At 36.9% G+C, this 144,179-nt stretch overlaps 6 protein-coding genes, 2 long non-coding RNA genes and 1 pseudogene across 22 annotated transcripts; 3 read left to right on the top strand and 6 right to left on the bottom strand.

The window, feature by feature from the left end:
* Positions 1 to 48,441: 48,441 nt before the first annotated feature.
* On the top strand, positions 48,442 to 55,301 carry LOC110864276 (axial regulator YABBY 5). Its single transcript, XM_022113311.2, has 7 exons — positions 48,442 to 48,757; positions 48,860 to 49,024; positions 49,263 to 49,383; positions 54,492 to 54,540; positions 54,646 to 54,721; positions 54,949 to 55,029; positions 55,119 to 55,301. The coding sequence occupies exons 1-7, from the start codon at positions 48,632 to 48,634 to the stop codon at positions 55,188 to 55,190; spliced, it is 690 nt and encodes a 229-aa protein (XP_021969003.1). The 5' UTR covers positions 48,442 to 48,631; the 3' UTR covers positions 55,191 to 55,301.
* Positions 55,302 to 56,505: 1,204 nt separating this feature from the next.
* LOC110866037 lies at positions 56,506 to 57,615 on the top strand. Its single transcript, XM_022115392.1, has 2 exons — positions 56,506 to 56,914; positions 57,083 to 57,615. The coding sequence occupies exons 1-2, from the start codon at positions 56,506 to 56,508 to the stop codon at positions 57,613 to 57,615; spliced, it is 942 nt and encodes a 313-aa protein (XP_021971084.1).
* An 11,680-nt stretch (positions 57,616 to 69,295) lies between these two features.
* On the bottom strand, positions 69,296 to 72,964 carry LOC118479660. Its single transcript, XR_004859829.1, has 3 exons — positions 72,580 to 72,964; positions 69,631 to 69,730; positions 69,296 to 69,510 (listed from the first exon to the last, which is right to left on the bottom strand). It is a non-coding gene; the product is annotated as an uncharacterized LOC118479660 (long non-coding RNA).
* A 15,122-nt stretch (positions 72,965 to 88,086) lies between these two features.
* On the bottom strand, positions 88,087 to 89,427 carry LOC110866038 (annotated as a pseudogene).
* Positions 89,428 to 90,321: 894 nt separating this feature from the next.
* On the bottom strand, positions 90,322 to 92,906 carry LOC118479659. The gene is made up of 3 exons (XR_004859828.1): positions 92,564 to 92,906; positions 91,467 to 91,576; positions 90,322 to 90,412 (listed from the first exon to the last, which is right to left on the bottom strand). It is a non-coding gene; the product is annotated as an uncharacterized LOC118479659 (long non-coding RNA).
* A 1,940-nt stretch (positions 92,907 to 94,846) lies between these two features.
* On the bottom strand, positions 94,847 to 97,855 carry LOC110864277 (L-threonate dehydrogenase). 4 transcript variants are annotated; one of them, XR_004859827.1, is made up of 7 exons: positions 97,798 to 97,814; positions 97,445 to 97,488; positions 97,280 to 97,331; positions 96,921 to 96,997; positions 96,745 to 96,799; positions 96,491 to 96,643; positions 94,847 to 95,044 (listed from the first exon to the last, which is right to left on the bottom strand). XR_004859827.1 is itself a non-coding variant. In XM_035974303.1 (7 exons), exons 1-7 carry the CDS (start codon positions 97,449 to 97,451, stop codon positions 95,029 to 95,031), a joined length of 438 nt encoding a protein of 145 aa, XP_035830196.1. In that variant the 5' UTR covers positions 97,452 to 97,855; the 3' UTR covers positions 94,847 to 95,028. The 4 variants fall into 4 exon arrangements, 2 of the variants coding, with proteins under 2 accessions (XP_035830196.1, XP_021969008.1); XM_035974303.1 differs by adding an exon at positions 97,156 to 97,196 and having other exon boundaries at positions 96,454 to 96,643; positions 97,445 to 97,855; XM_022113316.2 differs by adding an exon at positions 97,156 to 97,196 and having other exon boundaries at positions 97,445 to 97,855.
* Positions 97,856 to 103,915: 6,060 nt separating this feature from the next.
* Positions 103,916 to 104,867, top strand: LOC118479658. Its single transcript, XM_035974302.1, has 2 exons — positions 103,916 to 104,052; positions 104,400 to 104,867. Exons 1-2 carry the CDS (start codon positions 104,041 to 104,043, stop codon positions 104,694 to 104,696), a joined length of 309 nt encoding a protein of 102 aa, XP_035830195.1. The 5' UTR covers positions 103,916 to 104,040; the 3' UTR covers positions 104,697 to 104,867.
* Positions 104,868 to 109,389: 4,522 nt separating this feature from the next.
* LOC110864278 (probable acyl-activating enzyme 17, peroxisomal) lies at positions 109,390 to 113,913 on the bottom strand. Of its 12 annotated transcripts, none has more exons than XR_004859824.1 (11): positions 113,680 to 113,913; positions 113,433 to 113,535; positions 113,244 to 113,300; positions 112,997 to 113,149; positions 112,457 to 112,803; positions 112,184 to 112,388; positions 112,051 to 112,091; positions 111,661 to 111,762; positions 111,380 to 111,451; positions 110,328 to 110,420; positions 109,390 to 109,917 (listed from the first exon to the last, which is right to left on the bottom strand). XR_004859824.1 is itself a non-coding variant. In XM_022113318.2 (7 exons), exons 2-6 carry the CDS (start codon positions 112,325 to 112,327, stop codon positions 110,417 to 110,419), a joined length of 363 nt encoding a protein of 120 aa, XP_021969010.1. In that variant the 5' UTR covers positions 112,328 to 112,388; positions 112,457 to 112,546; the 3' UTR covers positions 109,390 to 109,917; positions 110,328 to 110,416. The 12 variants fall into 12 exon arrangements, 1 of the variants encoding a protein (XP_021969010.1); XR_004859823.1 differs by lacking the exon at positions 111,380 to 111,451 and having other exon boundaries at positions 112,457 to 112,546; positions 112,620 to 112,803; XR_002549774.2 differs by lacking the exon at positions 111,380 to 111,451 and having other exon boundaries at positions 112,457 to 112,568; positions 112,712 to 112,803.
* Positions 113,914 to 122,756: 8,843 nt separating this feature from the next.
* LOC110864280 lies at positions 122,757 to 123,927 on the bottom strand. Its single transcript, XM_022113320.2, has one exon. The coding sequence runs from the start codon at positions 123,629 to 123,631 to the stop codon at positions 122,798 to 122,800; it is 834 nt and encodes a 277-aa protein (XP_021969012.1). The 5' UTR covers positions 123,632 to 123,927; the 3' UTR covers positions 122,757 to 122,797.
* Between the last annotated feature and the right edge of the window lie 20,252 nt (positions 123,928 to 144,179).

The following is a 144,179-nucleotide window of genomic DNA, read 5'->3' as shown; positions in this document are numbered from 1 at the left end:
CCCACTACAATCTATTTTATTATGTCTTCAAAAGAAGTAACACTAAAAAATAAAAAAAATAATGATCATAGAATTGTAAGTATTTTTAAAAATAATTATAAGTTATGAGGTTATGGTAAATGAATTGTAATTAAATTCTACTATGTATATATATATGATATAATAAATACTTTGATATAAATACTACTTTTAGATATATGGATCATGAGACAAGATACGAATATCATCATTATATAGAAAATATTACATATTAAAAAATCATACTAAAAATAAAGTATACGTTTAAAAAAGTAGGACTAAAGTTTTTTTAAACTATAAATTTGAGCGTCTATAACAACTCTTTTAATTAGTAGTTGACATTTAAATATTCAAATTAAAATTTTTATAATATTATATAATGTCTTTATTTAGCATGATGATAATGTCTTTAGTTACGTAATATTATTGAAATTAAGTTTAATATTTAAAACTTAATGTTATTAGGAAGTTGGGCCATTTTTTAAGATGAAAACATATTGATAGTAACATAAATTTAAAATTGGAAGAAAATATTGAACACGTGTATTACACGGCTTAAGTAAATATAATGTTATATACTTAATAGCAAAAAAAAAATGTCTTTTAAAAACCATTTAGTGTTCGCTTTAAAGATAATTTGATACTTTATTTAGATAATCCGCTTGTAATTTTAGTTTTATAAGTTATATACTATAAGTACTTGTACATGTGATTTGTACTTTATTAGTAATTATTGTTTATATCCAAATAATATATTTTATCTTAACAAATATACATGGTTAGGGTAAAATGAAAATTTCGACAAGTTGTGAGAACTTAGAGAACTTGGCCTTACAAAAAGTTTTTTGAATTTTTTTACAAGGGGTGTGAATGAGCGGTTAGGGACTTAGGACGTTAAACTTTTTGATTTTGGATTTAAATGATTAAAACCACTAAAACATAGGGACTCGAAAAGTAATTTACTATTAATTAAATTTGAAATCATACGTTTGATCTCTAAATATATTAAATAATATTATACTTATTATATTAGTTGATACATTTATATTTGTTATAGATAATTATTAATTAAATTTGAATTTATACGATTATCTCTAACTATATTAATTAATATTATATTATATTTTGTGTATAAAATTTAATATGTAATACTATTATTAAAAGGGAGGAGACACCAGAGAGTGACATGTGTACAAAAAGATTTTTATTTATTAGTATGGGAAGATTTATGTAACAGTTTGTTCATAAATCCTTTTGACTTGAACTAAATGGCCGAATATTATGGTAAGGGATAACATAGTTTCTTTTAAAACCTTTGATATCATTTACTTCTACAACACACCATCATCATCTCTAGATTTTTTTTTTCCGATCACTTGCGCTACTCCGCCATTGCGCCACCTCGGGGTACCGACTACGTGTTCTAAGTGTCCGATTGGGTTCAGAACCAACACACTCCGCCGTGACGGCCATCTCGTGTGATTCGCATTCCGTTCGAGTCATTCCGACTCACGACTAGGTACCGATAATTTACTTATTATCTTCTTTCGAGCCATGCTTTGATGCAAAATCTGATATGGAAGTTGTTCTTTTGATCCGGTAACGAAGTAGCCGAACGCAAACTGTGAATCACTGTTGCGGCGTTTCCTTTCTTTCCGGCCTCTGTGTAATCAGTGATCTACATCTACGCAGTCGTGTCACGTATCAGATCACTTCCGTGATTGTCTCATCCTCTGATTCGTCCCGCTTCAACTAGTAAGGTAGATCGAACCCTCTTCTGGTTCTGATTCATATTTAGATATATATTCGTTTTGATTTGTCCGGCGACTGAAACATTAAAATATGTATTACATATATACACACGTACATAACTGAACTATAAGGCTTGGGAAGTTCATTAAAGATTGAAACGTAGTTCCGAGATTAAAATAGGAGAAGATGACCGTGTTTCCTTCGATACCGATTGGATCCCCTGAGATGTCCGTTTAATAGAGTTTATATAGTATAGCATTTTTTTTTTTTTTTGTTAATAACTTGCAAACTGTTGTTATATATGTAAATATATATACACTTATACACGCATAAGAATGGACCACACCATCAAGTAGTTATATTAGCCTTAAGGCATTGCATGGCTTAGTATGCTTTATTATTTGATGCCATTCCCATCACTACGGGTGTTAAAATATGCCATTATGGGTTCTTGGTTTTAGTTTTAGTTTTTAAAAGATCTTTTAGCTTCTAAATTAATTTGAAAAGAGTTAAGGGTAATGTTGATGCAACAAACACAGGACCAAGGATGGTAGCTTAACTGGTCAGGCAAAAGGGCTGAAGGGTTCAGTTTTGCCTAACGCAGGTCGCGGGGTCCCTCCACGTTTGCAAAACGTGGAAGGAGGTTCACTAGTATGATTGAGATATTTGCTTTGAAGTTCCTTCTTCGAGACTAGCTCGAATCCAGAAAAGAGAGCAAATGAGATGAATCTGATGAAGAGTACTTTGGAGGTGACAAAGAACTCTTGAATGACAAGAGATTAAGGAATCTCTGCTTTTCGGAATGTCCAGGAAGTGTCTTCGAGCTGTCTTCTTATAGTGGAAGACATCTCTCGAAATGGTATGGATTATACTAGTGGAACCTGTTTGCCTATGGAGGGTTTCCCCTTTTGGGGTTCAAGGCTTTGGACCCCTGGTTAATAGGATGTGCCTGTACAGACCTGCTCTGACTGTGTGAGTTGGTGAGCGTGAGTTGGTGAGATGAGTTGGTGGACATGACTAGTTACTGTTCCTCGATTCACTCATTATTCAGCTTTTCATCCAATGAACCTTTCAACCTTTTAAGCTCTTTGCATATTAGTGTTTTTATTTGCCTTTGGGCTACCCCCGTCGTCAGCCCCCCAAGTCAGAGGTTTTTGGGGTATTATGCTCAAAGACTTCTGACTTTTATGCATGTCTTGTAAAGGCTTCAAGGGTTCGTTGTTTGGAGGCTTGAAGGGTTTGAGGCGGTTACTTTTTTGAATTTTGAAATTTAATCGATTTGACAGTTGATTGGACATGTGTCAGGCGGCGGATTGGCAGAGATTTTTATTTTTATCTTTAATACCCTTACTTTACTCTTATATTCATTTTTACGGTTACAAAACTTCATCATTTTCCCTTCAATCATTCACAGTTTTCCTCTTCTCAGGTTAGTTTCTTCTCCATTTTCACTTTTACTTTTTTCCGATCATGGGTGCCCTTAAGGATTTAGCGAGGTCATTTTCTCGATTGACACAAGAGGAGGTTGACCTGTTTTGTCTTGAACATGGTATTGATAAACAGTTTAATCCAACCGCCCCTGCTTGCGATGCTTCCATTGACAAACCGATTCCTGGTTTTATTGCTCTGTACTGTCGGCATTTTGAGTGGTCTAATCTTCGTTACCCTTTTTCGTTTTTTGTTCTAAATGTGCTTGAGTATTATCGAGTGTCTTTTGGGCAAGTGCACCCGAAAGGAATGGCTAGGGTTTTGCACTTTGAAGTGCTGTGTCGTGCTTTAGGTTATGATCCTTCGTTGTTGCTCTTTCGGAGGTTCTTCCGGTTAGCCAAAAACGGTGATTGGTTTACTTTTGAGAACACAAAGGTTGAAACTTGTCTCGTTTCCTCCATGGTTACGACCCTTGGATCATGGAAGAATACGTTTTTCTGGGTTTCTGAATCCATCATTCCTTTCAAAATGGTGTGGAGGCATCCGGATGCTGTTCTCAACGATCCGGAGCCTTCCGAGTCTGAATTAAATGATGCCTTTCTTTCAGCCATTCGGGGGTGCCCTTCCAGGGTTCGTCCTTTTCCCGAACATTTGTTAGTGCTTTTAGGGGTTAGTAATATTTGGGCAAAGGTTGATCGGGATCCGGTGTTGATGAGAAATGGCCTTGGTATGCATTTTCTCCCCTATGCCTTTTCGTCTTACTTTGTTTGTGACTTATTTTCTTTATTTGTTTTTTGGCAGTTATGTCTGCTTTGGACTTCATCAAGAGTGACGATACGTCCGATGTGGTTTTTGAGGATGCTTCGACTGTTCCGGGTGAAAATGTTGTTGTGAGGACTTCTGAGCAAAGGTATGAGGGTTCAGGTTATGTCAGTGTTGAAAACGTGAAGGGATTTACCAAGTCCAATGTTTCCAAGCCTTCAACTCGCCGGTTATCTCGTCGTTTACTGAAAGCTACTCCTCAATCCACTTCCACTGAGCCAGTGGATTTGAGTGATGACATCGAGGTTTCTGAGGATCAGGTTGAGGCAGAGGTTGAGAAGGAGAAGGAATTAGTTGTTCGTGGTAAGAAGGTTCGAGGGAAGAAGGGTGTTGCTACCCCTGTTCAAGAATCGTCGAGTAGAGACGTTGAAGGGTTGAACCCTGAGGGCACTTATGTGCCTTCTTGGTTGGTTAAGAATGATGACACTTTTAAGGATGCTGCTGTTTGTGAAGATGCTCTTAGTCATCTTGCTCCTCCTTCCGTTCGTGAAGCTATTGCTGAGATGGATGATGACACTATGTTAGCTCGCATGGTTTTAACTACTTGCAACCTTGCAGCCATGCTTCCCCAAGGGATTACACGCTTTCGCCAAAGGATGCGGGAGTATGAGGATTTCTCTAAAAAGAAAGACAAAATGAAATCCTCCCTTGCATCGATGAAGAAGGAAGTGGCTGGGTTTGCAGAGAAGGAGGCAGCTTGGAAGAAGGAGATTGAGGATTTGAAGAAGATGCATGCTATTGAGATGGGTGACTTGAAGAAGAGCTTTGAAGCTAATTTGCTGAAGTTGAAGGCTGATCGAGAGGCCTTGTCTGTCCAGCAGAAGGCTTTTCGTGAAGAAAAGGAGGGATTGAAGGCTTCCGTTGGTCAGGTGACTGCGGATAATCAATGGTTGGTTGAGCATGGGTTCCAGCAGGTTGTGACTTACCTTTTGCATTCCAAGGAGTTTAACTCTGCCCTTGGTGATGTTTACACAAAGCTGCTGAACCTGGGGAAGCATCAAGGCCTTGCTGCTGGTTATAAACTTCATGAATCTGGGCAACCTTTGGAGAAGTCACCCATGTATCGCCCCGAGGCTTCTGATGTTTTCAAGGCTTCTGTTGAGCAGATGGAGAGGCTAACTTACCCTTATATTCATGAGGTATCCTCCTGCTTTGGTAAGCCTTTGTCTGTTTTACAGGGATTGAAGCCTGAAGGGTTGAATGAGAAGGTTTGTGCTGAGGTTTTGGGCTCTTTGTCGAGGAAGAGGTCTTACTCCGGGGACAGTGATGATACCCTTTCCAGTCTGCCTGAAACCTCGAAAGATGCTGGTTTGGAAACCTCGGCGGTTGGTGGTGAAGAAGGTGTGAAGGGGAAGAAGACAAAGAAAGCTAAAAAGTCTAAGGGTGAAGGTTCTAAGCCCTCTGGCAACTGACATTTATTCGTAGCTTTCTTAGCAAACACTTTAATGTTTTGTAATATTTTAAACAATGTTTAGGTTTTGGGGACCCTTAAGGTTCCCATGGTTGGTTGGGCCTATATGGCTGTTGAACATTAGTTTTATCTGCAAGTCACTAGGGCTTGCTTTGACTATCTGATGAAGGTCTTTTATGGCCTTTCTGACTATGACATGATGGTTTGGTGTTTTTGTTTATTTTACTTGCTTGGTTTGTTTTATGGGGTTTCAACCCTTCAAGCTTTTTTGTATGGTTGCTGCTGGGTTGAAGCCTTTAACCTTTCAAGCTAAGTATCTGTTGGTTGAACACTGGGTAGCTTCTGATTTGGTTTGTATGTTTGGTTGATGGGCTTGTTTATTTTTATTTTCTTGCCTTGTCTTTGTTTACTTTGTCTTTATGTTTTTTACACTTTAAAGGGTTCAGTGCTGCAGTCACTTTGCCTTAGTGTTTATCATCAAGACGTAGTATCTATCCTTTTCTTTTATTTCGTTGTGATTTGTTTGATTTCGTAAGTCTGTTTATTGGGTACATTTTTTAGACTTAAGGAACGATTGGTGTAGGCTGTTCAAACCTGTCTATGAGACACTATTATTTTTCTTTGATAAGTCTCATGGAGTTGTATTGATTTAGGAACTCACCCCTTATATAGGTCCATTCAACCCTTGAACCTATTGAGCGATATGGCCTGGGAGCTCATCCCCTTACATGGCCCTTGCCATGGAGTTTTTTGCTAGGTTCTCAACCTGATATTAGGATAGAAAGACAAGTTTGATAAAGTAACTTCATTCATTCAAGCAACATTTGCTTTTACAAAAGGTTTTTGTTTTGCTACAAACCAAACTTTCTAAACATAAAACCTTCTAAGGGTTTTTCCGTTCCAGTGCCTTGGAAGCCTTTTGCCTTCTGAATCTGTCAGCTTATAGGATCCGCCCTTGTGTGCTTCGAGGATGGTGTAAGGACCTTCCCATTTTGGGCCTAGTTTCCCTTGGTTTTCCTTTTTGCTGGCTTCATTGTTTCTGAGGACTAGGTCCCCTGGCTTGAATCTTTCGTTCTTGACCTTTTTGTTGTAATAGGCCTCCATCCTTTGTTTGTACTTGGCTTCTTGTATTGCTGCTTGATCCCGGGCTTCTTCTAGGAGTTGCAAGTTCAACATGGTCTCTTGTGTGTTTACATTGGGATCCATGTTGACAACTCGTTGGGTTACAACTCCTATTTCAGCTGGGATTACGGCTTCGGATCCGAATACCAAGCTATACGGTGTCTTTTTGTGACTTGTTTTTTCCGTCGTTCTGATTGCCCATAAAACGCTAGGCAATTCCTCCAGCCAATTACTTTCATATCTCCCCAATCTTGTCTTGATACCTTCTACAATACTTCTGTTGGTTCTTTCAACCTGGCCGTTTGATTGCGGGTAGGCCACTGAGCTGAAGATTTGGTTGATTCTGTACTCCTTGCACCAAAGGCTGAAGGGTTTCTCGGCGAATTGTTTCCCATTATCGGTGACGATTACCCCCGGTAACCCATAGCGACATATGATATTCTCCCAAACAAAGTCTATGACTTGTTTTCCTGTGATTTTGGCAAGGGGTTTAACCTCTGGCCATTTGCTGAAGTAGTCAATTGCTACCAATAGGAATTTTACTCCCCCTTTGCTTGGAGGGAATGGACCGACAATGTCCATTCCCCATTTATAGAATGGCCATGCTGAGGTTATGGGGACCAAGTCGTGTTTGGGACTTTTTGGTATCGGTGAGTGGATTTGGCAGGCATCGCATTTCCTTAGTTGCTCAGCGGTGTCACGATGCATTGAAGGCCAGAAATATCCCAAATTCATGAGCTTTGCAACCACCGATCTAGCTCCAAAATGAGCTCCACATATTCCTTCATGCACTTCTTTGACCAAATATTTGCTTTGTTCAGGGCCCACACACCTTAGTAATGGTGCAAGGTATCCTTTTTTATAGAGGATTTCTCCTTGCAACACATATTGTCTTGCTTTGATCTTTACCCTTTCGGCTTCCATTTGGTCGTTGGGTAGTTCATTGTTTTGAAGGAACTTCTTTATGGGAGTCATCCAATTTGGACCTTCCTCGGTGACCACATCTTGCACTTCCAATTCATCAATTGAGCGAGCCTTCAACACTTCAACCAACACCTTTTTTGTGAGGTGGGCGAATGTGAGGGATGCTAATTTGCTTAAGGCATCTGCCTTTTTGTTTTGGGATCTTGGAATTTGTTTGATGTTGCATGCTTGAAAGGTGTTCATTAATTCCTTGGATTTTTCTTTGTACCTTCTCATGTTGGGCTCTTTGGCAACATAGCTGTCATTGACTTGGCTTGATACCAATAGTGAATCAGTGAACACTTCAAGCTTGTTGACTTTCATTTCTTTGGCTAGCCGGAGACCAGCAATCAGTGCTTCGTATTCAGCCTCGTTATTGGTGGTCTGAAAGTTGAAACGAAGAGCATATGTGAATTCTAACCCTTCAGGGTTGATTAAGATTATACCAGCTCCTGACCCTTCAACGCTTGAAGCCCCGTCTGTGAACAGTTTCCAGGCTTCAGGGTTGGAGGGTTCAGTGGTTGTGGTGTTTACTTCCTCAGTCTTTTGGCTTGGGATTTCTATTAGAAAGTCAGCCAAAACCTGAGCTTTGATTGCTTTTCGTGGGACATAGGTGATGTTATGTTCACCTAGTTCCACTGCCCATTTTGCCAATCTTCCCGAGTTTTCAGGTTTTTCAAGCACGTTCTTAACGGGTTGGTCAGTGACCACTTGTATAGGATGTGCTTGGAAGTACCTTCTAAGCCTTCTGGCTGTTTGGACCAAGGCTAGGGCTAATTTTTCAAGGGGAGGATATTTGGTTTCAGCCAGTTTTAAAGTTTTGCTGAAAAAATAGACGGGTACCTGAGCCTTATCCCTTTCAATGGTTAGGACGGCACTGATGGCTTCATCAGCGACTGAGAGGTACACCGATATGAGCTCCCCGGTTTCCGGTGCTGCGATATCTGGCAGTGAAGCAAGGTGCTGCTTCATTTGATTAAAAGCTTCCTCAGCCTCATCGGTCCATCTGAAATCTTTCTTATCTGAACAATTCTTGAGTGTTTTGTAGAATGGTAGAGATCTTTCGGCCAGTTTTGATGTAAAACGTTTCAAGGCTGCAAGCTTCCCATTCAAGCTTTCAACCTCCTTCTTGGTTCTTGGCGGTTTAGCTTCGAGAACAGCCTTTACTTTGTTGGGGTTGGCCTTGATGCTTTGCTTTCCCACAATATGACCCAAGAATTTTCCTTCATCAAACCCAAACGAACATTTTTCAGGGTTAAGCTTCATGTTGATTTTTCTAAGATTCTTGAAGGTTTCTTGGATGTCATCAAGCATCTGGTATTCGGTTTTGCTTTTGATCACCAGGTCATCGACATATGCTTCCATGTTTCTTCCAATCTGGCTTTCGAAGGCTTTATCGACGAGCCGTTGGTAAGTGGCTCCCGCGTTCTTGAGGCCAAAAGGCATTTTTTGGTAGCAGAAAATGCCCTTGTCGGTGTGGAAAGCCGTTTTTTCTTCGTCTTCTTTTTTCATGAGGATCTGATGATAACCTTTGTATGCATCGAGGAAGCATTTGAACGGGTATCCCGTGAGTGAATCAACCTTGAGATCAATTTCTGGGAGTGGGTAACAATCTTTAGGACAAGCCTTGTTAAGATCTTTGAAATCTATACACATTCTCCAAGAGTTATCAGGTTTTCGAACCATAACAGGATTAGCAATCCATGACTGGTACTTAACTTCTCGAAGAATGCCAGCTGATACGAGTTTTTCAACCTCTTGGCAAGCTGCTAGGCTTCTTTCGGGTGCCAGGCTTCTTTTCTTCTGCACCACTGGCTTGACGTTTGGTGGTATCCTTAGCTCATGTTCAGCAATGCTTCGAGGAATCCCGGTCATGTCTTCGGGGGACCAGGCGAATACATCGCTGTGGTGTTTTAGCAACTTTTCAAGGTATGAAAGAGTTTCTTGAGAAAGGTTGGGGTTGACCCTTATCCGCTGTTCGGGGTACTTAGGGTTGATGACTAACCCCTGCTTGTCTTTCTCGTCATCGGGACTTTCTCCTTCGATCAGGTAGGCTTCCTGAGAGGGTTGGAGGGTTGCAATCCCTCTCTCGGTGGGGAACTTGACAGTGCCATGGCCAATAGATACAGCCATGTAAAATGCACATTGTCCGGGCCTCCCTATGATCACATCATAGTTGGAAGGGATGTTGATAACCACGAAGGTTAGTGATCGAGTCCTTTCCTTTAAACCTTCCCTGAAACATACGTTAAGAGTTATTTGGCCCAAAGGCTTCAAGGTTATATCAGCGATACCTTTTATAGAAGTCCCGGAGGGTTGAAGCCTTGAACGCTCCTCATTGCTTAATCGGTTAAAGAACTTTTCGAACATGATTTCAGTGGCTGCTCCTGTGTCTATGTATGCTTTGCATGTTTGTAAGGTCCCCACGAGGGCTTCGACCACAAGAGGGCCAGGCAGTGGGTCCTTCTCCGTTGGGGGGAAGCAGACACACTGAAGCTCCCAAGCTTCCAAGCGCTGTTTCTTGTAAGGGGCCTTGTCATCAGAGTACACCATGTTTACTTCCTTACCTTTGCTTTCAGCCATCTTGTCTCGAACTCCTTTTACCAAGTGGGCAAGTTCTCCCGATTTGACGGCCTCTTCAATTCTCTTTTTCAGCTGGAAGCAATCATTGGTGTGATGTCCCTTTTCTTCATGGAATTCACAGAACTGAGTGGAGTTCTCGTTTTTTCGACTTTTGGGAAGAGGCCTGGGAGGTCTGAAGTTTTGCTTGACCTCTTCCGTTGCCAGGATCTCCTGAGGGGTTTTGGTGAGAGGAGTGAAACTCATGTTTTTATCTCTGCTTGAAGGGTTACGCCCTTCAACCCTTCGAGGGTCTGAACCCTTTGGGCGTCTGTCGTAAGAGTTGAAGTTACCTCTTTTTCTGGCTGGACTGCTACTTCGCCAGCCAGAACCCCTTTTCCTTTGTTCCTTGATGTCAACAGCTTCTTCTCCTCGGATGTGAGCCTCGGCTCTTTCAAGGGCTTCTTCCAAGGTTTTGGGTAGAGATTTGTTGAAGTCTCGTGTGAGATACTTAGAGGTTATGGCGTTCATAAAACCGGCAACCCTCATTTTCTCATCAGCCCCCACGTAGGTTAACCCTTCTTTCTTGTACCGTTCAATGAATGCTCGTAGGCTCTCATCATCTCGTTGTTTTATTTGGAAGATTACAGTCGCGTCTTTGACGTATCTCCTTTGTTGGGAGAAGTTTGCCAGGAAACCTCTGCTGAGATCATCAAAGCTTCGAATGCTTTGAGCAGGAAGATCGTTGAACCAAATTCTTGCTGACCCAATGAGGGTTTGCATGAACATTAGGCAACATTCAGCATTCGACCATTTTTCTATTCGAGCAGCACCAGTGAAGATTTGAAGATGATCTTCTGGATCTTCGGTCCCATCATACGTTTTGATGTGGGCAGGCATTTTGATTTTTGACTGGAAGTCATAATCAGCTATCTGTCTTGAAAAGCATGAAAGGTTGCTTGGCTTGTAAGGTTTAGCCAAGTCCTCTTCAGGTCTCGTGCCTCCGTTGTTATTATTGCCTTGGTTTCCCTGAGCGGCCAGCACTTGATTGATGAAGTGCTGCCAAGGGAAGTGGGCCATCATCTGAGACATCACATTGGGCACGAAATTGAAACCTTGAAGGCTTCCAGGACCAACCGAGCAACTTACCCCAAGAGGGGTGTTGGCAACAGCACTTCGTGCTAAAGGGAGCACGGACAGGGCTTGCTCCCATGTGGTATTCAGAGAAGTGGGACAACTAGTCACTGGGGATTGTAGGAGTTGGTCGAGGGTTAACTCGTGTCCCAGAGGAGTACCACTAGCGGTTGGTTGGGAAGAAAGAACAGGATGGACAGTTGGGTTTGTCATAGTAGACAAATAAGGATGAAAGTTTGAAGGGTTGCTGGGACCGGCCTCACCTCTTGTAACAAAGGGTGGTAGAGGTGGCCCAGGAGACAACGTTGGTTCAGGTTCGTCGTAATCGAGACGGATCCTTACACCTTTTTCCCTTTCTCTGTTCACATGTTGGTTAAGGAGTGATCTTAACTCAAGGAAGTTATTAGCGACCCCCTCGGGGGTAAGTTCAACGCGTGTAGGAGTGTCAGACACACCAACGTTGGGAGACGGAGCTCCAGATCTGGATGGGGTTGGTGTGTTAAAGGTGAGGAACTCGGGTGTACTCCCCGGAGTTGAAAAAGGCGTTGTTACTGTTGTGCGAGCTTGGCCACTTCCCGGGGTAGAGGTGTTAGGAACCTGGTTCACCTCCCCCGGAGATCCACTTTCTGACATGGTGATTTTGAACGAAAGGAGCTACACGTACCAGGTCTCTTCTGAGGAGAGATAGCGGCGTAGCCCCACGGTGGGCGCCAACTTGTTGATGCAACAAACACAGGACCAAGGATGGTAGCTTAACTGGTCAGGCAAAAGGGCTGAAGGGTTCAGTTTTGCCTAACGCAGGTCGCGGGGTCCCTCCACGTTTGCAAAACGTGGAAGGAGGTTCACTAGTATGATTGAGATATTTGCTTTGAAGTTCCTTCTTCGAGACTAGCTCGAATCCAGAAAAGAGAGCAAATGAGATGAATCTGATGAAGAGTACTTTGGAGGTGACAAAGAACTCTTGAATGACAAGAGATTAAGGAATCTCTGCTTTTCGGAATGTCCAGGAAGTGTCTTCGAGCTGTCTTCTTATAGTGGAAGACATCTCTCGAAATGGTATGGATTATACTAGTGGAACCTGTTTGCCTATGGAGGGTTTCCCCTTTTGGGGTTCAAGGCTTTGGACCCCTGGTTAATAGGATGTGCCTGTACAGACCTGCTCTGACTGTGTGAGTTGGTGAGCGTGAGTTGGTGAGATGAGTTGGTGGACATGACTAGTTACTGTTCCTCGATTCACTCATTATTCAGCTTTTCATCCAATGAACCTTTCAACCTTTTAAGCTCTTTGCATATTAGTGTTTTTATTTGCCTTTGGGCTACCCCCGTCGTCAGGTAATATGGTGGTAAGTTATGGAGTTTTATTTTCTACATCTCATACAAGCTACTAATCCCTTTAATATAGTTTTTGAAATTATACATTTATATGATAAAGCTTTTCATGCACTAAAGATATATATCTAGGGGTTGAAAGCTATAAAAAAAAAGTGTGTAATATTTTCGGGACTGTTTGATAAGTTAAGATTATAGATTTTTTTTTATTTCCAAACGTCAAGATAAATATATGATAGAGAAAGGGTTAATTAATTATTTTGGGTTTCAAGTTCTAGTCGTCGACAAATTTAAAGAAACGAGTCTATAAAGGGGATAAATTTATTATGAAACTAATTCGGGCTGTAACGGGATTATAGGTTTTTGGTTTTTGGTGTCGACTTGATTATTTGGTTTTACTTCGCTTGCTAACAAGGTACGGATTCTGTTTTCTTTTCATCATAGTATTTTTATTCAAATCCGTTACTTTGTAGTACGGATGTTTTCGTCAGTAGTTTCTATTTCGCATTGTTATATGACTAGTGTATATTGTAGCATGCAATAGACCTTATACCTTGTGCTCATTATTGCATGTTCTCTTTAGACTAATGTCAAGATACATTTATTTTTATACGGCTTTGTACTCTGTCACCCGAGCAATTATAAGTTACTTGTCGTTGGGGCGTCAACGACATGGCACTCATCGTGACGGTGCATAATTAAAGTTCACGGCGTCTCTAGTTTGTGCTTGTGTAGCACTTGGCCCCTAGAGGCGAATAGATCGATCTTAGCTCTGACTCCTGACTCCTGTTGAGATGGAATAATGTGTGTACGCCTACACGCACCATCTCGGCGCATGGACTATAGCCATGTATGCCTCTGTTTAGTCTCGTGGGTGCTTCTATATTACGTGACTTGTTTTATTGTTATATATTGTCACGTATATCTTGTCTCTGTTATGATATGTTTATATGTTTATATGTATCTGGTTATGTTCAGTATCTGTTATCTGTTCAGTATAAGTTTTGGAATTCAAGTTATATAAGTATCTGTTTCAGTGCCAAAATCTAGACTTGTTTGACGTCAGTACCGTTCATGTTTCTGTCCGCATGTCTATCTTACTTTTACTGTTGATTTCTCCGTTACTGGGCAACTTTTTGGCTCAGCCGTAGTTTCTTTCTTGTGTTGTTTTGTGTGTGTTTTGCAGGTAATCAAGGGAAACGGGGATGAGTGAGAGGAAAATGAAGTTTCAGAAGTTTTTGAAGTTTCCGTGTTTATTTATTTTCAGTAACTGAATAATATAAGACTTAGGTTTTCTGGTGGATTCGAGACTTTTGTTTCTTGGTTTCTATCGTTTATTGAAACTCTTTGGTTTTTGATATCTGTAATAGTGACATGGCAACCTGTCCAGGTTGAGGTGTTACATATTCTTTAGTGACAAGGCAACTGTATTGCCCAATACGCTTCCTACACTTTACTGACAGGGGAACCGTATTGCCCTATACGCTTCATATACGACTCCTAGACCTTTTTAGACCTATGGGAATCATATTACCCCCATACGCTTCCTATTGGGTCACTTTTCAGACCTTTTCAGTTCTGAACTACGTGCATGTCAGAGAGTGGGTACATCGTACCAATAGGAAGCGTATTGCCCTATACGATTCCTATTGGTGTCGCATTTAATGCGTTTAAACCCTATGGGAAGCAGATTAGGCTATACGTTTCGTATTGAGAGATGTACAAAAATTATGGGGGATGTCTAGATACCATCACCCTTATGTAAAAACGATTTCTTTTCCTAAGAAGTGTAAGAAGGTGTAAGAATTGACATTTAGTTATCATGTTTTGAACTTAAGCATAATGTTTTCGGTTGTTTTGGCAAGAAAAACACCAAACATGACAATTTAAAACACAATATAATGTATTATAGACATAAAATTTAAAACACAACTATAACACACACCTTAATATTTAAAATACATCACTTAACGTTCTTGGCATGATGTTTTAAGTTTTATGCCTAGAATTCATTGCATTATGTCTTAAATTGTTATGTTTGTTGTTTTTTATTGTCAAAACAACCCAAAACATGATACCTATATGTCAATTCCTATGTTTTTCACAATTATAATGAAAAATATCCTTTTTACAGAAACCTAAACCTCACTAATATAATCTCAACTCATAAACCTCTAACCTTGTTCTATGTCCTAAAATAATAACATAACGTTATTATATTTTCCTAACATAATAACTACTAATTTTAACCAAATTTTCATTTCTCATGCATGTGTAAACCATATGAATTAACATACCTCCCTCCTTTCCTCTCTCTCACACACACTCACTCACACACACATATACAGACACAAAGCCTTGTAAATAATAAACTCATGATCTTTTTTCGGGATAACCAAAATTATTGACAGAAAAAAAACAATTAAAGAAATGTTGGGGGTTGCAGGCTTTATACAATGAGTCTTCACAACAGCAAAGTACATACATTACATCCAAGTATGGCTGCATGCATGCCATTGCTGACGCATGATGCCATCTCTATAAAATATATATATACTTTCATTTATGTGATTTTGTAGGATACTAAATTTTAGGTATCTTTTAAAAATACAACTCCTGATACTACATTTTATCGTTTCAAATTTTTTTACTATCACATCAAAAAGTGGTCCTCATATCATTGTCAGACGGATCTAAAAAATTATTATAGATGCAACGTTTCAAAGAAAAGGGGTAACAAAATCGAAAAAACGTTAAATTTTTCCAAATTTTACACTAAATTTGCACTACCATCAGAGCGTCAAGGGGTCACGGAGATTACCCCTTCTTGAAAGGTAGATCCTCCCCTGATCATTGTCATGGAGGCAAGAGCTATTACTCAATTTTTTTAACTATACAAGTATTTACTATCCATCACTATTAAAATAATATTTTAATTAAATAAATTGAAGAAAAGGAAAGATGAAATCTTATTGGTTGAAAAGCTTAGGGTTCATCAACCCTTCCTCTTCACGAGTGTAGTGTTTAACACCGACTAACGTCACAGTCTCTAAAATTAAGACAAATTGGCTTGAAAATTAATCTTGTAAAGGTAACAAGTTAAAAGTATATAAATCTCTGAAATAAAAGTCTAATATAGATAGTCCTACTCGATGGAGTATATAAGTTATATGCATATGACACCCTTTCAATATATTCATCTATTATGAATTATGAATGTGCTATGTGCACTTTCATTAATTGTTTATGGATCAAATCATTTGTAGATCAATCTTTAGCATATTCTCACTTATATTTTGTAACATCATCATCATGATCACATCATCATCGTACTCAGTAAATCTCACCAATATCAAAGCTAAGGTACGGTCTGAGAAGTGTAAGATGAAGACAGTCTTACCTCTACCTCGTAGGAATAGAGAGGTTACTTCCAGTAATACCCCCGGCTCAATAGTAGTTTTGAATCAAACCTTGGACATAAGACACATAACACTCAACAATTGGGATAAAAGCCGATTAGTGCATGTACCCCTTTGTCTTTCGGCTATCAACGCCACCACATGATGCATTATTAACAGTCGTTCGCTTTTTAACGTTATTTTCACGAAATTAGTAAAATAACTATAAAATTAGTGCATTTTCACTTTTGCACCCTGAGAACCCACACATGCGCATACCGCAAACGAGGCAGATGATGATGATGTTAAAAAAACCATTCTAAAAAATGACTTAACAATGGCCTATGGTGTAGCCATGTGGGATTATCAGTGTCCGAGCTCAATGTAGTGAGCGAATATTTCTTTCGGATTTATGCGTCTTCTACCCAAATTAGGTGACCCATAAAGCGAACTACTCTTGCTTCGATCCTGTATGGGCATTGCCAAGCTTTTCTTTGGCTTGAGGACATGCCAACCTGTACATATGGAAGATGCAGCGTTGTTCTTTGACAAAGGTTTGCGTGAGGCGATTGAGGAATTGGTGGTTTGTGGAGGTCCTTTCTTTGGAGACCTCCAGTAGCGACTTGCCTCTTTACCTATTAGGTTTGGGGGTTTGAGGTTGTATTCGGCTGTAGAGGCTTCATCCTATGCTTTTGTAGCCTCGAGGGCCCAATCGTGGGTGCTACAGGACCACATCTTAAGAGACAGTGGCATATGTGGTATGGATTCTGATTATGTTTGTGCTTTGGCTTGTCTTCGTGATACGATTCCAAGCTTTGACTTCAGCGGTTTCACTAATAAGGACACCGGCCCCCTAAAGCCCAACATGCATTGGCTTGTGCTCTTTTTAGTAAAATTGTCCACGAAATCGAAGTACGGTTTGACTTGACCGTTAGACAAAAAGCCGTTTTTGAGTGTCTTCGAGCACCACATGCACAAGATTTCCTTCTTGCTATACCTATAGATGGGTTAGGCCAGCATATGTCGCCGGTGGAGTATCGTACTATCCTTAAGCATCGCCTCATGATTCCTTTATTCCCAGTTGATGAGGCATGCCCTGTTTGTCATTTGGCGTGTTTGGATTCCTTTGGGGAGCATGCAGTTCATTGTAGAGAGCTCCCGGGGTTCAAATACCGACATGATTTGGTTAGGGATGTCCTTTTTGACATATTCAGGTGCGCTGGTATTTCTGCTAAGAAAGAGACACCCGTTAATTTCTTAACAGACCCGTTGTGACAACTCGTACCTTACCGTCTTTTATATTACGTGTAACTGTTGAACTAGTTGTGATTGCGTGAACTTTAATAATTGAATGTTATGATTATGTGATATGTGTGTATTAAATGTTAGTGAACGAGCCCAAACCGCACACCATAACCCGATCGCACAAGGCTAACCGGTCGCACAAGCCCATTTGGGCCACACCTTGAAATCGGACATCATAGGGCAGCCGAGTTGGGCTCGGCCCACTCCCCTTTTGCGCAAACAAACACCCTCTAGGGACTTGTTTTCTCATTTTGTTGCAAATCATAACACACACAAGTTACACCAAAACCCTAGAAGCTCTCTCCCTCTCTCTCGTGACTTTTGGAACCCGACGGCAAGCATCCTTCGAAGCTCGTGAACCCAAATCGATCCCCTACTTTCATCTCGGTTAGTATGATGCCACTAATTGTATGCTTATATGTTTTGTTAGTTATCGGATTACATGATCGGTTAGGGTTATGCTAGTAACTCGGTTGATATGTTGTATGTATGTGTATGCATGATAAACGGATTGAAGTTTGCTATCCTTGTTATTGTTCTTGTTGTAAATCGGATTGCATGATTTGAACCGAATGGATATGTTTAATCGGCTGTGTCATATTTGAACTTGGTTAATATGTTTAGATGGTAGGGTTTAATCTGGTTGGATGATGATAAGTTGTTCATGCTATGTTTAGTCTAGGGTTCATACGAATTAAGGTTTGGAAACCCCCGTTTGATCGATATTGTGTTAACTGCTTGGGTGGAATCGTGTTAATTGATTGATGTAAACTTGGAAACCTGAATAAGTGTAACCGATCTGCATGAAATCAGGAAAATTGTTACAAATTGATAGACTCAACATGGTTGCGAGTCGAGACCGTGTGATCTCGACCTGAGCATGATAACCCGAGACCGACATTGCGAGTCCCGTTGCGACTCGAGACCTCACACCGACACACAACAACACAACTCGAGACCGAGTTTGCGAGTTCCGGATTGCGACTCGAGACCGTGTAGTCTCGAGTGGACCATGACGAGCCGAGACCAGCCCTCCTGTGACTCGAGACACTCCTGTTGCGACTCGAGATCTCGACTCGAGACCTTATGCACGTGCACACACAATTGGACTTGCACAACTGATACGAGCCCAACTAACCGGGCCGAATAGTTGGACTTATGTACTTGACCGCTATTGGACTGTTTGTTATTGGGCCGAGAAGATATTCGGATTGCTTATGTGTTATATATTTGGGCCGAGTACTATTGGGCTGATAATTATTTGCACAAGCTGAATGGATTGCTTTGATTATTAAACTGTTGCCATGATCTATGTGTGCTTGTAACGTGTTAACATACGTGATTGATACGTGCATTACTTGAGTCAAAACCTGACTTGTGTGGTAACCCTGTTAGGACGAGATTGACCACTTTAGTTCAAGGAACCTTTTTGTGTATCTGCCGAGCAAACCAAGGTGAGTTCACACAGCCAAGGTATGGGATTCCCGGGTTGGGAATTGGGTTGGAATGTTTGACATGGAATGATTACTCGTACTTACGCAATCACTAGACTATAGACCATCGTCCTCAGGATAGTCAGGACACTTACGTAAAACCTGCGTAAACTAGTATCTACCATTGTCTCCCGGGTCGGGAGGACACTTACGTAAATCCTGCGTAACCTAACACCCACTACTGTCTTCCGGGTCGGAAGGACACTTACGTAAATCCTACGTAAACCCCACGCGTACCACTGTCCTCGGGGAAGGGCACTCACGTAAATCCTGCGTGACTTGTACGTATTCCTGTTCTCGGATTAAGAAGAACACATGGTTGCAAATAGTCTAGTAAGTACCATAATGGGAAGCCCCCATTAGTAAGGATTAACGTGGGAATCCCCCACTATTTATATATATACAAGGCATGGGAAACCCCCACCATTAGTACATACATGCATGGGAAGCCCCCACTAGATGAACCTATGCATTTCTGTTATGAACTTACTTTCTGTGAACTCGCTCAACTAGTTGTTGATTATCTGTTGCATGCCTTGCAGGACCTTAGGTACATTATGGAGCTTGCACAAGGAGGAGCAGGTCGTTGTGGGCAAATGGATCGTGATTACTTATGCCATTTCATACATTAATACTTATGATTGGGTTTTTACATTAATGCTTCCGCTATACTTAACTATGTTGGTTTTGATAAACACCTTTCGTATTGATGGATAACTTTTACTATATATTTACATGTTCAATATGATTGGTGGCTTGATCCTGGTCAGCCACGCTCCCAAGCGGTGGCACTCCGCGTGTGGGATTTTGGGGGTGTGACAGATTGGTATCAGAGCCATTGGTTATAGAGAACTTGGTTTTAATATGGGAAAACGTTTTTATTAAAACCAGAACAGTGCTCTCAACGATCCACAACGACGCTTCGCTCCACGTGCAAGACTCGACATCCTAGGTAATAAGGTTTATGTTTATTACCCGCATGCTAGAACTATATATAGAACTTTGCTCGCATTACGCTTAGATACACATGACTTTACTACATGAGAATACCTACGTGCTTACGCTTTTCTGTCATCGCCCTACTCGCGAACCATTCTCACTTACGCTACTTTTACTATGAAGATCATGTCTGGACGAACTAACATGACTCAAGCCCAGCTAGAGGCTCTCGTTCAAGCTCAAGTTGCTGCGGCACTTGCAGCCGCTCAAGCAGGTAGTATACCCTGCAGTGTAGCACACACTAGGATCTTTAGATCCTACATTCCTAAACTAGCCCTTGTATTTAAACTTTGCCCTATTCGTACACAATAGGTCAACCAGCGCAGCGGCAAGTTTGCACCTTTAAGAACTTCATGGACTGTCGTCCAAGTACTTTCAGCGGCACAGAGGGGGCAGTGGGACTCCTCCACTGGTTTGAGAAGCTAGAGTCAGTGTTCGAAATGTGTGAATGCCCTGAGGCTCGCAGGGTGAAATACGCCACTGGCACGTTAGAAGGAATAGCACTAACTTGGTGGAACGCCCAAGTTCAGATTCTCGGGTTGGCAGCTGCTAACGCCACCCCATGGAATGATTTCAAGGAACTCATTAAGAGAGAGTACTGCACACGTGATGACATTCACAAGTTGGAGAATGAGTTATATCACTTGAAGATGACGGGGTCAGAGATAGAAGCTTACACGAAGCGATCGAACGAACTGGCTATTTTGTGCCCAACCATGGTAGACCCTCCGATCAAGCGCATCGAACTGTACCTCAAGGGTCTAGCCTCAGAAATTCAGAGCCATGTTACGTCGGCTAACCTCGACAATATCCAAGACATCCAGCGTCTTGCTCATCGCCTCACGGATCAGGCGGTGGAACAGAACAAGTTGCCCAAACGCATCAGTGCTACCGCATCAACCACTACTCCCACTACGCCCAGTGACAACAAAAGAAAGTGGGATGGGGATTCTAGCAAAGGTTCAGCAACAGTTCAGTCTCAAGCTCAGCAACAGAAGACTGACCACTACCAGAGTCCTAGTCAGCAAACCTCTGGTGGTCATAGACAGAGAATGTATCAAGGGTTTCACCCCAAGTGTCACAACTGCAACAGACATCACAGCGGCCAGTGCAACAAGGGTCGTTGTCAAAGATGTCTCAAGATGGGTCACGAGGCCAAAGACTGTAGGAGCCCACGGCCTGCAAATCAGAACCAGCAACCGCAACAACCAGCTCCACAGAACCCACAGTAGCAGCAGCCACAGCGTGGAAACCGGGGATGTTTCCAGTGTGGGGCTGAAGGTCATTTCAAACGCGATTGTCCTCAACTGAACCAGAACCAGAATCGCAACAACAATAACCAGGGCAACGGGAACAACAACAACGGGGGAAACAACAACAACAATGGCAACGAGGCAAGGGGTCGAGCCTTCGTGCTAGGACGAGGAGACGCAATGAACGATCCCAATGTGGTTATGGGTAAGTTTCCCCTTGACGATATTTATGTTACTGTTTTATTTGATTCGGGTGCGGATACAAGTTATATTTCTGTGAAAGCCAGTAAATTGTTAAAACGTACATCAACACCTCTAAGCACCAAACACGTCGTAGAACTAGCTAATGGTAAGAGTTTAGAAGCCACGCAGATAGTCAAGGGTTGTAGTATTGTCCTAGCTGGTCAAGTTTTCTCCATCGACCTTATTCCCATAGTCTTGGGAAGTTTCGATATCGTCATAGGGATGGATTGGTTATCCCAACATCAGGCAGAGATCTTATGCAGTGAGAAGATCATTCGTATTCCACGTTCTGGTCAAGAACCTCTCGAAGTTCAAGGTGACAAGAGTGGTGCAGTGGTCGGCATCATCTCTTTCTTGAAGGCTCAGAAGTGTCTGCGGAAGGGTCACACCGCGATCTTGGCACTCGTTTCAGATGCATCAGTGAAGGAAAAGAAACTGGAGGATATTCCAGTTGTACGCGACTACCCTCAGGTGTTTCCTGAAGATTTACCCGGTTTACCGCCTCATCGCCAAGTCGAGTTCCAGATTGAGTTAGCTCCAGGAGCAGCACCCATAGCTCGCGCACCATATCGTCTAGCCCCATCAGAATTGGAAGAATTGTCAAAGCAGCTAAAGAGCTCTTGGAAAAGGGCTTCATCCGTCCAAGCTCTTCGCCTTGGGGAGCTCCAGTATTATTCGTGAAAAAAAAAGACGGTACGTTTAGGATGTGCATAGATTACCGGGAACTGAACAAGGTAACGGTGAAGAACCGTTATCCTCTTCCACGCATAGACGACTTATTCGACCAGTTGCAAGGGTCGTGTTATTACTCCAAGATAGACTTGAGGTCTGGCTATCATCAGCTGAGAGTCCGGGATGAGGACGTCTCCAAAACCGCATTCAGAACTCGTTATGGCCACTACGAGTTTCTTGTCATGCCGTTCGGGTTAACGAACGCGCCTGCCGTATTTATGGACCTTATGAACAGGGTGTGCAAACCCTATCTTGACAAGTTCGTCATTGTCTTCATCGACGACATTCTGATCTACTCCAAGAGTCAGGAGGAACACGAGCAGCACCTACGCCTTATTTTGGAACTCCTACGGAAGGAACAGCTGTACGCTAAGTTCTCGAAATGCGACTTCTGGCTTCGTGAAGTCCACTTTCTAGGCCACGTAGTGAACAAGGATGGGATCCATGTTGATCCATCCAAGGTAGACTCGATCAGAAACTGGCCTGCACCACGTACACCAACGGAAATACGCCAATTTTTGGGTTTGGCGGGGTACTACAGACGGTTTATCAAGGATTTCTCGAAGATTGCTCAGCCGCTTACGCTACTGACACAGAAAGGTGTCACCTATCGCTGGGGAGAACCCCAAGAGACTGCCTTTCAACACTTAAAGGATAGACTTTGCAGTGCACCTATCCTCTCATTGCCAGAGGGCACGGACGATTTTGTAGTATACTGTGACGCATCCATCCAGGGTCTGGGATGTGTATTAATGCAACGGGATAAAGTTATCGCTTACGCTTCACGCCAACTTAAGATTCATGAACGGAACTACACGACGCACGACTTAGAGCTGGGAGCTGTTGTTTTCGCGCTTAAGATATGGCGACACTACCTGTACGGTACCAGGTGCACGATTTACACCGATCACAGGAGTCTCGAGCATATCCTTAAGCAAAAGGATTTGAACATGCGTCAACGAAGATGGGTTGAACTACTGAACAATTACGAATGCGCCATCAAATACCATCCAGGCAAAGCCAATGTTGTGGCTGACGCACTCAGTCGGAAAGACACTTTACCTCGGCGCGTGCGAGCGCTACAGCTTACGATTCAGTCTAGCCTTCCTGCACAGATACGAAATGCTCAGGTAGAAGCATTGAAACCCGAAAATGTCAAAGCTGAAGCCTTACGCGGCTCACGACAACGAATGGAACAGAAGGCAGACGGCGCCTACTATGTAACGGGGCGTATTTGGGTCCCACTTTATGGCGGTCTACGCGAACTTGTGATGGACGAAGCTCACAAGTCTTGCTATTCGGTACATCCAGGATCGGATAAAATGTACCACGACATCAGAACTACTTATTGGTGGCCTAGCATGAAGGCCCACATCGCTGCCTATGTCAGCAAGTGCTTGACCTGTGCAAGGGTCAAGGTGGAATATCAGAAACCAGCGGGCCTACTTCAACAACCTAAGATACCGCAATGGAAATGGGAAGAAATTTCCATGGATTTCGTTACAGGCCTACCCAGATCCCAGCGGGGAAATGATACCATATGGGTGATCGTGGATCGACTCACAAAGTCTGCACACTTCCTGGCTATAAAGGAAACGGATAAGTTCTCCACTCTCGCAGACATCTATCTTAAAGAAGTTGTTTCGAGGCACGGGGTGCCCACTTCCATCATTTCAGATCGGGATGCATGATTCACGTCAGAGCTATGGCAAGCAATGCACAAATCCTTCGGCTCACGGTTAGACATGAGCACAGCATATCACCCTCAGACGGATGGGCAGTCTGAGCGAACGATTCAAACTCTTGAAGACATGCTTCGGGCATGCGTTATTGATTTCGGCAACGGCTGGGAAAAGCACCTCCCTTTGGTGGAGTTCTCGTACAATAACAGTTATCACACCAGCATACAAGCCGCTCCATTCGAGGCATTGTACGGGCGTAAATGCCGGTCACCTCTCTGTTGGGCAGAGGTGGGGGATAGTCAGATTACGGGTCCAGAGATTGTAGTGGACGCCACAGAAAGATCGCACAAATACGACAACGCATGGCGGCAGCACGCGACCGTCAGAAAGCCTACGCGGATAAGCGTAGAAAGCCATTGGAATTTCAGGTCGGGGACCGGGTTTTACTAAAAGTCTCACCCTGGAAGGGTGTGGTTCGTTTTGGCAAACGGGGCAAACTAAATCCGCGGTACGTCGGACCGTTCGAAATCATTGAGAAAATCGGCAAAGTAGCCTACAAGCTAAACCTACCAGCTGAACTCGGGGCAGTTCACAATGTATTTCACGTGTCGAATCTGAAGAAGTGCCTATCAGATGAGACCCTTATCATTCCTTTCAAAGAACTCACTATCGACGAGCGGTTGCAGTTCGTCAAGGAACCAGTAGAAATCACGGACCGGGATGTGAAGGTCCTCAAACACAAGAGAATCCCTCTTGTTCGAGTTCGTTGGAACTCCAGGCGTGGCCCAGAGTACACCTGGGAACGCGAAGACAGGATGACAGAAAAGTACCCCCAGTTATTCGAAACCAATGCAACCACTACTGAGGCTGAAGCTCCTACTACGGAATTTCGGGACGAAATTCCAGATCAACGGGGGGAGGATGTGACACCCCAGGAAAATCAGTGAACGAACGATACAACTTACCTAGCTCCCTCAGTGAGTGCGTACCAAATTTCGGGACGAAATTTCTTTTAAGTTGGGGATAATGTGACAACTCGTACCTTACCGTCTTTTATATTACGTGTAACTGTTGAACTAGTTGTGATTGCGTGAACTTTAATAATTGAATGTTATGATTATGTGATATGTGTGTATTAAATGTTAGTGAACGAGCCCAAACCGCACACCATAACCCGATCGCACAAGGCTAACCGGTCGCACAAGCACATTTGGGCCACACCTTGAAATCGGACATCAGAGGGCAGCCGAGTTGGGCTCGGCCCACTCCCCTTTTGCGCAAACAAACACCCTCTAGGGACTTGTTTTCTCATTTTGTTGCAAATCATAACACACACAAGTTACACCAAAACCCTAGAAGCTCTCTCCCTCTCTCTCATGACTTTTGGAACCCGACGGCAAGCATCCTTCGAAGCTCGTGAACCCAAATCGATCCCCTACTTTCATCTCGGTTAGTATGATGCCACTAATTGTATGCTTATATGTTTTGTTAGTTATCGGATTACATGATCGGTTAGGGTTATGCTAGTAACTCGGTTGATATGTTGTATGTATGTGTATGCATGATAAACGGATTGAAGTTTGCTATCCTTGTTATTGTTCTTGTTGTAAATCGGATTGCATGATTTGAACCGAATGGATATGTTTAATCGGCTGTGTCATATTTGAACTTGGTTAATATGTTTAGATGGTAGGGTTTAATCCGGTTGGATGATGATAAGTTGTTCATGCTATGTTTAGTCTAGGGTTCATACGAATTAAGGTTTGGAAACCCCCGTTTGATCGATATTGTGTTAACTGCTTGGGTGGAATCGTGTTAATTGATTGATGTAAACTTGGAAACCTGAATATGTGTAACCGATCTGCATGAAATCAGGAAAATTGTTACAAATTGATAGACTCAACATGGTTGCGAGTCGAGACCGTGTGATCTCGACCTGAGCATGATAACCCAAGACCGACATTGCGAGTCCCGTTGCGACTCGAGACCTCACACCGACACACAACAACACAACTCGAGACCGAGTTTGCGAGTTCCGGATTGCGACTCGAGACCGTGTAGTCTCGAGTGGACCATGACGAGCCGAGACCAGCCCTCCTGTGACTCGAGACACTCCTGTTGCGACTCGAGATCTCGACTCGAGACCTTATGCACGTGCACACACAATTGGACTTGCACAACTGATACGAGCCCAACTAACCGGGCCGAATAGTTGGACTTATGTACTTGACCGCTATTGGACTGTTTGTTATTGGGCCGAGAAGATATTCGGATTGCTTATGTGTTATATATTTGGGCCGAGTACTATTGGGCTGATAATTATTTGCACAAGCTGAATGGATTGCTTTGATTATTAAACTGTTGCCATGATCTATGTGTGCTTGTAACGTGTTAACATACGTGATTGATACGTGCATTACTTGAGTCAAAACCTGACTTGTGTGGTAACCCTGTTAGGACGAGATTGACCACTTTAGTTCAAGGAACCTTTTTGTGTATCTGCCGAGCAAACCAAGGTGAGTTCACACAGCCAAGGTATGGGATTCCCGGGTTGGGAATTGGGTTGGAATGTTTGACATGGAATGATTACTCGTACTTACGCAATCACTAGACTATAGACCATCGTCCTCAGGATAGTCAGGACACTTACGTAAAACCTGCGTAAACTAGTATCTACCATTGTCTCCCGGGTCGGGAGGACACTTACGTAAATCCTGCGTAACCTAACACCCACTACTGTCTTCCGGGTCGGAAGGACACTTACGTAAATCCTACGTAAACCCCACGCGTACCACTGTCCTCGGGGAAGGGCACTCACGTAAATCCTGCGTGACTTGTACGTATTCCTGTTCTCGGATTAAGAAGAACACATGGTTGCAAATAGTCTAGTAAGTACCATAATGGGAAGCCCCCATTAGTAAGGATTAACGTGGGAATCCCCCACTATTTATATATATACAAGGCATGGGAAACCCCCACCATTAGTACATACATGCATGGGAAGCCCCCACTAGATGAACCTACGCATTTCTGTTATGAACTTACTTTCTGTGAACTCGCTCAACTAGTTGTTGATTATCTGCTGCATGCCTTGCAGGACCTTAGGTACATTATGGAGCTTGCACAAGGAGGAGCAGGTCGTTGTGGGCAAATGGATCGTGATTACTTATGTCATTTCATACATTAATACTTATGATTGGGTTTTTACATTAATGCTTCCGCTATACTTAACTATGTTGGTTTTGATAAACACCTTTCGTATTGATGGATAACTTTTACTATATATTTACATGTTCAATATGATTGGTGGCTTGATCCTGGTCAGTCACGCTCCCAAGCGGTGGCACTCCGCGTGTGGGATTTTGGGGGTGTGACACCCGTTGGAAGGGAGATCTACCCTTCGACCAGCCGACATTCTAGTCTTTGGATGGGTAGGAGGAAAACATGCCTGTGTGGATCTAACAGGGGTTTCCCCGCTTGTGAGCTTAGGGGGTAGTGTTTTCACGGTGGGTCAGGCTGCTTTAAAGGCTGCTTCGGGTAAAGTGACCAAACATGAGAAAGCGTGCCTTGACAACCAACACGTGTTTATCCCATTTGCTTTTGATACTTTTGGTTTTCTGGCTCCAGAGGCTGTGGACCTACTTAGTCGAGTTCAAAGGGTCATGCATAGTAATGTTATGACCCCGAGATCTATGGACGTAGTTTTTAAAAGGCTTAGTTTTGCGATTCAAAAAGGGGTAGCGGCGCAGCTTGTTGCCCGTTTACCAAATATCTCGATGTAAATTCAAAAGTAGTGTCATATAGTTATTTGTTTTTATGGTTTCTTTAAAAAAAAAAAAACTATCTATCAAACAATAATCACAAAATATTAATAAAATAATTATCGTTAATTACATCTTTGAATTTATTTATCTCTGTACATCCTAAGTTTACAATAAAAAGGGTCGATCATTGAACGCCCTAAATTAGTTCCACAGAATTTAAATTAATCTTTTTTGTAGTAGTTTCTCGAATTCAAAAAACCAAAAGGCAAGTACGTAACTGATTCCAGATTTCCAGTCATACTCAAAAGCCCAGATTTCCAATTCTTCTTTTTGTTATTATATGTATTTTTATTTGTCCTAGGGGTTGGAAAAAGGTACATAAATTTGTTTGTTTACGACTAAATATTGATCAAAGAATTCAATATTATGTTGAAAAGAAAATACACGTTACTTCACATCAAACAAAAGGAAATTTTATGAATGTACTTTCGGAACATCCATTAATAATGTCTCTTATGGAAGTTTGACTTTATGTCAACTAACCATGCTTGTCTCTCTTAGATCACACCTAACCAGTGTCTTCTTTAGTTCTTAAATCTGTCATTTTCATTTTCATGATCTATAAGGCCGGTAGGTGTGGATTAATTCCTGTGGCACCAACGCCATCCACATCGGCTCCACGTCGCCTACCTATCTGCATGTTTATCCTTTACCATGGTGGCACCAAACACCTTCACGTAGGGCTGTAAATGAACCGAACGTTCAGCGAACAGTTCGTGAACCGTTCGGCGGGAAGTTCGTTTATGTTCATTCGTTTAATAAACGAACGAACATGAACAAAAAATTTCGTTCGATTAGTTAAATGAACGAACATGAACAGCGGTTTCGTTCGTTCGATTGTGTTCGTGAACGTTCGGTAAGGTGTTCGTGAACGTGTTCATGAACATTCGTTAATTTGCGTTCGTTTATGTTTGTATGTTTATATTTAATTGAAGATCTTTGTACTTACATATATTTTATGTCTGCTTTTTATATTATTAAACTTTTATTTATTTTATTACCCTAACAATTAAACTAGGAAACCCTTTTTCGCGTTGTTTATGCACTATTTCCCTTTCATTTCTCATTATTTATATCGGCGAATACGATCGACCCCCGTTCCACAATAAGGGATTCAAGTTCGAGTGCTACTCTCTGGGCCATCTATCCTTATCCTTTGTCGCGTTCGCCAAATTTATTTGTGTTCGTGAACCGTTCGCGAACACGCCCATTTCCTTAATGAACGAACACGAACATAAAATCTCGTTCAGTAAGTGTTCATGAACTGTTCGTGAACACATTTATTTCCTTAACGAACGAACACGAACAATGGCTTGTTCGTGTTCGTTTACAACCCTACCTTCACGCCCTTTGACGCCCCTTTTAATGCCACCAGCATGGGCTCACACACACCCCTCTTAGATCTTAGGGGCTGTTTGGCTGAGTTTTTCAAAAGAGCTTATTTGCTTTCTGAAAAGCAAATAAGTAAATAAGCTGTTTTGAAAAGCTCCATTTTAAAGCTTTTCAAAAGAGCTTATTGACTTATTTGCTTTTCAGAAAAGCAAATAAGCTATTTTGAAAAGCTCAGCCAAACAGCCCATTAACTAACACCAAAAGAGGAGCCACGTAAGCGATGACTTGGCTTGTCGGTGGCCTTTAATCCACACGCTAGCCTAATTTCCGAACATACAAATTAAACTTTTTTCATCCAACACCAAACAAAACAAATATTTATAGGATTTATACAGTGGATTTGTACCCCACAGGCATGTGAAATATCATCAATGACTGCACTATACCTTTAAGCATCACTCAATTTTTTTGACTAGAAACTTTAATTATATTTGGTAGTAATATATATTTCTGAAGTTGATATAATAAAAAAAATCTTGGAGCCATTATATTTTCATGATAAAAAATCTTTAATTTAGAATGCAAGAAAAAACAACACATAGACTCTAGGAATTAATATTCGACCCGGGGTTCAAAATTCCTGGAAAAAAAACTTATTAAGAGTAATGAAAGAACAAATCTGTTGATGTTAACTTTTACATTTGTGCTAAACTTTATATTTGCGAATGCATAAACCATAATAACTTATGTAACTAGGTTTAAGATTCGTATTTGGATATAATATAGGGTGCTAGGTAATAGGTATGTTGATTAATCGGAAGATGTAATACACAAGCAAACGAACACCACCAATGGGATGGTGGTCTATTGGCAAATGTAAAACCTTTAAACACCTGAGTTTGAAGGAGGAAGTTTTGGATTTAAATTTCACAGACGACAAAAATTAAAAGAAATTTACCGTTAAAAAAACAAGCAAACAAACACCAGATAGCTTGAATCAATTGAAGTCTTGAATTAGTGTAGTTAAACTTAGTGAGAGGCATGGTGAAAATTGATGATTATATGAGGAAGAGGTTGTTAACGGTAAAGAAGAGTTGAATAAATTAGGTATTTATGGGCTTACATTGAACCAAAGCTTTTGATATTTTAGACCAACCACACTTGTTATCTGATATAAAAATATGTTAAAGTCATATTTATATGTAATACACAATCTAAAATCTAATTATTTTAATAAAAATAAGATCATTTTTCACATGTCACAATCTAAAATCTAATTATTTTAATAAAAATAAGATCATTTTTCACATGTTAATACATAAATAAGGGAAAGTTTTGATCTTCTAATCATGACAAAACTTGACAAAACTTTCTTTTTGGAGATGTTTGGGATTGCTTATCAAAAAACTCATTTTCTCTTTTTCCTTCTCTTTTTCTTGTTTTTGGAAAAGTCACTCCTTCCTAACTTCTTCTTTTCTCATTTTCAAAGGATCAAAATCTTCTTTTCAACCTAGTGACATAACTTGACCAAAAGTTATGAGACCTTATTTATATATTGTATAAATATTTAGGTAAAATAATTGGAGGACAATCCTATATAATTTTAAAATTTTCGAACGAAAAATAGGAAATTTTACACTTATAACCAAAACATTAGGGGGGGCGGGTGCCCCCCCCCCCACACTTCACACTAAGCTACGCCCCTGTTTCAACCCATTACCCAAACATCATTTTATAACAAAAAAAAAAAAAAAAAAAAAAAAACTCTTTTTTTTAAGTTATAAATCAATAAGTTGGTTGATAAGCAATCCCAAACACTCCTTTTTTGATTAAAGATGGGTTCCAAGTTCATCATTTTCTATGGTAATCCTTACCCAAGGATGCATGTCAAAAGGTTCACCAAAATATACGTAGACAATGCAAGTATTTTACAAGATGTAGCTTTTGTATTCCGTAGCTTTCCCATTTTTGATGCTCTTGTGCATAAAAGAAGAAAATGAAACACTAGCGAGAAATGTGTGAATTAACTAACAAACCTAACTAAAATTAACACAAAAGAAAAATACAAAAATGACTTCTATTTATTTAATCTGTCCGAACATATATTCAATTTTTACTTTGAACGACATTGGTTACTCCTTTACACTAATAATCTCAAACTGCTTTCCTTTGTTCAGGTTTGAACTCGAAACCTTCCCACTAAAAGATATCACTAGTGACATACATTGACACAACATACATTCAATTGAATGAAACATAACTTATCTACTGATATCACTAGTGACATGAATCTGATAACACGTTAATACCCAATAGATACTTCCCCACATTTTGCACATGTAAGGTTAGGTCATTGAGAAAATGTTGGGAGATATGGGACCCGATCGAACTTGTTAATGAGATGATACATTAAAGACTCAACCCGTGATGGTTAAAAGATGACAAAATTTAAGGTGGTAAAAAGTGGAATTTAGTAGACTGTTCAACTGGGTTGAATTCATTGATTCATATACTAGACTGTCAACTGCAAAATGTTTTGCAGAGCTTAATTGGATCTTCTCTCTGTGAGAGTAAGAGGGTGAGGCTTTGAGTGGTCATGTCATTTAAAGGTACACTTTTTTTGTTCATGTCTTCTAGGGACACAATTATTCAGGAAAATTTTACATTCCATCCCTTCATTTTTAGAAATGTTTTATGTTAAATTCTGATACTTTTGTTTATAAGAATATCATGTTTCTGTATTTTTTTAACCATCATTTTTTTTATAACTAAATACCACATAACCTTTATATTTACAAGGATTTAAATTCAAACTACTTTTGTAGAGAAAAACATGTATACCAGTACTAGATTGACCACTAGATCAATGGGTTCTTAAATTTGTTATTGATGTTAAAGTTTGACAAAATCGTCGAAACACATTTGCACTGTATAAATGGAATTTTAATCAGTAAACTGTTAATTATACAAATACACAATTGTTTTACTAAGGTTATCAAATACCTAAAATAGATCTAAGAATTATTTGAATATATGATAAACATATTAGAAACTTGTGAATGAATAAGATTATACCTGTTATTTATTAAAATATTCTCATGCAAAAAGAAAAGAAATTTGTGAATGATTAAAATTATACCTAAATTAGATAAACATAGATATAAGAATTATTTGGAAAGTGAAGGGGTATGGTCCCAAATTTTACACCAGGCTTGGGCGCGAGTGACCATCACCCGGCTCATTACCCCTACTGACCAGGATTCACCTGCTTTCGTGCGGGCACACGCAAACCCGGTTTGCTTTCCCACTTGGGAAAAGATGAAAAGACTCACCTTGTGTATGAAAACGGGTGTTTTCGTGACCACAAGGGATGCGATAATCACTGCGGTTACCGCACATAGCGATGTGGTCCAAAACCGCATCCTATTGTCGATACAAGAGGAACTGACACTTTGACTTCAGGGACCAAACCAGCAAGTGGTCTGTCCGGGCACTGACAGCGGTCAGCTGCCCAACTCACATGCATAAAAAGCTGGTAGACGGACTGACAGCCGCAGCAGGACGTGGCCTAACCTCCTGATGCGTCCAACGCTTCCATGACCTGCGCTTCTGACACACCTACAAAAAGGCTACACGTTGTCAGTCTAGCCTCTTGGCTCTCCTCCTTCACTCTTCAGCTATAAATACACATCCCGAACCAGGTTTGAGGTAAAGCTAATCTGCTCTCTCACACATACTACTTAAACACACGCTTTGTTCTCAAGCAAATACTGATTCTCACGCCGTAGAGTGGTAACAAGGAGCAACCCCCACCCCATCCTCCTTGTTATGAGTCACGGTGTGTTTCCTTGTGCACGAGACAGGTTAGAGGACGACTCGACCATTAATCGAGGAAAAAAGTGATTAACCCTACTCGACGAGACTAGTGAATTAACCCTCCGGTTAACCACTCTTTCATCAAACAGATATAAGAATGGATTTTAGTAAGTAAACTGTTAAGACCATGTGTAGTGGTAAGTTGTTATAATGCCCCCACCATGGGGCATTATCCGACACGTGGCATCCTAGTCACACTTGGGCATTATAGCAAAAAGTGGTGTAGTGGGGCATTATGCCAATAACCCTCATTCAATCATGTCACAATTATTTTTTTTTTAATTTAAAACATAAAAGACTTCATTAATTTAAAAAAAAATACACTACTTCAAATTAAAAAAAAACTGAAAAAAAAAACCGAAAAAACAGAAAAAAAAATCGAAAAAATAAAAATCTAGAGTCCATATTTTCTCTAATTTTTTGGCGACGCATTTGAGCAAGGATCAACGTATCGCCTTGTAGGTGGTCGATAGGTTTGGACATAAACTCAATGTCCTTTTCCATTTGCCTCGCCTTTTGCATCTCGTTAAACTTTTTGGTTTCGGCCACTCGTTCCTTCATAATCTCATAACGTTGGTGGCCGAGGTCGCGAATGTCTTGTAGACGACGGTTCATCTCTTCGAAATCTTCCTTTAACTCGAGATTGAAAGACGACTCGACCGTTTTTTTCCCGGTTCCCTTTCTTCTACCGGTGGGTCGGACCAACTCTTCTTGAATTCCCTCGTCAACGTCCACCGCCTAAATTAAATCAACATTGCGGGCATCCGATGTCGGAGTTGACGGGTCAACGGAGGATGATGTTTTTGACCTTTTAGCTCGACGTCTACTACTAGACGTCATTGGATTAACTACCGCCCACTTTGGACTTTTTCGTAGTAGCTCCCAACACTTATAGTACGTGAAAGGGCATTTCGTCCTCTCGAACTCCTCCAAAGTCCTCGTTAAAACCCCGACGTCACTTTCACCGCTCGGACGAGTATCGTAGTTACGTTGGTAAACTTCTTGGAACGCGTGAGACTTGTTGTTGATGTCGGTCCATTTGCTAGAAATGAAATCTTTGTTCCGATGCTCGCCTTGACCCCACGTGCTAAAAAATAGTGCACGAACTCTATCCCAAAAAACGAGACCCGTTTGAAAGTTTGCTACAAATTAAAAAAAATATATAAGTTGTATGTTAAAAAATAAAGTAAAAAATAATATATATATAAAATAGTTACCGGTTTCTTCGTCCTCCGAAATGTCGAGCCACGCCCGAGTCAACGTGAATTCCTCTTCCTTCGTCCATTTAATGATATTTTTTGTACGCCAAGGTTCGTCTTTTTCCTTCTTCTTATGCGACCTTTTGCCGCGTTTCGATTTTGTAGGTCCCTAAATCGGAGGATCGATTTTCACTACCGAATCCTTGTTTATAGCAAACAAAGTTAAGTGTGCGGAATCCACTTAACTTAGCCAATCAAACATAGAACAAGACAAACACAAGGTTAACCAAAGAAACACAATCGTTTGATTAACTGGATGAGATCTGGTAACTGATACAAACATAGTTCTTACAAGCTTCAAGGGTAAACTCTCATCTCTGAACTAAACTGTGAACATAATGTGCCTATTGTTGGTGCACTTGTGTCTGTACTTTGTCTGTATTCGGTCTGTATGTAAACGATGTCCTAAGTCTGTAAGTTGACTAAGTCAACCATCCTCCGGATTGACTTGGTCAAACAGTTAGAAAGATAAGTGTCTGTCTCGAAGGATAGCCTCGAAGGATACTGTTGATCCTTCGAGGTGCTCGAAAGATATGGTTCGACCATTAGTCCTCGAAGGATGATCCTTCGAGGTACATGTTGATCATTCGAGCTTGTTGTCATCGATAGATGATCCTTCGGACCATCTATCGGATCCTTCGGAAAGGACCTGCTGTGTATGGGTATATATACTCATGCAGTGTGTTAGTGTTAGATAGATGCACACATAGAGAGTTAGAGAAACTCTGCTGAAAAACACACACACACACACACTTTAGAGAGTTTGCAAACAGATTGTAAACATTGTGCTTGTAACCGTAAACCTTCATACGTATTAATACAGTGGTGTTAATCGGTGAACTTTGTGTGTTCATGTGTTTGTTCTTGCTTCATCCCGGTTTGCCTACTAGCTTGGATTCCGCACTCGCTAGTGGGTTAGTATAACAAGGTTTAGGTTGTTCTCGATCCTCCGAGAAAAGGGACCTACAAGTGGTATCAGAGCTTGGCTCTTTACCTTGTTTAAAACCGGTTTGTTCAAGTTCTTTGGTGTGTTTGGACACTAGGTTTAGCACCCGTTTTGGTGGTTTTTCTTGTTTTCCTAAACTGAAAAACGGCTTCTAAACCTTCGGGAGTGTTCAAGGTTGGGTTGGGTAACTTGAAAACTTGTTTTTAAGTGCCTTGGAAAATTCCGGCCATAATTCCGGTCATTATTCCGGTGAACTGGTTAAGGATAAGGTTGCTTATTTTGGTAAAACTTTTGAAAGTCAAAAAGTTTGGTGAAAAGTTGGTGGCAGAACATCCTTTCTGCCGAAAGTTGGTACACCAACCTGTCACTTTTCTTACCAACCCATCAGTACTTTTGACAGTGTGTCAGACGTCGAAAGATAACTTTCGAGCTCGAAGGATCATCCTTCGATCAAGGAGATTCGAAAGATAACCATCCTTCAAACATCTTTCGAAGTCAGTGTGTTATCCTTCGAGTCAAGGAATCTTTTCGATAGATACATCCTTCGAGTTGCTGTTCACTACGAAAGATAAGGATCCTTCGTGTTGGGTGAATCTTTCAAGGTTATCTTTCGAGGTTATTGTTCGAGCCATCAACATTGATCCTTCGAACACTGTTGATTCTTCGAACAAGTGTCATCTTTCGAACAAGTGTCATCTTTCGAGACCTGTGTTCGAAACATAAGGAGAATCTTTCGAAATCATCTTTCGAAAGATAAGGATCCTTCGTATAGTCAATCTTTCGAAGTCGATCCTTCGAAGTCTTTGTTCGAAACTCAACAAGGATCTTTCGAACCTTGTTGATCCTTCGAACAAGTCTTGATCTTTCGATCAGATTGTATCTTTCAGATTGTTGTCTGTTTGTTGTTAACAGTTTGTGGTGTGTAGGTTATTTGTTAATTTTTGATCAAAATGAGTTGCACAAGTCCTTGGGATTGGAGTACGGATCCACAACCAGATCTGAAACAGATGTCGATGGCTGAATATATGACGAGTGCCATACCTAAACAACAACAGTCAATAAGTTCATGTCAATGGGCTTTGGTATCCAATCAAAGTCAAAGTCTTCAGAATCTTCTGATTAGTGAGAGTGAAACAGGCAGTAACAATCGTCCACCAAAGCTGAACCACATGAACGACTTTCCGTCATGGAAAGGCCGCTTTCACACATATGTTCAAGGACAAAGCACCGACCTTTGGATGTGTTTTGTCAATGCATTCAATGAAAGCCTTGAAAGTAGAGCATCCACTTCAGAAGGTTACGCCAACATGCTTGAAAATGACAAGAAGGCTTATGAATTGGAGAAAAAGGCCTATGCCACACTTACTCAAGCACTCAACAAAGACATCTACCATCAGTTTTCATATTGCGAGACCACGAAAGCATTGTGGGATGCCTTAGTTGCTAGAGGAGAAGGCAATGCAGCTGCTCGAAAATCTCGGCATGATTTGTTGAAGAAAGAGTTTGAATCCTTTCAGTTTTTGGAAAACGAGACTCTGAATGATATGACCACACGTTTCTATCATTTGATTAGTGAAATGTGTGCTTATGGGGTGGCAGCTACTCAACAAGACATGGTGAATAGGTTTGCTGACGCCCTACCCCCAAAATGGAGTTCGTTTATTGAGTTGTTGAAGCATACTAAAGCTCTAGATGAAATCAACATCTACGAGTTCATTCAGAAGCTGGAACATAAAAATGATGAAGAAATTAGGAAAGCAAGGCGTGCTCCAGCTCCTCAGAATACAGAAATGTATCTTCCAGGATTCGATGCTTTGGCAAGATCCGCTGCAGCTCAGCAACAGCAACCTAAGCTGCAGACTGCATTTGTGTCCAATACAAGTTCAAGTTCATTTCCATTTCCTCAATCAACAGCTGCTCCACCACAACCTCAATTCGATCCGAGGTCTTACATTCCTGTTCCAACACAGCCACAACCACAACCTCAACAACAACAACAGCAAGCTCACTATACAAGCAATCCTCAACCTCAATCCCAAAGTCATCACACAATCCGAGTCGACAACTCAAATCTCTCACACCTTAGCATTGAAGTTGCTAAAGAACATATGGAGATTATCAACACCATGGTCAGTGCATACTGTGGTTTGGTAGCTGGTCAGCTTGGAAACATCAACATGACCAATGAAGATTATGATCAGATCGACAAGGAAGAAATGGAGTTGATGGATATTAAATGGGCTTTTGCTAGTGCGGTTAGAAGGGCAAAAGATTTCATGGCTCGAACTGGAAGAACTTCGTTGGAAGGAAAGAAAAACACGAAGTATGGGTTTGATATTAATGCCGTCACGTGCTTTAACTGTGGCGAGAAAGGGCACTTTAAACGTGAGTGCACTCGACCAACAAAACACGGCAATCACAACCCTTTCAGAAACCAGACGAATGTGAATGCCCAACAAGAAAACCGTGAACGGAGGATGGTGGCAGTGAATAACAATCAGGGACAGCCTGGAAATACCAATCACAATCGGGCTTTGGCTGTTCAAGCTGATGAAGGATGTGACTGGTCAGTGCAGTTTGGTGAAGGTGACCAGGGAAGTGGAACTGCTTTGTATGCTAAGGTCATCGAGCAGGTTAATAAAGAAGAATCTTCTGGGAGTGATGACAGTTCTGGTTATTCTGGAAGTTCAGACGAAGAAGGCTCTGTTTCTGGGGATAATCACTCAGAGCCTGATGAGGAGGAAGAAGGTGAAGATATTCAGGATCTTCTGAATGAAGCTGATGAGCTTAAATGTCAGAAATCAATTCTGATTAGGAAGGCTGCTGCTACATCAACGGAAATGGAAAAACTGTTTTCTGAAGATGGAGCTTTTTCTTTTCAAACTGCCTTTATGGCAAATGGTTCAGCCTCTACTAGTCAGGTAACTTCTGAACCTCCTGCTCCTAGTATTTGTAAATCATGTGCAGATATGAAGCTTGAATCAGAAAAGCTTCATAGTCATAATCAGAATTTGGTTATTGAACTGTCAAAATGCCAAGAGGCAAACATGGCTTTAACCCGGAATGAAAAAGAATTTAAATCTGTAATAGAAACATTAAAGAAAAATGTGTCCGAGGTTAACAAAGTAGTTTACCACAAACAAGTAAGTATAAACGAATACATTAACCTTGTGGAAGAAACTAAGAAGCAATTAGCCATTGCCCAATGCAAGCATGATGCGATCAAACAGAAATTGGATAGTTATTCTAACTCCCAATTTGTGCTTGATCACATAATTGACGTTCAACAACTGAAAGGGAACGTGAAAGGAGTTGGGTATAAGGCATGTCCACCTCCTTTGATGAGCAACTATACCAAGATGCCTGATGAAGAAGAAATGCCTCGGTATGAACCCAGTGTGCCTTTGAACTTTGAGGAATTTTCTACTGGCCTAGGGTTCAAACCGGAGAATTCTGAAAATACATCCACAAAGCAACAGGAAGCTTCAACATCCGTGAAACAAAGTCCTCCAATCATCGAGGACTGTGAGTCATCGGATGATGAACCGGAATTGGATGTAGGTGATCAGGATAAATCACTTAGCAAGATGAAAGGAGTAGTCATTCCACCAGAGAATCACATCCTTTGTGATCCTGATACTCCTGATGTTCCATCTGTTAAGGAGCAAGTGATTGATCCTGTCAAAGTTGATAAAACAGGTATGTCTACTGTTAAAAGCAGTAATGTGTTGTACACTTTGGTTGGAGATAATAAAATCTACTCAGATCATGTTTTTCCAATTAAAAATGTAACTAAATCTTTGATTGACAAAGTCTTTGAAGACAATACAAACAAATTTTTGGGAAAAACACTTCCGGGAATTGTGGTAACACAATGTGATCCAATTCCTAAGGCTGAGATTAGGAAACAGTTTGGTAATCAAAAATCTCCAACCACTCGACAACCTACTGCTTCTAAGGGTAAACAACCTCAACGAGCTCCAAAGTCAAAGGCTAAAGTTGAATCAAAAGGAGCTCGTTACATGAAGAAAGGAAAAGATGTTAAGTTTGTAGCATCAAAAGGTACAGATAAAATTGAGACTTTTGAAAACAAATCAAACACTGATTTTGTACAACAAGTCAAGATTTTGAAACGTAACAGTGATAACAATTACACCCAACACACAAACGGGTGTGATGAAAGAGCAAGTACCTCAGGTTCTACAGGCTCAACATCTGGTAGTCGATCAAGTTCTCCTAAGTCTGTTGAAAGGAGAACTTGTTTCAAATGTGGAGAAATTGGGCACATTATCAGAAACTGCCCAAATGCTCCAAAGAAGAAATTTGTTGAGAAAACTCCACCTGAAACAGTTCACCCTCAACGTCGGTCAGTTTCACCTAAACAAGATAAACGAACTGTAAAAGAACAAGAAACTAAACAACGACGTAAGAACATAAAAACTGTTGAAAAAGCTTTAAAATCTGAAGTTAAAACAGTTCAGAAGGAACCAAGAGTGTCACAACCTGTAAAACCAGAATCTTCAAAAACTGGTAGGCACAGACAAACTTGGTTACCTAGGTCGGGTGACAATTCAGGGGGAGCAGTTGTTCTTGAAAACCATCAAGAAATCGAGCTTACGTATCGTGATGCCAAGGGACGACCCAAGACCACTAAGGCTTGGGTCCCCATTCTCAACTGATGTGTTTAATTGACATGTGCAGGATGTTCTAGGAGGAACTATTAATAGTCATTGGATTGTTGATAGTGGAGCATCCAGGCACATGACTGGCGACTTACGGCTCCTGTATGACGTGAGAAATATTAGAGGAGGGTATGTTGCTTTTGCGGGTGATAAAGGTGGGTACATCACTGGAGAAGGAAGTATCTCCAATGGTATCGTGTGCTTTGATAAGATCAATTATGTGAAGCAAATTGATCACAATCTTCTCAGTGTGTCGCAAATCTGCGATAAAAAGTTCTCAGTGATTTTCGATGACGCTGGCTGCTATGTGCTGAAACCTGGATTCAAAATTCCACAAGAATGGATTCTCTTATCGGCTCCGAGAGTTAATGATCTTTATATTCTCGACATGAGCCAGGCGATTACAACATCTGCACAAGTTACTTGTTTTGTCTCTAAAGCCACAGAAAAGGAGTCTATATCTTGGCACAGAAGAATGGGACACATTCACTTGAGAAAGATGAACCATTTGGTGAAAAATAATCTTGTGAATGGTGTGCCTGTAAGAAGTTTTCATCTACAAGATATCTGTGTCTCGTGCCAAAAGGGAAAGCAAACAAAGAAGTCTCACCCTTTGAAGAAAATCAACACTGTCAGCATGCCTCTCGAACGTCTTCATATGGACCTTTTTGGACCTATGAAGCACAAGACAACGTTTGGTGATGCTTATTGTTTAGTAGTTACTGATGACTACTCTAGATTTTCTTGGGTATCTTTTATGGCACACAAGAGTGAAACTCCTGGCATCCTCAAGGATCTTCTTACAATGTTAGAAAATCTCTATACGTTGAAAGTAAAAAGGATCCGAAGCGACAATGGAACCGAATTCAAGAATCAAGTTATGGATGAGTTTTGTACTTCTAAAGGCATTCTTCATGAGTACAGTTCTCGTTATACTCCACAACAAAATGGTGTCGCTGAGAGGAAAAATCGGACGATTATTGAAACTGCAAGAACAATGTTAGTAGAGTCGGAACTCCCTATTCAATTCTGGGGAGAGGCTGTATCGGCTGCTTGCTACACGTTGAACAGAGTTCTTACAGTTAAGAGACATGGCAAGACTTGTTTCGAACTCCTTCAGAGAAGGAAACCGGATCTTTCTTACCTTGAACCGTTTGGTGCTCCGTGTACTATGATTGAACCAGATGGAAAGTTTGGTGCAAGAGCTATCGAGGGTTTCTTCCTTGGATATGCTACTCCGAATTTTCGTGTTTGGAATCTAGCTACTAAAAAGATTGAGCTATGGAGCGAAGTTAGGGTTCAAAGGTACACGAGTCCTGTTAGGGCTCCGGGTGATCCGTGGATGTTCGATTATGATGGGCTTTTTGACTCCTTTAATTTGCCAACCTTTGACGAAGAATCAGCAGCGGCTCGGATGCTGTTGGAAAGTGACAACGCTGCAGTCTCGCCATTGGTTAGACCTATTGTTGTTGACCCTCAAGCTTCTACGTCTGTCAACAATATGGTTCAAAATGAGGTTTATGAAGATGCTGCTGATTATAATGACTCTTCTGAAGATGATGAATATCATGATGCAGCCGAAGGATCTTCAGCTCCAGCTGCTCCTGTTCAAGGTGCTTCTGTAGATACACCTCATACGCAGAATATAGATACTGCTGAAGGGAATGCATCCACCTCTACCCACATTCCTGGTGTGGAGTTGGTTGTTGATCTTAATCTGAATAATTTGGGTATCAATGCTCGTGTACCGGATAATCCTGAAATGAGGATTCACGATACCCATCCCCAGCAGAATATCATAGGAGATGTCCATCGCGGTGTGCAGACGCGTAATCAGCTGAGAAACAACCGGAATGCTGGTTTGTATTCAGCTATAAGAGAATCTGGTCAACAAAATGACTGGTCCTTCGCGTGTTACGTGTCACAAGAAGAACCAAAGTCGTGGAAAGAAGCATTGAAAGACGGTGCTTGGGTTGAAGCCATGCAGGAAGAATTACAGCAATTTCACAAGCTGGGTGTTTGGAAGCTTGTTGAAAAACCTGAGAATTACAAGAAGATTGGCACTCGATGGGTCTTCAAATGCAAGAAAGACGACCGTGGAGTGGTTATTCGAAACAAAGCTCGTTTAGTCGTTCAAGGTTTTCGTCAGATTGAGGGAATCGACTACAACGAAGTCTATGCACCAGTTGCACGTCTGGAAGCTATTCGGATCTTTCTGGCTTATGCCTCATTCAAAGGATTCAAAGTTTACCAGATGGACGTCAAAAGTGCATTTCTACATGGTGTGGTTGAAGAAGAGGTATATGTCGAACAGCCTCCAGGTTTTGAAGATCCTGTTCATCCCGATCGGGTTTGGTTGCTCAACAAAGCTCTCTATGGTCTTCATCAAGCGCCACGAGCTTGGTATGCAACCTTATCTACATATCTGCTGGAGAATGATTTTCGAAGAGGTCTTATCGATTGTACTCTCTTCATCAAAGAACAAGATGGAGATCTTCTTCTGGTACAGGTATATGTTGATGATATTATTTTTGGTTCTACTAATGATGTTTTGTGTAGGAATTTCGAGCGCATCATGCAGGATAAGTTCGAGATGAGTGCTATGGGGGAAATGAATTTCTTTTTGGGCCTACAAGTGCAACAAACAGAGTCTGGGATATTCATCCATCAGACTAAATATGTTGGAGACATCTTGAGCCGGTTCCAGATGTCCGATGCAACGCCCATTGGTACCCCACTGCCAACTAATCACGGAATAACTCCTGACTTGAAGGGTGAACCTGTTAGCCCTTCATACTATCGCGCGATGATCGGATCCCTTATGTACCTTACAGCATCAAGGCCAGATATAATGTACCCAACGTGCCTGCTTGCCAGATATCAAGTCAACCCGAAGGCCTCACATCTTGCAGCTGTCAAAAGGATTTTTCGTTATTTGAAGGCTTACCCCGACACCGGTCTGTGGTATCCTAGGGATAATAACTTTGACTTGGTCGCATTCAGTGATTCTGATTTTGGCGGATGTAAAATCGACGGCAAATCCACAACTGCTGGATGTCAGTTTTTAGGAAATCGCCTAGTCACATGGCAGTGCAAGAAGCAGACGTGTGTCGCTACATCAACATGCGAAGCTGAATACATTGCTGCCTCAAGTTGTTGCTCACAAGTTCTTTGGATTCAACAACAATTGCGGGACTACGGTTTTGAATTCCTAACTACTCCTATATACGTTGATAATTCTGCTACTTTAGATATCACTAAAAATCCTGTGCAGCATTCAAAGACCAAACACATCGAAATCAAATATCACTTCATACGTGATTGCTTTGAGAAAAGGCTAATCGATGTTGTTAAGGTCCACACCGATGACCAACGTGCCGACTTATTTACCAAAGCTTTTGACAAATCTAGATTTGACTTCTTATTATTGCTAAACGGCATTAAGGTCAAGCAAGAGTAAACCAACATCGGAAAATCATTTTTGTAAATATCCTTGTGTGTTTTTAAATTTATCTTAGTTTATTGATTTTAGGGGGAGTAAATCCGAAAATCTGAAAATCCAAAAACATCGAAAAATTTCAAAAACACAAAAACAATAGAAAAACAAAAATGAGTTTCCTGGAGAGCAAAAGAGAAAATGATAGTACATCAGTGGTCTATCCAAACCTCTTTAAACCTTAAATGCAAAACGATAAGCAGCTCTATATAAGATGTATCGGTAGGCTCACAATCATTTTAAAGTGTGCAGGGTGATATAAATCTTAATCGACTGAAGACCAGGTGGGAACCATTCATTGGCATATGGTCTCAGTACCGAAATTTCGTTTGATAGATTGCCGAGGTTCTGAGATATTCGGTCTTTATGCTGCTTATCATCTGGGTATCATGGTTGTATCTTTTACCGAAAAATAACGGGGACGCAAGTCTAGATCTTCCATGATACTATACATACGTGTACATATTACATACTGCATTCGACCTCAATAAGTGATAAACAATCACATGTCCAAATCAAATAAGTGATAAAAATATCACATTTATCCGGGTGTCAAGTTCGTCTCTCTGCTGTACGGAAGTACTGACCTGTTCACGGACTTGCACCTGTGCCCTCATGCATCGAAAATCAAGTTCCTCATCAATAAGTGATTATATCACATAGGGCTTGTTTTCAAATCAAAATAAGTGAGTATCTCACAATTTATACGATCAAACAGATGATAATCGGTATACTCACCGGTAAGATGAACCCTCGTGCATACCTTGATACGGGAATGTGTCATGATGTGGATGAACACCGGTCGGTAAGTATAAATCATACCTTAACGTATCCCCTCGCCATGATTACATCTGATAAGTTGAGCTTAAGTGGACAACAATACCGATAATTGTTATAGGATGCTTATCTTAATATTAACTAACTGAACAACAAGAGTGTTTTGGCATGACCGTACACTGATATGATTCTCTTACCCTCGAAACTCGCAAAAAGAATGTCTGTATATATTTATTTACTGCTTAATTTTTAGTATGTTTCTTTTAAACAGTTTCGTCGTTTGGTGCATATCAGCACGACATTAGCGGTGATGTCGTTTGATAACACTCAAAGGATATTAAAATTGTTTCCTTTTAATTTCAAAAATACCAAAAAGATTTTAGGCTTGTTTTAATATAAACTTTATAAAAGCCAAAAAGATTTTATTTCTGTTTTATTTTCGATCGTACGATGTTGGAGCTCAAGTCTTCGTTGCCTGAAACCTGAACGAAAACCGAATTGACTAAATCTTCATAAACGGTCGAAATTTGCAAGTTTTGAAAGTTAAAGGCTAAAATTGACAAATTTATTAAACTTTCAAACTGTCGGACGGTGTTTGATTATGACATGGTCATTCGTGTGTCATTTGTTTATACTATATTCCAAGCAGTTGTTCTCATTACGCGTTTAGATTTCTTGTATGTGCAGATTCTAAAGGCTAGGAGAACATGGTCGATGACAAGCTCTGGAATGAAGACACGACGAGAAGGCGCTCAAAAGATGAAGATGATCGAGTTGCCGCTGGCCATCATCAACACCACAAGGATCTCACTTCATAAAGATAAAGTCCTTTTACGAGCATAACTCAAGGGGGAGCTTATGTTAAGGGGGAGTTTGTCAACACACTTCCTACACGATACGGGTAGTTTGTTGATACACTCTCTGCTTTCAAGACGTGAAGACTTTGAAGATCCTCCGACCATGAAGACTTGAAAGGACATCAGAGTTTTGGGAACTCGAAGACCAAAGACCGTCAATGTTCAAGACGGGTCTACATCTATAGAAGATCAAGACAAGATAAAGACAAAGCTACAGCCAAGGGGGAGTTTGTTGGTGCACTTGTGTCTGTACTTTGTCTGTATTCGGTCTGTATGTAAACGATGTCCTAAGTCTGTAAGTTGACTAAGTCAACCATCCTCCGGATTGACTTGGTCAAACAGTTAGAAAGATAAGTGTCTGTCTCGAAGGATAGCCTCGAAGGATACTGTTGATCCTTCGAGGTGCTCGAAAGATATGGTTCGACCATTAGTCCTCGAAGGATGATCCTTCGAGGTACATGTTGATCATTCGAGCTTGTTGTCATCGATAGATGATCCTTCGGACCATCTATCGGATCCTTCGGAAAGGACCTGCTGTGTATGGGTATATATACTCATGCAGTGTGTTAGTGTTAGATAGATGCACACATAGAGAGTTAGAGAAACTCTGCTGAAAAACACACACACACACACACTTTAGAGAGTTTGCAAACAGATTGTAAACATTGTGCTTGTAACCGTAAACCTTCATACGTATTAATACAGTGGTGTTAATCGGTGAACTTTGTGTGTTCATGTGTTTGTTCTTGCTTCATCCCGGTTTGCCTACTAGCTTGGATTCCGCACTCGCTAGTGGGTTAGTATAACAAGGTTTAGGTTGTTCTCGATCCTCCGAGAAAAGGGACCTACACCTATTTATAGCAGCTGGGCTGTTAAGCTTGCCGAAACAGAACATGGGCCGACGAAACAGAAGATAGCCCAAGAACAAGCCCAACAGTCAACGAATCACATTTGATTCGTTGACTACCTTGACGAAACACAAACAAAGTCAACAAGTCTGTTTCGTCGACATCTCTTTGACGAAACAGACCTGTTTCGCCAAGGCCTGCAAATTGTTATCTGTTTGCTGTAAACAGACAGCAAACAGACAAGGCACAAACATCACAAATATAAATGATAGAAATACCCTTAGATGCGACATGCATTGTTTTACGACAAATACATATAAAGAGAGACAAAACACGTCGGACACAAGTGGATAGGAGGATATCCGACTTGGTCGACTACGAATACAGACTCGATAACAGATAAAGACTGTACAAAATACACATAATTACAAGACTAGTAACAGACACACAAAAAATGCATCAACAGATTTATCTTGCACCGGTTCGGGTTGCATCTCCGGCACGACTTCGACATCGGGTTCGGATTCGGGTTGTGACGGTTGAGACCCGCCGGCTTGACCATAGCCGAAAGTGGGAGGCACAAACGGAGGGGCGCCACTCAAGTAAGCCGCGTACGTTAAAAAGCTCGGGTCTATGTCTTGAAGGTTAAACGGGTTTTGCGGTTTGGTTGTGTTCGGGTTCGTGGATCTTGCGGGGACACCAAAAGGGGGTCGGAATGGATGCATGATTGTATAAAAATGTAGGAGAAAGTGGGTGTTTTTTTTATAAAAAATAGAAGAAAGTAGGAGAGAAAGTAGGAGATAAAGTGGGTTTTTTATAAAAAAAATGTGAGAATGTGGGGTGATATATATATATAGTGGGCATATGATCGTTTTGTCAACGGTATAATTCTTGTCCCCCCCCCCCCACATACAATTTAAGCGTTTTAATTAAAACGCCGGCTTGATTTTTTTTCGAATATAACGCCCTATAACGCCGGGTGTAGTGGCTTACGGGGCATTATAGGGCGTTTTTTTTTTTTTTGAAAATTTTTAAAAAACACGCCACACTACGGGCGGTCTAATTATACAAATACACAATTGTTTTACTAAGGTTATCATATACCTAAAATAGATGTAAGATTTATTTGAATATATAATAAACATATTGAAAACTTGTGAATGATTAAAATTATACCTGTTATTCATTAAAATATTAACATGCAAAAAGAAAAGAAAAAGAAAAGTTAATTATGAGAGAGAGAAAAGATAATTATGACTGTGAAAACCCTAAGGAGCCGGAGACGGAGGGTGGGGATCAACAGTGGGCTTAATGTCCGGGGGCACTGGGCACAATATGCAAAATCTATAAAAGGTTTACTTCGGAAAATAAAATATTTACGTATTTTCAAAGCAATTTCTTTACCGATTATATTATAAAATCTATAATATTGTGATAATATTTATGGGGTAATCAGGCTAAACTATTAAAATAATAATTTGGAATACAGATTCAAGTTTTTTTATATAATATTTAATTTAATAATTTATCAGAATCTATGTGAATAGAGTAAAATTGATTAGCTTTTAGAAATATTTAAATGGGAAAGTACTTATTAGTTGATTAATGAAAATACATTCAGAAGAAAGCAACAGATGACTAATGAGAGTAAAGATATATGATCCCATGCAAACGTCCCTATCTTGCTCCTCTCTCCCACGAATTTCTCTTTACATACATACATACATGTATCCATACACATAGATGTAGTATCTTGGCCGTATCATAAAACTTGCATGCAATCTAAACCGCTACCAAAAGTTTACATCATATCTATACATTACAGTTTTCTTGTAAAATCACACGGATGTAACATTATTTATCTATTGTATTTTAACTTGGGGTTCTTACAAATTTGTACGCTACAAGGATTAGGACCAATAGCGACGACATTTAACAACGCTGCCAATCCGTCACAAACGCTCAAATATCGCTATTAATGCCAACAATTCATCAATAAAAGCAGCGACATGTTGCCAGTAAAAATGTTGCCGCCACTAACAGTCAGTGGCGAAGCTTGAAATTTTGTACGGGGGGGTCGAAAACGTATATACGCAAAAGTTTCTATAGAACCGGGGGGTCGAAAACATATATACCCAAAAATTTCTATTCGAAAACTGCATATATAACACTACTGGCGGAAAAGTTCGGGGGGTCGGGCACCCCTCCCGGCCCCTTCAAAGCATCGCCCCTGCTAACAGTTAGGGTTTTATTTGTGACAAGTCGCCACTAGCATATATAAAGCCACAGGTAGAGAAAAAACCCTCTTTTCATCATCTATTTAACTTTTTTGTTTATGTTATTTACGAAAATGGTACCGCATTTTCCTATCTGCAAATAAAATAAGGTCAACGGTTGGGATCAACTTCGTAGACAGGTTTTCGTCTTCTATATATGTTTAAGAGTTAAATGCCATTTTAGTCCCTGTGGTTTGAGCCATTTTGCCAGTTTAGTCCAAAGGTTTCATTTTTAACCTGTGGGTCCAAAAAGGTTTCACAGTTGCCATTTTAGTCCACTTGGTTAACTTCATCAATTTTTTCTGTTAACGAGAAGGCCACTTTGGTCATTTTGTATGTAATTCTGTTAACTAAAAGGGCAATTCAGCCATATAAAATGACCGAATTGGTCTTCTCGTTAACAGAAAAAATGGATGAAGTTAACCCAGTGGACTAAAATGGCAACTGTGAAACCTTTTTGGATCCTTAGGTTAAAAATGAAACGTTTAGACTAAACTGGCAAAATGAACCAAACCACAGGGACTAAAATGGCATTTAACTCTATATTTAAGCTATGAAATGTGTGATTATGCATAACATGCAAAGCATGCATGGGTACATACCCTACCCACCATTTGCATTATGCACCCAAAAGAAAAGGCAAACTGGCACTTGTAGCCTCTTATTTCTCTCTCTCTCTTCTTTACCTCTTATCTTCCCTCTTTAACTCATAAGCCCCCAAAAGCAGATCCAAGGTGATTGTTAATCTGTCAACTCAAAACCATCAATCAATCAATCAGTCATATCACAGCCCACATAATCTCCCAAACAAGAACATGTCCATCTCCTCCTCCACCACCTCTCCCACCATCCCTCACCTCCTTCACCACCTCCCTCCACCTCCTTCATGCTCCGATCAGCTCTGCTGTGTTCACTGCACCAACTGTGACACCGTCCTAGCTGTATTCTCTTTTTCTACCCACTCTTTCAGGGTCCTTCTCAGTTAGGGTTTTGGTGTTGTTTACGTTTATTAACTGTTTTTCTTTTTTATGAACTTTATTTAGGTGAGTGTTCCTTGCACCAGCTTGTTCAAGACAGTGACAGTCCGGTGTGGTCACTGCACCAACCTCCTGCCGGTTAACATGCCTGGCTTGATGATACCACCGTCAGTGAACCAGTTTCATTTTGGTCACAATAATATCTTCGCTCCTTCTAGTCATACACTTCTGGTAATTAGTATCACATATTTCAATATTTTATTTTCTAAGTCTTTTTATTATTTAACAACAAAATCAAATATATTATTAAAAGACACATATGCTACCAAGATCCGTTAAGTTATATCCAAATTACAACACATATAACGAAGTTAAAATTAGTTTCAGTACGTTTATAAAATGCAATTTTGGACTTATATTATTTTGTAAGTGAGTATCATCCATTAATATTTAATGTTTTTTTTTACAGGATGATCAGATTTCAAATGGGGCTTCAAACTTTCTGATCAGCCAGAATTATACAGGTGATTTTTCGCTGGCTGACCTGCGAGGATTTAGGGAGCTTCCAAAGCCCCCTGTGACGAATAGACGTAAGTGAAAATTTGATCTTGAATTTCAATTTACCTTTTGTTTTTATATTTCCAACACTAGAACTGTGATAAAATAGATGATTAAGACAACATTTGGAAACTATTTTTCTTAAACTAAGTACAAAAAATTCTTCTCACTTGATATCAGAGTTTGATTTATCCACTTGAGGTCATGTTTTTTTATGTTTTTTTTATATATTTTATTAGTTGTGCTGATTATACCTCGTGTGTAATTAGTGTTGCACGCAATCTCTTGCAAAAGAAAAAGAAAACAATCTATGCAAGAGGAATCCGATTGCATTTTTGTTAACTTAGTAAACTATCTTAATTTTTTTCTTGTTACAAACTATGAATCTATCAAAATTAAGGGTAGGCGATACTACACTTTCAAAGAACTAGCAGTAATTTTTGTAAGACTGCTCTCTTTGAAAGTTTTAAATAAGTGAATTCAATTGTTAAAAACTTTTCTTTTCTCATATTTCTATGCTCCTAGCTAGCTCATGTCTAAATTTTAAAGCCACTTCTCTCTCTATCTCTCTCTCTCTCTCCCACACACACACACACAATTTATTGCCCTAATAAGGGTGTAAGGAGTGGTTAAACACTTTGGAGTGGTAAACCAAAAAACCGACTAATTAGAGCGTGCCATGTCAATCAGTCAAAAATGTTTAAACTTTGCTGAAAAGTGTTGGCAATGGTTTAAACATTTGGTGAAGTGGTAAACTTTTTAAATAAAAAAAAGGAAAAAAATGTGATTGGTTGAGATTGGAATGGACCCCACCCCACACCCCCCCCCCTCTCTCTTTCCTTTCTCCTTTCCCGCATCGGTAAAGCATCACCGATTTTAAACCCATTTCGTCAACATTGTATGCGGCAATGGGGTTGGCAGTGGTTTGCCGCCCATTGCCGAATCGGTGAAACTAGTTTGCCGCCTCCACTCCTTACCCCCTAAGTTTTTTTTTATATCGGCAAAAGGCTTAATAAATGATTAATTAAAGTGCATTCACATACTAAACGACACTAACCTAAAATTTTACTTTAACTTGTTTTTTGAAAGAGAGATTTTGAACTAATATGACTCTAAGGCCACACGGGGTGGTTCACTAGTGATGGGTTCTAGTGATGGGAGCACCCAATCAAATCATGCCATGTCAGCACCCAATATTTTAGTGATAGTGATAGAAATGTAGTGGGGGTGGTATCACTAGTGATGGGGATTCCAATGTACAAGTATTAATGCACAATGTACAAGTCATACCTATCAAAACTCAAAAGTTTAACGCGTGATCTGTGTAACGCGTTAAAGTTACAATGCGTGGAAAAAACACCGGCGGCGGTGTTACGAACATGTATAACGCGTGATATATTCTCATCACGCATGTGCCCCGTGTGGCCTAATGTCCTAGAATCGATCATTCATTGTTTTAAGTATCCCTAATTGTAACTTTCTTTCATTATAATACTTTAACATATATGATGAAAATGATTTGGATGTCCTGGATTCGATCATTCATTGTCTAAGTATCCCTAATTGTAACCTTCTTCCACAAAAATACTTTAGTATATATGATGCAAATAATTTGATATGTTTTCCTCCAGTTTTGTAGGGATAAATAATTTATTTTTAAACTGTAAGTAATCAAACTAATAGGTTAACATCTTCAAATTTACTATCGTTTGTAACCTTGAGGTTTCAGATCTACTGCTGGGTGAAATAAACGTGCATTTAAGAAATAAACTAACTAACTGCAAAACATTTTCTGGCATATGAAACATGGATGAGGATCATTACAGAACACTAATTATTGCGAGAACAAAAAGAACAACTCTAAATCACTAGATTTTATGATTTAAATTTCATATTTTTTAAATTTTATATTTCCTACATTCGCATATATATTATATATATGCATGGAAAACCTTATATTTTTACCTATACTTAGTCTACATACATGTAGGTAATTTAACCTACACAGAATACACATATGTGTAGGTTATATAAAAAAATGAAAATTTTTCATATTTTGTTTTAAGTTCTAGTGTGAGAAACAATAAATATTCCATTTGTAACATTTCCCTTTACTTTTTAGGTTTTTAGGATTGAAAAAATGAGTGATTCATTTTGTTCTGCGTGTTCTCGCAATATTTAGTGTTCTGCATAGAAACTTCTCCTATGAAACATCATCATATATAAGATTCATTTATTATTCAATTTATTTATAAATGTTATAAATAGTTATATATTACTCTTATAAAACATGCATGCGTAAATACAATTTTTTTAATGTCAATTGTTACTTATATATAGTCTACTTTACACCATTTCTAATTTTAAACTATCCTTTTGCCAAAGTTTGAACCTTGAACCTCGATCCTCTCTAAGAGGCATATATCTCTACTAATTAGTGGGCTAATTAACCCGACATTGGTTGCTTAATTACATGGTTTTACTTTTACACCATGTTAGGTATCTATCATAAGTATTACCAAAAATATAACATAGTGAATGTAGGAACTGTTCGCGTAAATAAATAAAATAAACAAATTTTTATTAACTGATTACAATACAGAAAATAGAAAAGCTAACACTATTACAATTACAACTGAATTAAAAGACAATACAAGAAGGGATAGAAACAAAAGGGCTGAGTCACGTGTACACACGCTTCCCTTAAAACAAATTCCGAGTCTCTCAAGAGTACTCGTTTTGTTTCCCAGGGTACAACAGCCGGAGCAGTAGTACTGCCGGAGTTCGCCTACAACCCGAAGGTTACCTTGAAACTTGTATGAAGAAGATAATCAGAAGTGTGTAGAGAATAGTTTGCATATAGCTGTTGTTGCCTGTATCCCTCTGATGTGGGTATGGAGCTGTTTTTATACAGCTCCTAGGTTGAAACAGTCAAAACGAATTAAATGAGAGGTTTAAATTGCATTAAACGTCTTCAATGCAATTTAATACGTCATTTAATTCTCAGTCAAAGCCTATTAACTCGTCAGTTACGAAGCCATGTGTACTCGCGCGCGCATGCGCATGACTGCCATGTCATGCGCCGCATCACCTACCACTTGGTCCTTGCAACCCTTGTGCTCCACCATGCGCGCGCGGTCAAAAATACAAAGGCGGCTCTCAAGCGGCTCGCGGCGATGCGAGCGTGCGAAGTGCGCCATCAAAGCGCCACATTGCGCCTCATCGCCCACGCCACGCGCGCGCTCGCTTTGCGAGGACACTAGTGTGTGCTTCCATGAAACAATAAGGATGGAGAGTTCCACCTTAAATACCCATTTAAGTTTCATCTCTCCTCATATGTGGGAAAAGGTGCTACTTTCCCTTTTGTTTCAGCATTCAATGTTTCAAACACCCAACTTTGAGCATCGATATCTTATTCATCTTAGCTCGGTTTTGGACGTGGTTTAGTTCGTTGCGAAGCTCTTCCAACATAGAACACAAACCCACAAATAAATATATAAAACCCGCTCATTTTATTATATTTATTTCTAGTCCAAAATAGGAAAAAATCATTTTCCTATATTTGTGAAAAATGTTATTTTCACCTATTTTCCAACAGTGAATGCCTTTAAATATTTGAAATTATTATAACAGACAGATATTGATATAAACAGCAAGTTTTTTTTAACTAGAAGGTAGAAAATGTCATTCATCAACCACTTCAAATTATTAGTTGTACAATTTTTGTCACAGTGTATATACCATGTTAGATAATTAAATGACTAGTTTAGTCAATACATATGTTTAGCTTGTATACTATAAACACTACAATTTCAGTTATAAAACATACTTAAACCCCATAAATAACAGAGTGAAGATGACTAGAACACAATATCTAAACCGTAACGGTCTATAAAAACTTCAAACACACAATCGTAGAACTATGAATATAAAACACAACATGATAATCAACATAAAACACACTAATGTTAGTCATTCGATAATCAAAGGCTTATCATCCAAAACACAACACAAAACCCACATATATGGCGTTTTAATAATCTTCACTATGGTATTTGTGGGTTTTGAAATGTGTTTTATGGTTGAAATTATGGTGTTTTATGACTTTTTACACTTTTTAGGAAAATGGACTTTGTAGTCAACTCTCACCCCTATAAACTAAATTGTTTATCGATTATATATTCAAGAGCATTTACCCCAAACAGAATATCATGCGAATTTGGTGGAGTGGTAAGGGGGAGACTTGGGTTTCTAAGAGACCCAAGTTCAATTCCTGCTTCTCCCCATTATTTTTCAGTGACACCGGGTGACGATGGGAGACTAGGCGAGTAGGCGGCGATCGCTAGTTCGATCCTTGAACTAAATGAGTTTTACCTCACCGCACTGTCGTGCCTTTGGGTGAGTGTTCACAGGCTTCTGCCCTAGGTGAGCATTTTCCACAGTTCGAAGACGAGTGTATCCCGATGTGGTGAATTTCACCAGTAGCCCATTTGGAGGATTCGTTGGTCGTTCAAACAATAAAGAATATCATGCGAATATATGATTTATGATCAACTGGCTTAGTTTATAAAAATACATTTTGCTCATTAGATTATTATTGTAATTTGTTGATTAAATTAACCTCTTGAATAATTGATTAGTAATGACAAATTAAGAAATAATGAAGCTACACTTTATTAAAAAAAATATTTAAAACAACTTAAAACTATCATTAATTACTATGTATTTTGGATTGGTTGATTGGTCTTTTAACCCAAAAAAAGGTTTTTGAGACTTTGTAATTGTTTTACCTAGCTTCTTGTTAGATTTCAATGTGTAAAATATCCACCCTTTAAAAAAATTATTAGATAGATTATACATGTTGGATAGGAATTATTTTATTTTTCTTTTGTCCACAACTGTACAATTATTATTGGAAAATGAGTGATGAGTGCACAAAATTTGAACAGATTTGACACTGATATTTGTAGAAAAAATAAGAGAGGATGGGTGAGGTAACTGTATAGATACCCTTTCATTCCTCATATTTTAAATTGTTGCAAAATTGACAAACGACAAATTAAAGAAAGAATGACATAGGGAGAAAACAAGAGACACACTAGAAAGTAAAATTTGATGGGCTTGTTTCTGTTCATGTCAGCTCCAGAGAAGAGACAAAGAGTTCCCTCGGCCTACAATCGATTCATCAAGTCAGCTTTCATCATCTCCTTTTTTTTCCATGATCATATACATATATTTTTAAAATCTAAAAATGCTAAACAAAGAAGAAAATAATATGAATATATATAATGCAGGGAAGAGATTCAAAGGATCAAAGCTGGGAATCCAGACATCAGTCACCGAGAAGCCTTTAGTGCTGCTGCTAAGAATGTAACATGTCTTCTTCTTTATTACTTTAGGGTTTTTACTTTTATACAAGTTTCAATTTTCAGAGTTTATTTATTTTCCTTTGATTTTTCATCATGAAATAATCTTATAAGTTTATAATGAATGCTCATAGATATATCATATATCATGTAATAATTTTCACAAAGCTGTTTTTCATACATTTATTAAATTAAAATGTGAACGAATATTAATGTTTTTTGATCACTCAGTGGGCCCACTTTCCACACATTCACTTTGGTCTGATGCCTGATCAGACGAGTGCGGTGAACAAGAGCAGCATGCGCCCACAGGTACGCTTGCTGTTTATATAATTTCTCTGTTGCATGCATTTGCAATTGTTAAAATAATATTTGACTTATTATTATATTAATGTGTGTAGGATCACACAGATGTTGGTTTCATGAAGGATGGTTTCTTAGCTTCTGCAAATGTGGGCGTTGCTCCGTACTAGTTACTCTAAACCCTACATAATTAACTTTATCGGCGCATGAAGTTATCTACTTGTCTCTTCAAATTTTAATGTAACAACTGTTTCAAATATCACACTCCTTTATGCTTCAAATCTGTCTCCACCAGCCCTACCTTCATACACAGTAATTATTGCCGACAAGTATGCCAAATTATATCACAACTTTGAGAATATAATTTATAACATTGCAAGAATATATGTATATACATATGATAAAAGAGAATCTTGACGTTGGTCATAATTAAGAACATGGACTATTATTCAGGGTTACACTTTAATTTGTGTGTAGACAACTTTTATCAAGACTGTTGCTGTCAAGAAATTTTGTAAAAGCTCTTCTCTTCCCACCACAAAGTAAATTAATTCCTGAAAAGATGACCTAAAAAAAGCAAGAAAAAGTACATAAGAGATTTTTCACCAACATCTATACCAACATGTTTAGCAGCATGGTGCCATTATCTCTTTTAGAGATGCAAAAGAACTTTTACAAGTGAAGAAGAGACAAAGATTTGAATAAATTTTTATGTTTTGTATGAATTTTGCAATTTTCTTATGTTAATATAGCTTATATAAGTAATAAATAAAATATGTGATTCATTGCTAGGATTAGTTTCTCTAAATGGACAAAACTATGGCATAGACATGAAAACAATAATTAAACATATAGAAACACAATTATCATGTATTTACCTAGCAAACCAAACAATGTATATACTGAAAGTTGGATCAATGTGGGTTGAGGTTCTACAATCTCCTATCTTTCTTGTGCTCAAAAACACTTCCTGAAGCTGCCTCGACCCTTAGGCTACTGGCTATGGTTACAAGACGATACTATATATGAAGAATGATTTGTTGTTCATGGTTTTGATCTGTCTCGACTCTTTGGCTTAAATCCTAATAAAAGGGATTTTGGCTCATATTGACAATGATGTCATGGACCGACTATGATTCACACATAATTCTTGACATATGAGTCACACTCAATGATGGTGGTCAAACTTGGTCTAACGAAGACTGGACTTTTTGACTGTTTAAGATTTTGAAGAGCGTTTGTAATTGGATTCAGAGAATATAAGTCCGAGATTCGCGATGTCATTAATGATGAAGGTGTTGCCAATGGTTTCCGATGAATTTTATGTCTACTAATTTGAGAGGCGTCCGGGATGGCCGGAAACTAGAATGCATCCGTGGTTTAAAGACAAGTCATGGAGTGCATTTTCTGTGTATTCAGGAGACGAAACTGAAGGAATCATCTACCTTTTCTTTCAACCATATGTGGGGGAGATCCGTGTATCAAATGGCGGCAGTAGACTCGATCGGCAGGTCTGGAGGTTTAGCCTCTCTTTGGAACCCGTCAGTTTTTTCTTGCAGTGAAGTGGTCAGGCAAAGGTATTTCTTATGTATTTGTGGCAATCTTATTCCTTCGGGTATTAGATTAAATATTGTCAACGTATATGCACCCAATGATGCTAGTGCTCGTAGAGGTCTGTGGTCTGATTTAACCCAATTAAGGAATTCGCGGCAAAGTCTGTGGGTGTTTGCTGGGGATTTTAACGATGTTCGACACCTGGAGGAGCGTAGGAACTTGGAATATGTGGCAGCGAATGCCGATGCATTCAATGATTTTATTTTGTCAGCAGCCTTACAGGAGTTTGATATGGGAGGCGAAAAGTTTACTTATATATTGGATCGTGGGGATAAGCTGAGTAAGCTCGACCGTTTTATGGTGTGCATTGCTTTCGTGGACACCTGGAGGAGCGTAGGAACTCAAAAGAAGTTGTATTCGGATCATCGACCTCTGTTGTAATCTACCACTCCCACTGATTTTGGGCCTGTACCTTTTCGGTTCTATAATTCATGGCTGGAAAAACAAGGTTTTGTGGAGTTTGTCTTAAATAAGTGCAATCAGTTCTCATTTAATGGTCCCGGGGATTTGGCGTTAGCCACGAAACTCAGATGGTTGAAAAATAGAATCAAGGAATGGATTGTGGTGGAAAAACAATCACTTGATGGGTTATACTCTATGCGTAAAGCCAAGGTGGATGAACTAGAGTCTATGGCGGAAGTGAGGGATCTTTGTCAGGATGAGCTGGATTTGCGGATGGAGTATAAGCAATTTTTGCGGGAGTTTGATGAGCATAGACAATCGGATATGCGTCAAAAGGCTAGAGTCAGAGGGGCTATAGATGGAGATGAAAACTCCGGATTCTTTCATGCAACAGTGAATGCTAATTTAAGTTCAAATCGTGTCAACGGTATTTTCATTAATGATGATTGGATTACTAACCCGACTTCTATTAAACAACACTTTTTTGAGTATTATTCCCAGCTATTTACGGAACCCATGCAAAATTGCCAAACAACAGTTCTTTTGGCTGGTAATTCCCTGACTCCGGAAATGGAATGACTTTGACGCGGCCGTTTACATTGCTCGAGATTAAGGATGCGGTTTGGAATGCGATGGTGACCGAGCACCTGGGCCAAACGGTTTTAATTTTAAGTTTTTGAAACGGTGCTGGGGTGGGTTACAAGCGAATTTTGTAAGACTTTTTGAGGACTTCTTTAGTAACCCAAACCTGAATATTAGAGGTTCTTCATCTTTTATTGCGTTAATTCCAAAGGTCAAGGACCCGATGAAGCCGTCTGAATTCCGGCCAATAAGCCTCATTGGATGTATCAATAAAGTTACTTCTAAAGTTTTGGTAAACTGGTTGAAAAGTGTGATTGGTAAACTCATCTCTGTTGAGCAAACGGCGTTCCTTGCGGGCCGAAATATTATCGACGGGCCACTTATGTTGAATGAATTGGTAGCATGGCTAAGTTTAGGAAAAAGGTGGGCATGATTTTTAAAGTGGACATCCATAAGGCTTACGACTCGCTTAACTGGGGCTTTCTAATTTCGGTCATGCAACAAATGGGTTTTCCATGGTTATGGTGTGAATGGATAATGGCAATTTTACGGTCCACCTGAGCATCAGTCTTAGTAAATGGTTCACCCACAATGGAGTTCGTTTGTCCTTGGGGTCTGCGGCAGGGAGACCCTCTATCTCCTTTCCTATTTCTAATTGCCATGGAGGCTTTGTCCGGGATGATGAAGAAGGCGCCGGAGAGTGGGCTGGTTCATGGTATTCGGTGCAATAGTAATAATGGTATGACTTTATCCCATCTTTTATATGCGGATGATGTTGTGTTTTTAGGGGATTGGTCGGTATCAAACGCATTAAATTTACGGAGAATACTTAGGTGCTTTACTTGGCATCCGGGTTGAAAGTAAACCTTTCCAAGTGTAGTTTGTATGGGGTGGGAGTGGAGGACGCGGAAGTGGCGAATATGGCTAATACTTTAAACTGTAGAGCTGGGACCTTTCCCTTCAAATACCTCGGATTGTATGTGGGAGCGAATATGAACCTAGCTCGAAATTGGAAGCCGATCGTTGATCTTTTCAAGAGTAGGCTATCGATTTGGAAGGCAAAAAAACTGTCATATGGTGGGAGAATTATGCTTCTGAAGTCGGTATTGTCTTCACTACCAACATATTTCTTTTCGTTATACAAAGCTGCGGTTCAAGTCTTGAACCAATTGGAAAGTCTTCGGCGGGTATTCTTTTGGGGAGGGTCGGATGAGGTGTCTAAAATGGCATGGACGACATGGGATAATGCGGTAGTTCTAATCAAGTACGGGGGCCTAGGTTTTGGTTCGTTACGGGACGCTAATCTAGCGTTGCTTGCGAAATGGTGGTGGAGGTTTAAAACGGAAAAGGATGGCTTGTGGCTTAAATTGGTGTGGGATATTCACTCAAGTTCAAGGTCATGGAATCTGATCCCGTGTAAAGTAGCAGTTGCGGGACCGTGGAAGCATATTTGCGGTAGTTCGAGGAGTTTGGCAAGTCTGGGTATAGAGCTCCCTAAAAACATAGTAGGGATATTAAGGTGTGGGACCGATTTAGCGTTTTGGATCGATGTATGGGTGGCGCCAGACCCCTTATATGTTCTTTTCCCTTTATTGTTTCAACTCGAGAGGGTTCGAGGCTGTACGGTAGCTCAACGAAACCACTTGACAGCAAACGGACCGATGTGGGTTTGGGATTGGAGACGTCAACCGGAATGCACCGATGAGATGGTAGAGCTACAGCATCTAACCACCCTATTGCAGCATGTGTCGGCCTCTACGGGTGATGATAGTTGGGTATGGAAACTGGATGAGACGGGTAGTTTCAATGTAGCAAGCATCGAACAGGTGATTATTAGTAAAAATTGTGTCCTTCCTGAGTATGTGGTAGAGTGGAACAACTGGATCCCTAAAAAAGTTGGTATAGTTGCATGGCGAGCTCAAAAGGAAAGGCTTCCAACCAGGCTAGAGTTGTCGAGAAAGGGCATTCCGGTTCAATTTCTGGAATGTGCTATATGTGGTGCATATACTGAAACCAGTGAACATCTATTCGTCTCCTGTGAACTGGCTCAGATTGTTTGGCAGCTTGTTTACCAATGGTGTAAGGCCCATTCCTTCTTAGCATTTAGTATAATAGATATTTTAGAAGATCATAAATACTACCAAGGTTCTGTTAAGAGGAAAAAGGCATTTCATGCGGTGTATTTAATAGCTATATGGAGCCTGTGGAAGTCGCGAAATGAAAGAATTTTCTCGGGGACGGCAAAGTAAATAACAAATATATTGGAAGAGATAAAGGCGACTAGTTTTATGTGGGTGAAGAATCGAGAAAGTCACCGACGTTTACTTGGGAACAATGGAAATGTTTCGATGTGTTTTAGAACATTAAATATTTAGTTTCCTTGGTTGTAATTTGAACGTTTGGTGTATTGTGTAAGTATGGTGGTAGCCGCTGGCTAGTGTGATAATAAAATCTCTTTTGTTGGCCGTTCAAAAAAAAAAAGAATATAAGTGTTTCTAGATAAACCGTTAATCAAACAAGTAGACTTTAACAAAATATGACACATGATTGGAGTCGTGGTATGGGACTATGTAGGTGACAAATGACTTGTTAGTCTGCCTGCAACATAAGCGGTCCCATGCAAAGTCTCCAACCAAGTGTACGTCAGAACTAGCTAAAGTTTGTTTACCCCATTGGCAGAACGTGTATAAACACTTAACTACATAAACCACCTATAAACATTCTTCAAAATCCCACACACCCTAAACGACCAAGAAATTTAATTGGGACTATGACAGAGTTAGGAAATTACCACCCTACTGTTTTCCTTATGTCAAGGAATGGGTTATCACACTATATTTTTAGTATTGATCGGTGCATTTTATTTATGTTTATTTTCATACTAAGAAACTATGAAATGCATTGGCATTGTCATAAAAGATACTAGTTTTAATTATTTTGTATTTTATAGGCGGAAGAATCTAGTGACCTATAATAAAGGAATCTATTAGTTATTACACAAGCCTTGACCAAAGGAGGGGGAATCGCGGCGTAAGCAAAGACCTTCAAACAAAATATTGACTAAGATGATCTAATTTGCCTTAGAGGTCTTCGAGACAATCGAGGTGTCAAACATCCTCACTTTGTTTGTTCGCAACTTTCTTTTTAGCTTTCAATCTCATATTGCAAGAAATCCAAGAATCTTAGGGACACTAACACAAGCAAAAATGATGGAAATTAAAGTATTTTGTTCGAAAGAGAGTAGATAGGAGCATTCGGCGAAACTAATGAACTATCCTTGTTTCTGAATACATGTGTGGGACAGCGGGCTCGTGGTATTTGTTGCCCATCCTTCCTCATCTGCTTTGAGAACCATGTGAACGGTGAGTGGGCAGAAGGGAAAGAGGATAAGAGGAGGATTTAGAAGTAGATTAACTTGTAGGTAGGAGCGTGTCTACCCTACAAAGCGGATTCTCGTTTATGCCCATTTGGGAATGAGGAGATCTAACGTCAAGTGCAAGAATTGATGTGGAAAGGATAAAAAAAGGGAAGTTTCTGTTGAGATTCAAGTTCCCCTAGAGAAAGAAGGGGCGAACACTCTTGTCTTTCAACACTATATTATACATAGTTGCGAGAACTACTAGAAATGGTGAGATCAATAGATTACTAGTGAAGAAGGACCAACGACCATCATATCCTAAAGGAAGAGGAATACAAACGTCCCGAAACTCTCTCTCTCTCTCTCTCTCTCTCTCTCTCTCTCTCTAAGGGCTCTCTTTCAATAAGTCGGTTTGGAGTGAGGGATCTACTATAAGACTAAGCCATCTTCGCTAGCCGGTCTAACAATTCTATGTCTATCATGTTGATAGCTAGAGGAAGAGGGAAATATTACGACATCTAAAGAGGGTCATAGCCTTTTAACTTGCAGTCAACTAGCCTAGAGAATAAGAAATAGGGACCATGAAAGCATGTCAATCAATCGAACCTTTTCAGACAATTTCCAACGCAGAATAGGAATGTTAATAAGCTAACAGCTCAGCATGGCTTCAATAGCGAAGAAGTTCTTTCTGATTTGAATTAAGAAAGAAAATGAATTTACCATGTCTTGATCTGTTCAGTACCTTCACTTGTGATCAACAAAAGGGGACCCATTCTGTTAATTGCTTCTATCCCCCGACTTTAGCAAATCGTTTTTTTTTTTCACACTCCTTCCTTGCTTTTTAACCCGTAGTGGTAGATTTTTATATAATTGGTCGTAGATTCCTTGGTTGGGTTGAATTTGTTCTCTTTCTTCGTTTATTTGAAAGGCAAAGTGATCTAATATGAAAATAACAAGATGGGGGTTTAAGCCAAACCTCCATAGAAAAGGCACACGAGGCATGAGCTACATATTTATTAAAAACAAGAGCTATCGGACCTATGATGGTCGGAAGCTATATAAGCCCAAAGCATCATGAAGCAAGCTAATGACAAACAAAAAGGATTTTGATTAAAAAAGAATAAAAATGTACTCAGGTTTACGAAAACTTTTAAGGTCTGAAATATTTGGCTCACAACGTATGTGGCCGCAAATTAATTTTGGTCTCATGCTTATGCTTGGAAGTGGAACAACAAGAGAAATATTAATTTCGCTGTTGAGTTAAAGGTGAAAACGGACTCACTTAGATGGATTGCAACAACCAAAAGATATTAATGGGCTGAGTAAATTAGGGTGATCAACTCATGAAAATATACTTAATTGGGCTCAAACTATATAGTGGGCTATTAGTTCTAATGGGCCACAGGAACCAGAAAAGCAGAAAAGAATAAAGGGTTCATAGCCAGCAGTTATTCTTTTATGACCACAACCAGCCCACCAGGTATAGGATTTATTTATTTATTTGAACCTCATATATATTATGTAACTTATAAATCTGTGCAAAATATAAATGTGGTGTTGTTATTGTACTAGGAAATGACTTGATCATGTTAACTTGTTTAACATATATGTATGTTGCATGACAAACTATATATGACCACGTCATTGAATCTCTCCTTTTAACGATTAAGGTTATTAAATAAGAAGGTACCTGGTTGTACTGTCTTATAGTGTGTTAACGGTTGCTTATGATCACTTCATTGCAGCACTAATGTTAACCATGAAATTTGCTTGATGGTGAATTAAACTAATGTTAACCTAAATCACAATTTAATTAAAAAAGAAAAACAAACAACACACATAACCATGAAATAAAGGATTAGTGATCGCCTCTAAGTTAGATTACGAATACGTATACAAAGAAGTGTGTGGCACGAAACAGAAGGTGTGATAATAACAAATTGGTGTACCAGTAGTAACAATTATAAAACTCGAAGAAATTATCAGATAACTAACTAGAAAGAGAATAGTTTCATGAAACATTACATTACAAGAGGTGAATATACTTAGTGTGTGAAGATCACACCATATGTATTCTTAATAGATGTGGGCATGTAATGGCAGACCTAGGTGGGGCGGATGGGGTGCAGTCACACCCCTTAAATTTATATATTTTAGTATTTTTGCAATATAATTTCGAGTGACCTACAAGACTTTTTGATACTGAATCCCATAAAATTTTGAAACCAACCCCATTAAATTTTGACATCGACTCTCAAGAAAAAAAAAATATTTGAGATTTTAAAAGTATATAAATATAATTTTATAAACCTATAATAAACTATTTAACAAACCTAAAAATCACCAATCTCATTTTATAAAATTAAACAAATAAGCTTGTTTTTTACCATAAACATGTTAAAGATTAAACCCATATACTCAATAGTGGAGGGCTCAAATAAGAAGAATTTTTTTGTAAGAAGAAAAAAGAAGAAGTTTCAACCAATAAGAATGCTTCATTTTAGTTCATTTAATATTTGCATTTAATTTTAATATAAGGGTATATTGGTAAACTTAAAAAAATCATTAATTTGTATTCTTCCCCTTTAATAACTAACTAAATTAAATTTGTAACTCCTTTTCAAAATATATATATATATATATATATATATATATATATATAGGGTAGGGATATGGTAAAAAGTGTTTAAAATGTAAGAAGGGTAAGAAGTGTTTTAAACCATTGGATATTTGATCTAATGGTTGAGATCAATAGGGTATAAAAATGTAAATTGTGTTTTAATTAGAGAGACCTTATGTAAAATTGAAGGGCAATAGTGTCTTTTTCAATGTTTGAAATATGGTAACCGTAACCTACACAACCAAAAACACCTACATTCACTCCTTTTTCCTTAAATATCGGAATTAATGATTCACCTTAATTGTAAGAAGTCTTTGATTGCATATTCTTCATACGTTATCATAAAGAGATCTATAATCAGATTCATGGCGTGGTGTTTTAAAACAACTGGATAAATTGACTATGATTCAAGTCATGGTGTTTTATCTGGAGACATTGTTCATGGCGTGGTGTTTTAAACATCTATGATTCAAGTCATGGTGTTTTATCTGGAGACATTGTTCATGGCGTGGTGTTTTATCAATACAAAACATTCCCAGATTTTAAAACACCATGACTATGATTCAAGTCATGGTGTTTTATCTGGAGACATTGTTCATGGTGTGGTGTTTTAAACATCTATGATTCACGTCATGGTGTTTTATATGGAGACATTGTATAATCAGATTCATGGTGTGGTGTTTTAAAACAACTGGATAAATTGACTATGATTCAAGTCATGGTGTTTTATCTGGAATCCAGAAAACATTGTATTGTGATTACATCCATGGTGTTTTAACATCTGGACAATCAATACAAAACATTCCCAGATTTTAAAACACCATGACTATGATTCAAGTCATGGTGTTTTATCTGGAATCCAAAAAACATTAAAACACCAATTCAAGATCGAAGCTTTATGTATATAACCCTTTAATATTATAAAACCTCACGAGTATACTTGCATCACCACGATCCGTTGTGTGTATTCCGAGAATTAAATAAAACTTGAGAATTGCAGTGATCAAAATCCTTATGTTCATCAATTAAATAATGGCGTCGATTTTATGATGAGAATTACGATCAGTATATATGAGATCATGTATCAACCAAAAAGATATGTATCTCCTAAATTAACTCCAAAACCGTTACACACAATTAATTGATAAGAAAAGGTAAATTACTAATGTACCCTTTTGAATTAATTAAGAAAAAGGACACTTGTCATCCCCAAATTATTTCTTACACTTCTCACAAAAGTAAGACTTTTTACAGGATCCTCTACCTATATATATATACTTTTTCCAAACTAAAAAAAAACAACCTAATTTAAAGTGTAGAATAAATTACTAGTTGTGTAGGATAAATTACGAGTTGTGTATGATATATTTCGAGGTGTGTAGGATAAATTTCGACTGTGTAGGATAAAATTCTATAATGTGTAGGGTATATGTAGGAAAATTTTGATTTATATAGGTTTTGTAGATTATATGTAGGATAATTAATTATTAGTTGACTAATTAATTAAAAAGTTAAAAATTAATGATATGAGTTATAAATGAAATAGTATTTTACTAATATGTCATTTCTTCTTTTTCTTCTCACATTAAATTTCTTCTCAAATGAACCTTCCCCATACTCAATAACCAAATATAATAAACATTTAATTTCAAACACCATTTAACCAACCTATTTTTAACAATTAAAAAATTAACCTAATAAAAATATGAGAGAGCACCACTTTTTATTAGTCTCCCACACACAAATTGACTTTTTAAACAAAAAAAACTTAATTAACGGTTATGTCTAGATGCCTATTGTTGTCGATTGTCTACATAAAATTCCATTAGAGCATCCACATTAAGGGAATATTTTGGTGTGTTTAGGAAGAGAGAGAAAGTGATGTAGAGGAGAGAGGGTGTGAGGTGGAGGAGAGAGGGTGTAAAGATGTTTGTGAGTAAAAATAAGAAAAAATGGATGAGTGTGAGTTATGTGAGTGTAGAGAGGAGAGAGAGAACAAATGTGTTTGTGAGAGGGGCAACTGGGCAAGTGAGAGAAAGGAGATGATTGGTTAGACATGTGCCAACTAAACACTCTCAAAAATGAGAAAAAATACCCCTTATTGGGGATGCTCTTAGGTATTTTGAGTTTAACTTCACATGTGGTAAACTATCGCCACCAAAAACGTTAAAGTTACGTAATTTCTAACTACATTAGAACATTTGAGGTTAAAACCGTATAGGCTTATGGTTTTCAATCAGTATGATTAGTTCAGTTCAACAAAATACTGATACAATAACGACTCTTACTATAGCAACCAATTGAAATAAAAAAGATTACTGACACCAGTACCGATTTTTAAACGATATCAATTTGTCTCAGCACAGTATCGATATTAAACTGACACTCGCTATAGCTTATAATACCAAAAACAAACCCTATTGCAAATACAACTTTGTTTTTAACAAAATTTATACAAGAACGTTAAGAAAAACCGCCACATCAAGATACCGACTAGCTATAGCTTATGTTGCCAAAAGAGTGTTCTAATGCGAATAATACTCCTTTTCAACGAATTTTATGCCCGCACGTCAATAAAGTCATTAAAATGAATATGGTGACGATACAAATATTATTCGAACGGTACCAGTTCGTCATGTTAAAGAAAAAATCTTTATATTAGGACATAGATTATAAGGCTATCCGTAGTTGCAGCTCATATCACACCACCACCCCTCATAGAGCCCTATGGCGCCTCGGAACATCGCCCCGCCCGGCGTTATGAGGGGGTTGTGTGGTCAGCCGCGAAATCTATAACGGGAAGAAGGGGGTTATTGTTTTTGTTTCTCTCACACACATGTATATACATACATGTTATATAACCTCTATACCACTACACACTTAAGTTATATAACCCCGTTCTCTTACATATTTTATCACTTATCAGTTATCAAATAACCCCCTTATGGGCTTGACCAATACACATAAATTAAGCACGTTGCAAGGCCATATTTTTACTTTTATAAAACATTTACCTACAATAAATTAGCAAAATTTTGATGCATAGATGTGTTATACTATATGCTTAGGGAGGTTTTCAAAAAAAATATAATATTACACTTTTGGTCCCAAAGTTACTTGATTTTTTTACAGTTAACCCAAAAGTTTTCATCTTTTCCAATTTAACCTAAAACGTTTTACTTTCAACTTTAGTCCCCTTTACTTTTCATATTTCGCAAAATTTTCGTTTTACATTTTTTTTCTAAATTTTGCAAGTTAACACAACGCAACGCAACGCAACGTTTGTGTGTGGTTCAACGTTTTTACGTTTTGTTTTATGATTTGTTCTAAATTTTGCGAGTTAACATGACTCAGCGTGTGTGTGTGGTTTAAGGTTATTATTTCATTTATTTTTTTCACGTTTGTCAGGTCCGTCGCAACACGCGGTTCCTAAATCGAGTTAGTTATTATTTTCTATGTTTTACACTTCTGTCTATTTTTTCCGCATTCACACGCCACAACTTCAGTGTTGGCGGTCGCTGATAGTGGTGTGACATTGGTGCTATTTTTCACGATTTTACGGCCTCACCGCAACGCGAGGCCTTAATGCTAGTTATATCTTAAATCTTAAATGGTTATTAGTGAAAAACAAGTTATTCTAAAAAATAATTATAACTAGGGTTAAGACCCGCCCGCGTTGCGAAGCGGGTACATCGTAAACATTGAAGGGGTTATTCCAAACGTTATTTGATGCATTAACCATATGAAAACACACATTTTGATGTATCCAGTCGAAATCAATGTAACCTGTATAAGCATTGTGATTGGATCAAACGTAAAGTGAATCAAATTCATATCGAACAATCATAATGTATTATATGTGACCCAACTCATACATAGAAAACGTAACGGGTATGAAGGAAAATATGCACATGTAATCGAAAGGGATTAATTAGAGCTTTCGAAAAAATGGGAGAAAAAGAAACCATAATTTGACTTCACTCGATTCGAAACAAACTTTACGAAACATACATAAAATAAACACGAAAACATATTATATTTGACATGAATCATTTCCCAAAAAAGTTTACGTCTAAACGTAGAACAACTTAAATTTACACGAAAACGTACATAAAAATATATATGTAAAATGGTTTCTTTAAACGAAAACGTATTGTATTTTACCTTACTCGTCTATAAAAAAAGTTTACGTCGGGATGTAGAATAAATCATATTTATACATACCCGTACATAAAATATGCACGTAAAAATTAGTTTTTAAGTAAAGGAAGTATAGGAGTAAACCGAAACAAAATATTAGTAAAAAATTTAATAGGTTAAAAACGTTCGTAAAACCGTGCCAAGTAGCTCCAATGCCACAACCACATCGACTCTCAACATCGTAAAATAAAATAGATAAAATGGTAAAAATTACACTAAACGAAAAGCAGACTAAAATCGTTGAACCACGCACACCCGTTACAGTGTGTTAATGCGAAGAAATTAATCAGAAACGTAAAACGTAGGAAAATAATAACTTAGTCGATCTAGGGTCCGCTCGTTGTGGCGAACTTTTCAAAAGGGAAAAAATGAACGCGTTGCGATGGGTCTGTCAAATATGAAAAAATAGACTAAAAAACGTTGAAACTCACATGTACGCTACGACATGTTAACTCGCAAAATTTAGAACAAAATATAAAACAAAAAACTTGCGAAAGATAAAAAGTATGAGGGACCAAAGTTGTAAATATTAAAGTATTGTGTTAAATTAAAAAGATTAAAAACTTTGAGTTAAAAGTAAACAATTCAAATGAGTTAAAAGGTAAAAGATAAAACTTCTAGGTTCAAAGTGAAATATCAAAGTTTTTTTTTTAAAAAAAAAAACTCTCTAATGCAAAAGAAATTGCTAATTTATATATGAAATAATAATAATTTTTTATAATAACAAATTAAAAAAATCAAATTGTTCATTGGTATAAGTAAAAAAACGTAACAAAGTGCTTTCATTACTTAGACTAGAGGGTATGGTGACATCCCATCCTTGGAGGACCATCCGCCACGTAGGCGTTACGTCATAGTCCTCCCAAGGATGGTCACTAGAGGGTATGGGAGGATGATCCTTCCCCACCACATTTTTTATATATTTTTTTAATTTCTATGCCCTATATACAAGTATTGAAGCCTAATGTACAAGTCAAATAACACAAACAATGAAACAAAGGGGGCCCTCCTGGAGGACCGTCCTGAACGTCAAAGAATGAACGTTGAAGACGAGACGGGATGGAGGACGGGAGGGGCGGGATGGAGTTGACGTCGGCGCCGGTGAAGAACGGTATTCCATACCGTGCAGCCTTATACCACAACCTCCCCTTGTACGTTACTGGACTGTGAGTAAGCTTCTACGTACGTTTTTAGCAAGGATAATTAGTTTTATGTCAAGTTACCTCTTTGCCATCTTTTGTCCTAAAATATAATATATATTGTTAATGTTTTTACTTTTTTTTATTGTTGCCTATATTCAACGTTTGGGTTATGTTATTTTCATTTTCAACTTTTATATGTTTATATGGAAAATATTATAAACTAGTGAAATTTTTTGCACAATGCAGCGGAAATTAAATTTCGATCAGTATTGATCTGTTTCATTACAACACGAGTATACAGTTCATGATACCAAATATTAAAAGTACTTTGTTTTCAATAAAATTTACACCGGAATAGAGTTGAGCATGCAACTTAAAAAAAAGTTGACAAACCATGTTATTAGAGAAATCAAATTAAATAAAAGTTAAATAAGTTAAAGACGTGTATTATTTATAGTATAAGAGTGAAATTGAAAGTTAAAAAGTTATTGTTTACATCAACCTATGGTGCGAGAATTCGGTTGGTATTGGTTCAATTCGGTTCATTGAATTACTTGCACTCGGTATGTCAACTGAAAGACAAATCCAAGAAACAAAGTCATGTTATGCTCAAAAGAATATCGACACGTGATTTATGTCGATCGATAATCATAAGAAACGAATATATGTATTGGTACCAATAATACTAATACCTGGACTAATGTCGGTATTGGTGTTATAACAATACTGATGTCGGTATTGGTATTGGTTCATCAGTGCAGCGTATAGTAATGCGACCCGCTATAGCTTAGTCTACAAAAAGAAAACTTTATTTTGAATATTACTTCATTTCAATAAAATTTATAAGCAGAATGTCAAGGGAAAAAATAAACATCTACGTATTCAGCTTTAAAAAAATAGTAAACAAAAACAAATTTACCTATATATTAAAAACACAACCAAATGAATAGTAACACCATACAGGGATAAGCAAATTGTACCGCTCCCGGTATTAAATTTACCTAACCAGGTACATTTTCGGTATCAATTCGGTACCGACTTTTGACATTTTCGGTACCGATTCGGTACCAACTTTTAACATTTTCGGTACCGGTTTTAGGTGGTGTTTGTTTTTTTCAAGAAGAGCTTCCTGGCCTCTTCTATCTGCACCGTGCAGACGCGGGAAGAGGTTTAGCCTCAGAAGAGTGTTTGTTTTTTTTCTGAGAAGTGCTTTTTACCTCTCCCAGCCTCTTCCTGATGAAGATATAAACCAAAGCTTTTTACCTCTTCTTGGCACCACCTCCACCCCTGCTCCGCCACCACCTCCCCTGCTCCGCCACCATCATCATCATCACCACCCCTGCTCCGCCACCATCATCATCATCATCATCATCATCACCTCCACCCCTGCTCCGACACCACCACCCTTGCTCCGACACCACTGCTCCGCCACCACCACCCCTGCTCCGCCACCATCATCATCATCAAAACCCCCAAATCATCATCATCAAAACCCCCAAATCGAACCCCTGCTCCGACCCCAAATCGAACCAAAACCCTAAATCGAACAAACCCCCAAATCGAGAGAGAGAGAGAGAGAGAGAGAGAGAGAGAGAGAGGGAGCAGCAGGAGACCGAGAACGGTGGCCGGAGCCGTCGACATGTCGTTCAGACCATCATCATCATCTCGAAATCTTCCGACTCGATGGAACCCTAGGTTAGGGAGGTGACGGTGTGAAGGCGGAGGTGGTGACGGTGGTGGTGATGATGGCGGTGGTGAAGTGGTGGCGGTGGTGAAGTGGTGGCGGTGGTGATGATGGCGGTGGTTCAGATTTTAGAGAGAGAGTAGAGAGAGTTTTGTGTGTGTTTTAAACTAGAAGAGGTTTTATATAAAAAAAAAAAAAAAAACCCTCTTCTCCTTGCAGACTGCAGACATTTGGTCCACCTCTTCTCCTGCAGATGTCTGCAGATGTGGCCTTAGTCTAAAGTACCGTACCGGTGCCGTACCAGGTATGCGTTTAGATTGTTTTTCATACACGTGGTAAGTAAATTGTATTTTGTTTGAATGAATTTCATATACACAACTTCTTTTGTTTTCTTTTTTGTCTTTTTCTGTAATGAATGAATTGTAACATGTAAAATTAACTTGGATATTTAAATTATTGATGAGTAAATGGTATCAAATCCTGTAATCAAACCGGTATCGTATTGGTACCAAATTTACTATATCATATCATTTTCGACACCAATTTGGTACCCACCTTTTGGTGTTTTCAGAATCGTTACTTTCGGTTCGACACTGGTCTAGCACCATACATGTATTTACTTATTTTTACCTTCAAATACCATACCGTATAGTACCGAGCATTTTCGGTGCCGGTACCTAATTTCGATGATTTTCAGGATCGGTACTTTCGATGCCATTACCGTTACCGAGCTCATCCATATTTTATTACCTATTACCTATATATTAAAAACAGAACCAAATGAATAGTAACACCACATAGGGATAAGCAAATGGTACCGGTACCGGTACCAAATTTACCAAACCGGGTACATTTTCGGTACCAATTCGGTACCGAATTTTGACATTTTTTATACCGGTTTTTACTAGACCTGGCAAACGGGTTGGGTCGGGTCGGGTCATGGGTCAAAACGGGTTCAGGTCAAAACGGGTCAATTATAAAAAGGGTTGTTTTGGTTCGGGTCAAAACGGGTCTGGGTCGGAACGGGCCCAGGTCAGAACGGGTTTCGGGTCGGGTCAGTTTTTTTTAACCATTTGCAGTATTTCAGTAAAACCAATACAGGATCTCCAACATATATAATAACAACACATAATGTAACAGTTAAATCAGTTGTATGCAACTTTATACAGTAAAAAGTAGACAACAATCTGAATATACAGTAAAATTACCCAACTCGTATCAAAATAATCAGAGCGGATACCGAAATTTCTGGTATCTCATGAGCGAAATCAAACAAGAATATCGATTGCATTCTTTAAGACCATTTGCAGTATTTCAGTGAACCAATACATTAAGATGTTAAATCAGCTGTAGACAACTTCATATATATAGAAATTAAGATTACTAAAGCAAGAATATGGGGATAGAAATTTGACTAAAAAAAAAGTAGACAATAATATCAATAAACAATTTAATTACTAGTATATACAGCAAGAAGCTTAGGAAACTAGAAATTATGTTATGATCTCAACTCGGATCAAACAAAGAATACCAGTCAACTGCATTCTTCAAGAACATGAACAAACAGCAAACAAACTTTAACTGAACTCAAGAACAGCTAGCAAGCCATTAACAAAACAAAACAGGCAAAAGAAGCAACAACAGAAAACAAACAGCTACAAATACACATTAAAGACCTTCCACTTTTGCTAATTTAGAGCTGCATTTTTAAAACCTGTTTAAAATCCATAGAAAGCTTAGATACCTGCTAACTGTTTGTGTTCAAATTCAAATATTATATTATAGGAAAACATTTCACTAACCTCTGAACAAAACTACAAACCCTAAAACACAAGATCCAAAACTTCTACTTCGATTGATCATGAACACAACATAAGTAACCTAAAAAAACCGATAAATTCTTCACCAATCGGCACCTAAAACTCCAAAAAAGTGATCAACAATTGAACAAACTTACCGGAAAACTGAAATTAGGTTGTAATTTGGATATTCAGCAACTGGAGAAACAAAATTATACGAAATTAAGAGGTATTGGGGCCTCGAATTTAACCCATGACAGCTTGATCTGGCAGTGGTAGTTCTTCTTTTTATGATTTCTTCTGGCAGCTGTCGGTTTGATTCAATCAGATTGAAGAATGAAGAAGATAACCCATTATTCAACCCGTGCTTTCTTTCTTTTCAACCCTAACTGACCCGTCCTAATTTTTCAACCCGGTCTGACCCGTAGATAAATCTTTTTATTTTTTAAATAACCCAATTTGACCCCCTTAACTAAATTTCCTCACCCAAATTCACCCAATCTAATTTAAAAAAGACCCATACTGACCCATTGTATGCTATTTGGGTCAGAATTGCCCCCCCTAGTTTTACCCTCAAATACTGGTACCGTATAGATGCCGTACCAGGTATATTCTGTACCGGTACCCACTTTTGGGGTTTTCAGTACCAAGCTCATCCCTAACATCACCTTTAAGCTCATGCCACGTAGCAACGCAAGTAATTGCACCGTTTAGATTGCTTTTGATACACGTGGTAAGTAAATTGTATTTCGTTTGAATCAGGTTTTATATACACAACTTCTTTTGTTTTCTTTTTTGTCTTTTTCTATAATGAATGGATTGTAACATGTAAAATTAACTTGGATATTTAAATTATTGATGAGCAAATGATATCAAATCCTGTAATCAAACCGGTATCATATCGGTACCAAATTTACTATACCAAGTCATTTCCGGCAACCTTTTGGCATTTTCAGAATCTTTACTTTCAGTTCGACACCGGTCTAGCACCATACCTGTGTTTACTTATTTTTACCTTCAAATACCATACCGTATAGTACCGAGCATTTTCGGTGCCAGTACCTAGTTTCGATTATTTTTGGGATCGGTACTTTTGATGCCGTTACTAATAACGAGCTCATCCTTATTTTAACGTGTTAGTACGTCATAACTGAATTGAAAACAACCGAATTTCCAACGTGTAGGACCTGTGGGTCCTGCTATTATATATTAAATTATTTAAAATCATTTTGAGAACAGAGTAACTATTGTTACTACGTCATTTTTATCTATGTTTTGATATTCGGTATCCGCTTGCCGTTGTTGGCACGCATTTTGCAGACATTGGTTCTCCGCCGCAACTTGAGGTCGGAAAATCAACTAGTTAAATAAAAAAGTTAATAGATAAATACATATATTATTAATACCATACGAAATAAATGAAACTTTAACAAAAAAAACAAAACAAAGCTATTGTATAATACACATACCCAACTTGGTACTATATAATACACATCTAAGTAAAACAAAACAAAGCCATTGTATATATAGTGCCTTTCCAGGCATGTTTGTTCTCTTTGCTTTCTCAAAATAGCAACCCAACTAGGCACTCTTACCATTCGTACTTGTATTACACTTTACATATACTGGGTTATTGTGATATATGAGCTTGTTTAAATACATAATCTTATAAAATTAGAAAATTGATATCAAATATATTCCGATTGAACTAATCCATATTTTATTACTTATTACCTATATATTAAAAACAGAACCAAATGAATAGCAACACCACATAGGGATAAGCAAATGGTATTGGTATCGGTACCGGTACCAAATTTACCAAACCGGGTACATTTTCGGTACCGATTCGGTACCGATTCGGTACCGAATTTTGACATTTTTATAGCGGTTTTTACCCTCAAATACTAGTACCGTATCGATGCCGTACCAGGTATATTCGGTACCGGTACCCACTTTTGGGGGTTTTCAGTACCAACTTCATCCCTAACTTCACCTTTGAGCTCATGCTACGTAGCAACGCAAGTAATTGCACCGTTTAGATTGCTTTTGATACACGTGGTAAGTAAATTATATTTCGTTTGAATAGGGTTTTATATACACAGCTTCTTTTGTTTTCTTTTTTGTCTTTTTCTATAATGAATGGATTGTAACATGTAAAATTTACTTGGATATTTAAATTATTGATGAGCAAATGATATCAAATCCTGTAATCAAACCGGTATCGTATCGGTACCAAATTTACTATACCAAATCATTTTCGGAACCAATTTGGTACCAACCTTTTGGCGTTTTCAGAATCTTTACTTTTGGTTTGACACCGGTCTAGCACCATACCTGTATTTACTTATTTTTACCTTCAAATACCATACCGTATAGTACCGAGCATTTTCGGTGCCGGTACCTAGTTTTGATTATTTTCGGGATCGTTACTTTCGATGTCGTTATTGGTAACGAGCTCATCCATATTTTAACGTGTTAGCAACGTCATAACTGAACTGAAAACAACCGAATTTCCAACGTGTAAGACCTGTGGGTCCTGCTATTATATATTAAATTATTTAAAATCATTTTTAGAACGGAGTAACTATCGTTACTACGTCATTTTTATCTATGTTTTGATATTCGGTATCGATTTGCCATTGTTGACACGCGTTTTGCAGACATTGGTTCCCCGCCGCAACGTGAGGTCGGAAAATCAACTAATTAAATAAAAAAGTTAATAGGTAAATACATATATTATTAATAGCATAAGAAATAAATGAAACTTTAAAAAACAAAACAAAACAAAGCCATTGCATAATACACATACCCAACTTAGTACTATATAATACACATCTAAGTAAAACAAAACAAAACCATTGTGTATATAGTGCCTTTTCAGGCATGTTTGTTCTCTTTGCTTTCTCAAAATAGCAACCCAACTAGGCACTCTTACCATTTGTACTTGTATTACACTTTACATATACTAGGTTATTGTGATATATGAGCTTGTTTAAATACATAATCTTATAAAATTAGAAAATTGATATCAAATATACTCTGATTGAACTAATCCATATTTACTACCTATTACCTATATATTAAAAACAGAACCAAATGAATACTAACACTACATAGGGATAAGTAAATGGTAGCAGTACCAAATTTACCAAACTGGGTACGTTTTCGGTACCAATTCGGTACCGAATTTTGACATTTTTGATACCGGTTTTTACCCTCAAATATTGGTACCGTATCGATGCCGTACCAAGTATATTCGGTAACGGTACCAGCTTTTGGGGGTTTTCAGTACCAAGCTCATCCCTAACATCACCTTTGAGCTCATGCCACGTAGCAACGCAAGTAATTGCACCGTTTAGATTGCTTTTGATACACGTGGTAAGTAATTGTATTTCGTTTGAAGGAGGTTTTATATACACAACTTATTCTGTTTTCTTTTTTGTCTTTTTCTATAATGAATGGATTGTAACATGTAAAATTAACTTGGGTATTTAAATTATTGATGAACAAATGTTATCAAATCCTGTAATCAAACCGGTATCGTATCGGTACCAAATTTACTATACCAAATCATTTTTTGTACCAATTTGGTACAAAACTTTTGGCGTTTTCAGAATCTTTACTTTCGGTTCGACATCGGTCTAGCACCATACCTGTATTTACTTATTTTTACCTTCAAATACCATACTGTATAGTACCGGGAATTTTCGGTGCCGGTACGTAGTTTCGATTATTTTCAGGATCGGTGCTTTCGATGCCATTACTGATAACGAGCTCATCCATATTTTAACGTGTTAGTAACGTCATAACTGAACTGAAAACAACCGAATTTCCAACGTGTAGGACCTGTGGGTCCAGCTATTATATATTAAATTATTTAAAATCATTTTTAGAACGGAGTAACTATAGTTACTACGTCATTTTTATCTATGTTTTGATATTTGGTATCCGCTTGCCGTTGTTGGCACGTGTTTTGCAAATATTGGTTCCCCACCGCAGCGTGAGATCGGAAAATCAACTAGTTAAATAAAAAAGTTAATAGGTAAATACATATATTATTAATAGCATAAGAAATAAATGAAACTTAAAAAAATAAAACAAAACAAAGCCATTGTATAACACACATACCCAACTTGGTACTATATAATACACATCTATGTAAAACAAAATAAAGCCATTGTATATATAATTGTATATATAGTGCATTTCCAGGCATGTTTGTTCTCTTTGCTTTCTCAAAGTAGCAACCCAACTAGGCACTCTTACCATTCGTACTTGTAATACACTTTACATATACTAGGTTATTGTGATATATGAGCTTGTTTAAATACATAATCTTATAAAATTAGAAAATTGATATCAAATATACTCCGATTGAAGTAATTCTATCCGGGTTAGAATCTTCTCGCCGAACTCTATGATCTTAGCCTTTTCTTTTTTAGCATGTGGATTTTATAAATTTAGATTCAGATCACTGCGGGTTTTTTTGAGCATTGTGTTTTTTACGTCATTATGTCTTTTTGCAATTCATTGTGTGTTTTTCTTCGGCATAGTGTTATATTTTGCTCGACATTGTGTTATGTTTTGCGGTCCATTGTGTTCCGATGAGCTCTTAGTTCATGTTCTTGCAGACGTCCACCGCTCGTGAGGCATAGATTCGTATTCAGATTTTTTTTAAACAATAATGGCTCCCTCGATGCCACTTTGAAGCATGAGTTTACCAACTGACTCTCAAGTCTATGCCTTCCCTTGAAGCCTACTTCATGTGTCTCTATGACTAAATGGACTAAAGTATTGTTTTGTATTACTGACTTCGATGATCTACAAGTCAATGTACAGTGACTATATATACACAAGAAGAGGAGCATTTACAGGAGGGAAATATGTTCTATACAATTGTTATTATTGACCAATATTAAATGTTATAAAGTATTGATTTGGTAGGAGAGAATTATGGAATTCTCATTACTGTGAGGAGATATTATTGGTCTCCTTGATACGCCCCTGCAAGATTGAGGCTCCGTTGGAGACTCTAATCTTGGACCAAAATTTGACAAATAGTCGTCTATAAAGAGGTTTTGTGAGAATATCAGCCGGTTGGTCTTCCGAGTTAATGTGATATACTTTTAGGTGGCCAGCCGCAACCTTTTCTCGGACGAAGTGATAATCAAGGGCGACGTGTTTCATTCTTGAGTGATACACCGGATTGGAACATAGGTATGTGGCCCCCATATTATCACAATAGAGATTTGGTGATGTTGAGGGTAAAGCGTGAAGTTCTTTGAGGAGATTTTGAACCCATGATACCTCAGCTGCGGCATTAGCCAAAGCTTTGTACTCGGCTTCTGTTGAGGATCTCGAGACAGATTTTTGCCGAGTAGACTTCCAGGACACTATGTTTGAGCCAAGGTAGATAAGATATGCAGTTGTGGACCGGCCGCCATCACGAATGCCACCCCAATCCGAGTCAGCAAAGGCAGTAATGGTTATGGGTTCGCATTTCTTTAGGAACAACCCATGATGAATGGTGCCTTTTAGATAGCGCATGACACGTAGCATGCATATGTTTTGTTGTGGGTGCATGCATGTACTAAGATAACTTGTTGACTGCAAAGCTGACATCGGGCCGAGTAAAGGCAAGATATTGGAGCGAACCAATGATTTTTCGATAGGTTGTTGGATCAATGCGGGATGAGCCATCATCTGGAGAAAGAGCTTCCGAGGAGCTTAATGGTGTTGCAACATCTTTTGCACCATCCATATTAAAATTGGCTAGGAGGTCACTGATATGCCGGTGTTGCGAGAGGAACATGCCATGAGTCGTTGGTATGACTTCAATGATCAGAAAATGTTGTAGGTCCCCTAGGTCTTTGAGAGAAAATCGCTTGGAAAGAAGGGTGACAAAGTTGTTCATGAAGCTTGTATTGTTACCTGTTAAGATAATATCATCCACATAGACTAAAAAATACATAAGTACTCCGTTAGTGTTATAGACAAAAAGCGAGGCATCCGAGTGAGATTTGTGAAAACCATAATTTAGAAGAAATTGTTTGAGTTCCATGTACCACGCTCGCGGTGCTTGTTTTACTCCATATAGAGATTTCCAAAGTTTACAAATGTGATTTGGAAATTGTGGATTAGTAAACCCGGGTGGTTGAACCATGTAAACATTTTCATGCAAGGTGCCTTGTAAAAAGGCATTGTTGACATCTAGTTGCCGTAAGCTCCATTTGTTAGAAAGGGCAAGAGAGAGAACAACACGAATGGTTACGGGTTTAGTGACTGGGCTGAAAGTTTCAAAGAAGTCTTTTCCTGGTTGTTGATAAAAGCCTTTTGCGACTAAACGTGCTTTATACTTGTCAATAGACCCATCCGGTTTGCGTTTCACACGAAATACCCATTTGCAACCGATGGGTGTATGGGTAGACGATGGAACAAGTTCCCAAGTTTGGTTGTGTAGGAGAGCGTTGTGTTCGTCATCCATGGCTTTCCTCCATAATGGGTCTTTGGTAGCTTGGGAGACACACGATGGTTTTATGGTAGGAGGAATCGGATGAATGGTGGTGTGATTGACAAAGCTAGATCCATAGTATTTGGGGTTTGGTTTCCTGCTTCGTGGAGGGAGAGGGGTGGATTTGATCCGGAAATGGGTAGCGGCGGTGATGTGAGATTTTCAAATACGTATGTCGGGTAAATTGTTACCCGATTCTTGCTTTTCTAAAATATGTTAAGAGCCCAAGGGTCATTTTGAAAATCTCACAAGCCATCTTATGGAGAGCCCGAAACGTAAGGGTGTTAGATAAAAATTGAAATTTATTTTTAAGATGAAGGAAAGGCGGGTAAATGAATTTCTATTGGTCAGTTATCGAGCCAAACTCACAACATTGAAATGGCCATCATGGTGTAAATTTCGTTTTGGTTCTATCTCTATAAAAGGCTACCTGGTGTGGAACCACTTATATGGACGTGGAGTTTATGTGGTTGGGAATTCACGCTTCCACGCACTGTTGCGTGAAGTTGTGTTAGTGGAAGTACTGAAGTAGGGTGTGGTGATCTCCATAGAAATAGTCAAATAGTACAGACAATTTTTTGGTTTCTTTTTTATATTTTTAATTAGAAATTAATTTAGCACATCAAATGATTTTTGGTAATAACTTGTATATGTTGACTTTTAAAAATTCTAATTATACACGAGAAAGCTTGTTTAGGGGAACACGTATTTATCTCATTTGCTTTTGATTAATTTGGTTCTCTAGCCCCGAAGGCTGTGGAATTCCTCAACAGTGTTCAGCGGGTTGTGTAGTAATTTCTCGACCCTTAAGAGTCGTCTCGTTTTTAGTATGATTGGTTTTACAATTCAAAAGGCGTTGCGACGCAGCTTGTTGCCCGTTACCTATCATTTGTTTGTAATTTGCGGATGTTGGTATTTTAGTGACAAGTTTGAATTGCATCACCCAAAAATAAATAAGTAAATAAATATACAGTGTTGCGTATTGTTTTTTTTTTCTGAAACAAATTAAGATATAGACTTTGTTGACGATTGAGTTGGTGTTAAATTATGGTAGTATTAAGGAGAATGAAGACATGTTATTTTGTATGGTGTTTAATTTTCCTTTTAACGGCGTATGGTGTGTATAATAATATGCTAATATGATATACATTTACTTTCTGGAGGCATTTCCCAAACTTTGTATATAATCCATCATCGCTGTTTGAGAAAAGAAATAATCAAATTAACATTTCCTCCTAGAGATCTTAAAACTTTACTGAAATAGGTGCTATAGAGATAGAAACTGTAGAGGCTGCAAAGGCACATAGCCGTGTGACATCATTTAGAATCCTCTAAAATCGTTTAGCATTAACTTCCAAATCTTCTTACTGCCCCTATATATCATCTATCATATCCTACCAATAGCAAATTCAAAGTAGGGTCTCAGAAGTAAGATTTAGACAGTTTTACCTTTACCCTATAGAAATAGATAGACTAATTCCAATGAGACCCCGACTCGGTAGTAACTTTGCATCAAGTCTTGGACATAAGACACATAACAGTCAACAATTGGGACAAAAGTCGATTAGCGTATGTACCCCCTCATCTTTCGGCTATCAACGCCACCACATGATGCATGATTAACCGTCCCTCGCTTTTTAACGTTATTTTCACGAAATTAGTAAAATAACGTTAAAATTAGTGCACCTTCACTTTTGCCCCCCAAGGACCCACACATATATACATTACTAGTACGGTGCCCGCGCGATTCGGCGGAGCGACACTTTGCATTACGGCACTCGTTTCAGGTAGTTTTCTTATTCATATAATATTTATGATAACACTATTGTGGTGGATATATGTCATAAGTGTTACACATATGTAAAGTTTTGTTTTTTATAAAAATTAATAATCAAAAGACAAAAAATAAAAGATAAGTTGTTATAATTGTAAAGTATGTTTATTTATTGGTTAAATTATAAAGTATAATTTATTTTGTGAAGTTCATAATTTTTTTAAATATCCACATAGTACTTATCCAATAAACTTTAAGTTTAAAATTTTTGTTTTTATAAAAATAAAAAATAGTATTTGACTCGTAAATACGTTTTAGACCTTTAACTTAAATTTTTAAATTTGGTTTTCTTACAGATATAAAAAATTGTATTTTTATAAAATTTCAAGAACCGTTTTTATAAAAAAAAAATAGGATGTTCAGAGTTTATATCTTTATAAACTTTATATCATACTAAGTTCAAATTTTCAGTTCCTAACTAATCTTATCTATATAAGTCTACTTTTAACTTATAATCCATAAAAATATGCAACACAATCTACTATGTATCTAGTCAAGTTGGTAAAAAATTATTTTGAAACTAACTAATATTATCTATAACAATATAGTTGAACTTATTATTCCTAAAAATTTGCAACACAATTTAGTATTTATCTAGTAATGATTGTAAATTTCTGGTGTATTTTATTTATATTACTTTTTACAAAAATTGTTTATAAAATAATTATTTTTTTATAAAAAACAAAATGTTTTGTTTACAAATAAAGTAAAAAAACTGTTTTACACATGTAAAGTTTCGTTTTTAATAAAAAAAATAATAATCAAATGACAAAAAATAAAAGATAAGTTGTTTTAGTTGTAAAGTAAGTTTATTTTGTTGGTTAAATGATAAAGTTTATAATTTTATTCTTTAAAGTTCATAACTTTTTTAAATATTCACATGGTACTCATCCAATAAACCTAAAGTTTAAAATTTTTGTTTTTATAAAAATAAAAAATAGTAGTTGACTCGTAAGTACGTTTTACATCTCTAACTTTAATTGTTAAATTTTGTTTTTGTATATATAAAAAAATTATATTCTTATAAAATTTTAAAAATAGTTTTTATAAAAAAAATAGGATGTTGAGAGTTTATATCTTGATTAACTTTATATCATAGTAAGTTCTGTTTTTTAGTTTAGCTTTAAAGTTTATTACTTTATTATTTTTTAATTAATAAATACAAATTATTAGATTAATATACAAGAATAACTGCAATATTTTATAATTTCAGAATATTAACTTTAGGATATTAACTTATATAAGTTCTGTTGACTTATAAACTTAGAATACTAACTTTATTTTGAACTTTATTAATATAGTCCTGCATTATATTGACACCAAAAATAAAGTTAAAAAATAAAATAAACTTTATTCATACGTCTGGATCAAACATAACAACTGAAAATGAAAAAAAACCTAAAACACTTGATGGATTTCATATAGACTGCATGAAATCCGTTCCGTTTCTGAATTGACACTCGAGGTATTTTTAATCGGGTTTTCTGGTTTGTGATTGAATCGGTAGTATCTTCTAATTCCTCTTCTTTGCCATTGTCCTCAGAATCGTCTAAATTAATAACCTCACTCCATTTCCATTTAGAGAGTCTCTTGAATCTCTTCCTTTGAGTCTCGAAACTTCTGATCCTTAAAAAGGACAAAAATTGAATACAAAAGTTAAAAAAAATATTAAATAAACATTAAAACTACCTCTTCACTAAATTCATGTTGAAGATTAAACTTGTATAGACTAAACATTGCACCATAAGAAATAATATTAACACTTTTATCACGATCATCCTGCAATAAAACACACATATAATAACATAACGAACATGTTAATATGAAAGATATACGCAAAATTAATACTTAAAAACCAGCAAAATCAATACCTTAGAAGCTTGTTCAACAACTTGGTTGTTTAAATTGGCATGTTCATTATGCAACTGAATCTGAAAAATCAAATAAGTTTATATTCACATAAAAGTAAATAAAAGAAAACAATTATTCACTGATGTGATATAGTAGAACTGACCTTAGAATTTTCAATCTCGCATGCTTGATTTTTCGCAACAATTAAATTCAGAACTGGATCCATTTTTTAACTTTGTTTAGCAATAGATACAAGGATATCCTGCTATGTATTTAGACCATATGTAATGGGGCTTTATAAGGGCATGAAAGATTTTGATAATGCCCTTAGACCATTACTCATGGGCATTATAGGGACATGAAGAGTGAGGGGCATTTCTATAATAATGCCCAAAGAGAAGAAAAATAATGGAAAGTAATAAATGAAATGGGCATTAACCATTACACCTTTTTTTAAAAGGGCATTATGATGATGATGTGGTGAAAAATGCCCCTTAGTGGGCATTAACCATTACCTATGGTCTTATAGTAGTAACTATAGAAATGCATTAGGGTTAATTTTAGATTTGTCATCCCTTTATTTAGGAAGTTTGTTGTGGTTAGTTGTAACTTGTAAGTTTTTATATGATATATCTAAATATAGATATTAGGCAGTTTTAATAAAATAAAATGTGACACATAATATTTTCATTTTTATGTTACGAGACTTTTAATTCTTTTTGTTTTTGTTTGAATTTGTAGATTAGGCGCATTAGATCACAAGTATTAATTACTTGTACATTAAAGCATTATCGACTTGTACCTTTTAATCTGTGCATCAATATTGAACAAGGCAAGTGTCGAAACGTCGACAAAAATGTGTAGGTCGTCATGCTATCTTTGGATTTTTTTAAACAATATAGTTTATAAGATATGTCAAGAATTCGTAAAAAAATATAAGTTTGTTGTGGATGGTGAATTGTAACTAATTATCTATAATTTTGTTAAAACCTCAGTGATTTAAGTGTAATAAGTTTAGGGGTTAAAAAATAAATAATGTTTAAAAGACCAAACTACCCTCATTTTAGGGGTCTTTCTACAAATAAAGAGGGAAAGAAGTTCTTATTTTTGGGGTATCTTAAAATACCCCTCCCTCATGCATTATAATATAGTATAGACATGCAGTTTACTGGCCCTGTATATATATAAATATATAGAGTTGTTGCGGTTCTAAAAAAAATACATGGATAGCATTGGAGCCTCAATAGTTTATATTTATACTTCCATATAATAAAGAGGAAAAATGCAAAGAATACAATGAGGATTTTTTTTTAAATAAGAGAGAATAGAGAAATAATTATAGAAACTAAATTAAACTTCATATTTTATTTTTATTTTTTTTAACAGCTAATTTTCCCTTTAATTTCTCTTAACAATTAGGCTATAGCCTAAGTGGCATTTATCTTTACATTTAGAGGCTCCAATTCAACACTCTATATTTTATTGTAAGTGTATGAAAAGAAAAAAATTAATAAAATAAATGTTTGTGAATAAGATAGAAATAGGGTTTTTATTCAACCCTCTAAGGGCATGTGTAGTCATAAAGCCCTTTTATGGGCGTTATGCGACATGTGGCATGCCACGTCACCCCGGGGCTTTATGGAGCGTTATGCAATTTGAGGCCGTAGTCATAAAGCCCCTGTGTAATCATTAAAGGAAAGGTTGAAAAATAAATTGAATTTTTTTTTATTAAAACTGACCGTTTGTAACGGTCATATATTCAAAATCGTCCAACATCACGCCGCGAAGATTATCGCGCTTCAAAAAAATTTTCGAGCATAGCACCCTTGGGGGCGGTGTTTCCGACGCTATAATGGCGCGATCTCCATTTTGGGCGGTATATCAAGCCCCACTACGTTCAACCTAAGTTGGTTTAAAATTTATTTTCAAACACTAACCTTTATTTAAACGAAAAAGTATTATTGTTTTACGATAACTCACACCATCTAACGGTACATTTCAATTAAACCTTATTATTATGACAACTACAAAACTTGAACCCTACTATATATCAAAAAGGATAAGTTGTTTTTTTTTTTTTAATAAAAAGGTATTTTCTGCAAAACGTAAAGTTGAGATATGACATAATAACATATTACAAATTGTTAGAAAAAGCATATCAATATTGCTTGCAAATATACAACTTTGATTTTATCCGTCAGGTTTATATAAAATAACTAGTATTAAGCCCCTGCGTTGCAGTGTTTATCATAAAACGGTGTTAAGTAGTAGCAATGTTATAGCATTGTCAGCGACCACTAATACCGGAAAAGCTCGTAAAAACAAAATAAGTAAAAACGGGAAAAAAATAACGCCGAGCGAAAAGCAGATGTAAAATCTTTGAATCACGCACGCTCATTGCTGAGAAATTAAACCGAAACGTAAAATATAGAAAAAAATAATTAAGTCCATTCAGGACCCGCGTGAAGGACGAACTTGCCAAACGCAAAAAAATAGATGTGACGCAACGGGCCAGTCAAACGGGAAAAAAAACATACGAAAAAATGCTGAACCTCACACGCACGTTGCGGTGCGTTAACTCACAAAATTTAGAACGAAACGAAAAACTTGGGAAAGATGAAAAGTATGGTGGACCAAAATTGAAAATAAAAAAAGAGTTAGGATTAAATTGCAAAAGATGAAAAACTTTTGGTTAAAAATAAAAAACAAAGGGTCTAAATTGTAAAATTAAAGTTATTTATTAATTTTAGATAAACATAAAGATAAAAATAAGTGATATCTATATATTGGTTATTAATTAATATTAATATTAAAAGAAATTTATTAAACAAATATAAATAAAATTTATGAGGTTGAAGAAGAGAATGCCATGTGGTATTATTTGGAGTTTTTTTATTATAAGTTAGATAATAATAACTATGTAATTGACATAACCTAACCATAAAACTATTTATTAAAAGTAACTGTGCATGTGTTTTTTTAGTCACCCCTAGTGGGACAATACATCACGGAGATCTTGGCCATGGTGTTCCATAGCTCCTGGCCACACTAATACGGTCGGTGATATGGGTGAGAAAAATTCAATCCCCGTGAAAAATATCACGCCATGCGTCTTCCTTCTCTACTCACACATATATATACATACATATCTATGTATAATCGAATGAGTTATATAACTCACTTAACACTACACCCTCGTGATATAAAAACTCATAAAACCCCCCTCTTGCATTTTTTTGTCACTTGTCATATAACGCCCCCTAAAAGACTTTATTACTGCACATTAAGACCATCCTTAGTGGGGCGTGATTTAAAAAAAATAAAAAAAAACGCCGGATAACGCCCCCCCCCCCATTACACCCGGCGTTTCCGGGCGTTATTTTCGAAAAAAAATTGAGTTTGGCTTTTTATTTAAAACGCTGAAATTGTATTGGGGTGCGAGAATGGACCGTTGCCAACGGTCAAATGTATTTATTTATTTTTTTTTAATTCAAAAATTTACCCACTTTCTCCTATTTTTTATAAAAAAACTCTTACTTTCTCTCTTACTTTCTCCTATTTTTTATAAAAAACTCACTTTCTCCTATTTTTTATACAATCATGCATCCATTCCGACCCTATTTTGGTGTCCTCGCAAGACCCACGAACCCGAACACAACCCAACCGCAACACCCGTATAACCTTCAAGACATGGACCCGAGCTTTTTAACGTACGCGGCTTACTTGAGTGGCGCCACTCCGTTTGTGCCTCCCACCTTCGGCTATGGTCAAGCCGGCGGGTCGCAACCGTCACAACAACAAGCCGAATCCGAACCCGATGTCGATGTCGTGCCGGAGACGCAACCCGAACCGGTGCAAGAGAAATCGAAACGCGGCAGAAGGTCGCATAAGAAGAAGGATAAGGACGAACCTCGACGTACAAAAACTACCACTAAATGGACGAAGGAGGAGGAATTCACGTTGACTCGGGCGTGGCTCAACATTTCGGAGGACGAAGAAACCGGTAACTCTTATATTTTTTTTACTTATTTTTTACTTTTATTTTTAACATACAACTTATATTTTTACTTTTTTTTTTAATTTGTAGCAAACTTTCAAACGAGCCCCGTTTTTTAGGATAGGGTTCGTGCACTCCTTTTTAGCACGTGGGGTCAAGCACTACGTCAAAAAAGGCTTATGGTCACACAAAAAAAGTGTGACCATACACCTTTCGCCACACTTTTTTTTCCAGCTCAAGTGTGACCAAAGGTCGAGTCATTGTAGGTATCATACAGTCACATTCACGTTTAGTGGCTGTAGCAACTTAAAAGTGTGGCTAAAGGGTACCATTGTTTCTTGCTAGAATCAAGCATTATCTGCAATAAGTGTGGCTAAAGGGTTGCAACAGTCACATGAATTTATTGTAAGCGTGGTCATTTCTACTATATAGTCACATAAAAGTTTGTTTTAGCCACATCACTTTAAAAAAAATGTGGCAAAAAGAGTTTTTATAATCAAGCATTTCATCCATTAAGTGTGATTAAATGGTAGCAACAACCACATGAACTCACTGTAAGTGTGGCTGTTTTATTATTTAGTCACATAAGTTTACTATAAATGTGGCTAAAAACTATTTCTAGACACACAAAACAACTTTGTACTTTTAAATGTGGCTATTGTTTAACCTTTGGTCACACATTCTTTTTTTCACGTGACGTTTGCTATCATTTCGTCCCAAAAAAAAGTGATCATAGTGTAGCTAATGTTTATGTAAAGCCACATGAAGTTTTGTGTTTTTAAGTGTGGCTAATGCCTAACCTTTGGTCACATATATTTTACTTTTCTCATGACGTTTGCTATCATCACGTCACATAAACAAAAACAAAGTAATGATAATGTGGCTAATGATTATATAAAGCCACAAGAAACTTTATAATTTTAAGTGTGGCTATTATCTAACATTTGGTCACACATATTCATTTTGCCAATTACGTATGTTATTATTCCGTCACATAGAAAAGACAAAATAAGGATGGTGTGGCTAAAAGATATGTAAAGCCACATGAATTAATTTTTTTATTTTTAAGTGTGGCTATTGTATAATATTTAGTCACACATAACTTTTTTCCCATGACGTTTGGTATCATTCAGTCACACGAACAAGAAACATAGTGATTATGGTGTGGCTAAAGGTTAAATAGAACCACACAAAATTTTGTAATATTAAGTGTGGCTATTGTCTCACCTTCGGTCACTCATAACTTTTTTCCCATGACATTTACTACGGTTTTGTCACACAAACAAAAAACAAAGTGACAATAGCATGGCTAATAGTTATGTAAAGCCACATGATTTTGTAATTTTATGTGTGACTATTATTTAACCTTTGGTCACACATATTTATTATGGTTCTATGTGGTCATTTTTATGTAATTATTTATTTTATTTTCAGTTTTTTGTAAAATAAAAACTGAAGTAAACATGAGATAATCTAGAAACCAAATGATATTAACAATAATATCCTAAAATCCATACATAAGTTTTCAACTTAAACACTAACTAAAGATAAACTTCTAATCAAAACCTATCTATAAAAGTTTCAAAGGGAAACAAATGTACACAAAAACTAAGAGCTATTTCTAGATTGTTTTCTTCGAGCCCATATACTCACTGCTTGAATACGAGAAGCAGTCCATATACTCACTGCTTGAATACGAGCAGCACTTCTGCACTTCTGCCTTTGCTTCTTCACACTTCTTTTTCTCTTCTTCCTTTTGTGCAGCAGCCATTTCCCTTTGCCTCTTCAGCTCACTAGTTATTATGTATGATCCATTTGAGTATGCAAATATAAGTTCAGCTCAGTAGTAATTAAACATGATCCATTTGAGGATGCTAACATAAGAACAAGTGTATGAAGTTGGATAAATAACTTACTCTAGTCTAGCCCTTTCATCTAAGGGGCTAGCCACCAGCTCCACCTCAAAGATAAAGTTGCACTGCACATTATGAAGTCCATCAATAACAATATAGTCAACTGTGCTAATAATCAAAACAAGCTACCTATGGTTAACATGGAATAACAATTGCAAAATATTAGACACGATAAGCTATGAGGTAATTACTCTGATGGAATCTCTGGCGGAGAACCAGCTCTACCATAGGTACAATCTGACTTGCAAGTTATTTTGGCAACCTCCCCAACATAAAAATTAAGATTGGGAACTCGTAAATATTAAATGTAAAAGTGAAGTAGTTGTAATTCCGAGTGAAAAAACACAAAATGAATATAAACAATGTATGTATATAATGACCATTTTTACTTAAATACACATTTGATCAACTTCTAAAAAATATAAGCATTTAACCATTACAAATGATTACACGTAAAAACAACCCAATCAAAAGGCGCCATGTGGACAGGATTGTTCCTGAGCAGAACCGGGCCAAATCAGAGTCAGCTCGAGCTCGGCTCAATTTCACATAACCGATCTGAAAATTGAGCTTGAACTCAGCTTGGCTCAGTTTTTAAGTTAGAAGTTAACATAACAAAAGCAATTCTTATTGGCAGCAACTCAACAAACAAAAAATAAGGAGCATTTGTTGAACTGAAGCTTTTGTATACACATCTAACGATCATAATGAAAAGTAACCACAAGTCAACCAAAGTGTATGGTCGTTGATAATAAAAATCCTCAAATATGCTATAAAACTAAGTCACAAAATTTTAACTGGTAACTTTAAAAGTTTTGAAACCCAAGAGTAAGAAAAATACCAGAAATATTAACCAGCTTTATCGGTTGATGTTGAGGTGGCCAAAGTGAAGTTCATTGGTCAGTTTGGGATACAGAGATGTGAGGAGGATTTGAAACTTGTGCTGCTAGGTAAAAAAAAACCTTCATTGTTCTAAAAGCAACATCCCATGCCTTAATCACAGGGCCCTTGCCAAGTTGAAAGGTGAAAATTGTATTGTCCACATGTGTAGTGTCAAAAACTTCACCTGTTTCAGCCAAACTCCCTTCATAATGCACTGTCCAACAGTCCACACACCACATGAAATCCCATGTTCACAATCAGTGTCTATTAATATTGTAATATATATATATATATATAAAGTATAATGTACTTCAAGGCTTAACCTACATTAACATACATGACAAAAAATATAACGTGCGTTATTATCATAGAACGTGCGTGATTATAGTCCCATGCGTGATTATGTGGTCCCATGTGTGATTATGTGGTCCCATACGTGATTATACCCCTGATCCAACGGTTACTATTGTCTCCTACGTGATGTATGATAAGGCTTTTTGTATGTTAACCTTACTCTATATATATATATACACACACACACACACACACATGTGTGTGTGTGTGATACAAATAAACACATGACAATGTTGTGTCTATCACCTAAACAATAAGAATTCAACTCTATTGTAGCGTAACATGTTTGACATATATAACCCAAGAGCATGGTAGATGATGAGCAGCAACACTATTTCAGTAGTGTTGGATATTATCACCGATTCAAGACAATGAAACTAGAATCAGAGCCACATTAGCAAACAGTTTTAGTCTAAAAGTGTTAAATAACATTACCATCAACAAGAGGAAGAGAGAAGGCTCTTTGAAGGAGCAACAACATAAGGTTTAGCACTCTTCACAGCCTTCTCCAGTCAAATTAATTGCTTCAGCCATATCACCTAGCATGGCTGAAGATAAAACATCAACATAGCATGTGGAAAACACAGCAACTGCATAAGGTTTAGCACTCTGACACGACCCGAAAACACGACACGATCACACGAACCTATCACAAAATTCATGGGTTTGAGTTTAGTCTAAACCGGTTCGGGTCAGTTTCAGGTTGAACCCGCGAACCCGTTTAGCTAAATGGGCCAGGTTCGGGTCAACCCAATCGGGTTGGCGGGTTGACCCATTTAACCCATTTCTATTATATTATATTTTTTAAAATATGTTTGATGTCATAAATTAAATTGGATGTGTATTTTATGCTATAAATATAACTTAAAAATGGAAGTTGACATAAATTTTTATGATTTAATGTAATTTTATTATATAAATTTGTGTTTTTTGTAGTTGTGTTAATTTTAATATATTAATTTGCTGAAAAAAATAAAAAATAAAAATTTCGGGTTGAACATGTCGGGTTCGGGTTCATATGTATGACACGATTTTCGGGGTTCGGGTCGGGTTCAGTTTCGTCTAAAAATTTCGGGTTCGGTCGGGTTGAACCCGCCAACCCGCGAACACGACCCGTTTAGCACCCCTAACTCAGAACCAAATTCTTAATGATGCATTACCCAACCCACTTGCCCACGCCCACCAGTACCAAATTATATCACGACTTTTGGGACTTCCTTCACAACTGGAAGAAGGATAATATCTATGACTAGAAATTCATAATCATAAACAACTGATATAATTTTAATCTCAAAGATTAACAATTAACTAATCAACCTTCCTCATTCACATATCAGTTACGAGAAAACTATTCGACTCCGTTAAATTAGGTCATCATAATAGATATCAGCAAGATTATTAAACAACTTCTAAAATTATCAAACAATTTTTTAACAGCTTACTGTTAAAAAAATATTAAACATGTTTGAACAGGTTACAGTGAAGAATCATAACACAATGAATATTTAGACCAGAAATAAATATTTTAATTGTCAGACTCTACGTAGCATTTCATCAAATAAGCTGCGCGCAAAACACCAAATAAACTACGAATTTGAGAGTGCAAAGAACAGTAACTATCAAAATCCCTAATGAAGCTCAAGCGATAAATACATTAAATCAGATTCAAAATGCAATGTGAAGACTGAATTGGAACTTACCTGCGGTGGTGTGATGGTAGTCACTCGAAGTAGGGGTGACTGGCGGCTTTAGCGATTAGCGAGTGTGATCGAAACACCTTGGAGAAACGTCCACAACTCACCTACCGAAACTGAATTCATTAAAAGTTTATTACAACTAGTGGGTTTTTCCGCTTTTCACATCGGACTTTCAGTTACTATTGGCTATATAGACATTTGGTATAGTAATCAAGAGGTGTTTTACATTGATGGAAAACTATGAAACTGAATACCGGTATCACTATTGATGTTGTTCAGATGGTACAAGTTTGATTCATCACAGTATGGGTTTATGTATTAATTACATGTACCAATACTGATGTTCGATTCGACACAGTACGATAGCAATACAATGTCAATTTATCTGAAATGGAAGTCATAAAAGTGAATATCGGTACTGATTCTGATGTTTTCCAGTTCGATACGTTATCCGTTTTTTCAATTTATAGCGGAATGTTGGATGTGGGTAGGAAGCTATAAATAGATTGGTGCAGCACTAAGTTTATTAATCCAAAGTTATAAATAAACTACCTTAATCAAATGAATTTATCATTTCAATTTCACAAAAGAAATTAAAATTCTTCATTGCTAACGAAATGTTTCAGCTTTGGATTTTTCTATACTACAGCAAACACATGACCACAAAAATAATGTCATAAATTAACCTAATCATAATATTAATATAGTAATTTGGTGATGTCCAAGATGGATATCCTACCATTAAAATGGATATCCAAGATCTATTCAGTTTAATAACTACAAACTTTTCTTTAATTAAAACATCATATTCTAAAGTATACAAACTTAAGACTAGTATCAGGAAGAAACTTCAACATCCTTCCATCTTATTATTATGACTCGAAAAAACAACAGTTTTAATAATTAAAAAAACCCATTTGCACATAACAGGACCTCAAAAATCATATCCACTGCCCAATTATTATTATCTAATAGTAAAAGCTACCAAATCAATATATTTATACCATAAAAAACAAACACTCCATCTGATTCAAAAACAGATCTTCTAAAACATGAAACCCTAAACAGAATGAAACAGTTGCGGATAAACCAGAACTAACCTGGATCTTCATAGCTTTTTTGTTGGCTTCAAGTTCACTACCTGTACACATATCAATCAATCAGAAGGGTGAAATCAGAACGAATTAGAAAGAGAAAGAAGAATTAGGGTTCTACGCATTTCCTTTGGAAGAAGCTTAAGCTTGTCCAGATTCCTCTCACGGGCAATCTTCAACTTCTGCGCATTTGGTTGGGAGTGGATCTAGTTGAAAGGAAATCAATGTAGGGAAGAAAAAGGAAGGCGAGGAATACAAGCAAAAAAAATGAGGGGGAGTTTGAAATTGGAAGAGGAATTGGGTTGGGAGGGAATTTTTTTTGGGTGTGAAAATGTTTAAAGAGGGAATCCATTTTTTTAAATTTTTAATAAACAAGTGGGTTTTTTAAAGCTTCGTGATGGTTTTTCGCCCCAAATCAATTGGTTCATAATGGTACTTGTAGGATACAAGCATTTAATATAACGGCCAAAGGATATAAAAACGAATACATGTGCGTATACAACTCCTTTATCCTTTATATGGCTAATTTAAGCCAGTTTTAATTAGTAGAAACTGAAAACGCTTTTACCAATACAAGTACTGATGTTATTCATTTAGAATAGGTTCGCTTCGTGACGACACTGGTAGGACCGTTGAGAAAAAAATCAGAAAAACGAACACAGGTACCGATGTTGTCCGTATGGTAGTTTGGTTCGTCATAATAAATAACAAAAAGTTATAATTAGAGACTGAAACTTCCCAATAAAAAGTTACGGTAAATAACAAAGAGAAAATATAAGGCAAAATAAAGTTAAACGGATTAAATACGTATATCCTGAAAACTATTGACGGATTGTTAAGACCTAATTGGGTCCATTAAAGCATACATGGTCTACTATTGGCTATTGGGATCCATTAAAGCCCAATATGGTCAATCAAGACACGTATGATCTACTATTGTCCATTCTGATCCATTAAGACCCAATATAGTTCGTGAAGACAACAATGATCTACTATTGTCTATTATGAATTATTAAAGCCCAATATAGTTCATTAAAACAACAGTGATCAACTATTATCCATTGTGAACCATGCCTAATATGATCAATTAAGACATGTATGATCTACTATTGTTCATTGTAATCCATTAAGGCCCAATATAGTCTATTAAGACAGCAAGAACTACTATTGTCCACTGTGATCCATTAAGGCCAGATAAGGTACATTAAAACATGTATGATCTACTATAATCCATTGAGGCCCAATATAGTTCGTTAAGATAACAATGGTCTACAATTGTTCATTATGATCCATTAAGGCCCAATATAGTCTATTAAGACAACATTGATCCACTATTGTCCATTATGATCTATTAAGACCCAATATAGTCAACTAAAACATGTATGATCTACTATTGTCCATTATGATTCATTAAGGCACGATATAGTCCGTTAAGACAACAATGATCTACTATTATCCATTGCGATCCATTGAGGTCGAGCTAAGCTTATATAAGTTTATTTACAAGCCAAGTTCGAACCTAAAAACAAGCTTGTTTGGTAAAAGAGCCCGAGCCCGAGCTTCACTTATCGAGCTCGCAAGCGTAAAAAAATTATTATTAATTAATAGATAATAAATAGGGGTGTAAACAAGCCCATAGGCTCGAGAGCTACTCATGATCGACTCAGTTAAAAGCTCGAACGAGCCGAGCTCGAGCTTTTCGTTTTACTCGTGAGCCGAGCTCGAGCTCAAAGAAGTAGGCTCGAACCGAGCCGAGCTCGAGCTCCATAAAAACATAACGAGCCGAGCTCGAGCCTTGTCGAGCTCAGGCTCGGCCTCGGTCTGGCTTGTTTACAACCCTAATAATAAACGAGCCGAGCTCGACCTCGGCTCGTTTGCACCCCTAATATTATCTATGGCCTAATATGGTTTATTGAGACTTATAAGATCTATTATTGTCCATTGTGATCCATTAAGGCCCAATATGGTGCATTAAGACCTATATGACCTACTACTATTGTTCCTTGTGATCTGTTAACACCCAATATGGTTCATTAAGATATTAAGATATATATGATCTACTATCGTCCGATGTGATCCGTTAAGGCCCAACTTGGTCTATTAACCGAACCGTTAGTAACGGTTTTGATTGTTGAAAACTGAAAATGAACCATTAAAAGATGAAACCGAACCGTTACCTGCGGTTTGGCTCCAGTTTGATTTCAGGATTTATTTCTCATGGTGTAGTTAATTTGTTGTCACTTGTTCATACTAAATAAACAAATCTTAGTGTACAAACAAATATGCATATACCAAAAAACCCATTGCATAATCATTTTCCAATATTGTATACTACAAAATATTTTAACGTTAACAAAAAATATTGTTTGTCGATACATTCGTTGACACTTAAAATACGGTTTGTCACATAGAAATAAAAGTTGGTGCATAACTCGACCATTCTCCGTGAAAGCCATTCATGGAGTATTCCTCTACTCTTCCCCTAATCTGAAAGAATTACACAGGAACAAAAATTATACATATTTTAGAAACACCAAAAGATACTTGGGGAACTTATATACAGTTCATTTACGAGTGGAAGATTTGTACGAATTATTAGAAAATGTTATAATATGAGAATGAAAAGGTATTTTTTTCTTATGTTTAAGTGCAGTGGTGAATACAGTTATTTGAGTAACTCAATGGCTAGGGGTCTATTAAACTTGAATATGGTATTATAACTAATAAATTGAATGTAGTCACATGATAACTCCAATGCAATCTTATAACATACTATCCATATCTATAAACAAAATCACATGTGTATGGTAAAGAATTCATATAGTTGGAATAACATTGCTATATCAATTTATAAGATCAGATATTAGATGTTAACCCTAGAATGATGTGTACTTACTGCTTAGAATGTAAAAAGGAGACAAAGAGCAAGAGAAAAGAACACTTACTCCTAAGTGCAAACGAGCCGAGCCAAGCCGAGCCCGAGCTCGACCACGCTCGAGCTCGAGTTCGTTTAACTTATGAAAGCTCGAGCTCGGCTCGAAGGTAATTTTTCAAGCACGAGCTCGTCTCGGGCTTGACTCATTTAGTATTTATTAATTAATTTATAATAATTATAAATATTATTAAACATATAATTTAGTTACTTTTTTATATTTATATAAATGGTAATTATTATTATATAAATATATGTTTAATATATTAATACAAATATATAAACAAAAAGCTCGTTTAGGCTCGTGAGCCGGCTCGAGCTTGATAAGCAAAGCTCAGGCTCGGGCTCGTTTACTAAATGAGCTTGTTTTTAGGCTTGGGCTCAAGCTCGAGCTCGTTTAAGCTCGGCTCGTTCGAGCTTTTTGCTCGTTTGCACCCGTACTCCTAAACATTATAGCGAGGTAAATGGTGTTTCTTTTAACAGTTAGTAGCAATATTCTTGCCTGTTCAATAAAACATATATTATAATTAGAAAATAAAACCTGAAAACTGGAGAGCCAGAGATGTTAGAAAAAACGACATACAAGATGAAAAAGAAATACTTATACTGATACAAATGATGTCTAAGAACTGAACGCCCATGATGCATTCAAGAATTTCAAGTAATCAGATTTTAACCAAGAAAAAATGTCAACAGAAAACTATCAGTCACAGAATGTAAATGTGGTGATATGAGGGGGGGCAACGGGTCAATATGGGCTCGGATCAAAATGTCAACAGAAAACTATCAGTCATAGAATGTAAATGTTGGGTTGGGCTGGCAAAACTTTTTTGCTATTTTACCCATTTGACCAGTTTGATTGTTAACTATATTTTATATCTTATAGTCTAAACCATTTGACCTGACATAACTTAAATGCAACCATTTGACCTGTTATAACTCAACAAGGGAGTGATGAACCTACATGGATAACAACCAATAAAGCAGGATAATGGTTATACCAGGATGTTCCTTCACCATCTTTTGTCGATAAAAAAGATTCTTGTATCCAATCCCAATCGAACTCCAAATTAAGGCCATTGCTTCAGCTGCATACGCTATATGAACTCCAGCTCCACAACCCCCCTTTATCACATATAGCTTCTCACTTAATGCTATCGAAAAGAGAAAGCGCAAAAATAATCAATATTGGTCATGAAAGTTATCGTAAATTGTTATAAGATATGGAAATGAAGGTAAAAAGAGTGCTTATTACCTGAAAGAACTGAACCAGCATGCTCAAGAGCTTCATCTGCACATGATTCCATAATCTGATATGTATGTACAAGTAAGTGATTATTGCCCAAAAGGCTTTAGATGTTACAAATCAGTTATTGTTAATAATATAAATTTAAATGTGAGATAGATGCAGTAAAAAACCAACTTACGCACCGTCAGAGAACCTTCAGAAGCCCTTTTGACACCACAAGACAAAGGAGAATCAATCAACTTCAAGCCTTTCTTCTCATCTATAATTTGTAGCAAATACCAAAATGTGTTAAAAATAAAAAGAGGCTTGAAAGCATGACATAATCTTAAAATTATACCTCAATACAAGAAGCGAAATAACAAGTGTGAATGTCATATATAATTATTTCATATGTATTCATGACGGACCGAGACTTACAATAGGACTTAGGAGAAACGATCAAACGATGAATTCTGAAACTGTGACTCAAATTCATATTATGATTAACTCATGTCATTTATTGTTCGATTTTCCAGATACAATGTGTCGCAAAGAAAATAACCTTATAAACGTGAAGTCAGATTTTCGACATAGCATCCATATAATCTGCAGCCCTGAATGTATGAACAAACATATATCCAAAATATCTGAACAACTAACGACAATTTCTGAACACAATTCCAAATAAGTACATTTTCCGAACACAATTCCAAAACAAAAAACTTACAAGACATCAGATATGATAGTCCTGGAACCTTTCTGCCACCGTATCTGCAAAAGAAACAATCAATTATCGCAAATTGAGGTGCACAACAGAGTATTTAGGTTTTTTTTGCAGAACGAAAACAATCGAAATCAAAATCGAGTTGAATGAAATTGAGGTTTATGCCATTTGATTAATTAGGGTTTTGGAGTGTGCCGTCGTTGAGCTTGATTTGAAAAAAATGGGTGCATAAATAGCAAAGTGAGTGTTTAGGTTTTTGTTGAGAAAATGAGTGCTTTTGTTCGTCTATGGAGTGGGATAGGAGTTAGGGTTTTTTGACTTCTGAATCTTGGAGCGGGAGCGGGAATGAGGCTTACAGTGTGATGGTTCATGGTTGGGGATGGAAAATGTGAAGGGGATAAAGAGTGAAAAGCATTCGATGGTCACATAAATTAATTAAAGTGTGATGATTGACTACTTATTAGTCACATTTTTTTTCTCATCACAGTAACAATTGATCACTTTTAGCCACATATAAAAACTTATAAATGACTAATAAACAATATCTTTGGTCATTGAAATTTGTAAGTAGCCATATGTTTTATCTTTTAGTCACATTATTAAAGATCTATAGTGACGATTAGTAATATTTTATAACAATTTTACACTATGGCTAGTGATTGTCACATTTTTTTATTGAAAGTGTGACTAAAAGTTTTAAAAGAAGTGTTTCTGTCACATGAATTAAAAAATCAAACAAATACCGTGACAGTAGGTCACATTTGGCCACATTTTTCAAGTTGTGGCTAAACTGGCTAGTAAATGTCACATTTTTTTCAAAAGGTGTGGCTAAGGGATTTGAGTTGCTATACAATGGTCACATTAATAATAAAATGTGTGGCTGAAAGTGTTTTAAAATATTATAAATGACCTTTAGTCATACATATATTCAAATGTGTGGCAGAACGGTTTTGAGAAAAGTGTGGCCGTAGGCCATTTTTGACGTAGTGAAGGCGAACATCGGGACAAAGATTCCATTTCTAGCAAATGGACCGACATCAACAACAAGTCTCACGCGTTCCAAGAAGTTTACCAACGTAACTACGATACTCGTCCGAGCGGTGAAAGTGACGTCGGGGTTTTAACGAGGACTTTGGAGGAGTTCGAGAGGACGAAATGCCCTTTCACGTACTATAAGTGTTGGGATCTACTACGAAAAAATCCAAAGTGGGCGCTAGTTAATCCAATGACGTCTAGTAGTAGACGTCGAGCTAAAAGGTCAAAAACATCATCATTCGTTGACTCTTCAACTCCGACATCGGATGCCCGCAATGTCGATTTAAATGAGGTGGTGGACGTTGACGAGGAACTTCAAGAAGAGTTGACCTGACCCACCGGTAGAAGAAAGGATAAGCGAACCGGGAAAAAAACGGTCGAGTCATCTTCCGATCTCGAGTTAAAGGAAGATTTCGAGGAGATGAATCGTCGTCTCCAAGACATTCGCAACCTCGGCCACCAACGTTATGAGATTATGAAAGAACGAGTGGCCGAAACCAAAAAGTTTAACGAGATGCAAGAGGCGAGGCAAATGGAAAAGGACATTGAGTTTTTGTCCAAACCTATCGACCACCTCCAAGGCGATGCGTTGATCCTTGCGCAAATGCGTCGCCAAAAAATTCGAGAAAAATATGGACTCTAGATCATCTTCTTTTTTTTAATTTTATTTTTTTTCGGTTTTTATATATTTCTGTTTTTTTTATTTCAAGTAGTGTAATTTTTATTTTAAATTAATGAAGTTTTTTATGTTTTAAATTAAAAAAAATAACTGGGAAATGATTGCATGAGCGTTATTGGAATAATGACCCACTACACCACTTTATGTTATAGTGCCCCATGCTGATTGGAATTAGGGGTGTGCACGGTTCGGTTCGGTTCGGTTTTTGGGTAAAATCAAAACCGAAACCGAAATGTCGGTTTACGGGTTTTAAAAACCGTTCGGTTTCGGTTTTTTTCGGTTTTGGTTTTTTCGGTTTTTAGGTCGGTTCGGTTCGGTTTTTCGGTTATTTCGGTTTTTGGAACAAAATTATGTAAGATTCAAAAAAATAAAAAGTATAATTTATATTATAACAATCTTTTATATGTTTACATTTAAGTTATTATAGTTAACCTCTTTAGTTAATGTTGTTTACGTACACCTAACCTTCTAATCGATTTTTATGTTTCTTCAAAATATTTTATTTAATTTAACTTCTATATTAAATTTTGTTATATCTTATAGGTAATAATAAATCATTTCAGTTATAATGTTTTTATTATAAACACTTAACATTCAAGAATAAAATTAACATTTTCTACTATCATTGAGTTAAACACTTAAACAATTTAAACTTAAACATAAAAGTATATGGATTGTAACTTATCGGTTCGGTATGGTTTTTTTCGGGTTATTGAAAAAGTATATCCGAAAACCGAACCGAAATTTTTGGTTATTAAAAATCCGAAAACCGAACCGTCGGTTTTTGTTTCGGTTCGGTTTTTTCGGTTCGGTTATTTCGGTTATTCGGTTACGGTTCGATTATTTCGGTTTTCTTGCTCATCCCTAATTGAAATGACACGTATCGAATAATGCCCCATGATAAGGGCATTATTTTGATTTACCACTACATGTGCCTAGTAAAACAAAATTTTAAAAGAATTAGACAAAAAATCTTGGACAGCATGGTGGCGATATTATAACAATAAGGTCTAGGTTACGTATAAATAAGGAGTATTATAGCGGCGAAAAGTCTTTTGATTTGACAACGAACAATCATATCCTTTTGGCCTATTTTCCTTTTATTTTTTAAAAGCAAAGAGAACTCATAATATTGATACCCAAACAAAGAATACACGCTAGCAAGGTGCAGAGAGAACCCATATACAAGTGATTACACTATATGCTAATTGATTGATTTCTTTTCAAAGAATGTTACTTATTAAAAAACTTATATTTCATATGGTTTTATAACATAAAAAATCTTTTGAAAAATCTCGTTCTTTAAATTCTCATTTTATACCTATTTTTCTATACGCATAAACTGTTTATACTTATTTAAGACCATGTGTAGTGGGGCGTTTTCTTTAAAAAAAATTCAAAAAAAACGCCCTATAACGCCTACCCCTCCATTACATGGGGCGTTACTTTTCAAAATTTTGGAAAAAAAGTTCAGGCGGCGTTTTCTTTAAAACGCTCAAATGGAACAAAGGGAGGAATCTTGACCTTTGACTAACCAATAGGAATTAATATTAGTGGATGACTTTGAATATAGTTTTTTTTTTTTTTTTTTAATCCTTTTTAATAATTGGAAGGGGCATTATGGGGCATTATACCCACTACACCACTTTTGCTATAATGCCCCCTTGCTGACTAGGACGCCACGTGTCGTATAATGCCCCATGGTGGGGGCATTATAAGATTCTACCACTACACATGGTCTAAGGTCTTTATAAATTCCACTTATCAGTTGAATAGCTAACATTAGCAAGCTTCAAATATAAGGTACATCCTACGTACATTAAAAGGAGACAAAAAAGGTACCGATGTTCTGAGTTTATTTGACTTTAAAGATGGTAGTTTAAATTAATAATGATACTGACAAAGAAGAGATGTTTGGCTCTTTTAAACGTTCTTGTTAGAAAAAGTTAGGGTGTAGGGAGTGGTTAGATAATTGAAAGTGGTAAACTTTAAAATTAACTAATGAGAGTGTGTCATATTATTCAACCTTAAGAGTTTAAACAATGCTGAAAAGTGTTGGCAATGGTTAGACACTTCATGAATTGGGTAAACTATTATTAAAAAAAACATATAAAGCAAAATCATCTCTCACAAACATGTTCACCGTATCGGCAAACCTTTACCGCCCCATCATGTTCACCGCGCGACAAAGGAGGTTGGCGGCAGCGTACCCGAGCGGCAAAGCGAGTTTGCCGCACCCCTTTGTCACCCACACCGTACACCCTTAATTGTGCATTATGTTAAAGATAATTATTCTAATTTATAGACTATATCAATAATTGACAAAAAGGAATTACAATTCCTTTTTGCAAAAGAGAGGGCAGAAAAATTGAACTATGAATTTCTTTTTTTATTGTTTGAATGGGTATTTTGTTTGAAAATCTAAATTTTTGAAAAAAATTATTGACTTATTGGCTTTTCGAAAAAGTAAGTATCGAGTGACTTATTTACTTATTTGTTTTCCCCTCACATACACCCTCATTGTCAAACACCATTTTGGAGCTTATTAGTTTTCAAAAAGCCAATAAGTCAATAAATTGTTTCAAAAAGCTTAGCCAAACATGCCCTAAATATTTTAATTTTTAGATTAGATAACGAATTAACAAAAAAAAAAGAGTTAATATTTGCATAAAAGAGGGATGAACTTGGTATCAATTGGTCCGAACCTGTGATATTTTCGTAATTATTTACTCATGGAGTAATTATCAAAATTACAAACGATTTTGTAGGGTAATTTTGATCTTGTATGGTAATTTTGTAAATTGACTTTGTAGGGTAATTTTGATCATGTAGGGTAATTTTATAGAGTATCATAATTACTCTACAAATAAGCTTGTAGGGTAATTTTGATATTGTAGGGTAATTTTATAGAGCACCATAATTAGTCGACAAATAATCTTATATGGTAATTTTGATTTTAGAGGGTAATTTTGATCCTGTAGGGTACTTACAAGTAAAATAATTACAAAAATGTCACCGTATTTTTTTTACATTTTCATGTCTTTCGTATGTTAAGCCTATTTGTACAGAATCTTACTCTATATATATCCCGTGAATATAAATATTACGAAAATGAAGAAAATAGATATATTAATTAAATCAAAACAAATAAGTTTTTATATCTTTTTAGGGATCATGATTTCATGTCCAATCATAGGACACAGGTCTCATAATTTCTAGAACTTGAGTATAGGTTCATCATATCCTTTTTCTAGGCTCTAGCAAATAAACTTTGCTATATAAGGAACTACTTCCTTAATTTCAACTCATATGTCACGTTTAACATTCAGATTCAGGTTGATGGAATGGCATCCAAGAACATGAAAATGGTGATTTTCCCTTTTGATATATGTTTATCATCTTGTGCCGCTAACCTTCTTCTACTTTACTAATCACTTTTATTATTTATATATATATAGTTAAGAATTTTGTTGGATGAAAAGTTTTTCAATTCATGTTTGGTGCATGAAGAAGAAAAGAAAAATGAAGAGAACTCCTTCTGTATGGATTGCTGTTTCAGTTTGTGCTGCCATTGTGTCATCCATCACAAGTCTCACAGGATTTTACAGGTTGTTTTTGACGATTAATTGTTTTTGTTTTTTTTTTTTTTGGTTACTTAGTTAAGAAGCTTTTTCAAAGTACTAATTAGTATATACATGATGTTCCTTTTAGATAAGGAGGTACATGTATAATGATGTTTTACGCATGAAAGAAGCAATAAAGATTTTTGATTGCTCACAAATTCAAGTAAGTTGAGATGATAGGTATCGTTTATATTTATGTGTTTACTTTTTTGAATTTTCGCGTATAAAACTGATGCTCTATAATTTGAAAACAAAATTACCATTACAACTTCAATTTTCTTCACATTGTGTGCTTTTGAAATATGATTATACTTCATAAAAAACAGTATATGACTTGATATCCTTGTATAAACGCACCTGCATGCTACAAAATGTGAACTAAAACTAACAAAGTTAATAAAACCCTGAGCTAATTGTATGGAAAAAGAACATAGAAAATAGAGTATGATATCACCACTTGATGTCTTTGTCTAATAGTCATGATGTAAAAATTGGGATTAATCGCCAATTAATTAATTCCTAATCTAGTAATCAAGATGTAAAAATCGGGATTAATCGCCAATTAATTGATGATTAATTCGTAATCTATAATCGATAATTAGTTAAGGTGGTCAAAACCAGTCAAAATCAGTGAAAGATATAAAGTCAAAATCTTTTATGGATTTGAAAATTTATACTGATTAATTAAATCCGATTAGTAAGTTCTAAAGATTATGTATAAAAATTTGTATATGCATATATAATTAAGTTTGAAAAATTACATATAAAATTCTAATCCGATTAATCGCCGGTTAGTATCCAACCGCTCGACTAGTGCCTAATGATTTTTATACGAATACTACTAGTAACAAGCAGGAATGGATCCAACCCTATTTTGTGGAATTTGAACACAAACAACTACGTGTTTATAGGCGGTAACATCTTTAAATATAAGCAAGGAATTGACTGCTTCATTTTATACCGAATCTTGAAATGTATTATTATAATACATGATCTGCTATATCATTCATCAAATGACCATAAGTTGTACCAATTAATATGGGGTTGATCACCCACAAGGTTTCTTGTTGAAGTATAGAAAAAGAGATAAAATGAACTTACAGGCATTGTTTTATTTTGTTAATTGTTAGTCGTATACAACAAACAGTGAGAGAGTTGTATTACTACGCCAGAGGCGGCAAATCACGATCCCAATCAGAGGTTCGCGGTGTAAATGCTTGGTTTGTGGTCAAAGCATCAAGTCATCCTTTGCTTACTGCTCAATGGTTTGCAAGGTTTGTGTTCAATAACTATATTTATATTTAAAGTATCATATTCAATACAATAATTAATATATAGTAAATATTTTGTTAGTGGAAATTTTACAGTAGTAAAATGATACATTAAAATTAAAAACCCTAATGAGCCTTCAAAGTTCAAAGACTAATGAACACCTCTCGGAACGTTCACATAACAAAGAACACTTGTGCTTTCTAGGTTTATAATCTGATTTTTTGGCTGACCTAGATACTAGTGCAACAATTTACTTGTCAACTCTCCCCTGGAAATATTTATTCTTTAATTATATAATCCTTTAGTATGTTGACACTTATATTTGTCCTTGTATGTTGGTTTATAACAGTTCAGTACGGTTAGGGCATCGGATTGTGAACAAAGAGTATATGCCGAGAGTTCACAAGATCTTGAGGGGAGCTTAATTGTATCTGGTTCTGCTGCTGAATCGCATGCGTCCATTGAAAGTGCGTTTGAGGCGAATTCGGCAACTGCCACAGCAAGTGATGAAACAAATTATGAAAGCATGGCCTTTGTGAATGAAGGGTGCCGCTCTGAGCGATATACAGCAGCTCCTTCAGGCAATCACATCACCAGAAAGTTTCATGGGCGGAAATCTGTTCCTCACCGTTCACCGCTTTTTTAGTTGCTTTTGTTAAGTTTCTGTATTGACAACTAGTGCCAATCAAATTTTGTAAGTATTGCATTTACGTTAATGAGATGTTAAATGTTTTACTTGCAAATATGATTGCGTAGGAGGGTAGTTTACATAGTTGCTTGTAATAACACTATCTGACATTGCAAATAATATTAGTGAGTATTCCCTGAAATTTAGAGGCTAATGAATCCTTTTGCAGCCTTGTTAAACAATGTAATTGATGTAATGTAATTGTTTAGCTTTGATCAAATGGTATTGGATATTTGAATAGGTAGTCGTCAATGGACATGCTTAATTGATACGAGTTCGTAGTCTAAGAAAAGCCATCAATCCCTTGAGAACCACTTTACTGATCTTATCTCCCAAGCGTTTCTTTTTAATTCTCAACTAGGATTAAGCCCTCCGTGTTGCGGCGGGGGCCGTAAACCGTGCCAAGTAGCACTAATGCTACACCGAACAACACCGGAAAAACTCGTAAAAATATAAAAGAAAATAAAAAGGAAAAAACAACAGCGAACGAAAAGCATACATTAAATCATTGAACCATGCATACCCGTTGCGGCGATTTAATACGAAGAAATTAGACTGAAATGTAAAAAATAGAAAAGAATAACTAAGTCGATCTAAGACCACGCACGTTGCAACGAACATGTCAAATAGGGAAAAATAGACGCGTTGAGATGGGCCTGTCAAACGTGAAAAAATAGACGCAAAATCGTTAAATCCCACGCACATGTTATGGCGTGTTCACTCGCAAAATTTAAAACACAACGTAAAACGAAAAAATTGCAAAAGATGAAAAGTACAAGGAATCAAAATTGAAAATAAAAATATATTGGATTAAATTGTAAAAAATGTAAAAAAAAATCAAAGAGATTAAAATAAAAACCTTTGGTTTGGAAGTGAAAAGTCGATTTTACTTTTGAAAAACATACTCTTGAAGTATAGCTCCATACTTCCAAATTTATAGTATGATAATAATCAGTGTTTTTGTGATGTGGACCTGTGGCCAATGTGAAATGGGCTTCAGTTTTGATTTTGGGCTTTTGGAGTAACAGATTCGCCAACTAGACGTTTTCATCAAGGATCAAATTAGTGCTTTAAATACGTTTGATTATTCCTATACTATAGTTACATTACATATCTAGCTAAAAGATCAAATACAAATACTCTTATCATACAAAACGTATGAATATGGTGAAAAGGTAAAAAAAATACGGTGACATTTTCATAATTATTTACGCATAGAGTAATTATCAAAATTACCCTACAAGATCATTTACTCTACAAATGATCTTGTATGGTAATTTTGATCTTGTAAGATAATTTTGATCTTGTAAGGTAATTTTGTAGAGTATCATAATTACTCTGCAAGTTTTAAAATTACCCTTTAAGAACATTTTACAAAATTACCCTACAAGGACATTTTGCAAAATTACCCTACAAGATCAAAATTACCCTATAATATCATTTATAGAGTAATTTTGACAATTACCCTACGAGCAAATAATTACGAAAATGTCAACGTGGTTTTTTCTTGTTGCTTTTTCATGTCTTTCGTACGTTTTGTACGATAAGACTGTTTGTACGTGAACTTAACTCTACATACCTATCTTAAAAGATAAACAAGTCAGAAGATAATACGTTATCAAAAAAGAAAATACTTTTAATTTGGAGCTTTTAATATGTTATATAGATATAAACATATTTTATAAACAAGAAAAATACTACTAAAAACATGTAAAAAGATCGTTGAAGCCCAGTGGTGATGTTGTTAGCGTTGTTTGCCAATGATCTTTAGATCAAGTGGTGGAAGATTTGCATTTCTCTTGGGAGTCTGCACGTTCAACTTCCACTTGGTGCAAAGTGAGGCACTGGTGGGCAATGATAAGGGACCCATGGAAATCTGGGTTCGATTCTTGAGCCAAACGGGTTTTACCGACAATGTCACCTTCGTGCCTACGAGCGGGTGGGTTACCGGGCTTTCTGAAATTGGTGGTGGACTCGGGTTACTCGCGAAGTACTCCATTTGATCCAGTAGGTGCCCCGAGAGTGCTCGAGATTGATTCTGTTGGCCGTTAAAAAAAGAGATTAACTTTCTAAAAAAATTAATCAAAAAGCTTTTTAGATCATTTATATATGATTAGAACTAGGCTATCACCCGGGAACATCCCGGGTTAGGAAAATTTAGTTTTCAATAATAAAAGGTACATAAACAACATTTTCAAACTCATTAGTATATTCTTTCCCTTCTCACAATAATTTATTTTTTTTCGTTTCATCAGTATCTTAACTTTGTCTCCATGTGTATTCATAGTTTTCGTGTAAAGCTTATTACCTTTTAATTCTTAATGAGATATCTGTATAAGAATGTTTTCGAAACTCATACGCCTAAGAAGACACGCCATGGTGGATGAATAGCCAAAGGAGCCTATTGCCCATAACTTTTTTGGATCACACCAATTAAATAATTCAACAATATATTTCCACTCATCATCTGAAGTAAATTAACTATATAAAAACTCAAACTTTATCATAATTACAAAATTATAAAACTACGTTGTTAAATGAGCATCACATGTAAAAGAACCTGTAGAATGTCCAAATGTAATACACGGGTGGCTCAAAGTAAATTATATTAAAAATTCTTTATACATCACATTTGTTATTTTACCTGTAGGTTTGTCATCGTTTTCTAATATTAGTAATTTGACTCTATCTTCTGTTTTTACCATTGATAAAGCGACATACAACTGTCCATGGGACCATGGGTGACTTTGTTAGACTTCTTCAACATGGGTTTAATAACAAAAACAATATAATTCATAACTATGTGAATATTTCTTGTGACTTAGATTATATATAACATACCAAATAAGTATCAAGATGTATAAGTCTATAAATAAAGAAATATTGCCTTAAATCTATAAAACTTAGAATTGGATTTAAATCATCATAACCCAATGCTTTTCCCATTTTTATATAAAAGTAGTTATCTCTTACCTAAAAAAATATTTATATTTACATATGTATGTTAAAGTTTGAGGCAATTTCAAAACATAAATAGTTGAGAGAAACGAAAATTTAAGAAAAAAAAAACAAAAAGATACATCACAACAATTTATCAGCATGCAATTAGTGTGTGTAGTGGCACGGGATGTAACGTCGTTTTGCCACATAACGCCGTTTCGCGCTGGGAAACACCACCCCGGACGGCACTATGTGGCGGGGATGGGTGAATCCGGTGAAAATTATAACGGGAGTTTGGTGTTGGGGGGTTTGTGTTGCTCTCTCACACACATATTTACATACATACATATATGTATGTATAATTGAAGGGGTTATAAAACCCCCTTTACACTACAGACTCAAGTTATATAACCCCTCTTTTACACATTTTGTCACTTCTCGTATAACCCTCTTATGAGGCTTGACCACTACACAAGTTCTTATAACCATAATAAGCAATCACCCTCATCAAGATGTTAATAATGTACTGTACTTAAAAATGAGGCACCAAGGTACATAATTTATTACATTAAATAGTATGCCCGCATATATATAGCATTAAAGCATCAACTTGCATATTTAGGTATAATTAATAGTATTTATGTCACTAAATGGTTTTATAGAAAAAGGAAAAAGAATTGCATCCAAAGAATCCCATGAGAGCAGATGGAGCCTTGTAAAATATGTTGCTTGTTTCCATTAACCTCTAAAATGTTTCCACAATATACATTCATAACATTAATAATCGATATTAGCTTCATAATTAAAAAAGGGCAACTAATAAAATTTATAATATGATAATTACACCCTTCATATTCTCCCTAAACTTATGTAATAACGTAAATTCATACATAAGAGAAGGATATGTATGAAAATTACACAGGTTACTCAACACCCTTCTCATTCTCCTCAAACTTATGTAATAACGTAAATCCATACATAAGAGAAGGATATGTATGAAAATTACACAGGTTACTCAAAATAAGTTATATAATATTTAATAGTGTTGTCATACAATTTGAAATGAATAAAATGAATATTAAAAAAATCACAAATTGGTAAATTGATGTATTTGCATTAGCATCAAACACTCCCTCTTTTCGCTTATGTGACTGGCCCGATAATTTGATTAACTGGATTGCCTGAACCAAAATCGCATGTCAAGTACACAACAACGATTCAAAAGAATCATAAAAAAATCTTCATAATCAATAACACCAACTCAACATTCCACTCTTTGGTCACATTTTAATAAACATCAAAAGGATAATATTTTGAGTACGTTTCAAAGTACTTGCCCATTTGTTTTAAAGTATGTCCTCATTTTAGCTTTTTCTCAATCAAATCAAGACTATCATATATGAAATCAAAAGCACGAGCTTGAATACCCGCTAGCCTTTAAAGGTATTCTTCAATAGCTATGAGATCGATCATAAAGTTCGACCCAACATTAGGGTCTTGATTTGAACAAAGGTTTTTTAATATCATATCGCAAATCAAACTAACAAAAATTAAAGCTAAAAGTCGAATCTCATCAGTAATTACAAAGGGGATACACAAAATAATAAGGGGGTAACTAACCAAAGCAAGTGTCTCAATCGTGCACAATAAAAACTAACCCAACAATTGCATAAAAAATAATTCCATAAATTTGATATTATTTTGCCCTGTATAACATACGGGTCATTTTGACCTGTGCGAAAACAATTTATTTCCCAAGAATCAAATTAGTTTTAAACAATGAAAAAAACAATATTGTCTTTTAAACAAAAGAACTACTACTCTTCATCAAATAGTTTTTAAAAGCACCCCTCCTTTTAATTGCAAATCAATCTAAGACCTTAAGCACCCATCACCATATTCTAATTCCCACATCCCATATTCAATATCAAAACTTACTAATCGAATTAAAAAAACTTAGCACTAAAGAGACAAAAACTACTTCCTACAGATGCTCACAACTTCTTGTGCCTTCTCTACAAATGAAAGAGCATCTCCCATTCCCAAATGTGTCCGGCCATTCGATCTAGATAAAAAGCGATATCTTCTCTACAAATGAATTGGGTTTGAAGCCATTCGATCTACATAACTATGAGCAAAACCATAATAACAAAACAAATCCATTTCCTCGTGTTTTTATGTAGCTTGTCTTTTCAAGGGGTATGTTCGCACTTTACGCATGATCAACCGCACTTGACACCTGTATATGTTGGTCACAAATCATAAACTACATTAAAACAAAAACCAAAATAAAGTTTGCTTTGATAACACTCATCATAATCTCGTACACCAATCAGGACACGAAGAATCACAAGACCATTTAAAGCATACCCATAAGAAATGGTTGACAACTTTCTTGACTATAGAAGGTTGATGAGGTGTTTTAGTGAAAAGATTAAAGAGGTTTTTATGTGTTTGAATACACCTTGGATGAATTTCAGCCTGTTTGACATGAGAAACCCGTTTTTAATTTAACTAAAATCAGTTAGCTTACCTGTTTGACCCATCATATTATAACATAATCCAAATTTGACCCGTTTATACGTCAACGGGTCAAAAATACTTCCCCTAAATATAACAATCATACAAAAGCATTTATTGTGTTATTACCTTAGTTAATCGTTGTACCCGGGAGGCTGTAGCATCATGCACAACAACTATATCAGATCCAACTTCCAACACCAGCAATGCATGCGTGTTCAACTGTAATAAATCACATTCCCATTTAAAAGAAAATGGTAGATGTGGAAAAACGGACGGGTCAAATGGGATGGGCAATTGGTCAAAAGGTTCGGGTTAGATTGGGTCAAAACACTTCTTAATCTAAATTTAATTGGGCAACTACCACATGATAGCTAGCTAGTCTATTTTGTAATTATGCTCAAATGTCCTATACTGGTAATTTTTTTTTTGCAATAGCTAGTCTATTTGGCAATTTAGTGAAGGGCTACCTTAGTAATATTCTATAATATTATTCATCATATCGGAAATTAATTTTACAGAAATTGTCACAGTACTATTATCATCAGTTCAAAAAAATAGTTCATTCACTAAAAGGGGCTATTTTGAAATGTATATCTCCCATTTCCCTTTTTTTATATAGATACATGTTTTGAAATACATAGTACTTTTGAAATGTATAAAGCTTATAAAGCAACCTATTGAATGATTTATTGAACTGAATAACAAATATTTTCTCAAGGAAATACAAACACTTGGCTGTAATTTTGATGTGTAAGAGCAATAATGCACTTGAGAGTTATCTTACAGATCTATATTTTGGTTGGTTAGAACTTTTGCTCGTCTGGATAAGAATACACCATATCCAACTATTGCATAAAATTAATTTCATAAATTTGATATTATTTTGCCCTGTATAACAAACAGGTCATTTTGAACCGTGCAAAAACAACTTATTTCCCAAGAATCAAATCAGTTTTCAACAATGAAAAAAACAATATTGTCTTTTAAACAAAAGAACTGCTTCTCCTCATCAAGTAGTTTTCAAAAGCACCCCTCCTTTTAATTGCAAATCAATCTAAGACCTTAAGCACCCATCACCATATTCTAATAATCAATGAGTTTGTGATTAGAAAAACATCTATGTACTTTACCCTAAAGAAAAACTTTGGTAAACTACAGGGACCATCCGTGTACTTTACCTTAAAGAAAAGACTTCAAACGATTTCAACCCGTTCGGCCCAAACCTTTGTTTAGCTATGTTTTTACTTGACCTGTTTGATATAAAATAAACCCAACTCAACTTAACCTACCTATTAAAGCACCAACTCAGTCAAAATTAACGCGTCTATGAATAATTAATCATTAAATTTAAAAAAAAACTAATAGGTTGTGATGCAAGAATGAATGGTTTGGGACAAGTTATGGAAATATAAATTTAAAAGGTGAAAAGAGAGCAAGTGAGCTAATAAAAGATACAAACCTGCAGTTTTGGGGAATCAGTTGGCATGCTGCACTTGTATTGGTATTTAAACAGTCCATTAAACTTTCTTCACTCACAGTCTCACACAATACTCTATGTTCCCTATAAATATTCACAACTTCAGGTGAGATCAATGATATGCACAATTCTAGAGATGTTAATTTGGCCCATTTGCTTATGCATGGGCTGATTAGTTTATTTATTTAAATACATATTATATATGGGTTACAATGTTACATGCAGGGCCGGCTCTGGCCCGGAAAACCCGTGCCGACGCCCGAGGCCCAAAATTTCAAAGGGCCCCTAATAGGTGTCCTAAAATTAAGTGAAATGCCAATTGTCCTAAATAGTTCTGTTATAACGTAGTATAAATAATTCTAAGAACAACACCTGTACAAGGAAATGCTTCGGTCACCTCTAATGATCAAATCCTGAGAAAAAGATTTACTAATGAAATGACATTGCAAAAGCATATGAAAATGTAATCCCAGTTCCTTATAAAAAAGAATAAATAAAAAATTACCTGAGTAAAAATTGCTTTTGCTTTTGATAGTACAAGTCTCATTGAAATTTCACTTGCAGCAAAACTATCTGCAATAGATACAACCACATAGCCTGAAAAAACGATTGCTAGATGTATCACCACCAATTTAACATCCATCGGCATATCAATCGCGATCGTAGATCATTTTTTCCAATGCTAGTTTTCAAGAGCATACGCAACCAACCTAAATAAAATCCAAAATAATCTCATATGAATTAACGTTCATCTAACAACATAAAATCGTTATTCTACCTTTTATTGACAAACGTAGAAATTAAGCATGCCAAACCAATGAGCGCAATTTCTCAAATGTCATTTTGTTGACTGGCGATTCATCAACTCCTTCATCGCGCCATATTTAATACTTAAAAGATGTTCATGTAAACAATAAAAGCAAAGAATATTAGGGTCGTACCATGTCATCATATCGACATGAGTCTATATATCAATAGACCATTCCTATTATGGTCATCAAAAGTTGACCGCTCTGGGTGCAAGATGACTCACCAGCAGTTTGACCATAGTTTACTCTAATTGAACCTCCATGTTCAAGTATTACACAAAATCCAAGAAAGATCACCAATCAAAATCAATGCCTCCTAAAAAAATGAAAAGAAGTATCGTGTTCATAATATGATTATAGGCTATGTAATGTAAAGTTGACATTTGAAACCAGTTCCTTGAAAATAACTAAAATGTTAAACATTCTCGTGATAAATGTGTTCAAAATCTGGACACTCAAAATAAACTAAAGAAATCAAAATGAAAAGCAATTACAAAGAGAGCAGTGACCTGAGATACCTAGAAGGGCAAATTGTACATCCTCAAGCCCTTGGAGAAAACTCCCACTGCGTGAATTTTAGGGCTCTCAGTTGGTGGTTTATCATCAAAACCACCAGACTGTGGGCTTTTACCACCATTAGATCATGGTCGAGAATTTGTATTCTGATTTAAAGGTATCAATGAACATAATACTCATAATACAATCAATATCTAAATAAGAGTGATAAAAGAATAAAAACTAATCACGATGATGAACCTGCGACGAAGCTCAAGACCACTGATTCCACCTTATCCTTGTTTATCAAGCTCAAAACTGCCAGTGACAAAAAAATATGAAGAAGCCTATCAAATGCCTATACAAAATTAATCACGAAATAATCAGTATATACCTTCAATCTAATCTGTCATATGCAAATTCAAAGGAGAAAAGTTTTGAAAAAAATACCTGTTGAAATTGAATGAAAAGATCCGATGATTATGGATGGATGAATGGTGAAGAGAGAGTACATAGAGCGGCTGGATCAATATAATTAGGGTTTTAGGTATACCTGTTGAAATCGAATGAAAAGATCCCACAAACTCAACATTATTTGAAATTAAGAAACCCTAAACACTAATAACTAAAAACAATAGAACAACATTTAGAAACATATTGCAAACAATTGAAAAGAAAGAAAAATCGACGATGATACCATGTGTTTAGTGAGGACGGCACAAAGTGATAACGGATGAATACATAACAAACCATCAATATCGCCATCGATTTCCATGTAGATGCCAACGATTATGTGGTGAACTGGACAATTATGTGGATCACAGTTGTGGATAACCTCTAGGGTTTGCCTTCTAGAGGCTGTGCATCGAAGGCAGGGGAGATTCAGCAGAGAGTGAAGGCAGATTGAACGGCGTATTAGGGTTTGGTGAATGAATGATTTACCTTTATTAGGTACCTTATATACCCGGGTCAAAAAAACGGGTAAGGTTAACCCAATTCGGATCCCGTGTGAAAACATAAGGTTTCTCACGTTTTTCCCGCCAAAAATCTATTGTGGTTGCACCACCACTTGACACGTGTCCCACATCTTGTTTATTTATTATATATATAGATGGCCATATATTGATGTTTCATTATTTCTTCTGAAGGTCAAAAAACTTTTTATTAAATAATAATCAAATTATAAACTGAAAAGAGACAACTACATAGTGTAATTTGGATTGTAATAATTCAATGCGATTTGTCATCGGAGAAAATGTTGCCTTGTTGCATCACGTACTGACCTAATCATTTATTGGTCGACAAAATCCTTTTGCCCGATCATACATATATCTTTATAAACCCATTAAAAAGGTTTTACTCAAACCCGTTTAAACACTTATATTAGTTTGTTTTTTTAATACATAATCAATTTATCTTAACATGATAAAATTTACTCAAATTATTTAAGTTCCACAAACCTCTAGATTGATTTTTTACAACATTTTTTTTTATTGTTTTAAACCTTGTAGTTATAATTTTTTATCTGATTATTTCAACCAAGAAATCAGAATGCAACTAATCTCAATGAATATTATTATTGAAAAAAATAACAAGGGAATAATTTCTAATTCTCGTGTCTGTCATGTTGGTTCAGTTCTGTTTATGCATGAAGAAAACAATATAAATCATATCTGTCACAGCAGATAGTGCAGAGGAGAATCCAGTAATGGAGTTCGACATGCCTGTCATCTTGATCTGGTTCCTCCTTAGGGTGCTGACTGATGATGGGGACATAGAGAACCGAAAAGGGGTATCGGTTATGGAGAGGAGGTTTCGTGATGATGTTATGGCTAATGGGGTGTGTGAATTGTATATCTGAGTAACCCCTAAACCTCCACATAACTCTCCTTATATAAGCACCCAGGAGGAAACCTAATTAGTTACTAAGGGTCTGTTTGGTATGGGGTAATGGAATAGATGAGAGAATGGAATGGACGAGTTAATGGAATGGACAACGGAATGAAATGGATCATTCCATTCCATTGTGATGTTTGGTTACTCATATGTGAATATAATGAATCATTACTTTGTACAATTTGATAAACAAAAAAAGATGAAGTAACGAAACACAACTGTATTAAAAACGACAAAAATATAATTGCCTCAATAATAATAATAATAATAATAATAATAATAATAATATATTAATGTTATAGATTTTTTATATATTAATATTAGTATGAATATTAATAAATATAAATATAAACACAAGTAAAAGTATAAGTATATATATAATAATAATAATATATTAATGTTATAGATTTTTTATATATATTAATATTAGTATGAATATTAATAAATATAAATATAAATAAAAGTATAAGTATAAATATACTAATAATAATAATAATAATAATAATAATAATAATAATAATAATAACATATTTCTTTCCATTCCTTGAAGGAATGAAAAAAAAACACATACATACCAAGGAATGAAAATTAATTATATTTGGAAGGAGTTACATTCCTTTGGAATGCTCCATTCCATTACCACATCATAACCAAACATGTTTCTTTTCATTCCATCATAATAATCCATTCCATTCCACCTTCCATTCCTTCATACCAAACACTACCTAAGGGTAATATGGTCCATCAACAATTACCAACTAATTAAATAATAGGTTCTAATATATTTTGATCTCTATAATGTAAATGATTATGATGGCTATAGATTAAATATTAATACGTAATATATTTAATCTTACATTCTCCCACTTAGCCGAGTAATCATTTACTATGAGTATTAGATAAGCCTGATCAGGAGTTAACACTCATTTTAGCCTTAAACAAGTACTATAGCAGAAAAATACAGCCGTTGAATCATTATGCGACTCAGGACCCCCATTAATCATACTATAGCCTTAATTTAAAACCTAATCATCATGATCAAAATACGCGTAAGCCCTTTGTTTGATTTGTAACTTTTATTTGTCTATATGCCATTATACCGGTTGAACATATTCTAACAGACATACAAAATCAAACTTGAGGAAAATTAACTAATACTTAGTCATTCATAGTACGATATGCAATTGCGCATGACTATTAATTAATACCCGTCTATGAGCCCTCTTAATAAGACTTATGGGTAATAGCCCTTCAGTTATAGGATCCTTAAGCATATCATGAATGTATTCGATACAAAACTTAGTTTCCTCAATTCGTTCATAAACGAATAATTAATTGCGTATCGAAACTTAATGCAGCACCTCTTGAACTGTTACTGTTCAAGGAGTTATGGTAGCTGACTTTATCACACTAATTCTTCAAAACATTATATGGAGTTAATAAACTTATGAGTCCACTGATTAAATTTCCAACAACATTTAGTGACCATGTTATGTCGTTATAACTCAGGTTGTTTAATATCAGTGCATTATGACTCCTCCATGAAATAGGTTTTGTCTGCTGATATAAAGATATACCCGAAACTGCATTTTATAATCTTCGAATATCTCAAAGTTAGAGTAATAAACCGGTTTTAATTCTCACTTCTTCTTTAAATTGTAGTCTCTCGTTTCTTTTAAAGATATTGTAATACTCCATTAGATGCTACACATTAATCTAGACATATCTAGTGTGTTGCAATATGAGTAATATCTAAACGAGTATAGACTTAAACTTACATAAGGCTTCTAATTAATGAAGCATATATAAATAATCTCATTTATCCTATTGTCCTCTAAAGGAGAGCAATATTGATTGTTACATATGTAAGGACCCATTTAATGTTAAACTTATGGAACGAAACTAATATCCCATTGGGTCTATCTCAGTATGTTATGATATCAATCACGTAAGAGATATCTCTGAGTTTTATTATATCAAAGTTTGTGTTAACAATGCTTTGACTTATGTAACATATGCTTGTCAAAGAATGTCATCTATATAGACAAGTTTATTTTGGTTGCTCCCACTCATCTTGAGGTATGTACATTAATCCACTTGATTCTTGATGAAAACAATTACGTTAGCTTTTCATCACATTATGATGTTTGCATTAACCCATACATGGATATTATTGGCTTACAAATAAAGTGTTCTTTAACCTTCAGTTTGAAACTTTAGGTTGTTATCTAATGAACATGTAAATGTGTCAGCCATTTATTAGGGAAAATCGTTTTAATGTTCATCTAATGTAGCTTAAAACTATTATAAGTTACTAGAACAGTGATGATCCTCAAAGAAATCTTTTGTTAGATATGCAATAAAGATTCTTTAATAATTTATCTCTTCCTGAGAACAACCTTTGACAACCAATCATGCTTTTGAGTGTCTTAACGCTTATATTAGGATTTGGTTTAGTTATGAACACTCTAAGGTAATTCAATCAAATCCCAAATGTTACACAAACACATAAAATCAGTTTTACTAGAAAACTGTTTTATTCCATTCATATGATTGATTTACACTAATGGCTTAATTTGAAGAGATAGGATCAGTAAACATTTCCAAAATCCATTTCAACTTCAATTAGGGAGGTTATGTAATCATCAAAGTTAGTAGGCTTTTAAACCTAGATGACCTCCTGAGTTGATTATTGGGTTCATTAGAAGTTTCAATTTTATGGATTAGCTCTTGGTTAGGTTGCTATCATTTTCATTCTAAGTTTGTAAGAGTTGGTGCGGTATAGTGTACAAGAGGTGTAATCGGAGTTAAATTCGGAGTGAAATTTAATGACACTCTTCCCCCCGCCTCTTGTATTCCTTGCAAATCATGATAAGGACTTTGACTGCTCCCACCGGACTTAGAAATCTTTAGGAACTCAGCATGCGTAGGGTCAATGTGAAACGACCAACAAATTCTAATAGAGAAACAAGTTAATGACGTTAGTTGTTGTAGTTTCTCTTGTTGAGGATTATGTTAGTGTAGGTAAGAAATCTAAGTGTGCCCACAATTAAGAAACAATGAAACTTTTGTAAGAGTAGCATTAGATTTGAGGAGACAAGTATTGATGATAGAACAGTGTCATGATGGAGCGGTGTCTTGTACAAGAGGTGCAAACTTATAAGGTAATGTAAAATTTTCACTCCCCACCTCTTGCAACTATTGCAAGTTATTATTAAGACACTTAATGCTCCCACTGATCTTTAATATCTCTAAAATGCTACAAGAAAAGTTTCAATGAGCTACGTGACGCGGGAACCTATCACATATACGTTAGACTTTATTTGATTTCTTTAATGTCCAGATATCATAAGAAACTTTAGGAACATATTTAATAGAAATTTTATAAAGTATATGTATGAATAAATTTCTTCTAAGACCGTGGGCCATATGTGACAAAATTTAGATACAAGTTGATAGTCTGTTAAATGATAAATGAATTATGTCTGAATATTCCATTTGGAATAAGTTCCACAAATGTCAATGAATGACTTATGATGGACCCATGCTTATTCCCTAAGCCAAGTCATATTTTAGGGCTTTAACGTCATGATTTAAAATCACTTAAAATGAGATTAGATGAATAATCATCCTCATTAACCATGTCATGATTTCTCATGAATTTTGGTTCTAATGGATGAAATTTATAAGTCTCATTTTCCTTTTGTCAAATTCTCATTTGCATAATGACAAAAGTTGTGAAAAAAAAATAAGGAATCATCTAGTTTCATCTTAGTAATGTTTCTATCCAGATATTTAGAACAAATAAGAGGAGAGTTTAAGATAAGTGTGACTTTATGATGACCATGCAAACCTCATAACCTTCATAACATTGCTTAATCATGATACTATATTCTGATTAATCAGAATATATAAGGTATCGAAAAGCGTTGTTGGAAGACTGTTCATTATGGTTCTTATAGTCTTAACATTTAATTTTGTCACTAACTCTCATGTTAGTTATTTGTCGAGTTCTGGTAAGGAAACGTATGGAACTAGCGTCAACTAATCATGTGTTAATTGGAATATTAAAATTATCAGACTTAAATATCATTAGTAAGTTTCTATCTAATTAATTTATCCAACTGTTCTTTAGAATAATGGATAGTCTCGTTGCTTATGCCTAGTCTAATGACATAATTATGCAGTGAGATTTTCCCTTGAAGAACCTTAACGTTGGGATTAGCACTTGTAATTTGTCTATGGACTTTAGAACAATCCTCTCTTAAGGTTTTAGTGGTTGTAAGGTGAATAACATCTTATTTTCCAGTTTCAAACATTTATTTCTATGTACATATGTTGCTTATCAACACACTCGTTATACTTTGGTACTTTTGAGTGTTATAGCTGATTTATAATGCATCAAATCGTACAAATGAAAACTTAGTATGTAATGTACTGGAAAATGTACTTATTTCCATGCGTAAGCCCTTAACTTTATGGGTCATGGTATTGTACATTATAATATATTCACATATACCACTTAACCTTATAATTTATAATTTTAAATGAAGACATGCGCCTTAGGAGTTCTTGTGATTATTCCACAATTATAGATTAGTCTTAGGAAAAACTGAACCTGGAATAACTTTAGTGATAGCAATTATGTTAGAGAGTTCTTGATTATCATAAGAGACATCATGTTCGATTTACCCTAATCATCATGCTCTACTTTTCTTCTGTAGTGCCTTATCAGAAGAGAGCAATAGGGTTACCGTGTCTTAAGAGATAATCAAGGATTTAATTTAAGAGCTAATTCTTATAGAAACTTTAAATAAAGCAAAACATTTTAGGCTTAGGAATTAGAGTGGATGAGATATAGATTTATAGAAGAAAATTATAGTGAGTAAAAAATATGGGTACTAAGAATAAGGCAGACAAAATGATCACAAAATTAATTGAGTATCATTAATATAAGGATCATTATGTGAAGAGGTTGTGATATGTCTATTACTAACATCAAAATAATAGACTACTTAAAGTTCTACTTAAACGAAGACAAAACAGCTTTGGCCAGAAGTGTAATCATTTAAGCATATGTGCAAAGTGGTTGTAACAAATCAGCTTTGGCCAGAAATTGAGACAAACACTTTAGTTATGCACTTGTTGAGTATGCCATCTATGAATGAATTAAATCAGCTTTGGCCAGAAATTAAGACATTCATGCTTATGATGCACACACAACATAGCTTTTGTAATACTTGGATGATAAGTAGATGCATCAAGTAAGCTTTGGCCAGAAATGATGCATCAGAAGCTCATTCAAGTAAAGCCATTTTGGTTTTGTAAAACATTATTTGATCCTCATTAATTAACTAAATTTTTTTCTTTAGTTCACATTTAAACAGCTTAAAATAATGAGATTTCGAGTCGCAACTACGGTCTCGACTAATGACGTTATGGTTGCGAGTCGCAACTACGGTCTCGACTAATCACGTTATGGTTGCGAGTCGCAACTACGGTCTCGACTAATGACGTTATGGTTGCGAGTCGCAACTACGGTCTCGACTAATCACGTTATGGTTGCGAGTCGCAACCTCATGGTTGCGAGTAGCAACCTCATGGTTGCGAGTGATGACGTTATGGTTGCGAGTAGCAACCTCATGGTTGCGAGTAGCAACCTCGCTAACAGCTGTTAATTGTGATATCATAACCGAAAATTCGAAATCTAAGGGATTAAGAGATATTCTTTCCTGTTTTAAGCTGATCTAATTTTGTCAACAGATTTCGAAATTGCAATCTCTTTATCTTTTTAACAGTTTTTCTAAAAAATTTAGAGGACAAAAATAGATCAAAACCAGGAAAAACACTTAATAATCCAAATCATATTCCAAATCATAACAGAATACTTCGAATTTTCTCAAGAACATGATGAACCCTAAAACATAAAACATAAATTCTGGAACCCGAAACCTGAATTTTAATAGTTTTTTCTAAACAGATTTCGGCTAAACATAAACAAGTTAATTCCGAATGAGCATATCATTAATCTTTTTCCGAAAATCATGATTTCGAGTCGATCTTCATGACTCGAAACCGGCTGTGACGGTTTTGAAATTATAAAAAAAATAATCCGTTTTCCAAGTTTCAATCCCAGAATTATGGATACGAAAACAGAACTGACTAATCAACATATGCTCTGATACCACATGTTGGTTCAGTTCTGTTTATGCATGAAGAAAACAATATAAATCATACCTGTCACAGCAGATAGTGCAGAGGAGAATCCAGTAATGGAGTTCGACATGCCTGTCATCTTGATCTGGTTCCTCCTTAGGGTGCTGACTGATGATGGGGACATAGAGAACCGAAAAGGGGTATCGGTTATGGAGAGGAGGTTTCGTGATGATGTTATGGCTAATGGGGTGTGTGAATTGTATATCTGAGTAACCCCTAAACCTCCACATAACTCTCCTTATATAAGCACCCAGGAGGAAACCTAATTAGTTACTAAGGGTAATATGGTCCATCAACAATTACCAACTAATTAAATAATAGGTTCTAATATATTTTGATCTCTATAATGTAAATGATTATGATGGCTATAGATTAAATATTAATACGTAATATATTTAATCTTACATGCCATGTTAATGTCATGATTTCAAATTTAGATCACCATCTAATTATCTGTAATTAAAGACGAGATTACTCTAATTAATAAACTAGCATCATGTTAAACAGCCTTATTCTAATTTTTTTAATATATCTTATATATATTTTTTTTTGTCCGAGTTCTCATTCATAATTAAAATAGTATGAAGCTATTACCTGAATAATAAATGACCAGTATATAAGACATGTATGTGGAGAGAGTTATAATTACAATAAGAAGACTATTCTTTCATAATATTATTATTCTAGACTTCAAAAATATGTCTTATAGTTTTTATTTAATTCCTATATATAAGAGCATTAAAATATTATTCTTTTAAAAGTATCATGTACAGATTTGGAGTTCAAAGTTAACGCTCGATTTCAGGCTTTAGTATAATATCATATTTACTCGTATTTAAAAATTAGAGCATTCACGATGGATATTGGTTAAATAATATAAACAAGGAAAAAAAATATTAGTATTTCCTTCACAAAAGAAAAATCCAGGAATGTAATGATATTTGAAACTGAATAAACTGAAACAAATCCCCACACGCTGAAAGTTGTACAACAGGAATTCATTGTTGTATGTTAACAACAAAATGCATAAATATTTTGGATGAGACAGACGAACTGAAACAAATCCCCACAGCTCATGAATTTTGGTTCTATTATCCTCTCAATATTCCAGAACTAGAACACCTCAATGATGATAATTTATTGCATTTCGCTGTAGCTAAAACAGTAATTCCAATATATTTTATAGAAAAAAAAAAATACAACAAATTCGATTTTAATAGTACAAATTCATTGATGGATCTTTGTTTCAAGTTATATGGAACAAGAGGGACCCTTCTATGTTATGTTCCATCAATATTGTGTGTATAGGTATATATTAATTGTAAAGATGATACAAACAAAATACATGGTTTGGAAGATGGGAAATTTAATCAATAATATTAAGTTTAGGCATAAACTTAACCTACTAAGCATACAAATGAAAAAAAAAAAGATATAGTCCGTAATTGTAAATATAATCACGCTACACATGTTTGCATTAAATCTAAATTACTCCAGAGTAATTATATAATTACGCTATTTAGGTGTGTTTGCATTAAATCTAAATTACTCTAGAGTAATTATATAATTACGCCATTTATGTCACCATTTTTTTTATATGCCTTCACTTCGTATGCTTTCTATGAAAAAAGTAATTGCAATTAAAACTTTACACATAATCAATAGATGTTAAATGTACTAAAGTTTAATAGAAAAACCAATTTTTACAATCTATAGATAATAAGAAAACAAGGCAACACAGCACGAGAATCAAATACAAACAACTCGCCATTTTCTCCACTCACTGAGTCAAACCCAACTCGTGCACCATAACCCGAGACAAACTCATGCTGCTTCCTGACCCGACCCGCAATCACCCGACAAACAAGCATAGCCTTCCGCCCTCTACCACCACCACCACTCTCATGCGCCACCCCACTGCCGGTAAACGTACATAACGCCGCCCCCTTCCCCCACTGAAACGCCCACGCGCCGCCTCCACCGCTCTCATACGCGCCGCCGCCGGTGGGCCCCAGGCATTGAAACCTCATCACTTCATTTCCATCCACAACACACCTTTCATGGTCTTCATTGACCCCATCCCGATCCGACCCGGATCCGGAACCCGACCCGGACTTCACCGACTCTCTATACTCCTCAAACCGAGTTACGGTTCGGGCCAAATTCTGGACTTTAAAAACCATCTCAACCCGACCCGAAAACACTTTAGGAGACCAACTTGTGTGGAATATAATCTCAACCACATTACGTGACGGGTGACCCTCCGGCAGGTCAGTCAACGCCGGAAAACAAGACTCCGGTGGACGTGAGTGTCGCCGGAGATTGGATGATGCATGAGTGGTGGTAGTATTATTATCGGGTTTTCTTGAAACGGGTGTTTTGGGCTTTTTGGGCCTATGTTTTTTGGTGTCAACAACATCTTTGAGACTCTGAAAACTCTTTCTACAACTCACGGAGGCTGGAATAAGATGGCTCTCAACGACGTCGTCTGCAGCTCTTGCTTTGCATTGTAATGACTTTACCCACCCTGCCGCCATCTCCTTCCGGCGACTTGTATATATATAGAATCTGTATCTATATATGTCTTAATGAAGAATCTCTCTATGTAATATTTGTGGGTTGGGGAAAGTTGGAATGGAAGAGGAGCAGCGGGATAATAAATCGGAGGGTGGGTTGAAAGACGAAAATGCCCTTGAGAGAGATGACCACGTGGGGAGGGTATAGGGGCAAAGAGGGGTGAGAATAAGAGAGAGCATTAATGGGTATTAAAGTGCAGGATCCAAAACACCATCATCAATAGTGGTCAGTCAGTCAGGTTAGGGGTTGAGAATAAGATGACTCCACCATATATATCTATCTATCTATCTATCAAGGTGGTGGTGGAAGTTGAAGTGGAAATTGCATTGTTAATTTGTTTGTTTCATGGGTAGTAATCATTTCAGGTTTTAATAAACAAGTTTAAAGTGTTTTTGTATAATAATAATAATATTCAAATCAGCATTTGTTTTTTTAGATGATGCTTAATAGAGGGATCAAATTTTAGATGTGTGTTTTGTTATTGACATGTATAGTGTGGTGGTGCTTTATTATGGTTGTAAAACACTAGGGTTATTATATTATTTGGGTAGTTGGTATCAAAACTATTCAATTCTGAGTTTCAGTAGGCTCGATCTCGGCTCGTGTGTAGTTTTTTAAGCTCGACTTGTTAATTTGTAATTTAATTATTTTTAAAATAATATTATTTATAATTGTTTATGGAATATATATGTGCACACACACTGAAAGGGTGCATGTACGATACGGTGGGGAACATAATATTATAACCACATAATATGTTAATTTTATTTAAATTAAAAAACAAAGTAATATGATACGTTAATTAAAGAGAGGTACTTCGCATAAAAAATATTGATGTATGAAAAAATTATGCTCACTTAAAAGTCATGTGAGATAATTGTTTTAAAAGTTGTATTACTCTTAAAAGTTGAAACTACGCAAAGTTACATTTTTTTTCCTCTGTGACTGTATATGTATTATAATATAGTGAATTATATAATATAAATTTAATAAATTAAATAAAAATTGTATTAATAATGGACTCCTCTAGATTTGTGTGGCGGCCCGAGCTCGATATGTGAAGCCCAGGCTCGTCTACTAAACAAAATTATAAATAGGCTCAGGCCCGGGCCCAAGCTTTTATAAGCTCGGCTCTTTTCAAGTTTTGTTCGAATCTATTACAGGTAGCTCACGAGTAGTTTGGCTCGTTTACACCCCTAGTTTGTACAATTAAATATTTTTATAAAGGGCGGGGTTGAAAGTTCCATAACTAAGTGCTTGTGGATTCAAACCTTACCCAAGACAATAAAGAGAGAGAGAGGGGGGGGGGGGGGGGGAAGACGTTAAAAAAGCTATCTGTATAAACTATGTAAAAGCAATCAATACTATTTATACAAACTTGTATCAATTATTTATACAAATGGCGGGGGATTGGGGTCTAGAGGTAAGATTAGACGGTGTGAGGCAACGCCCTCAGCTGGGTGACGTCTCCTACACCACCCCAACTCAGCCAAAAGGGTGATATACTTGGCCTCCGCCAAAGCCACAGTGGGCTTGAGAGGAATCAAGGGATGGGGATCACCTGCATAAATCAATCAAATTTGATTTTTTTAATATAGTTAAAAGGGTTTTATAAGGGGCGTTATTTCACACCGTACAAGTTAACGATAAAACCCTCCTGCTTATGTGTCTTTACGTGGCACTAATGTGGCGTGATAAAATCCCTAGAGTCTTTGTCCCACACAGCCACACCACCTAGCCTAAGAAGGAGTCTGGTAACCAAGAGGTTGGGGGTAAGTTTGTGAGAAAAAAAAAGGAGAAAACAAACGGATGAAAAAAAGCTATTTATATAAACTATGTAAACAGTACTCAATACTAATTCTGGTGTAGTTTTCAGCATGTGACTTTGCAACAAACATGAAACCTCAATTCCACTAAACAATTATTCCTAAAATATTGTCGTCAAACAATAATAAGACCAGCCCGCAAGCAATGACAAAGACCAATATTATGTTGTATTGTTCAATTATTGCCCTACTTGGATGAATGGATACACAATTGTTAAATACAGAGAATGTTAATTTTTTTTAACGGTAAGGAACGACGTGTCAACCACCGTGACACCGGGCGCTGTGGTCAAGTTCGACTACTCGACCGCCGCCAACCCTTTGGCTCTCCTAGATGCGCGAAAACCCAACCTCCACCTGTATTCGCCCTTCACCTGGATGCTGCAGAAAATACTGGGAAGAGTGGGAGTCAAACCTGGATCATAAGGAATATCTAGTCTTTCCCCAACCGCTCCACCACTACCATATTGGCACAGAAAATGTTAGTTGATTAGATATTTGTATATAGAGAGAGCACAACGGAGTTTATTTAGGAGATATCTATTTGAGAAATGGATAAAACGGTTTTGTTTAAATGGATATACAAATCATTACAGTGGATTTTTTTACTATACAACCGGACATTATGTCAAAAACATTTTTAGAAACTAACCTAATTAAACTTGGTTCTTATAACGGTGGTGTTGGTTAGTTAAATAGAGTTTAGAATAGTAAAAGATTCGACGTTTAATTCTCATGGTGTGCAAGTTTAGTCATTAAAAAAATTATGTGTTATTTTTTTTCTTCAAAATGCTTAAATGCATGCCCATAGTATATTTTCTAAAAAAACTACAAAACATAAAAGTAAACGAGGAAAGTGCAATTTGCGTCTCCGTGGTTTGGTGACAAGATCAACCTGAGTCCCTCAACTTTTTTTTTTGTCACATGTGTACTCGTGTTTTTAAAATCTATCACTCTGCATCCCATCGTTCAAAACTTAACGATAGGGAGCATTTTGGTCTTTTTCACCCCATCTAAAGCCTTAACCCTCAATATATTAACTCTATAACATAATGAGTCCCTTTGCTTTACCAAATACTCATCTCCTCTACTTTCCCATCAACCACCACTCTCCCACTGACACCCACCAATTCCGATTCACTGAACACTTGCTCACATAATTGATTTTCCCCAAACACTCATCCCCATGTCGATAAACACAACAGGGTAATGAATGGATGATGGTGGCTGAGTGAAGTGATGTCGAGGTGATGTGTGAAAATGGTGGTTGTAACTTTTCGATGGTGATGGTTGTGAGGTCGTGGTTAAAGGGGGCAGTGAACGATGTCTGGTGGACGGGTTGTGTGTGGGTTTGTTGGTGAAGGACGATAGCTGTAATTTTAGAAAGTTAGAGACTAAAAGTGAAAAATAGGCAAACCACAGGGACTATCCGAGCATTTTTCTCTAAAATAATTTTCAAACAGAGGCTCCAAAATTTGGTCGTCGTCCAAAGCTCTAGCTTGGGCTTGATACATTAACTAGCAGGCCCTGTTTATGACCATGTTATATATGTATTGTATACCAAAGTCGAACCCTTTCTCTCTGAGGACCACAGACCCATTATTTTGACATAAAATGATGTGGCACCATCCGTGACGGAGGATTGAGTTCACGACGTCTCAAACTTATGTGCTCAACTCAAGGAGCAGCCATGGTATTTTTTGTAAAACCACGGAGGCGTAAGGATCGATCCTATGATAATGTTAATAAATATGTTACGACGTGGAATTGAGTTAGTGTGACTTGCCAACACACCTTTTTCCATATGGACGTATGGGCTCGCTAGCCTATGCCACCCATGTTAAATAATTGATCCTAGTAACATTGAACCACTAGGACTTCGGGTACCATATGATGACACGTTATGATTTACGTTTATATGTTATTTAATGGTTTTATTCAACAAAACACGTTTGGCCTTGGAGAGCAACTTGTCGAGTGGACGTTTGTATGCTATGTTTAATGATTTGATTGTCACACCCCACCCGATGGCGGAAACATCAGGGCATGACACTGAGCGAAACAGATTGTCCAAGAGACTCAATAACAACTATTAGTGACAATATATTTAACGTTAAAGTCCCATACCAATAACATATAAAGCATAAACAGTTATTACAGACAGAGTTTCTCAAAGACAAGTAAACTGCTCCGACAACTCAGATTTATTTAGTTTGTTTCTAGACCTCCTACTTGATTCATCACACAGCGAACTTAGCATCCTATCAACCTGTCACATACGTTAAAATAAAGTCAATACACAGAGTGTAAAGGTGAGTACACAAGTTTGATAGCAAGTAGTATAGCGAAAGCGTTTACGCATAACCAGCATGTAACACGTAGAAATGTGAAGCAAGTAAGCTATCGACAACGAAATATGCAACCGACATGACTGCGAGTGTAGAATGCGCAACACATTATCACCACTGTGACCATGTGAAGTAAAACCCTTAACAACCCCTGTCCACGACAGATGCTGAGTCTAAACTATAGTATTATCGTTGCTAAGGTGTCAGGCAACAATCACTGTGTAAACATAACATACAAGCATTCATCGAATCATGTATAACATGCGAGAGTGGTTAACGTTTAAAAGTGTTTGCGTTGTGTGTTCATGTGATTTGATATAGATAACGTATGTAACATCCAAAAGTGCGTTAAGCGAAAAGGGGTTCGAGTATACTCACAGTTTGTGTTTAACAAATAAACAAAGTCTTGGATTGAAGGGAGCGCGTGGGAGATTAGCCTGAGCATAGAACGATAGCGTAAGCGTTGTACAGCGTGTAACAGTGCGTTGGATGAGATAAGTGTCGAATGGTGAGTCGAACGGATGGTAACCCATTTGATTGGGTGAGTGTGTTTGTAAATGGTTTTGTAACTTTTGAAGTTTTCGTTGTAGTATAATTCAAGTCATTCGATCGGATGGTCATTCGATTGAAAGTGTGATATTCTTGGAAGTTTTGTCAAATTGTTTGAGTGTTGAACTTATAAAGGACAAGTCACCTGGTCGAATAGTCATTTGATCGGATGGTCATCCGATCGGTGGCTATTCGATCGACGATCTGATGTTTTGAAAATTTTGTGAAATTTTCTAAGTTAAAAGTTTTGAGTTTCGACGGAGACGGCATGACGACGTGTCAAACAACAGGAGTCCACACCAAGCCCAGCTCAGTCGATCAGATGGGAATCACCCCATTCAATCTGACTAACTGTTCCTGACGGAGTTTCATGTTCAACCCGTAAGTCGATCATCTCTTCGGTGGAAATCCGTTCTCAGGCCGGTTCTCAACTAGAGTAAGAGTAGAGAGCCTGGATGAGTCTAGATTACGTCGGTACTTAGTAAAAAGTGAACAAAAGTTGAAGAAAAGTAGGAATCAGTGAAGTAGTGTTGAAATCTAGTTGAGGTTTATGTTAAATCATGTAGAAATCCTTTAGATCTGAACAAATCCTGATGAGATGATGCCATACCACCGTTTGTAAAGAAACCGTGATGACGTCACCTTCAAGTAGTCCAAATCAGGTGATTTCATGGTGAAAATGTAAGATTTCAGTGGAAAAGATGATGAGAAAATGTGTAATGATGATGGAAGTACAAGATTTAGGGAGAAGGCCTAATAAATACATGTCTACATACATGCATAGACATGTATATATATACATATAATTAATATTTTTTTTAAATTTCTATTTTTTGGAAACTGTACAAATAATCAATAAACGCTTAATTTTACGCAATATTTTTTGTGTCTTATAAACGAGATTAAAATGTGCATGCAAGTATTGTTTATGAACAAAACCGTTTTTTCAAGCCAACCAAAGCAGGCTGGAATTGAAATTGTTTCAACTTGTAACCGGTTTCTCTTCAAGCCTATGGACAAAAAACCGGTTTTAAACCAGTTTGGGTTTAATAAGACCATGTGTACTCGCACGTGACATAGCGCCACCCTCCCCTGGCGCCTATAGCGCCTGCGAACACCGCCCCAGGGGCGCTATGTGGTGGTTTTGCTTGTGGTTCGCGAAAATTGTAACAGGAAGTTTGGTATTGGTTTGTGTGTTGACCGTTGAAAAACAGTAACTTTATTTTTATTTTTTTAAACGAAACAAACCATATAAACACATCCCGATCTCTATAATTTTCAATAACCACACCTTCTACAATCATTCTTTTACTCTATATTTTATAAAAATCTGTAGATTTTTATACCACGAACTCTACCATGTATCCCTACAAGCGTGGTTTTGTTCCTCCTCGTTCTAGCGGCGACCCGAACCAACAGAACGCTGCTAACCAACCCATTGTTCCGGTTTCCACTCGACCCACCGCCTATGGAACCGGGTTTATCGAGTACAATCAAACCAATTGGCTTCATGGACCTATTGAACCAACCCCTCTCATAGGACCAAACCTATACGGTTGGAACCCGAACCACAACATGGGAGGTTTCACAAATTCTTCATAACCATTCGGATCGACACAAAGCAAGCCCGACTTCGTCTCAGAGACACAAACAACGACTCAACCAGAAATACAGGAGCAGGCGACACAACCGACCAACACCAAACACATCAAACGGACCTCACACAAAAAGAAGATGGAACCGAGACCCAATCGAGAAAAAAATGTGCAACCTTAGGATGACGAAAAGGAGTACGCATTAGCTAGATCTTGGATCGACGTATCGAATGATCCCGAAATAGGTAAGATTTTAATTTATACATATAATTTGTTTTGTAAAAAACATGTATTTATTTTTTGTATCTTTTTTAGCAAAAAATCAAAACAAACATTTATTTTGGAGAAGAATTCGAGAAGGTTTTTTCGGCCTCATGGGTAGGGAGGAGGCTTACCGACAACCAGATTTAATATCGGGCAAATGGACCGATATTAACAAGGGCACAACTTTTCAGTCAATTTATCAACGTCAACGAAACGGTTAGAAAAGCGGTGGAAAAGGCAGTTCGAGTGATGAGGATATAATGCGGTCAACTTTAGTAGAATATTAAGCGGCCGAGGGAATTTCCTATACTTGAAGATTTGACAAATTCTTCGTCATGGCCCTAAATTGGCCAATGTTGAGACGACGGTAGGAGCTTCTTCGAGTCGGACGACAATTGTTAGGCCGTCAAAAAGGTCGAAAACCAACGAGTCGGTTGAACCCGAAACGCCAACGTCCGACGCTCGAAACGTCGACCTAGACGATGTAAATGCGTTATTTGTGGGTAAGGATGGGGCGAAAGAGCAAGTACCGGAGCTATAAAGACAGTCCGATAAGAGATGCGGTGCACGATCGTGGAGGTCGGAGTCGTCGTCGGGAGGATCCGATTTGATTGAAGCGTTTACGAAGATGAACCAACGTCTTCGAGACATACATGACCTCGGGGCTCAACGCATGGAAGAGAACCGGGAGGTGGTCGGGCTTATGAAGGATAGAGAATTTGAGAGAGACTTTGAGTTTTACTCGAAGCCGTACAACCACCTAACTTGAAAGACGTTGGAAATGACTCTACAAAGAAAGACGATCATCGAAAAAATTATAATCTTTGAGATTTAGATAGTTTTTTTTTTAATTTATTGTAATATTTTTTTACTAGTGTAATGGTTTTTAATTTAACGAAATGTTTTCAGTTTTTAAATTTTATAAAATTAGAGATTAAATGAAAATTAAAATAGTTAATAGGTGAGTAATGATGGGTATGTGGTGTTACCACTACACTCTACACTCTAGTGATATAACCCCGTTGTTACATTTTTCTGTCATTTATCACATAATCCCCATCAAAGAAGGTTATGTGATGTTACCGCTACTCATCTATAAAAAAAGATTTGTGTACCTCTACCTTAACGTGGTGGACGCTTCAAGCTCCATATGTTCAATCAAAGTTTAATGGTCTAGGCTGAATTTTCAAAGTTGAATGGTCACGTACAAATCATTCATCGTATTCTCTCGCTTTTAGTTGACACTTGACCGGTGTCCTATTTTAAGAGAAATATGAAAATATCTATTTCTTTGGCTATCATTAAACAACTTAGTTGTTTATTAAATATCATTTAATTTAATTTCAACTAATAACCGTTATGAGCTTTTAATTAATAGAGTTTTAGCTTTAATAAAGAGAAAAATGCCCGGATAGTCCCTGTGGTTTCGCCTTTTTTCACCTATAGTCCCCAACTTTCTAAAATTACCTGAATAGTCCCCAACTTTTCATTTTTTGTTCCCGGATAGTCCCTGTGTCTAACTTCAGTTTGTTTCCTCTGTTAAGAGGGTGTGAAATGACAAAAATACCCTTTCCTTAAAAGGCCAAACCATAGGGACTATCCGGGCATCTTCTTCATTTTTATTTATAAAACCCCCCACCACACTTCATCTTCAACCTCCACCCACCATCACTCTCCTCCACCCTCCACCATCACCGTCACACCGCCACAGTCGCTCTCCATCTCTCGTTCCCCTTTCATTGTAAGCTCCTAATATTGACCGGAGATCGGGGATTCCGGCCAGCTCCGCCCCCATACACCGACACCCCTTGTCTCGATCTGATTCGGCTTCGACGACCGGAGATCGGGGATTCCGGCCAGCTCCGCCATCTTCTCCGGCCAACCACACCCACACCTGCAACATAATCTCGAATGGGTTAACAAATCCAATCTTGGTTAAGCATTTCATCGAAGGGCATCAGTCATCATTTAGTTTCTAAACATGAGCAAAGCCTAGAGTTGCAATTTTAGATTAAATTAATCAAACAAAAGTGAATGACAAGGGCATCATACGAAAGCAGGTATAATAATTGGTCCAGAGGGGAATTGAAATTAGAATCCTCTAAAATTAATGTTTGAACCGCAAGTTAGCGTGGAAAGTACCTTTTTTCATATGAATGTAATGTGTTAAATTTACCATTAAAAATCAGCCATTGAAGTAGTTTACCAAATATGTTCACCACTTAGAAATTAAAACACCGACATCAATTTTCAAAATAACAAACCCACATTATAAAATCAAGACCCAGAATCGTGTGAAAGCAAAACACAGAAATTACAAACAGAAATCACCCCTTATGAAAACGACAAACATCAGTCATAAACACCTTGAAATAAAACACAAAACACAACATGTCTTGAATAGAATACCAGTTCCAGAAACAGCGCAACCAGTTCTTGATTCTATAAAACATCATTGTTTAATGCAACTAACAGGTGTGGGTGTGGGTGTGGTCGGCCGGAGAAGATGGCGGAGCTGGCCGGAATCCCCGATCTCCGGTCGTCTGAGCCGAATCAGATAGAGACGAGGGGTGTCAGTGTATTGGGGTGGGTGTTTGACTGAAAAGATAGACGACCGGCAACAGGTCGGAGGTGCACCGGTCACCGGATCAAGAAAAACGAGATGGTGGTGAAGGGTGGTGTGGGTAGGGAAGATGAAGTGGTGGTGGTGGTTTGATTCAGACCAAAAACTGAAAGAGGAAGAAAGAAAGGGGGAGAGAGGGTAATAAATACATTTCTTTTTATCTTTAATTTATTTTCTAATAACAAGGGCAATTTAGTAATTTCACACGCACTTAACTGAAAAAACTAACATCCATCCACGCCAGGGACTATCCGGGAACAAAAAATGAAAAGTTGGGGACTATTCAGGTAATTTTAGAAAGTTGGGGACTATAGGTGAAAAAAGGCGAAACCACAGGGACTATCCGGGCATTTTTCTCCTTTAATAAATGAACTTATTAGCTAAGGGTGCACGGGGCGTTCAGCGGGGAGGGCTTCGGTGACCCTAGTCACTGATCGGGAACACCGCCGCCATCCAAGCGGGGACCCGAATCGGTGAGGGTGAGCGGTGTGGAGTCACCGCGTTGGTTTGGCACGATTTTCCAAAATTGACCGTTGTCAAACGGTCAAATTTAAAAAAAAAAATCAATTTTTTTAACAATATAAATATAAACCAACCTAAATCAAATTTTTTACCACACCCACCACTCTCAAACTCACACCCACCACTCTCAAACTCACAAATCTTTCAAATACAACCCAAAATGGATTCCAAGTTTCCGTTTCTTTCTACCCTACCCGACTTTCCCGACGATGGAGATGCATCGTCAAGCGATGGTAGCTTAATTTTCTTCCAAAATCTCATCCAACAAGCGGAGCTACTAGACACGGCATCGTCTAGTAAAAAAAGTAGTCCGTCGAGATCGTGAGGGAGGCCATGAGACACTCATGGCCGATTATTTTGTTGAAAATCCAAAATTTAATGCCGATACTTTTCGTCACAGATTTCGTATGTCCAAGTATTTGTTCCTAAAAATTGTTAGTGACGTGGAAGCGTATGACGAGTGGTTTAAAGAGGGCTTAGACGGGAGAATGAAGAAAAGTTTCACGCCGTTGCAAAAGGTTACTTCGGAGATTAAACAACTTGCAACCGGTAATCCACCAGACGAAAACGACGAGTATTTAAATATGTCTGAAAGGACCTCTCGTGAGTGCCTTGAATATTTCTGCGAGACGGTCTGTAAAAGGTATGCCGGTGAAATCCTACGTAGACCAACGAGCCACGACGTTGCGCTATTGTATCAGGCTCATGAGGAGAGGCATCACCTACCTGGTATGTTGGGTAGTCTGGATTGTACACACTTCGTCTGGAGAATGTGCCCCACAGAATTGCGTGGACAATACATGAAAGGCGATCATCAATACCCGACGGTTATGTTAGAAGCGGTGGCGTTTCAAGATTTGTGGATTTGGCATGCTTTTTGTGGCCCGGCGGGTTCACAAAACGACATCAACGTGCTGCAACAATCTCCATTATTTCTTGCTCAACGAAACGGAACGGCGCCAAATTGTCCATTTCAAGTGAACAACCACTTATACAAACGCGGGTATTATCTTACTGATGGGATCTACCCTACCTGGTCCGTGTTTGTGAAGTCTTTTCCATATCCTCACGACCCGAATGAAAAAAAGTTCAAGAGGCAACACGAGGCCGCAAGAAAAGATGTGGAACGGGCGTTTGGTGTGTTAAAGGCGAAGTGGGAATACTAAATCGTCCAATGCGTTCGAAAACGGTGAGAAAGATAAGGTCCATCGTGTATACGTGCCTTATTTCTACACAACATGATTGTAAAAGACGACGGAAGGGCGATAACACCGGTACATATTCAAGATCCTCCAGTCGAACTCGTCTTCGATGATACAGCTTATAGCGAGCTCATTGACGAAGATACGCATTGGAGACTAAAACACGATCTCGTTGAGCATCTCGGAAGTTTAGATCTGCCTCACCTTGAAGTGAGTTCGGACGACAAGTAGTTTGTTTTTATATTTTTCTAGTTTGAATGTAATTTTTATTTTTCTAGTTTGAATGTATTTTTTATTTTTCTACTTTGAATGTAATTTTTATTTTTCTAGGTTGTTTTTTTTTTTAATTTAATGAAATGTCTTTTATTTAATTTTTATTTTTATTAATATTTTTTAATTTATAAACATGCATAATTTTACAAAAAAAAAAAAAAAAAAAAAAACCCAAGTCCCCTAAGAGGGGAGTGCCGCCATCAAAATGGGGTGTTAGAGGAGTTTAAGAGGGGAGTTGACGTGGCACTAGCTGATTGGTGGTGCGTAAGAGAGGGGTCTCCCCTCTTAGGGGAGTGCCCCTTACACCCTAATTTTCCAACTCTAAAAAATATAGCAAGACATTAACACACACGAAAAAAAAGAAGTTAACTTGGTGATCGAATAGAGAGAAGTATTTCTACATATTTGTTCCATATCACATATACTAGAGATTGTGCTCTTTCGCCCGGTTGCAATCAAATACAAGACTTTTTAATATTGTATGTTTTGTTGCTAGCTTTGAATAGATGCTAAGATTCTTCAAAGTTGTCCCTTGAAAACAAAGTAAAAACAATGTTCTTGGTACACACTAGTTTTCATATAAAGCCCTTTTTTAAACCAGTTACGTAACATCATGGTGTTGAGACGAATTGGAAAGAAACACGACTTTTATTGACATATGATTAAAATGTAATTGTTAAATCCATGATAACAAATTTATTTATCTCGTCTTAGATGCAAACTTTTCGACACTTTTAAAGTTAAAATATGATTTACATAAGTGTTTTCATATTTTCTTTCTTTAAATCTGACATAAAATATAATAAGGTGTACTATAGTAACAAAAGTGTGATACACACACTCTTATGGTGCAAGTTGTTGGTGACTAATATATCAGCGGTGAGGGACTAGATTGACTCGCCCTTGTTTTCGGCTCGTAAGAACCAGAAAAAGAAGGTGTTTCAGCCTTCACGTGGTCACTTTAACAACCCCATGATCCATTTGGCGAGCAAGGAATGACAAGGTCTTCAACAGTAAAGAGGCATGCCCTTTCAGAATAATAGAAGAAATTAAGACCAATAGTTTTTTGTGAGTTAAAAATAAAGGCAATATAAGTTTAACGTGTCCCAGTTATCATATGTTTTTTTTGTTATTTCCGGTGGATACTAGCGTCTTGACATGGTCGGTTTTTGTTTTGATTGAAATCCGTCCACTGTTAAAAAAAATTGTTGCAAAATAAAATAAAATAAAAATAAATGAAAGTATGAAAAAATATTGGCATTCATTATTATATCTCCCTCTTCATAAATTTAATAAGTTATTTAATAAAATGGAACATGAAATTACTTGGAAACCCCTAATTAAAAAGAATCATTTAAGAAGGAATCTTGACATGGGAGATTGGGAGTTGAGAATAGAAGAATATTAGAGGTATGGAAGCTTTCATAATTTGGATGTATTCTCAAGGTTAAAAAAAGTTATTGCAAATCTACCCCTCATATTTTCATATAATGTCATTAAAGCCCTCGTATTTGATTGATAGTTTTGCTACATTGTGTACTTCTATCGGGGATGGTTGTGTTTGGTTTTGTGGTAGTATAATATAATGTCTATTACTAATTTACTATATTAGTTTTTTTTCTTTTTGTATGGTCGTTTCTATGTGTCTTTCAATGTCGGTATTGGGTGCTACGTGTTTGTATCTTGAATTCTTGTATGTATCATCTTTTGCTTTGTTTGGTAATATATAGTTTGAAAAGGTTTATCTTCTATACAAGTATTGACATGTGCCACTACAAAAAGAAATATAACATTTAATAAAAGCAAATCTTTAACCGCTCACTTGATATACAAGTAAATGACCATGTGACAATAAAATAAACAAAAGAGTTAACTGCCATTTTCGTCCCTGTGGTTTGGTCACTTTGGCCATTTCAGTCCATTTTTCAAAAATGCGCCATTTTCGTCCCCCACGTTCTGCAAAGGTGCCATTTCAGTCCAAAAATCATAACCCAGTTAAGTCAGTTAGTAAATAAGGACTGATTGTGTAAATTTGTAACATAAAGGACCATTTAAGTAAATATTAAACACCACCACCACTAGCCCTGCCACCACCACCACTCCGCTGCCACCACCACCACCGCCACCACCACCACCACCACCACAGCCCTGCCACCACCACCACTCCGCTGCCACCACCGCCACCGCCACCACAGCCCTGCCACCACAACTTTACACCCCTCATTCTCGGTTGACTCCCGTAGTCAACTGTTCGTTGAAGGCAAGCCTTAAGAACTTTGTCCGTATCCGTTGCATTTTCTGTAGCGGTTCTTCATCGTTTTTGCTTACAACTTGTTCGCTTTCTTTGGTGGTTTTGATTTCAATCTCACTGTCTGAATTTGAAACATTTCGTTCATCTGGTTCCGAATGTATCGCGTTGATAATTTCAATCTCACTGTCTGAATGCAAAGCAACCTGTGTATCGATTCGTTCAGAATCAAAGCTCGGTTCAGCTAATTCTGAAAGTTTCTCTTTGATAGTTTCAATCTTTTTGTCGATTTTTTCCAAAAAGCTCAAGACATCCGCCTCAGTTGAAACATAATTTAAATTTTCAATCTCACGGTCCGAACTTGAAACAATCTGCACACCGATTCTTTCCGAATCGACGCTCCGTTCATCTGCTTCAGAAAGTTTTCTTTCGTTTTCAATCTCATTGTTTGAACTCGAGACGGTCAGTGCATCGATTCTTTCGAAATCGAAGCTCGATGCATCCGACTCAGAAAGCTCCACAACCTCATTCAAACACTTAACTTTTACCTCGTTTTCAACCGATTCAGTTGAAACATAGTCTAAATTTTCAATCTCGCTATCTGCATTTGAAACAATCCGCGCATCGATTCTTTCTGAATCAAAGCTCAGTTCATACGACTCTGATAGTTTCGTTCCAATCTCGTTGTATGAACTCGAAACAGTCAAAGCATCGATTCTTTCCAAATCAAAGCTCGTTGCATCCGACCCAGAAATCTTCAGAACCTCATCCAAACACTCAACTTTACACCCCTCATTTTCAACCGGGGTGTAAAATGTTTGTGGGGATCTAAGGAACTTCAGATATCCGTTCAATTCGACCCAGATCGATAGAAACAGAGAGTGTGTGGTGGTGGTGATGGCAGTGGTGGTGGTGGCAGCGGTGTGGCTGTGGTGGCGGTGGTGGTGGTGGTGGCAGTGGCTGTGGTGGCGGTGGTGGCTGTGGTGGCGGTGGTGGCGGTGTGGCTGTGGTGGCGGTGTGGCGGTGGTGGTGGTGGTGGTGGTGGTGGTGGCAGCGGAGTGGTGGTGGTGGCAGGGCTAGTGGTGGTGGTGTTACAAATTTACACAATCAGTCCTTTATGTTACAAATTTACACAATCAGTCTTTATTTACTAACTGATTTAACTGGGTTATGATTTTTGGACTGAAATGGCACCTTTCCAGAACATGGGGGACGAAAATGACGCATTTTTTAAAAATGGACTGAAATGGCCAAAGTGACCAAACTACAGGGACGAAAATGGCAGTTAACTCTAAACAAAAAGAAGTTAGAACTTTAGGATAAGTTGTTGAAGTATCTATTTTTATCTTATTAATAATAATTATCAAGTACCCTATTTGACTTTTTACGTCAAGTTTTCTAATTCATAAATAAATCTGTTTGTGTTTTATAGTGTTTAATATATAATGTTTTTACATAAATTCGAATAAATCGTTATCAATGCTTCAAAAATATTATATTTAAGTTATATAAATATTGATAAAAATAAATGTATCAAAAATACATATTTGAATTTGTACAACACATTAGATTTATAATTGCCCTTCAAAAATAATTAAACATAACTAAAATAAAGACTAAATAAATTAAAAATAAAATAGTCATACTGATATCTAGAGAGTGTACAAAAATAATTTCAATCTATACTTCAATGTAATTTTATATCTAAAAAAGTTAAGTTGTACTCAATTTAAAAAAGTTTATTTCATATGATTCATTTTTTATATAGTTATATTTCAATATAAACAGAACTAAAATAGCACAACGATGTATTTGAAATAATAAAAATAATATAATGAAAGTTAGTTAAATAAAATATGTATCTTTAAACCATCAATGAAACTCACACCAATCAAAAAATGATAATGACAATTTTAAAGATGTTACTCTTAAATAGTACTAATAACAAGTTAACAACACTATATAATTTCTTAATGATACCTCTACTTTAATTTTTTTTAATAGTCATATAATTATGTCGGCTTCCCTTCTTAATATTAAATTTCTTTCTTAATCATATATAAACACGTTATTTTACCTGGCCATTTACACATTATATTTTACTTTTTTGATTCATATAAATCGTGGTTGATGTTTTTCTAACTTCTATTTTGATAACACTCATATTTTAACTTGTAAATTTCATATATTACTATTTAAAAATTTACTATATCAAAACTTGCTATTAAGAGATGGAGGTAGTCAAGGGTATTGTCTACATCGCGTGGTGGTGCATTTAGAAAGCGAGAAACGAGAAATTGTTTTCCAATGAAAAGGTTTTAAATGAGTGCGTTGTTGAAGAGATTAAGATATCAGGTTTTTATGGCTTAGAAATAGATCAAAGATAAAATCTATCAGATGAATAGAGTGTTGTTAGGGCATGTTTGGCTAAGTTTTTTGAAACAACTTATTGACTTATTGGTTTTTTGGAAAAGTCAGTATGAAGTGACTTATTGGCTTTTTCCACTCACATACACTTTTATTGTCAAAAATCATTTTGGAGCTTATGACTTTTCAAAAAAGCCAATAATTCAATAAGTTGTTTAAAAAAGCTTAGCCAAACATGCTCTTAGTATCCTTTGTATAAGTTGTGATGTAATTGTTGGTTTGTGGTGTTTTTATGCTGCTTTTGCCGGTTTCGTAAGGTGGTGTTGTGTTAATGATATTTACTATTAAAAAAAGAAACATATACAAGATATGTAGATTATTCTTAAGTATAGTTTGGAATTATTAAGTTTGCCTTAAAAAAAACTATGTTTGGAATTGATAATTCTTTTTGAAAATATCGTATCACTTTACTGTCATCATTAGTAAACGAATAATAGAGAAATAATGTTGAACAAATCAAAAGTAGAAGTAAAAGAAAGTGGAGTTGCCAAAGTAAGAACTAAGAAGTAATGATGTCGGTGGGAACTACTAGGGGTGTAAAGTGACAACATAACGAAAGATGGTGGGTTTGAGTGGGCATATGCACCAGGCTTTGCACCTTCACGCCTGCAGAATCTCCCATTGGAGTTGGTGTGGGGTGAAATTCAAAATTAGTGTATGTTGGCGTGCACCATTTCGACCCCCTATATTTTCACTTTTTACCTTTTATGGCCCTTTATCTTGTTTTTCTTAATTTTTTCATCTTCTTTTTAAACTAAGATTGTGCAAAAACATGATTTTTAAAAGTCACAAATGGCTTATGGGTAGGGAACAAGTTGGAGACAAAGTATGTCTATGTATCCCACACTCAAATGCTACTTGACTCGTACTAACACCACAACATATATCTTGAAAGCTACAATAATTGATTATATGTTTAATTACTTCATCGTAGCCGTATAAAAATATTTATAGTTACACTAATTTATAAAATATGCCATGTCATGGGATATTTCTTGAAACACGTATTGTTCGAAGGACTTTCGTGTTGTTAGTTCTCGTTTAGCATATACATTGAGTTGACAAAGGGTATTCGACCTATTGAAGACCATGAAGTTGTATAGATGATTGCGGCCCTTACTTTTTTTGGACAGAGCCTTAAATGAAGCCCATTCAACAATAAGATCTTGAATTGAGTAGAATTTAGAGAAATGCATGTCGCACCACCATGAGATGCAACTCCATATTTCTTTAGCCACCGGACAACAAAGGACACCGTGTGGTAGGAACATCTACCCCTCGAATGCAATATTAGGCAATGTAGATACCCTATCGAGTAGCACGCTCCAACAAAAAAATTACCACTATAATCGGAACTCAATTAAACCATAATAGGTTTCCAACCAAGTTTAATACTAAAGACTTTATACATATGTGTGTGTGAGTTCATGTATACTTGCAAGTTACTAATAGAAGTATACAAATTTACAAATTTTGTGTGTTTAGAAATTTTCATATACTTACACATTATGAATTACAAACATGATTAACAAAAATAGGCTCCAGTTTTACAAATATCTAGGTGCATTTAAATAATGAATCTCCAATTTTAAACGTGAGAATGCCTAACATTTTATAAATATTGTGTTATCTGATATGCATGTAATGTGAAATTTACATTAGATAACATGGTCCTTACATGTAAATGCAAGGTAAGATGAACGTAACATTACGAAATTTACGAATCACACATGCCATTGAAAGTTGAACTTTTTTAGTATTATGCCTAGGGATGGCAATCAAACCCGAACCCGCTAGGTAAATCCGAAACTCGACACATTTGTGACGGGTTTGGGGTCGGTTAATCGGGTTTGGGACGGGTTTGGGAATAGTTTTTATTTTTTTCGCGGGTTTGGGACGGGTTTGGGATTTAGTGATATACCCGTTTACCCGACCCAATTACCCGATAAAGTGTACCCGTTTACCCGATTGTATACCCGATATAATTTCTTTTATATTATTAAATATGTATATATATGATACATCCATTTTTTTACACATATAGGTATTATATTCCGTATACATTGTAGTTATTTGATATATATTTTTATAATGACAATACAAAATGTAACTGGTTAGTAGTTACCCGATAAATACCCAATGGGTTTTGAGATGAGTATACCCAACGAGTAATCTTTTTTAAATTAACGAGTTTACCCGAAACCCGCGGGTATACCCGATACCCGATGGGTATTTACCCGCTAGAAACCCGACGGGTTTTGGGACGGATTTGGGACAAGCTTATCTAACCGGGTTTGGGTTTGGGATTACCTAAACCCGTCCCAAACCCGACCCATTGATACGTGGTCGAAAACTGGTGTTCGTGTTTAAGTTCATGTATTTGCTTAACTTTTAATCTCGAATAGCCTACTTTTAATGGGATTTGTGTTTTGCAGGTCTTGCGGAGTTTAAGGAGCTATTTGGGAGCTTTACGGAGCACTGGGAGCGAACGGGATCAACCGGGGATGTGAAATGAACAAAACCGGGTTAATCACGAAGATTGGATGTGTTTTGGGGGATTTTAATGGATTTAAAATGAGTATATTGGAAGATGGCATGATAGAGGGCTGAATTACGAGTACGTGGGCGAAAACGGTGAGTAAAACAGAGCTATAATGAAGAAGTTATGAAGAAAACAAGAAATCAGGAAATCCGCATTTACAGGTGGCGTCGGGGACGCCCTAAATGGCCGTCGGCGACGCCCTCCCGATTACTGTGTCGCGAAATTTGTGTTTTAATGTTTGGGGACGGGTTGCAAGGTTTCGCTTGACCAAGATTCGGGAGTTACGAGTAGTGTGGTGTTAAAACACCTCCTTGGAACCATTCATAAGCATCTAACATATTCCAAAAACAATTCCTAAAACCATCTTCATCCTAACCCTACCCAAATCACCACCACTTTATCTTCATCCATTCTCCACCATCCAAACCCTAACCCCTAACCCTCAACTCTCCTTCAAGACTCAAGATTATGGTTCGGTGCTCATATTCATCCTCCAGTGATCGCGCCTCTTCGACCATGAACGGCTAGTCTCTTCGGTTTCACCCCGGTATAGATTGTTGTAAGAATTCCTAGGGTTTATGCATTTGTATTTTCATTTGATTTTGTGACAAATTGTTTAGTATTTGAAACCTTTGATAATTGTCGTGCATTTGAATTGAATTTGTGAATTGTCGAATGATTATAAAATTTGACTTTGCGAAATGAATTTGTGCACTTATGCCTTATCGTAGGTTAGGATTTACATGTCCGAGGTAACGAAGTGCATTACGGTCCGTTGTCTATGACGTCGATAGCAATTGGCACCTAAGCTTCGTGATAGTAATCCCTTAATCACTATATGCAATTGAATCAAGTTAAAACATGTAGGAGCCATAGGTCTTGCAATAATCGAACCGGGTGTGGAACTTGTCTCTAATTTTATTGTTTTAATCATTTAGTAATTTAGTTGCAATTTTAGTTAATCACCAGTGTTTTAGATAATACCAATTGTCGGGTCGTGCGATACTGACCACATGTTCTTCGTAGATTCGATACCCGACTTACCCTAGCTACCTAGGTTTAATTGAGTTTTTGACTGATCAGGACGACATGGTCACGTCAAAATGTCGTCGTTGCCGGGGAGCTAGTGCGCTTAGTATTTCATTGCTTGTTTGATTTTAGTTTAGTTTTTCTTTCTTGTATTTTTGTGATTTTACTTTGGGTGGTCGAGGTTGTTTGTGCAGGTACATGTTTTGCAGGTACCATCTTTCAATATGAATTGGGTAGATGATGATCCGTGTGAGTGTTGCGGAAGCGGAGAGCATTATTTAGAGGATTGCTCTGTTTTCTACGAAAAAGTTCAAGCCTACAAGGTTCGGGAAGATTACCTCAGCGGATTGTATGAATATAAGAGGGCGAATTATGAAGATTTCAATGGTCCATTCTCACATTATCCATACGATAGACCACCACCACCACCAAATTATCAAGAATATTACTATTAAGAGATGGATTACCATTATGAGCAAGAGCGGGGTTATAACAACTATGAACCCGAATTGCCACATTTCTCAAGTTACCGGGAGGAGTATGATGATTATTATAATGAATACCCTAAACCGGCATCTGAAGAACCTCAAGATTTAATAAGTTTCAAGCTCGATGCAATCATGAATGCTGTCATTACTTCAAATCAAGAGATTAAGATGGAACTGAAGAAGGAACTTGAGGCGAGAGATAAAGCTCATGAAGCCTTGGCAAAGAAAGTGGGTCAACTCGCTGAAGAATTGGCTCAACTTAGACGAGACCAAGAGATGTTGGCTAATGGTACATTGGCGGATGGTAATGTGGTGGAAGAGGTTATAGATCTTCCGGAGCAAGAATATGAGTGTTTGAACCGAGTGGAAGACATGACACCGCGAGACGAGTCGGATCCGAAAGAAGCCCATGTTGTAACGCCCTGCGTTTTCATAATTTCCCTATTTAGAAACCATTGCTTGGATTTCTATTTTTGGAAACTTTGTATTCTTGTAATCGTTCCTTTCTTTGTAATCATTATCAAACCGAGACTTGGGTCATTAATGAAACTTGTATTTTGTTACATTTATGT

This window comes from Helianthus annuus, chromosome 6, assembly GCF_002127325.2.
Source record: "Helianthus annuus cultivar XRQ/B chromosome 6, HanXRQr2.0-SUNRISE, whole genome shotgun sequence".
Lineage (NCBI taxonomy): Eukaryota > Viridiplantae > Streptophyta > Magnoliopsida > Asterales > Asteraceae > Helianthus > Helianthus annuus.
Note: the sequence above shows the minus strand (reverse complement) of the source record. Positions and strands in the feature narration are given on the sequence as shown.

Bases quoted from the DNA above. Each gene is read 5' to 3' on its own strand.
- LOC110864276 (XM_022113311.2), top strand. From the start codon at position 48,632: ATGTCCATCTCCTCCTCCACCACCTCTCCCACCATCCCTCACCTCCTT. The intron at 54,541-54,645 runs GTCAGCTTTCAT...TATATAATGCAG, and splicing joins GCCTACAATCGATTCATCAA to GGAAGAGATTCAAAGGATCA. The intron at 55,030-55,118 runs GTACGCTTGCTG...TAATGTGTGTAG, and splicing joins AGAGCAGCATGCGCCCACAG to GATCACACAGATGTTGGTTT.
- LOC110866037 (XM_022115392.1), top strand. From the start codon at position 56,506: ATGGCGGCAGTAGACTCGATCGGCAGGTCTGGAGGTTTAGCCTCTCTT. The intron at 56,915-57,082 runs GTAAGCTCGACC...TGGAAAAACAAG, and splicing joins GGATCGTGGGGATAAGCTGA to GTTTTGTGGAGTTTGTCTTA.
- LOC110864277 (XM_035974303.1), bottom strand. The intron at 97,197-97,279 runs GTTATTTTCTTT...TTTGAGTCACAG, and splicing joins TCTGACTTCACGTTTATAAG to TTTCAGAATTCATCGTTTGA. The intron at 96,800-96,920 runs GTGCGTAAGTTG...CATACATATCAG, and splicing joins CTTCTGAAGGTTCTCTGACG to ATTATGGAATCATGTGCAGA.
- LOC110864278 (XM_022113318.2), bottom strand. From the start codon at position 112,327: ATGCCGATGGATGTTAAATTGGTGGTGATACATCTAGCAATCGTTTTT. The intron at 111,763-112,050 runs GTGTTGTTCTTA...GAATATTTATAG, and splicing joins CGAAGCATTTCCTTGTACAG to GGAACATAGAGTATTGTGTG. The intron at 111,452-111,660 runs GTTTGTATCTTT...TATATCAAACAG, and splicing joins CTGATTCCCCAAAACTGCAG to GTCAAGTAAAAACATAGCTA.
- LOC110864280 (XM_022113320.2), bottom strand. From the start codon at position 123,631: ATGGCGGCAGGGTGGGTAAAGTCATTACAATGCAAAGCAAGAGCTGCA.